The sequence below is a fragment of the Mesocricetus auratus genome, unplaced genomic scaffold (genome assembly GCF_017639785.1).
Source record: "Mesocricetus auratus isolate SY011 unplaced genomic scaffold, BCM_Maur_2.0 Super-Scaffold_100013, whole genome shotgun sequence".
NCBI lineage: Eukaryota > Metazoa > Chordata > Mammalia > Rodentia > Cricetidae > Mesocricetus > Mesocricetus auratus.
The window spans coordinates 29216170-29351784 of NW_024429196.1; the positions used below are offsets into that span (position 1 = coordinate 29216170).

Here is a 135615-nt window from a genome sequence, read left to right on the forward strand (position 1 = left end):
TTCTCTGTGTAACAGCCATAGCTGTCCTGGAACTCACTCTGCAGACCAGGCTAGCCTCAAATTCACAGAGATTCATCTGCCTCTGCCTGGAATTTGGCTAGGTTCTAGGTTTTGAATTAACCTGATGTTTCCCAATCCACCCTAAAACGATGTCTACACTCATATACTCCACAAACCCTACAGTCTGGCTTAGCTTAAACAGCAAATAACTCAACCCAGCAGGTAGATCAAATGAGCTCTGGATTCCATAATCTTAATTCAGGCTAAGGATTTTTCCTGATTAGAGTCACTGAACTTCTGTATTAGAGAAAGCAAGCATTTTCACCTCCAACAGACTGCCAAGATGTGACTTTATTATACAATGTATAAAGCTACAGCTCGGTAACTTGAAGGCTTTATTAAGGAAGAAAGGAGGAAAAGGACGACATAATACAAACTCCATTCTAAGCCTTTCTAGATCTTTTAGTGCCAGACATGCTGCATGGTATGAAATACCAGCAAAAGCAACCGACACAGAGGCAGTAGCATGAAATCAACCAGAGGCACTTTTTTTTTTAAAGGATTTTATACTATATTAAAAAAAACACAAAATAAAAAAGGGATCCATCAACATGTATCTCAGAAGTCCATCCAAGAGTCTCAGTGTCCAACAGCCATGGAGGCTGACGCCTGTGTCATTGCTCAGTGTGCAGCTTGTGTAAGGATCATGGAGGTGACTTTAGGTTACAATCAAACTTGTTCCGCCAGATCCAAGACCCTGAATTTATCCAAATTGTAGAAACATGCTTTAACCACCCGTCCACCAAAATACCTCCCATTGAGATCAACAACAGCTAAAAAACAAACAAAAAGACAATCAGTTAATAAAGGTATCCTAGAAGACATCGAAATTCATAGTAACTTTAATATTTGTTAAATTCCTTAATAAACAGCATACCTTTAATTGCTGATTCAACTCTCTCAAATTCTAAAAATATCCGTACTGCTTCATCATCAGGGGCACCAGGAATCTAGAATAGAAAGGATCACAGGAGTAAAATTATCTGTCCATGCACATACTCTAATTATAATCATTTGTGTGTGTGTACGCACATATATGACAAAAGTCGTCAACCATCAAGGAAATAAATATAAATTGTTCATATAAAAAATGTACTAATGCTTTTTGAGGGTACTGTGTTAGGGGTTAACAACACATATCCAATGCTAATCAATGCAGCCTTTGACTTCCTGGAGGAAGCAGCCCATGGCAGCTAGCACACAATCAAGTGATCATACCATCAGCAAGCAACAGGATGACGCAGCAGCTACACAGCTACACAGCACTACTCCAGTTGCCTTCACATAGGTCTGCATTTTGACCGCTTTAGCTTTTCAAGCCTTCCATAAAATGGCTCTATTCCATGTATGTAAACCAGAACTCCCAACTAAATCCCCAGGAGTCCTCACTCTCCTGTTGTCTTAGTCTAAACATCCTACTCCCCACATCGCCTATGAAAGCTTAGCTCACCCCTGATATTGTTCATAAGTCTTCTCTAACTGTTTTTGCTGACCCCTTTCTCAAGATAGGTACTTAGAGCCAACACTACTATGTCTACTATGTTATATTTCCTGGTTATTTGTTATGTGTTATGTTTCTCCAACTGAATATATTTCTGAAACTATAACATGTTTCTGGTATCTTAAATGTTCTCAATTCAGAATGGGCTCTATGAGAGGCCCTAAATATTTACTAAATGATGTAATAAAATATTTGGATTAGTTGGGCAGTGGTGAAGGACATCTTTAATCTCAGCACTCGGGAGGCAGAGATAGGTGGATCTCTGTGAGTTCGAGGCCAGTCTGGTCTAGAGAGTGACTTCCAGGACAAGCTGTAAAGCTTCACAGAAACTCTGTCTCCAAAACCAAAACTTTTGTATTATACTATAAAATAAAGTCTACTTTTGGTTTTACAATTAAAACTAACACATAGCTGGAAGTGGTGGTGCACGCCTTTAATCCTGACATTTGGGACACAGAGGCAGGCAGATCTCTATGCTTAAGGCCAGCCTGGTATACAGAGGGAGATTTTTTTGTTGTTGTTGTTTTTTTAACAGGGTTTCTCTGCGTAGCTTTGGAACCTGGAACTTGCTTTGCAGATCAGACTGCCTCAAACTCACAGAAATCTGCCTGCGTCTGCCTCTAGAGATCCTATCTTAAAAATAAACAACCATAAAATAACTGAAATAACAACAACTTAGCACATATGAGAAGTGTAACTAATATGCATTGGCTTCTGTAATAAGACAGTTACTGGATCAATGCCAATGCTACTTGTGGAAGGGAATTTTTAATCTGCAAATTACAAGTTACATCAAAGGAAAATCTTCCTACCTCAAATATCACACATTTCCCAACTTTGCCATATTTTTCACATTCTTCCTTGGTTTCAACTTCCAAGTCTTCATCAACCTCTCCTGCACCAACCATGTTCTATACAGAAACAGACAAACAAGTTAGTACCAAACAAAATTTACATATATGTAAGGGCTTCAAAAATAACAAGGCAAATGTCCTTGTCCTTCAATCACCCAGTGCTAGAACCTTGCACATGTAAGGAAGTATTCTAACACTAAGTCACAACCCAGAGGTGGGGTGTGCCCTAATCCCCAAAACACAAGGGAAACTCTACCCCTAAAACAAAGCTGACATTTCTGTAAATATACACCAAGCTTTGAAAAGTGTCAGAAGACTATGTGCACAAACAACACCTAAGAGGAATTGCCAATGCTTTCAACTAATTATCTTAAAATGTCACTTTACTAACCTAAACCATCTAAAAGATTCTACCCACTATCTGCAAAAGTACCATTTTCAGTATTCTTTCCAAAGTTTATTGACTTTTATATGGATGGGCATGTCCCTTGAATGTATGTCTGCGTACCATGTGAGTGCCTGGTACCCTCAAAGGCCAGAGGGGGTAGACCCCCTGGAACTGGACAGTTCCATATAGACAGTTGTGAACCATCATGTGGGTGCTGGGAAACAAACCTGGGTCCTTTGGAAGAGCATCTCATGCTCTTCCACAGAGCCACTGCTCCAGCCCATATTTTTGGCATTCTTAACTTTTAGGTTATCAGCAGGACTTTGTGAAAGACCACAGAAACACGGGTAGATCAGTGATGTGGAAGTCCTGTGCATATGTCAATAAAGCACTGTTGGCCAATAGGGAAGCAAGATAGGTGGGGCTAGGAGTCCAGGAGGATTCTGGGTAGGAGAAACACAGGGAGTCAAGATGTAACCACCATAGGGATAAGAAGCCCGGAAACTTCTCCGGTAAAAGAAAATACTTAAGATTAGCAATTATGGGATAAATACTTAAGTCAGAGTTAGCCAGTAAGAAACAAGCAAGGCCAACAGCTTCATAATTAATACAGCATCTTGTGTGTTATTTGGGGACTACAACGCGGCAGAGCCCAGGCGACTGGTGGAGGTGGGGAGGATGGGGGGACGGGACCAAGCTGCTGGCAAGGAAAAGGCATCTCTCAACAGATCAGGGTAACACATTATCAAGGGCGATAGTTTTCTTTTACTCCTTACCCTCAGCAGGACCACTTTAGTAGGGCACTTAAGTATTTCAGTTAATGGATTTGAATCCGACTTCTTGGATGCATCTGTATCAAAACATATCATCAGACATTATAATGGTTAGTTTTAATTGTCAGCAACACAGTCTAGAACCACATAGAAGGGCCTCTGAGAATGTCAGTGGGATATTGTCTTAATTACATTGATTAATATGGGAGGGCCTCAGGGGTTTGGGGCCTAGACTATACCAGGCTGGGGAAAGTAAACATAAACTAGCTAGCATGCATTAATTCATTGCTCTCCTCTCCCAACTACATGTTATGTGATTAGCTGCTTCAAGTTCCTGCTGGTAGCCCTCAGTAATAGATGCAACCTGGAACTGAGCAAAATAAACCCTCTCATGAGTTTCTTTTGTCACTGTATTTTACCACAGCAACAGGAAATGAAACTAAGACAGAAGTGTTATGGAACTGAGTCCCATCATATGACTATTTCAAAGACAAAAACAATATCATTATTTGTACCCTCAAATCATCTATAAGAGCATCATTGCAACTAGTCCCTGAAAGAATATTAAGTACGTTTTTCTTTGATATATGCTTTTATGGTATTTTCTGAAAGTTTCTACCTTCTACTATTACCCACCATCTTTTGCTCATTTCATTTTCTGAAGGGCTGGCAGAGCACACAGATTCTAACATTTACTGAAGACCTCGTTTTGGAATAGCAGGCTGAGGTTGCTGGCCCAGACACTGAGTTACCTAACCATTAGCTAACTGATTTTAGACACTACTCAACTGGGGTAACTGCTGTTTTTGCAACCAGCACTCAGCATTCACGCAACTGGCTGTTGCAGAGGCCATGCATTAACAGGGCTGCCAATCGAGTTGTTACCATGTTTTAGGGAAAGGAATTCAGATAAGCTGACATAATTAAACCGTTTTTACTTAAAAATGCTAAGATATGCCTCATTTCATATTTTCTATACATACAGGACAAATTATGAAAACCAAATGAAAATAAAATAACAACTAGGTACTACAAAGCAATACTAGATCTCAACAAATGAACAATCAGCAAGTGAACTACATCTATACCGGAAGGGCAAAAAACCCTGAGACATCCACTGAAAATGTAGATAAAGCAGAGACTAAATAGTTATTATCAAGCTATGGAAATTCTTTACCTAATCAAAGTAGCTGGGAAATTTTGCTCCCACAAGCCTATTTCATCTGTGTTGGTTCTGAAGAAAATAACAATGAGTCTCGAGGCTTACTGGTTTCGCAAGAAAGAAATCACTGTGCACTAAAAGGGAAGGTACACCTTCCCTCTGGGCTGAGCCCACAATGCTCTGTGAACTTACCCTGAGACTCGCCCTTCTCGGTTGCGTCACCCACAATGATCTTGCCGCCCCGCTTGCTGGTCTTCTCCACCGACAATGCTGTACTCAGCCCTTGCTCGTGTTTCCCTAACCCCTGGCCTTCCCGGAAGCCATACTTCTGCATGATCTTATGAGCTACCGTGCCACTAGGAGGAAAGGAAAAGAATCTTTATAGTTGATGCCACTGATACCAGAACACATTGAATCTATGGCAGCAATGCCCTGGCCAGAAACAGTGTACATACCACAAGGGATTCAAGGAATTAAGCAGTGGCTTTTAGATGGAAGCTATGGGGATGCTCAGGATGGAAGAAAAATAAAAAGCTCTCAGGGATAGCAGAAGCTACAATGAAAGAACCTTAGAAAACATCTACTAAACAGGCAGGAAGAAAACAAGGCCAAGAGCAGACGGCCAGTTTAAAGTCAAATGCAAAGAAAGTATTTGAAACTTTTTTCCAGGTGTTAAGAGAACAAATGGAATTGAATTCTCCGTCTGCTGCATTCTGTAAGAGGGCACAATTTTCTCCTGGAGTCCAAGGGTCTCAGGGGTGCCACCAGTGACACCATCTGCTTGGCTTTGGATCACAATGCCCAGCTTCCATCAGAGCTGTGCCTGCCTGTCTTCTGTAATCCCCTTCAGATTTCCTTCTGAACAAAGTATTCCAGGGCAAAGAAAACTACTATAAAGGCTAAACTAAACCATGTTGGATCCTTTTTAGGTTAAAAATCCAATTATTATTTAAATGACAAGAAACAAAAATGCCTTTTTGTTTTTGTTTTTTGAGAAAAGGTTTCTCTGTGTAATCCTGGCTGTCCTAGAACTTACTTTGTAGACCAGGCTGACATTCACCTGCCTCTGCCTCCTGAGCATTGGGATTAAAGGTGTGCAAAATGCCAATTTCTATGGTGAGCAGGAAAGACAAGAACCAGAAGCACTTCCGCTACTGTCTTCCCCTCCAGTGGAACTGCACTAACATCTGCACTGCTAACTGTAGTGTGTGGTTACTAGCAGTTGAGACTAGTGTGACTGAAGACAGAATTTCCACTATTTGAAAAGCCCTCCCTCTGCATGAGGCCAGCCATTTACTCCAGTTCTTTCATTAGCACCTCCACAGCATTAGATTAAGATGAAATATAGTGGCAGCCACCTGCAATCCTAACATCAAGAGACCGAGGCAGATGGCAGAATAGTGAGTTTGAGACTATGTATGGAGATACCACAAATAAAATCCACCAGTCTTACTCAAACGTCAGTCTTAAAATTCATTTTTGTACTATGACAAACACATGTCTATATAGTTAGAATGACAAGAGGTATTTTTTGTTTTGATGGGGAGTAGTTAGGGTCAAGGCTCAGGGCTAACGCACAACAGACAAGCCTTCTACCACTGAACTCGACCCCCAGCCTAAACAGTTTCTTAAAATCAAAGGTCTAAAACAACAATCTAAGGTAAATGACCCAATTCTTAAGGAAAACCCAGTGCCCCCCATCCCCTCCCCACTCTTTGGAAATAACTGGAACCATCTCTAATTCCTATGAACCATTCTATTTGCACATTATAAAAAACAGTGTAATTAACTGTCAGAAACTTCTACATATAGAAATAATGTGTCTAAATCAGCCATGATTACACTAGAAGGCTGCTTTGTACAAACCCTCAGCAGGTTGGAAAACACTCAACATGATTTAAACACTAAACCTTTATAGAACAACATGAGACCAAACACAAGTATTTCTCTAGAAACCCCAGTGTCTTCATTTTCAAAGGAGTTTCACCTATGGAAAGAGTGACAAACACTCCATTCTGCTTCTCATTCTCACTGTGTAGCTCAGGCTAGCCCGAAACTCACAATCCTCTAGTCTCCACTTTCAAAGGATCATGCCACACCCATGTCCCCTGAGTCTCAAGGCACTCTTGAGAATTTTCTTACTTAGCCAGGACACTTAAAACATTAATTAATTACCCCATGTTAGCAAGGAAGGAGTTGCTGGGGCCGGTTGGAGATCTTGGTCTATCTGGTTCCTCATATACTGGGGGAGGAATAGCAGCTTTAGAAGACTGTGATCGAGGTCTTGAGTCCTCTTCATAAGGAAAATCGCGGGGTACTGTTGGAGAAAAGTAAAGTAGGCTCACCATAGCACCACAAAAACACACAAACAAAAACCCAACTCCCAAAGCTTCACAAGCTTCAACTGTCCTCCTCAAAGTGAATGAACCTACAGTATTTTTGTTATGTTCTTTCTTTCCTAATAAAACACAATCTCTATTCCAGCAGTCTTCACAGCCAGCATGGATTGCTCTGAGATTACTTTTCAGACTCACTTATTTCTCTTATGTGTATGTCTGAGTGTGTGTACGCACAGGTGGTTAATGCTGGAAACCTAACCCATAGCCTCTGAAAACTGTAAGCACTCTTAACTGGTGAGCTGTCCATCTCTCCATTCCTGGTACTTTTTTTTTTTTTAAACAATTAATAAAAGCTACATTATTAGCATTCAGAACAGAAGGCTACATCATTCATAAATATGTGCTTTGCTATTTTCTGTCCCTTTAATGTCTTTGATTTACAACGTCTATATAGCTTTTTAAAAATCAGGTAGAAGAGGACTCTTAGTTCTACTGCGCATCTCCTCCCAAATGTCCTTTCTGTCATCTCACTGAAATGCTGCCCACCTACTAAAGCACTCACTCAAATGACAACTCTTGCTTAACTGCAGTATCACTGTATGCTCCAAGGAAATGCAATGTAACTCTCATTTGAGTCCCACAGCATCAGAGTGCCTGCTCTAGAGGCTACCTTAGCTAGCTGCACAGACCATAAAAAGACTATCTTTGAGGTCCCAGTTGCATATTAGCATCAACAGGAAGCTTTAAAGACATCAGGTGCATAGGCCCTCCTCTCAGAAACTAGTTTTAATTTCAGTTTCTTGTTGTCAGGTGTTTTGTTTGTCTGAACAATATATAAAAATAGCAATACTACATATTAGAGAATATTAGGGCTGGAATGATGGATGGATCAGTGGTTAAGAGTACTGGCTACTTTCCATAGGTCACAGGTCCAGTTCCCAGCTCCGACATGGTGGCTCACAACCTTCAAAACTCCAGTTCCAGGGGATACAATGCTCTCTCTTCTCATCTCCACAGGTATCAGATATAATGTAGGGAAAATACTCATATACATAATATTAGAATAATAAACATTTTTTAAAGATTTCATTCATTGCACGTGCGTGCGTGTGTGTGTGTGTGTGCACTGCCTGCATTTATCCCTATGTACCATGAAAGACAGAAGAAGGTGTCAGATTCCCTGGAACTGGAGTTTCATTATGTGAGTGCTAAGAATCAAACCCGGGTCCTCTACTCTAGTGTTTTTAACTGCTGAGCCATCTCTGTAGGCCTGGCCATTTATTTTTAATGACAGGTTAGGTATGGGACAAAGCCCAGTCACAACCTCCAGATTTTAGAGCTCCAGAGGAGAATCAGCAGTGGGTGGGCATGTTGTAGACAAATACTGCTCAGTAGCAAAAATTAATGGGAAAAGGTACTGCCTTATTGTGAAAGGTCACAAAATACAATGGGCTCTAGTTACAATATATGTTACCTATTTGTGGTTTTTGAGACAGGTCTTACTCCATAGCACAAGCTAGTCTGGAAACACACTATATAGCACAGGCTGGCCTTGAATTTGTGTACTTCCTGCCTTTGTCCTGCATGCTGGGTAATGGGCATGAGCAACTATTGCTTTCTTTAACTTCAAATGAACCTCACACAAACATGAAATCTTGATGAAAACGATAAAAAACAATTTATATTCCTGTATGAAAACCTGCACTCAGATCCTGGTATTAAAAAATTCCAAATGTACAGCAAGGCATGGTGGTACATGCCTTTAGTCCTGGCATTCAGAAGGCAGAGGCAGGTCAACACAGTTCCAGGCCAGCCAGTACCACACAATTGAGACCCCGTTACAAAACAAAACAAAGCAAAGCAAAGCATCCCAGTGTAACAGGCAGCAAGGACCACTGTGAATTCAGAGGTGAGAACAAAGTTGTCTTGCTTTAAACTCAGGAAACTAGAGATTCAAATGTATCTGTATGAGAATAAGATAATAAAAGAAGAAAGAAGATACATACACTCCTTGTCTTTCTCTACAAGAGAAGTAGGTGGGGCAATGGCAGCTCCTCCCATACCTGTGAAAACACAAGGACTGGGATTAAAGGACAACACACTCAAAGAATACTAGTCACCACTTGCCCATCTGTTGTATCACCACTCTGCTCTCCAAGAAAGAGAATTGTCTCATTCCTCATGGCAACAGACAAGCAATTACAGGTCTAAAGCTGGTATCAAAATGTAAACAAGAAGGGGCTCAGGAGCTCTAAGCTATTAACAACTGACAATTTCTGGGGAGTGTTTTAAGAGTATGACTCCTGGTAGGTTGCCCACAAGCCACTAGATGACCTCACACACAAAAGTGTATGGGCAACATATTATATTGGACTTGATGAGTTTTTTTTTTAAAAGGACATACCAAAGTTGGAGGAAAGCAGGGAAGCAGGGGTTAACCTGGAAGGAGTAAGGGGTGAATATAACTAAAATACATTGTATTCGTGTATGAAATTTTCAAAGAATAAACATATATTAGAAAATATAGACAATACTCAAAGCTTTTTATTGGAAGTTGCATAGTTCCTGTTACTATTTAAGGGGGAAAGTCTCTAATACGCAGAAAGTATCCGTCACATAAAGATAAACCAGGAAGATAGATGGACTGGGAAGATGAGACTTCAAGACAGAAAACATGTTAATGAAAACCAAACAATGGTTGATATTGCATATCAAGGGTGCAACACTACCAGACATGATACATTCAATAAACAATAAACATTATTCTAAGTAAGAAAACTAATGGAACCATGGTGGTGCATGCCTGTAATCTAAACAGTCAGGGAGCTGAGGCCAGGGGATGGCAGTGAGCTTAAGGTATGACTGGGCTACAGTTTCAGGGCTATGTACATATTAAGACTGTCTCAAACGCCACCATTACCAACTCTACCACCAAACTACAAAACCAACAGTGACAATGACAAAAAACTCATACAAAACCATTTAATTAACACATGTATCTAAGTACTAAGATATTTAAATTATAAACTTATTCTTTTCCACTCAGCAGATATTTTTAAAATTTAAATTTTTACCTTATAACAGGCTTCATCATATAGCTGGGAAGACCATTCCTGCCATCAGACAGAACTACATATACCGAACTACCAACTACCATGACATATAATCCTTATGTTGTATGTTCAAGACAACAAATTACAATGAGGGCTTTGGCAAATAAAACCAAGGACAAGACCAAAAGCAGGCCTATAATGTCCAAATGCACTTAGCCCTGTGGCTCACACTGGAGGCTAACAGAACCAGCTGCCAGTGGCAAAGGCCTGAGATGCTTAAAGCAAAGGAATCGGCCAACCAAGTCAGCCAACCAAAGTCCTAGCAAACACACCATGACACTAAAAGATTATTCTATTCTTTCAAGTGCCATCAGCTACTGCTTGTAATTGTTAGGAATTTATTTTATACACAATTCAACCTTGCTCACAAAACTGTAGATAGGAGGGATGGCTCAAAGTCCCCAGTGTAGGTTTTGATCTCCTTGTCCTCAGAAAGCAGGTGAACATGCAAAGAAGCAAGATGGACTCCCAAATCCATTTGAATTAGTGAAAATGTACTCTGAATATGTTGCCCTCCCTCTCTACCCAGGGCTGACTGGAAATGCACTGGGCTTGAGAAGCAAGAGATGATCATGCCTCAATTAAAGTGGAGAAATACAACTAATGCTACTTTCAAAATATATAGCAAATAAAGCTCAGAGTGAGGTGTATATGAAAATACTATAAACCAAAGCTGCTGTGCAGTGTGGACTGGTGGGAATCTAGAGCACCTCCCCCTGACCTCCCCACCCCCACACAATTGCCCAAACTAATGTAAAATAAACCATGTCTCAAATGAAAAGAAAAGCAATGCCTGGGATAGTGCTGAGCCTATCTCTGTTTCTGCCTTACTTCTTTTCCTCCGCTCTCGCTCATAATCTTCATCTTCATCAGAATCTGGGTCCGGTCGCCTGGAAAACCCGCTGGCTTCATGCCTGTCTTTACGCCTCCTGTAACAACAAAGTAATGAATGTTCATCCAGACAAATTAGTATAGAACATGAAGCTTAAACATCACTATGACTTCCTCTTGGCAAAAGGAAAACGTTCTTTGAGAATTAACTGTCAATTTATGTATATATGCCGGGGATGGATACAACAGAAAAAATTCAAAACAAAAAATGAATAAGTTTAACAGACACATGAGTATAATCCATAGGAAAAAAATTGATATCTAACTTTTTATTTTAAGGCATATGCATATACGGTTTAATGATTTCAATTTTCTAGGCTACACAACCACTCATAAAAGTCACTTACCTAATAAATGAGAAATACCACATTAGCATAGATTCATATTAATTAACAAAACTAAAAATTTTAAGAAACTAGTTATGGTGGCACATCTCTAATGCCAGCACTCAGGAGGCACAGGCAGGCAGATCTCATTGCATTCAAAGCCAGCCTGGTATACAAAGTGAGTTGCAGGATAGCCAAGGCTACACAGACAAACCCCATCTAGAAAAACCATTATCCAACCCCCAAAATGACAAGGAATATCACTGAAATACTGTAAGTAGTTGTGATTCTGCAGTCACAACCCTGCTAACAATTTCAATGTGGGTTTCTGCTGTGTTTTGGTTTTCAGATAGTTTCATGTAGCCCTGGCTAGCCTTGAATTATGTAGGTGGATTACTGTCATGTACCAACACACCTGGCTACCAGTGGGTTTTCTAAGTTACCTTTTTAATTTATACAAAGTCTACACTTTAGGTTTTTCAGAACCCATAAATAAACTTTCTCAAGTACACTGTCACAACAGGACAGGACAATTGCAAATTCTTAAAAACAAGTAAACTGCTGATTAAAAGCATAAACCCAGCCCTAGGGACAACACAGAAACTAACTCATATTCTGATGTACATTAACAAGACATTTAATGCACAAGTCAAGATGACACTTACTTTTCTCTTTCTTCTATCTCCTTCTGTCTTTCCAGCTCCCGCTGCCTCTGTCGCTCCTCTCTCTGTCGCTTCACTACTTTCTCATAATCGTTAGGAAACATAGGATCATATTCATCAGCTAAGGGGATCAGAACTTCCCCTGCAGAAAACCCACTGGGAACAGGGTCCTGAGGAAGACAAACATGCAAGTGAGTACCATCTTCATATTCTGCAGGGTTATCGTAGAATCAAAGTCAAAGATGACGAAAGAGAGGCCTTCCCGATCATCCAAGGATCTTATATTTCCTAGATGAGTAAACAATTCATAGCAAACTACATCTCACCAGGTGGCAGCATATCATGGCAATCAAGCAAAAGATTAATTATTCCTAGAAAAGCACCACAGACTTAAAAACTGAAACAATTCATGAACTTAATCATTGCTTAAATGAGTTTTAAACTACCACAGTCATCACTCAAATGACATCTGTAGGAAAATACATGTGAAAGTAGATTATCATTTTCCAGACCTCCTTTGCTCCCTCCAGATAGTGTCGCACAGGGCCACAAACTAGACACACAGCCAAAGGTGACTCTGAACAACTCCCAAACCCCTGCTTCCCTGGAGCCCTGTCTTATTAAAGACATGCAGCACCATGCTCAAGTTTTTGTTTTGTTTATTGAGACAGGCTTTCTTTGCGTAGCCTTGGCTATCCTGGAACTCGCTCTGCAAACCAGGCTTGACTGCCATGCCTGCACTGACTGCTCTTCCAGAGAACCCAAGTTTGATTCCCATCACCCACATGGTGGCTCACAACTGCCTGCAATTTCGGTCCTAGGGGATGCACCCCCACAGGCAACAGGTACACATGTAGGGCAGGCAAAAAACTCACACATATAAAGTATTTCTAAATAACCACATAGTTCTGTATTTTTGACAAAGATGGATGGACACTCACTGAGATACTAAGAAAACAAAACAAGAGAAGAAAAGGCAGAACTTGTACAAGAAAGATATTCTAAAATTATGTAACTTAAAGTCTGGAGAGTAAGATTAAAAAAGATACTGCTTTTCTTTTTTGCCCATCTTTCATACCATTTTAAGGAATAAAGGTTTTGATGGTGATAAAGTAAAACCTGAGCTGGAAATGACACTAGCTTTAAATGACCTATTGAGGAGACCCTTGTGTGGGGCTGGAGATGGCTCAGTGGTTAGGAGTGCTTATGCTCTATCAGAGGACCAGAATTTGGTTCTCAGCACCCACACCAGGATGTTACAAATACCTAACTCCAGCCCCAAGACATCTTTCCCTTCTGGCCTCCAAGGGTACGCACACAGATACACACACACACACACACACACACACACACAAAATCAATCTTAAAATAGAGGAAAATGTGTAATAAGAAAACAGGACTCCATCAGAGCCACGGGTATGTGCATGTGCAGGCTTACCTTCAGCCCAGCTGCTACATGAGGTGGTGTGTCTACAATCTGCCGGTCATCTGAGGAGCCTCCTCTCTTTAGGTCAATGACTGGGGCAAGGACTGTACTTTGTTTTGTCCGTTGACTCTGACATCAGAAACAAGAAAAACATACCAAAGTTCCAAATTAAAATTCATGCTACTTGCAACACAGTCACTTTTTCTGGTCTCTATAACAAACCTCTGCCTGTGATAAAATCACAGTTTTAAACAGCCTTGAGTATAGTATCCTTAAGTGTTTTCTGAAGTAGGGTCCTATGTAACCCAGGCTGGCCTCCAGTGCCCTACATGATGATGAACTTGGACTCCTGATTCACCCCCTCCAATTGCTGAGTGCTGGTATATTTCACCAGACCTAGTTTACACAGTGCTGGGGATTTAACACAGGACTTCCAGAAAATGAGGCAAACACTCTACCAAGTGAGTTCTATCTCCATCCTTTTTGGTCTTTTGGAAAAGCAGATTCCCTCTACTTTTTTATAAAGTTTACAGTAAATGTGACCACTTTCTGATTAGCCTTAAACTCACAGGGATCCACCTCTCTGCCTCCCAAGGCAAGGTCCTACCTTATACTTCTTTTAGTATGACCTTACTCTAACTAATTAAAATTACTTATATACTTACTTGGGTGTGCTTGCATGTGTGTTTACATGCAAATACCAATGTCTATATGGAGGTCAGAGGGTTCTAGTCAAACTCAGGTCATCAGGCTTGACTCACTGAGCCATCTCACCATCCTCAAAGTGCATGTTAAACAGCTGGTCTTTGTTTTGTTTTTTTAAACAAGGTTTAAAATGTATTTTTTATGTCAGCCAGTGTCTCGATCTTTAATAGTCCCTCTTCCCTGGCACCATTATCATCTTGTTTTTCCCCTGGGATATTGTTCTTATGAATGCTTATTCTAGATCATCTAGCTAACTTAAATCTCTGTGCTCTGGGATTTCTAGAATCTGGTTAGACTCAGGATAAAGTTTGTAGGAAAGAATGTTTCACAGTGAGCTGGTGAACTACATCAAGTTCTCAGGTTGCTAAGATGCCATGGTTGGTCAAATGGAATGATGGTGACCACGAAAAGTTGTAGTACAAACTTTCATTCGCATTAGGGAGTCTGAGCTCACAGGACTTTAACAGTGCTTTAAGCAAACAACATGTCATACAAGTATTAAATGCAAAACCACAACATAAACCCTAATTTCCACAATAGGGGTTACGATAATCATTTATTTGCTTATTTTTATATTGAACAGATATTTTCAAAAATGAAATATATGAAACCATAGCTTCATCTCTCAGATACAAGTAAAATTTTTACACGTTTGATTAGTATTCTGAGAAACTCACTGAGGAGCCCAAAAGAAACAACATATTAAAGTAATATTCCATTTTGGTCTATTAAAATCTATTTGTAATCTCAAGACATTTGCTAATAGCTGACAATAAAATATCTGAGTAGCTGGGCCTGGTGGCTCACACCTTTAATCTCAGTGCTTGGAAAGCAGCAGATCCCTGAGTTCTAGTACATCCAGGGTTACACAGAGAAACTGCCTTGAAAAACACATCATACACACATACGTGTGTATGTGTGTGTGTGTCTGTTAACCCCACCAAAAAAACCATAAATTAAAGACTGAGGCAGAAAATCACAAACAGCCTAGATTCATACAAAAATATTAATTTCTTGCTCCTAAGCAACAACTTTTAATAAACTTCATATTTACACACACAATTAAAAAACAAAACAACGTAAGCTGGGAGGTGGTGGTACACACCTTTAATCCCAGCACTTGGGAAGCAGAGGTAGATGGAGCTCTGTGAGTTTGAGGTCAGCCTGATTTACACAGTGAGTTCCAGGAGAGGGGCTACAAAGTGAAACCCTGTCTCAACCCTGTCCTCAAAAAAAAAAAAAAAAAAAAAGAAAGAAAGAAAAAACACTTGGGAAGCAGAGACCAGGCAGGTCTACATACTGAGTGCCAGGACAGCCAGGGCTAACAAAGAAAGACAAAACAACAAAAAGTCTACCAGGTTTTATGACTTTTCACACTGGTACATAATGCATTCTATCATATCCATCCCTGAACCCCATTACCTTCTCTACCTTCTCCCATTCTTGCTGATCCCCCTCCTCTTCTAAGCTAATGTCTAAGATGATTTTGAACCTATAGATTTGAACCTGAACTAACATGAACATATTTATGAAATGGCTAGATACAGAAAACAACAATTTAGACACGGCTTTAAAAATCAGTTATACATAATCTACAAAAATTGGCTGTTTTTCTTTTTGAAGGCAGGGTCTCATTGCGTAGTCCAGGCTGATTTCAAACTTCTGGGCATTCCTCCTGCCTCAGCCTCACAAATTCTAGGATCAAAGGTATGTACAGGTATTTTTATCTGCTAAAGACTGTTTGGGAGCGCGAAGTGCTGGGGATTGGACTTGATGACTCTCATAAACTAGACAAGCACTCTACCACTAAGTGATCTCACACTCACACAAAATTTTAGTTTTTGACTGTTTTGCTTGTGTTATGTCCATCACACATATGTGGTGTGTGTCAGATTCCCTGGAGCTGGAATTAGAAGTGTTTGTGAGATGCTTAATGTGGGTGCTGAGGTCTGAACTCACATCCTCTACAATTACAATAAATGCTCTTAACTGATGAGCCATCTCTCCAACAACCAATGGAATCATTTTATTTGCAACCCTTCAGCGTCTATTTCCAAAGTAGTTTTTCTAAAGCCTTTCACATCCTTTTTTGAGAAACGGTCTCATGCTCTATACCAGACTGATACTCCTACCTCAACCTCCCAAGTGCTGGGATTGCTAGGGTTGTGCTATCATGTTCAATTTCAACCTTTATTACTTCCCTCTTTAAGGAATCACGGTAAAGATACATTATATGTTGTCTGTATGTCTATATTTCACACAAGAGCAAAATCTTTGCCTATGTAACATGAAACAATGAGCAAAGTATTCTCATTCCTAAAATATACTGGACATTTTAGTTAAGAAACATCCAGTTCACAACTATACCTTCCATATTTTAAATCTTGTGTTGGCCCACACCTTTAATCCTAGCCCTGGAGTGGCAGAGGTGGATTTCTGCCAATTTGAAACTAGCCTGGTTTATACAGCCAACTTCCAGCCACACATTGAAATCCTGTCTAAACAACAAAAACAGAAACAAAGAAATAGTTTAATTATTTCAAAGATAATGCCTATGTCTAATGCATATACAACACAGACAAGAGCAATTCCCATTTATAACTCTACATGCCGGAAGTGTTCACAAACAATGGAGCCCCCCAGGACGTACTCTGTGGATCTGATTATTCTACTAAGCTGCTTCCAAGCTTCCTACAATTAAAAGCTAACTAGCAGGATGCTACCTAACAATGTACATTCCTGGGACCCAGCCTAGAACCAGAACTACCACAATATTAGGACTATGAAAGCAGTCTCAGGAACAAGTTCTGTCTCTGACATACTCAAGCCTAAAGTCAGCCTCATGGCTCAAAATTTTGAGAGCATGGCCTTTCTGCATTCCTATTCCATGATTAGTTCTGATATTCCCAAGAGCTAAGAGAAGTAAAGTAACCTCAGTTTTCCATCCTCCTCCCCACCTTCCCACCCCCGTATTTGCCCAACAAAGAGGCAAAAGAACAAGCTTAAAGCAAAGTACTGTCACGGAACTCTCTTAGTGGGCTCTCCCACTCCTGCTCTGGGCCTGTGTTTACCTTGGCTTGAGTGAGAGCTGCCTTCTTCACCTGAAGCTGGGACTGTAGAAGCTTGAAGTTTTTGGACCAGCCTTCTGTTTTTGAGTCACTGGTCTCCACTCCCAGGTCATCATATAGGGACATCTTTTTGGTTTAATGCTGAAAGGCAAGGGCACAGACTAAATAATATGAAACAAAAGCAAGTTCTGAACACTACTTTGTTAAAATATAAAATAGCAGCACCATGGACCCCCTGCTGTCACAAAGGCAGGGTTCTTCCTAGATAACCCTAGCTTGTATCAAGTTGAGGGAAAAAACAAAAACAAAAAACAAGCCCAAACCAAAACAACAACGAAAAACTTCCACAGATTTGTATGCTTACAGATAGGTAAAATAATAGCATATTTGAATTACATTTGTTTTACCACAGGGCAATCTCACCAGGAAGCTAAGGAACATGATTTCCAAATCAGCCTGTGCACACAGCAATTTCAAAATGAAAACATAAGAGGAAGCACTTGGGATGAAGATGGAGTGAACTAACACTAGCAAACTCTGGCATATCACCCTACTCAAAAGTGTCAACTCTGACAGATACATTTTCATTAATTTTAGGGTTAAAAATGAAATCAAACACTGAAGAAACTGAGTATCCAACAGAGCCCTTCCATCTGAAAATTCTGTTTTTATTTTCTTTTGTTTTTTTGAGACAAGGTTTCTCTGTATTGCTTTGGAGCCTGTCCTGGAACTCGTTCTGTAGACCAGGCTGGCTTCAAACTCACACCCAAGTGCGATTAAAGGTGTGCGCCACCACCGCCCGGCTTGAAAATTCTATTTAATACACACCACTTTTCTCTCTTCCTCTCTGAGACAGGGTCTATGTAGCTCTAGCTAGCCTGGCACTCACTACACAGAACAGGCTGGCCTCATACTCACAGATCCTCTGCCTCCCAAATACTGGGACAAAAGGCATGCACCACTACCACTCAAGGCTAATGCAATCTTCAGTGCTGAACTAATGAGGTTTTGTGAGCTACTGGGATTGCATTTCACGTCTTTAAACTGAAGATGATTTGTTGTCAATTCCATGTGATCTGACTAGCTCTCCTTTGCCTTAAAAAATACTATGTATTAGAAACCATTGTTATCTTTCCAACATTTGATAGTTTTCTGTAACAGTTCATGAAATTACACCTTTACATCTCAGTAGATAGGAAAGAATATTCTTTTGGCTTTCTAGTTTCCAATGACCTTTATGTTTACAGAACTGGACTACCATAATAAAAGCACGCTTCTTAGCCTTGTTAGTCAAGCCATCTCTGTGATTTTCCCTGAATGCTGTTCTATCACTCCTTGAGGTTTTTACCTTAAATAATTTGTTTGCAAAGAACCTATTACCTTTTTTTTTTTTTTTTTTTTTTTTTTTTTTGGTTTTTCAAGACAGGGTTTCTCTGTATTGTTTTGGAGGCTGTCCTGGAACTCTCTGTAGGTCAGGCTGACCTTGAACTCACAGAGATCTGCCTGCCTCTGTCTCCCCTGTGCTGGGATTAAAGGCGTGCGCCACCAACACCTGGTTGAACCTATCTTTTTAAGGCATGTATATTTACATTTTAGCTATTTTAAACATTTATGAATATACCATAGTTTAGTCATTAGTCTCCCTACAAACACAGGAGAAACAGTGAAGTTAACAAATACATTAAGGAGACACTGTCAAGATCCAAACTTAAAATGGTTTGGTATCATTTATACAATACATTCAGCTCAAAAAGTCTGATACCAGCTAATAAAAAGCAGCATTTTCCAATATTTAGATGTACTAGAAGAATCAAGACTCAAATGTAAATACAAACAGAAACTGGCCTTTATGATGTAAAATGTGTGTTAGCTGAATTCATGTGTGTCAAATGCACACAGAACTATGAGCTTCTGAGATTACAGCCCCTCACCACCGTGCTCAGTCACTGTCTCTGTGTGTGATGCATGTATACATATGCATTCGGGGAACAGAGACAGACACCGAGTGTCTTCCACTGCCAATTTCTATCTTCCTTATTTTTTCAAGACAGGGTCTCTTATCAAACCCAAAACTCACTGATGTAGCAAGACCACCTAGTCAGTATGCCCCAGGGGTCCTACTGTCTTGGCTACCTCAGAGCTGGGATTATAGGCACGAATTCCTGTGGAGAAATTTTTACATGAGTGTTGGGGATCTCAACTTAGGGCCTCATGCATACCCGACAGCAATTTGCTAAGCCATCTCCCCAGCCCTTAGTTCATTTTTTATGGCAATGTTACCCTTTGGTCAGTCTACCTTATCGTATTTGTTGGGGTTCTCTAGACTCTAGAGGAACAGAACTTACAGAATGAATATATACGCATACATGAATCTATATATAGAATTACATAGAATGCTAGAATAGTTTATAGGCTGTGATCCAGCTAACCCAACAGTGGCTGCCTACAAACTAAAGGTTCAAGAATTCAGTAGTTCAGGAGTTGTCCACAAAGCTGAATGTCTTTAGCTGGTCTTCAGTACACACTGGCATTGCAGGCTCTAGTGTCAGTGAAGGAATAGACTTGCTAAGGAAAGCAAGGATCAATAGGCACAGGCAGGGCAACTTCCTTCTTCCACACAGAGGCTGCCAGGAGAAGGTGTGGCCCAGATTAAAGGGGATCTTCCCACCTCAAAGATCCAGATTAGAAGTGGGTCTTTCCATGTCAAATTATTTTACTAAGGGAAAAGAAAATCCCTTGAGCTGGGTGGTGAAGCATGCCTTTAGTCCCAGTTCTTGGGAGGCAGATCTCTGAGAATTTGAGGCCAGCCTGGTCTACAGAGTGAGTTTCAGGATGGCAGTGCTACACAGAAACCCTGTCCAAAAAAAAAAAAAAAAAAAAAAAAAAAAAAAAAGCCTTACAGGTGTGCCCAGCCATTTGGGTTTCAGTTAACTCCAGAGGAAGTCAAACTGACAACCAAGAGCAAGTATCCCAAGCCTGCCGCTTGTCAACAGGAGACACAATCTTTTTTTTTTCTTCTTCAAGACAGGGTTTCTCTGTGGCTTTGGAGGCTGTCCTGGAAACTAGCTCTTGTAGGACACAATCTTATCTTATACACAGGACTTAAGGATGACTTTTTACAAAATTATTTATTCCCCTCTGTCTTCAGCTATGCCATCTTTGACAGTTTAAATTTCCCAAATACCATAGGCCGGAGCCTATCAAAAACAAACTGGACACAGGACAGCAGGTTTCCCTACTGTTCTCAAAGAATCGTACAATTACTACTGAAGTAAACCGTTCCCTGCTGGAGGGATGTGTGCAAAGTAGTACCAAATAAGGGGTCAATAAAGACCCACACGGTAGCAGGAGAAAAGGACATGTGGCTTGTCGTTGTACCCCCTATCTTCCTGCCCGCACCTCGGGCTAGGTTATTCATATTTAGCTATAATTCGTTATCCCGGAATGCTTACAGCTCATCCCAGTGTAAATAAGTGCACCGTATGGCATGATTTAAAAGAGCCACCTGTCGCAGGGAGACAGTCCTCGTCTGTTCTGAGCACGCGCAGAATCTTAGGAAATCATACTTTCCAGACTCATGTACCCTTACCAGGAAGAATGTAATGTCTACGGTCCTCCCTCCCTGATTTAACAGGATGCTCAGGATCTGATCCGCCCTCTGAATCACTCTTAATTGCCTTAAACCGCAGAATACGGTGTTTTCGCTTTTCCACGTCTTCATCCGTGCAGCGTTTCCACTCCTGCACTTCCAGTAAACCGCCCCTAAAAGTCAACAAACATCAGCTCCTCTTCCAGGTCTTTTCAGACTGTATTCCGGTTCTTAAAATCAACCCAGGCCTGGGTTTTCAAGCCTGCTTCTTAAGAGCTGTAATTCTTGGAGACGTACCTCACTGAACTTGCAGCACGCACTCATAGCAAACCTACCCCAAGCAAACTAAGCTCCAAAACTAGGGGATGGACACGAACGCTAAAACTCCCCTTAATTCGGAGCTGAGGATGCCGGATTTACAACTGCCTTTACCAGTCCTGGTGAGACAACGTCCTCAACCCTATTTCTGGAGCCCTGGAAGTTAACAAGTTGGGGGGAGGGTTGCCCGTCCACTCCTGAGGCCGGACTCACTCCGAGTCACTAGTCTAGGGACCCAACAACTCAGTCTGGACATGGGTCACGAAGAGAAAGAAGGAAGGTACGTTCTTTAGTGTCAAGGCGATCAAGATAGGTGGAGGAGATCTGGGTAGCCTGGCCGAGCATGGCAGGCAGAAGGGGGCCGCAGTGGAGGGCTGAGAACCCCTGGGCAGCTCCGGGTGTCGCGCCCGCATCCCCGTGCCCCTCTCGGCGCGGCCTAGAGCCGCGGCCTCGCGTCCAGCTCCTCCGTGGAGGCGCGCTCACCCAAGTCTCCGTTCCGGATCAGACCCCCTGGCCGGGACCGCCACGGCGCTACTCACCCGGCCTTCCGAGACGATTCTGCCCATGGGTCACGGCGGCGGCAGCGCGGAGCACGGCCGCCCTGAGCGGAAGCCCGCCGACCGCCGGAGCCCGCCGCGGCGCCCACCCTCGGCCGATTCCGCAGGGTGATCCACCGCGCGGGGTGAGAGAGCGGAGGCTGCCGGGAGCGCACGTCCGCGCCTGCGCCTGACTCGCGGAAGCAAGGCGGCACTGCCCGGCTCGCACTGCACCCTGCTGACGGGAGGACTACACTGCACCTCCCCTCTGCCTGCCTTTTATTTCACCAAGAGATGTCGCTATTGGGGTAAGGTTTTGAAATTCCCTGTGGTTCATGACTTTAGAGTAAGAGCTTGAGAATCCCCTATTAGGTTCTGGTTATTCATTTCCAACCATTCCTTTATATACTAAAATCTGGGAATGAATCTCTGTAGGCGATATGTTGCAGAATAGCATTGAATAATGTAAATGCTATAAACCTTGTCTGCTTTAAAAAAAGAAATGAAGCGAAAGACAAAAGGAAGGTCCGAGAAACTGGGCTTTGTGTAAACGTGTCTCCCACATCATTAGCTGGGTGTAAAAATTATTTGATACTGATAAAACTGTCGGATTAGATGGACCTCAACACAAATGGACTCAGAAATATTACAGTCAATTAAAATCTGATATACAAGAAACTGCTCAAATAGTTCCTAAAGTTTGGTAACTGGAAAAGATGTACCACTTTATGGCAGATAAATATGCATGTTTGTTTCTGGAAAAAAGTTTTAAATGAAAATTTTAAAACACAATTCTTTTTTTTTTCGTTTTTACGAGGCAGGGTTTCTCTGTATTGTTTTGGAGGCTATCAGTCCAGCCCAGCCTCGAACTCACAGAGATCCGCCTGCCTCTACTTCCCGAGTGCTGGGATTAAAGGCGTGAGCCACCACCGCCCGGCATAACACAATTCTTAATGAAGAATAAAAGGGAAAAATCTATGCACCAAAAAAGCATAACCTCATTATTTATAGAGAACACTATAGGAAATAATAAATAGGAAAGAGGAATTTTTCCCCTCCCTCCCTACCCCCCCTACAGGATGGGTGAGATTTTGTTTTTGTGGGACTGGAGAGAGAGAGCAGTTAAGAGCACTGGCTGTACTTCCAGGAGACCTTGGTTCACTAGCCAGTACCCCCATGGCATCTCACAACCATCTGTAACTCCAGTTCCACAGAATACAGGGATTGGAATAATAGGCACCAAACACCCATACTCATAAAATAAAATAAATATGTTTTAATTAAGATTTTAAAATCAAACTAATATATAAACTACCATCTGTTTTGTTTGTTTTTGACTTTGTTTGTTTGCTTGCTTTGTTTTGTTTGGCTTTGGTTTTCTATTTCTCTGTGTAACCCTGGCTGTCCTGGAATTTATTTTGTAGACCAGGCTGGCCTTGAACTCACAGAGATCCGCCTGCCTCTGCCTCCCGAATGCTGGGGATTAAAGACGTGCACCACCACAGCCCGGTGAACACAACGATTTTTAAATGAGAATTTTCTTCTCGTTTAAAAATACGGGACAGTCTGAGCCGGGCGGGGGTGGCGCTCGCCTTTAATCCCAGCACTCGGGAGGCAGAGGCAGGCGGATCTCTGTGAGTTCGAGGCCGGGCTGGACCGATAGCCTCCAAAACAATACAGAGAAACCCTGTCTCATAAAAAAAAAAAAAAAAAAAATACGGGACAGTCTGAGAGAGGTGAGCTGCAGAGCAAGTGTACAAGAGAACCCAACACAAACAAGTCCCATGAATTTTTCCAGCAGTGTTCAGCAGCCCCGAGTGGGGACAGCAGGAAGTAAATGGGACATTAATTAATCTGAAACAAAATGTTAGCGGGTCAGATGCTGTAGAAGAAAGCGAGACCAACGGGAACTTGGAGCCAGAAGGGAAATGGGTAGATCAAAGGATCTGGACAGAAACTGGAGGCTAGTGTGAAGGGGGCGGCCAAAGGGCTGGGTGCTCAAAGGAAAACAACTTAGCCAAGGGGACAATTTCCTTAGACTTACAGTTTGATTATGGCTCTGTGTAGTGTGTATAATGATACTTTGGTTGTTGTTTTGAGACAAGGTTCTCTTTGTAGTGCAGGCTGTCCTGGAACTCACTGTGTAGACCAGGCTGGCCTTGAACTCGCAGAAATCCTCTTGCCTCTGCCTCCCAAAGGCTGGGATTAAAGGCGCTAGCTAGTGATACCATTGATGTCATGAGGATAATTTTAGTTTCCTGGAGTATATCTTTCTGCATGTGGCATATTTTTATTTGTCACTTTTTATTTTTTACAGGACAACTAAAAGATTTTACTGCATTTTTTAGGATGAGGAAAACAAAATATAAAACAAGTCATGAAAAAATATTCTCCTAAGCCAGGTAGTGGTGGCACATGCCTTTGATCCCAGCACTCGGGAAGCAGAGAACAGCCTGGTCTACAGAGCTAATTCCAGGACACCTAGGGTTGTGACTCAGAGAAGCCCTGTCTCAAAAAACCAAAAAAAAAACAAAAAAAAAGCTCATTTTGAATATTGTACAAAATACTCACAAAGCAACTATGAAAGGCTTCAACACATATTTCATAAATTCTGCTGCAGTAAATGCAATATTAACAAATACACAGTTTTTTCTGTGCCAATTTTTAAAAAATGACTGAGTTACATACTATTATATTGCGCATACATAAGTTTATTCATTTTTAATGAGATCGTTGCCAATACATACATAGTTTTCCTTAAGTTTATTTTTGTGTTAAGTCAGTGTCTGTTATGCAGTCATCAAAAACCTTATAGTAAATTACACAGGTTTGTAGTACAGTTTGGACTCCAGATTTTTAGAATCAGCCACTTTTCTGACGGCTTTCGTGAAGTCTTCCTGCACTACAAAATCATGGTCGATATGAATTGCAGATATACATGCTTTGGTACAAACACTTCTCAGGTCTGCTCCATTAAAGTTATCTGAAAATTTTGCAATTGCTTCATAATCCATTTCACCATGCTTTATACTAGGGCCTCCATAGATTTTCAGTATATCTAATTGTGCTTGTTTCTTTGATAAATCAATAATGTGTTTTTCTATCTAATCTTTCGGGTCACAGCGAAGTAGGATCCAGTGTTTCTGGTCAGTTTGTAGCCATGACCTTTTAAATTCTATGCAGAGTATTAAATCCATAAAAGTTCTATGAATTTCTCTGTCAGCTGATGTAGCCTCAGAAAACCGATGGCCACTGATAGCATCTATTTCATCCATAAAAAAAAAAAATGCCTGGCTGCTGGTCCCTGGCATAATTAAACATCATTTCTCTAATCAAATGAGTACTTTTGATTATAGAAAAGTACCAATGTACTTTTGTACAATAGAACTACATAAACCTTTACAAAGTTGCCGGCCAGCTGGCTCGCAACAACTCTTGCCAAGAGTGTTTTCCCAGTGCCTGGTGATCCATATAGCAAACAGCATTTTGGAGTATTTTTTTTCTACATGCTGGAATAATTCTGGGCTTGAAAGATGTAACTCTATTACCTCCCCTATTTCCCAAATCTGTTCTGACAGCCCTCCAATCTCAGAATAAGAAACATTCCCAGGATCCCCCTGAGACCTGTTGTGAACCAATGGATTCACCTCTCTTGACAAATACCTCATGATGGTTACCATAGTCACATTCAAAGCAACTCTCATTCCTGGCTTCAGCTTACTATTATCAAGCTGTCGACGACAACCTATGACATATCTTGGTCCATTTGTTCCTTTAACGATAGATTTTTCTTCTGTTAACTGTTTAAGCACTTCACCCCAATCTTCCCAGCACTTTGTAGTGACTTCAGATTGTTTTCAGACGTTCCATAGGGCTTGGTAAACTCTCATTGTTCCCTTAGCGCCTTAAGGAGTCAGTCAGTCTCCTTGTGTCCTAGCCACTTCTTGCAGTAGTCCTCCATGATGAGAAGCCATCACTCATCCTGCTTCTTGCTTTTGAAACAGGGTCTCCCAGTGAACCCGGAGCTCATGGTTTTGGCTAAGCTGGGTGGCCATTTCTTATACTAGGGTTAGAGATGTGTGGCCACGCCCAGATTTTTACATGAGCTATGTAGATGCAAACCTAGGTCCTCATGCTTTTCCATCAACTGGTTTACCCACAGATTCATCTCCCCAGCCCCTTCTCTCACACATCTTTAAACACTTTTGTCCAGTTCCCAGAATTTTTCAAGTGCCTTAACTACATTATTTTCTCTCTGTGTGTGTATGTGTGTGGTTTTGTTTTTGGTTAATTTTTTAGACTTTATGTATATGGGTGTTTTGCCTGCATGTGTGTATGTGCACCATATGCAGGCCTGGTGGCCAGGGAAGCCAAAAGAAGAGGGCGACAGATTTCTGGGACTGGAGTTAGAGTCAGTTGTGAGCTCCCGTGCAGATGCTGGGAATCAAACCCAGGTCTCTTGAAGGGCAGCCAGTGCTTTTAACTACTGAGCCGCCTCTCCAGCCCCCTTCAAAGTCATTTTATGTATTCATTACCAATCTGTGATGTTTATAGTAGCAACACTGTAGAATCAAACTGAATAGTCCCCAATGAAGACTCACAAAATTCAATTATGTTGGATAAAAATAATTTAATCGAAGGATCCTGGTTTTGTTTTAAAACTACAGAGAACATATCTAAAAGATATTTGCTGATATTATTTCTTTTCTAGCTAGATGGATTTATAAAGATTTTAAAAACTTTTTACTGGCCTATGTCTTCTAATTTCCTATTTTATGCATGCATGACTTTCATAACAAAACTACTGAAGCAGATGATAAATTTTTAGAGATGTAGAGTCCTCTGGAATTAAATTAAACTTTTCATTTATCAGTTAATGCTTTTCTTGCTGGTCTAGCAATATTTTCATCCATCCTTAATTATAATTATTGGTTGAAATTTAGTCTTCTCAAGTGAGATTTTGTTTTCTGACAGCTTCATTTTCTTCTCTTCTGAGTAAGAAGCTGAGAGTCAGAGGATCCTAGGAGATTGCCCTACACCCTGCCCCTGCCTAGGATGCGTGTACAGCTGAGGGTGTCGCTCAGTGACAGCACATCTGCCAAGTAGGCATCAGTCTCTGGACCTCATTTGCAAAACCATGAAGCAAAAAGTAATGTCTGTGCATGCTGATGACTTTTGTGTGGTTAGATTTTTCTTTTCTTTTTCCCCCGTTTTTTAATTTTTAAAATTTACTCTTCTCTCATATATTACATCCCTACATTAGTTTCCCCTCCCTCCTCTCCTCCCAGTCCCTCCCCGAAACCTCCCCTTCCTCCCAGATCCACTCCTCTGTTTCCCTTCAGAAAAGAGCAGGCCTTAGAGGGATATCAACCAAACACACCACACCAAGTTACAGTAAGGCTAGGCACCTCCCTTATCATTTATCAATGCTAAATGAGGCAACCCAGGAGGAGGAAAGGTTTCCAAAAGCAAGCAAAAGAGTCAGCGATACCCCCACTTCTACAGTTAGGAGTCCCACAAGAATACCAAGCTACACACACACACCAGTGTGTACCTGTGCGCGCGTGCGCGGGCCTAGCTCAGACCCATACAGACTCCCTGTCATTTTAGTCTCAGTGAGTTCCTATGAGCCCTGCTTAGTTGATTCTGTGGGCTATGCTTTACTTCTCTGACTTCTACAATCCTTCCTCCCCTTCTGCAGGATTCCGCTAGCTCCACCTAATGTTTGGCTGTGGGTCTGCATCTGCTCTTACCAGTTGCTGGAGGAAGCCTCTCTGATAATGATTGTATTAGGCTCCAGTCTGCTCAGCAGAGTATCATTAGGATCTTTTCATTGACATTTTGGGGGGTGCTGGAGGAGGGAGGTCAGTCATGTTTGGCTCTATTCTAGGTCTCTGGACTACCCAGATTCTGGTTCCTGGCCTTTCAGGCAGTATCAGGCTTGGGATCCCTCTTGTGACAAGGGCCTCAAATTGGACCAATAATTGGTTGATGGTTCCCACAAGTTCTGTGCCTCTTGTAGCTATTTTTAATTCCATGTTGTGTATACATACACCTAAAGTAATTCGATAAATGTCTTTATCCTTTCAATCATGAGGTTCCTACTCCTCAAGCAGTGAAGGCAAGCGGTTGGTCTTGGTGATGACTGCTTGGAGGACTGTTGTCCTTACCCATTGTGTCCTTTAGTTCATACCCAGTGTACGTGAGCAGAAACAAGTCTTTGATGGGGAGTACAGCTCTGGTGGTGACCTTCATGTGGTCCCCAGGGTGTGTGATCAGGTCATCAAAACCAGGCAAGCCAAGGAGGGACATGATCGGGAAATGAGTTTATCTGTGATCTGAGGGTTTTGAGGGATTAGTAACCCTTTCGAGTCACACTCTCTTCTCACTCTCTGGGACAGAAATGATGAAAGGTGACACAGTTCAGTCTTAGCATCAGACACTGCATTTATTCCCAATCATACAGGAATTATGGCCACTTTTCATAACGAAAAGTGAGGCTCACAGAAGTTAGAGAATTTCCTGAGTTTATACAACTGCTGACTTACTGAGTTGTAGTGAAAACTGAGATCTGCCTGGCAGAAGCTAGTGTGGTTTTTTTTTTTTAATACATTCAGCTTCCATATGGGAAGACAGTTCAATGAGGAGATTGGCGGTGATGCTCTGTGCCAGGAATACTTCTGACTTTAAACGGTTTAGTTTCCCATTTAGAGTCTCATCGAAACTCTCTCCTTGTCCCCATTCTAACAAATGATGGCATGTACCAAGCTCTCTGTATTCGCCAAACACTGGACAGAGTCAGTTACTTATTTTCTCTAATTTATTCTTTCTAAGGTCTATATGCTGGCTATTACATACCCATTTGCAAATGAAGAAATGACAACTATGGGAAGTTTTTGTCAAAGTTCATAAATGTCCAAATCCACAGGTCCTGGATTTGGCTCCTTTCTCCACCAAGGAAAACTGGCAATGTTCATCAGCTTTTTGTTTCTGTAAGCAAACACCTGAGATGATAAGCTTATACAGACAAGGAGTTTGCTTTGGGTCGCAGTGTTGCAGGTCTTAGTTCACAGTTGGCCGGCTCTGGTGCTGTAGAGCTGTGTTAATACAGTTAATGGTGGGTACTTGGCAGAGGAGGTCTGTTCACTTCCTGGCAGAGATGGGGTGGGTAGATTAATGTTGGATGTCTTCCTTTGTTACTCTGCATCTTTTTTTTTCTTTTTTCTTTTTGAGCTGTGTACATGGTTTAATCTCATAGCATGTCAATTCATAGTCACAGGGACATCACATTGTGGTTAAGGTTGTGTGTGTGTGTGTGTGTGTGTGTGTGTGTGTGTGTGTGACAAAATCAGGGTCTTTATTTCCTTTGTATGCAGCCTTCTCTATCTTGATTCCACACATTCAGATGGAGATGATCTCTGTCTCAAAAACAGGGTTGTCGGGAGTCTTTCAAGTGCATGGTATTGAAGAGGTGTACAACTCTAGCGAGACTATGAAACACACATTTTCAGGAACATATGCCATCTGCCCACACAGACAAGGACAGAAGCACATGCAGAAACAGAAACAGAAGGAAGGTTGGGGAGAGCTTCAAATCCTCCACCTCCCAGATCTGTGGCTTGCTTTTTTAGAACATATTGCAGGATGGAAATTTCTAAGCAAGTGCTTTCTTTGGTGAACTATTTAATATTACAGCAATTTCTTCCTGAAAACAGAGAAGCAAAGGTCACTATAAGGGATCCACATAATTTGTCTCTGATATATAACAGAGGTCCTGATAAATTTGTACACAGTGAAAAGCAATGCTTCCTGTTCTAATTTTTCTTTTATGTATGTTTTTTATTTAAATTGGAAACATGCATGCTTCAAATGTCAATCCCGGCTCCCCCCTTCTTCCTCCACCAGCCTCACCCCCACCCCCCACCCCCCACCCCCAGCCCAAGTCCTGCCCTGGATGAAATGACAGACTCTGGAGATCCCCCTAAGGAGAGCCTTACCTTCCCTGGGGAATGAATTTTTTTCTTTTTTGAGACAGGATCTCTCACTGACCTGGAACTACCACTTCAGCTAGACTGACTAGCCAAAAAGCTCCTCCTGGCATGGGTATAGCAGGTGAACACCACTCTAGGCTTTTTATTTGGGGTTAGGAATTTGAATTAGGTCCTTATGTGTTGCAGTAAGCATTTCAGCCACTGAACCATCTCCATAACTCTATTTGTCTCTATTACTAATAATGTTCTAGTATGACTCTAAAATATTGATATGGGGCGGGGGAGGTAGACAATGACTCAGAAGATTTAGCACTTGCCACAAAAGCTTGATGACCAGAGCTCAAATCCCCAGCATCTGTGTAAAAGTTCACTGGGTGTGGTGGCCTGCCTATAATCCTAGCACCCAGGAGGAGACAGGTAATCCTCTGGGACAAGCCAGCTAGCTTGACCAGATTAATCAAGAGCTCCAGGTTCAGTGAAAGACTCTGCCTTAAATAAAGTGGAGTACAATCAAATAATACACTCACCATCTACCTCTGTCATTCACATTAGTACACACACCCCACATACAATCACACATACTCTCATGCAATACACCACACACATATACGAAAAAATGATCTCTTAGATTTTTATTGAATTTCATTTTAGAATTATGAATTCCAATTTCTTAGAAACTCAATATAGAGTAGAATTGTAATTCAGAAATAAAGAACTTGGTTTAGATTTGACCATCATATCCAAAGCTTTGAAACTATCTAGGTTTTTGTTGTTGTTTATTTTTGGGTTTTGGGGGTTGGTTTTTATTGTATATTGTTTGTTTTGAGACAGGGTCTCTTTATGTAGTCCTGTCTGTTGTGGAAGTCACTATGTAGACCAGACTGTCCTGGAACTCACAGAGATCCACCTGCCTCTGCCTTGAAAGTGCTGGGATTACAGGTGTACACTACCATGCTCAGATAATCATCTAAACTATTTGAAATCATAAGCCAAAGTAACCCCCTTCTCTCTGTCAGGTATTTTGTCACAGTGACTGGGAATGAACTGAAGCTGTCTTCATTCCACACTCACCTGAGGACTAGTGAGGGATCATTTACACCCACTTCAGAGGAGGAACGGACTTAGCTTCCTCCAGAGAAGCAAGCTTACGTGAGTGCATGCTGGGAATAGAAGAAGTCCTTCCAGCTGTACTCAAGGTGGTCTTGAAGGACAGTGGTGAAAGTCCTTCTCGTGGGCTAACTGATGAAAACTGTGCTTTGTGTGGAGAGGAGACATGGCCCAAGGACGGACTTCTACTCATCAAGGTAGAAGATTTGCCCCACTGGTTAGGGATATGGAAAGAAAAGTATTGGAAGACTGGGGTGAAGCAATGTCGTGGACATGAAGCATGTCCTTTAAGGCTCCTGTCTTTTGATCCCAGAACACTTCCACCACGGAAGAGGAGCTAAGTGATTCAGCAGACAATGCCATGGTGAGATGACATCAGTGAGCCACAGCTGTGGATCGCCAAAGTGCTGGCATGTAGTCACTGAATGAAATGACCAGCAGAGCAGATGTGGAGGCTATCCAGGAGCCCAGGGGCACAAATTCCCACCTACCTAGGCTGATCTCATCCTGCACCACTTAGCAGCTGCTGGCTAAAAGGGAGCTAGAATGGTTTGCCAAAGTGTCATTAAAATTCCAATTCAGAAGTGATTTTCTGTAGTCTTCTGTGTGTTGCAGGTGTCAGGTCACAGGGGCATGGCTACCAAAATCTGATGTTTTCTAGAGGATAGGCATAGAGCTCTGGGGTTGGGGTTTGCCTGTGGATTTCAGTCTTGCTTTAGCCAGCCATTCCTTATCTACCTCATTTCTCCCTTTTAGAATGAAGTGGTTTGTTTTTCTGTGTCATTGCATATTGGAAGCATGATACTTTAAATATTATATTTATTTATTTAGTTATTATGTGGTATCTGTGTGAGAGTGTGTGGTATGTGTGTGTGTGTGTGAGAGAGAGAGAGAGAGAGAGTGTGTGTGTGTGTGTGTGTGTGTATGAGAGAGAGAGAGAGAGAGAGAGAGAGAGAGAGAGAAGGCCAGAGATCTGAATCAGATATCCTCCTCAATTACTTTTTACCTTTTCATTTGACACAAAGTCTTTCACTGAATCTAAAGCTCTCTGAGTCAGCTAGCCTGGCTGTCCCGTGACCTCTGGGGATTCTCCTTCTGTTTCAGTCTCCTCAACACCAGGGTTACTGAGGTATGCTACTATTCCCAGTATTTCCCATTTCCCATGAATTCTGGGCATCCAAACTCAGGTCTCCATGCTTGTACAAACACTTTATCAAGTGAGGTATAACACCAGCCCCATTGACCAAGACTTCTGCTTTGTTTTATGACAAAGGTAGAGGTGTTGGAAAAATTAGAGCTGAAAAGAAGAGAGGTGAGGGTTCTCATCTTTGCACTATCCTGGTAGTCAGGTACGGGTCTTTAAATTGCTGTTTTTACTACAAAAATGGTCTATGCAAATGGGCATGAGGCACACAAAGGGCTCTGTGGGCTGCAGGAACCCAAATAGGTCAGATGGGTGATTGAAGTGGGTATGTATAGCACACTGAGAGACACCAAAGCTGACATCACATTTATCTTCAGGGATGGTCAACAGCTGCGTTTTTACTTCCTTTTTCCTCAGAAGAATCACTATATGAAGATAATTTAGAATGGACATATGAACACAGATTGAGCATAACTTTATCTTAATTTATGAGACTGGCAAATGCTGGGACCTTTGTGACTAATAATGTACCACATTCATCAATACTGGCAAAGACCCAGCAGCTATTCTGGGTGGACCCTTTTATCATGGGCCAGATGCCATAAGATTCTGTCCACCTTTGGCCTCCTGATTTACAAGGGAACAAAAAACAAGAGGAAGTGTTAGAAGAGGATTGTTTGGCATGTAGGAGGATAAGGCAAGGCATCTTGCATTGACCACTAGACCTTAGTTTGTATCAAGCCTCATTCAGCAACAAAATGATGAAGAGCCTGTGTTGGATGAGTGGACCATCCTCATCCTTGGACAGCTGGCTTGATCTTGAGGTACCTTTCAGAAACTCTCCAGAGGTAATCATCCTCTTTTTAGCTTTGCTTTCTTTCCACAAATTACAGACACATCATGGGATTTAACTTTTAGTATCAGACTTCCTGAAGTCATCTCTTATTATTTGTCAGATGCAAAATTATAAATTAATTGGTGGGCCTCTGATTTGTTGAGAGGTTTTTGTGATCTCATTGGAATGCATGATTCGATCTTAGTTGTTATATCTAGTCTAAGAATTCCAAATAACCATTTCTTGAAGGCCACTTTCATATTTAAAAACACATTTTTTTCCCTTTTTGGGAAAAAGTTTCTGGTTTAATTTTTAGAACTTTTAAAACATTTTTTAAGTTTCTTGGACAATAGTAATTGTGTACATAACAGACTTCACTATGATATATTCATACGTATGTATCATATATTTCCTATTCCTCTCAGGCTAACACCCTTCCTCTTTCCACCAAGCCCCATTTCTGTTCATGCCTTTTTGTGTGTGTTACTCGATGAGTTTCACTGTGGTTACTTTCAGGGGCATGGGTGACTAGCTATTTTACAGGAGCATGGACACCTGCCACCACTGGAGAACATGGTTCTCATTCCACCAGCGACTATGAACTGCCTATAACTGCAATGAGTATGGGCATCCAACAGCCACTTACTCTCAGCACTTGGACAGACTGAGTCTCTGAAGTTTGCACTGCCGGCTGCAGAGGAGCAAAGACTCTTCTCTGAGCAATGTTGACTGCAGCACCAGTCTCTGGGCATAAAGATAACATTTAGAAGTCAGCTTGATGGCCACACTGCAGAGGAGGAGCAGTAGCTTCCGCACTAGGGTTTGTGACTTCCTCAGCTGTGGACTTTAAAACTTTGCTAAACCAGACTGCTCCATAGTGGGATCCTGGAAACTAAGGTAAAGAGTGTGGAGTTCAGATAAATGGGTGACTTGGGAATTGATGACCTCAGAACCAAGGGAAAAGGTTTTGCTTTAGTTTCTCTCATCCCCACTTGCCAGTGAAGTTCAAGGTAGGGCAGTGATGCTGTGACTCACAGCACCACCTACCCATCATGCACCAGAGAGGATGTCCTTATCAAAACATCTGTCAGTGTGACCTTCAGAGAAACCGTGAGCATGGGTGAATTTCTTGACTTTTCCCCTTAACAGATATTTTCTTTCCCCTTCTTTCCTTCCTTTCTTTCATTTCCTTTCTATTTAGATGTTTTCCTTGAACAAAAATAGATGTCATTTCTATTACAAAAAGTGGAAAATCAAAATTTAATGTTTGTCTCTCTGGGAGTGCTGGTTTTCTGTGCTCCAGAGAATACATTTTGTTTATGTAGACATGAACACTGTCCCAGAAAAGAGAGCAAATCTGAAATGTCTTCTACACACTCTGATGGAGGCTGTCAAAAACCGTGAGGCAGCTTGAAGCTGTGCTGTGGGGAAAAAATGAAGGGGATGGGATGGAGGGGCCTCCATAGAGTCACACCGTGTTAGGGTGGAAGGCATCTGTGGACCCCACCATCTTATTCAGTGTGAGATCATTTCCATTAAACCCATGACACTGGAACGTCACTGCGCCGTGGTTTCATGTGGTTTGTCCTCTCCAAAACTCAAGTCGAAATTTGGTTGCCATTGTGGTGGTGGTGCTGGGAGATGGGAACCTTCAAAAGGTGGTTAGACCGTTGACTGTGACTAATGCCTGGTGGCAGGTTGTCGTTAAGCTAGCTGTCCTTATCGTTTGGTGGGCTCCAAATGTATCCGCTTGCCCTTCCATTTCCCCTCTTGAGTTGAAGCAACAGGAAGCATTCATGAGATTATCAGAACAGTCTGGCACCATGGTTTTGGATTTTCCAGTCTCCCAAATCATGAGTCTATAAAGATAATTTCTGCTGTTTTTAATTTGGGATGGTGGAGCAGGGGATCTTGAGACAGGGTCTCATCTAGTATAGGCTGGTCTCCTGCCTATGCCTCCTAAGTTAGAGTAACAGGTGTGCCCCATGATACCTGGCTTAATCTCTATTATAGTTTCAGGTTTTGGGTTATTGCAACGGAAAATGGAAGAAGACAGGAAACTAATTTCATTTCCCTCCTTTCTGACTACTGAACCTGTTAAGAGATAAAAGGAACATAAAGATTAAAGTGTCATCCTTACTGGTGGTAAATCTAGATTGGAATGCATGGTGTATTTGAGGTTTATGCCAAACTGTAGGCTTGTGACTTACATGTGGGGAGTTGGTGTATAGAAGGGACTCTTGTCCAGCTATTCTATGGAGGAAGAGGCTTTCCTTGACCCCTTTCAGAGCACAGAGCTAGACAACCCTTTGTACATTCTGCTGAGAGCAGAAAAGTAGACCAATGCCCACCAACAACTTCTTGGAAGAAAACTAGGGAGTGGGTGATGAAGATGAAAATTTCTATTCAGTACTTCCAGCAGCTAGAATTCAATATGCAGATGCTATCTATACCTGAATTTCTATTTCTTGCCCCAAATAATTGGCTTCTAGGAATGTGGTTTTAAAGAATGGTGCTTAAAGAAGTTGAGATTGTAAGATTGCTACAAACAATTCATCATATATAGAACTAGGAGTTGTTGAGGGCTGTGGACATGACTCAGTGGTAGAACACTTGCCAAGCATTTACAAGGCCTTGAGTTCTTTGGGAATGTGCCATTGCTTTTAACTCTACAATTAGAGAGACTAAGGCAGGAGGATCTTCAAGACCAGCTTGGGCTTTCTGTCATGATCCTGCCTCAAAAAAAAAAACTGGGGTAGAGCAGCCACATATTTTAATTGTTTTTTCTTGTCTTTGATATTACGAGGTGTTGATCAATAGTTTCCCTAAGGAGCCATGGTTAGCCTGGAACTTAGTATGTTAGACAAGGCTAGCTTCAAAGTTGCTATGGCCTGGAAGAATATGGACATACAGAAACACACATAGTTTTATTCTTATATTTTTGGTTGTGAGCCTAGCCTTTAACGGCTGAGCCATCTCTCTAGTCCATATAGTTTTATTCTGTAAATGCACAGTCTGATTTTTATGTTAATAATTTTTAAAGTTATTTTGTCATTTTTAGTGTATATATATATATATATGTTTTGCCTGTATATAAATCAGTGTACCATGTATGTGCAGTGCCCATGGAGGTAAGAAGAGGGATTAAATCCTCTCGTATTAGAATTGTGAGCTGCCAGGTGGGTGTTTGGAATTGAACCTGGGTCCTTTGGAAGAGAGGTCAGTGCTCTTAACCACTGAGCCAATTCTCTAGCCCAGCAGTTCTCAACTTGTGAGTCACAACCTCTTTGGAGTCCAATAAGCCTTTCACAGGGGTTACCTAAGACCATCAGAAAACACAGATATTTATAATTCTTGACAGTAACAACATTACAGTGATGAAGTAGCAACAAAAAATAATTTTATGGTTGGGGTCACCACAACATGAGCAACTATCTTAAAGTGCCACAGCATTAGAAAAGTTGAGAACCACTTTTCCAGTTCCTAACTTCATATTTTTTAGTTACCCTTATTTTCCATTGTGTACTTACTCAGCCTAGAATCACTGTCCTTAAGAATCACTGAGAGTGACATGTGTAAAAAGTTAAATAAAAAGATATGAATCAATAAAGAAAAAAGAATCACCTATCGCTACACTTGTATGCACACAAGCACGTATGCGCACAGGCACACTTTCCCCTTAACCATAATTAGTCTGTGTGACAAGACCCTTGGTCCTGCCGACTGCAGTACATGAGACAGCACATTCAGGATGGCATGCCGGTAGTTTTGACTGCTCAAAAGCATCAGAAATGGGGCCTGGCTTGGGGAAATTCAGATTCATTGGTTGTCTATGGCCAATCGCATGTTCATTGAGAATGTGAATGAACAAGACTGGGTGTCATGGGCAGAGCCACTGAATGTTTATTCATTAGAAGTCTCTACTTCTTTTCCTTCATCTTCTCCAAGACACCTTAGCCCAAGATATCCTTGGGTCTCGGGAGAAGCCCCTCTATCCTACAAATTCCCTCCTCATTTAAGTGGATTTGTGTAACATAGAACTACATGATTTAAAATACCCTGTCTTTGAGGTTTAACTAGTAGCCCCAACTTGTTATTCCAAAAATCAAACCATATATCCCTGCTACTCTCACATTCTGATGTGTGTGTCTGTGTGTGTTTCTGTGTGTGTGATTTTCCAGAATGTGTCATCCACATTGTTTTTTTTTAAGACTTCATTCTTTTTTAAATTTTATTTTAGATTTTTTGAGATAGGGCTTCTCTGTGTAGCCCTGGATATTCTGGAACTTAGCCTGGCCTCAAACTCAGAGATTCACCTGCCTCTGCCTTCCAAGTGCTGAGATTAAAAACGTGCATCAACACTGTACAGCTCTATCATCAACACTGTACAGCTCTATACTCTAGTTTTCAAACCCTGGCTAGTCCCTCAACTCCTTCCACTTCCTGTTTGTATATTCTCCGCTCTGCTTTAGAGCAGAATGCCTCCACTGAGGTGGTTATTCAGTCCACACAGCATCTCAGTTTAGGTGCCAGTTGCTGTGGCCCCAAACAGAAGTCCCAGTTCTGCATCTCCCTTATAACCACACACCAGCTTCTACTCAGCTCATGCCAGGAAGCAGCAGCATCTTAAAAATGTTCATCCCAGGCTGGGGAAATGACAGACATTAAGAGCACTAGCTGCTCTTCCAGAGGACACGGGTTCAATTCCCAGCACCCACTGGGCAACTCCCAACAACCTGTAACTCTAGTTCCAGGGGATCCAACACCTTCTTCTGGCTTCTGAAGGCACATGGTATATAGACATGCATGCAGGAAAAACATCCATACACATGAAATATTTAAAAAGTATTTTATTATGTATACAAGTGTGTATGCATGTGGAGTGTGCACCTAAGTATCAGTGTCCATTGAGACCAGGGTGTCAGATCCCCGTAGAGCCCAGAGTTACAGGCAGCTATTAGTTGCCCTACATGAGTGCTGGGAACCGAACTGGGGTCCTCTGGAAGAGCAGAAAGCCCTCTTAACCACTTGAGCCATCTCTCCAGCAGCAACATCTTTCATTGGGTAGTCAAGCCAAATATTTGAGTCAGAATTGCTTTTTGTATTTTCCTTACACACACATCTCATTTGATCAATGAGGCACATACTACAGGATTGTGTGTCTGTGTCTGTGTGTGTCTCTGTGTGTGTGTGTGTGTGTGTGTGTGTGTCCATGTGTGTTGCTGGGTTTAGAACTTGCACCTTGTGGATGTTACGAAAGCACTTTAACACCGAGCTACACCCACAGCCCTTGCTGGTTACCCCTGAGTTGAGCAACTGCAGTAGTCCAAGTGCCTTTTCCCTCAGCTTTCATCCATCTGTAGCTTCCTAACAAGAATAAAATCCCAGACTCCTGACCTGCCCACAAACTGTTAAATAATCCAACCCTGCACAAATTCCCCACCTGCACTGATCCATGTGTGCTAGACTTCTCTCCCCCACTAGCCTGTTTATTGTCCTTGGCTTAGAGGAGTTCTTCCCTCCAAGAGGTTTGCTTTGTTTCGTGTCAGAGAACAACTTCTCCAATGAGGTGTTTATCCAACATGCATATAGTATCCCCATTTTGTTTTTAAATGGTGTCTAATGTATCCCAGGCTGTGCTTGAACTCATCACGCAGAGGAGGATGCCTGGCATTACATTGCCTTCATAACCCTAGACGTAGGCTGGCTTTTACTCAACTCTTTCCTAGAAGGAGTTTCTGACCCTCCTGCTTCTATCTTCAAAGCCCTGGAGTTATGGGACTGTGCTACCATGCCTAGTTTTATGAAGTACTAGGGATAGAATCTGGGGCTTCATACATATGAAATAAGCACTCTGTCCACAGAGTTACATCCCTAAACCAGAATTGCCTGTGTTGACATCAAAAACAGAACTCTTGGTTGTATGTCTTTCTCATAAACCAAGAGTCTCCTCCACTCCAGTTTAGCAAGTGGTAGCATCATTCATTTCTATACAAATGGCACCTTCTCTGAATGACTTTTCCTTACAAGGGCCCACTCTCCACCCTATCTCTGGCATGACTTGCATGACTTTCATTACTTTATAATATACATCACCATGGAACATTATGCTACACATTCGTCTCATTGCTTCTTGCCTGTCAGCATCACCCCAACTGAAGGGCCATAGTGACAATACAGAGGATTTTATGTGTATTTGTTTTCCTAAAGCTTAACAGCCATCTAGCACATAGTAGCTACTACATAAATAGTTGGGGACCACAGGGTTCAAAACTGAGCAGAAAGTATCTTGTATAAAATGGGTAGGCCTGTCAACAATGTGGTGAAATGTGGATCATGGAAACAGAGACTGTTTTTGGCAAATGACAAATAGGTGAGACAATTAGAAACATGTCCTTTCTGGACTGGGTGGTGGTGGCACATGCCTTTAATTCCAGCGCGTGGGAGGCAGAGGCAGGTGGATCTCTGAGTTCCAGGCCAGCCTCAAAAACCTGTCTCAAAAAACAAAACAAAACAACAAAACCAAAAACAAACAAACATAAAGAATTCAAGGTTATTTGCAGCTAGTACAAGGCTAGCCTAGTTACATGAAAACTTATCATGAACAAAAAAAAGAAAAGAAAAGAAAAAGAAGGCAAGGAAGGAAGGGTGAAGAGAAAGAAGGAAGGAATGAAGGAAATCAATCCTTTTTCTACCATGGATGAATTCATCCAGGCTCAATCTTTTCCTATATCAGATAAAAAAAATCTTTCATAATGAGTTGGGAAAGTTAGGTTATCGAACAAAAAGTTTCTAGCTTCTCAGAAAAAAATGAATATCATTTCAAGGTATTCTTAATGTGCCATCCTGCTGTAACTGATGAAACAGATATTTGATTCTGTGAATTGAACCATTTGCTGCACTTCTTCTGGGTTCAGCAGAGTTTCTGAGAGATGGTTCCTCTTTCCCTTTTTATCTTCTGGGTGTTTTATGAAAAACATTCTCCTCTTAGGAGGTACTCTGCTGGCATCATTGCTGAGAAAAATTCCATGTTTTGTTTTGGGTTTGGCTTTGTTTGTTTTCTCAAGATTTGACACTAGAAGTAGGAAAAATGTGGGGAAACCTGAGACCCAGCGGAGAGGAACAAAGTTGCTCAGAACCTGGGATGGACAAGACTTGACACCACTGTCCTCTCTCTTTCCAGGAAGCCGTTTAAATGGTTCTCCATAGAATGATTCATTCAACAGATAGTGCATATGTAGCATGTGCTAGGTGATGTCAGAAGACAGATCCTTTGTCTAAAGGCACCCAGAGTACAACTGGAATTCCTGGGCATGCATTCAGTTGTGAGAGCACAGTTTTATGCTGGTAAATGTCTCGACAGTGATGGTGTGGTAGCATGTTTGAGGGCTAAGTTTGTAGACATCACTCCTCAGAAGTTGTGTGAGAGTGGGCATTTCATAACGTACTGATGCAATGTCTTCATCAGTAAATGGAAATCATGATAATGCACCAGTCATACACAGCTGCTATGTAAGATAAGTATGATAAGATATTCAAAATGCTTGGCACAGAGCCTGCCATGTAGTAACCATTTATTCAATGTTAGTGATTATTTCAGTGCTGGAGAGGTAACATCTCAGAGACAAGAACACTTCCAGAAGGGGAGATCTGATGAGACATTTTTTTAAAAGTAGTATGTGTATTTGACCTTAAAGAGCAGTGGGGGAGTTGGTACTCAAACCACATAAAGAGAATTACAGGTCAATTCCCTCATGAAATAATAGTAAAAATTCTCAGTAGTATACTTGAAAACCAAATCCAAGAACACATTAAAAATATCATCCACCATGATAAAGTAGACTTTATCACAGAGATGCAGAAATTGTTAAATATATATATAAACTGATAAGTATAATTCACCATATAAACACACACACACACACACACATGATCATCTCATTAGATACAGAAAAAGCTTTCAACAAAATCCAACACTGCTTCATAATAAAAATCCTGGAGAGATTAAGGATACAAGGGACAAGCCTCAACAATAAAGGCAGTTTACAGCAATTTCATAGCCAGCATCAACTTAAACAGAGAGAAACTCAAAGCACTTCCCAAAATCAGAAACAAAGTAACATTGTCCACCTTTATATACCTACTCAAAAAAATCATCCTGAGTGAGGTAACCCAGACCCAGAAAGACAAACACAGTATGTACTCACTCATAAATGGATAACTAGACCACAATCCACAGCTCCAGAGAAGCTAGGTAACAAGGAAGACCCTAAGAGGGACATGTGGATTGCCCTGGGAAGGGGAAATAAATGAGATCTCCTGGGTAAACTGGGGACAGGGTCAGTAAAGGGGAGGGGATGGGGGATAAGAACATGAGGGAATGGGAAGGTTGAGTTGGGAGACGACTGGGGAGGATTGGGGTGGGAAAACAAGGAAAGAGATATCTCAATAGAGGGAGCAATTACTGGGCTAGGGAGAAATGTGATGCTAGGGAAATTCCCAGGAATCTACAAGAATAACTCTACCTAAGACCCCTAGCAATAGTGGAGAGGGTTCCTGAACTGGCCTTCCTCTGTAATCAGATTGGTGACTACCCTAACTGTCATCATAGAACCTTCATCCAGTAACTGATGGAAGCAGATGCAGAGATTCACAGCCAAGCACTGGACTGAGCTCCAAGAATTCAGTCGAAGAGAGGGAGGAGAGATCATATAGGTGGTGGTGGTATCAAGATTATGACAGGGAAACCCACAGAGACAGTTGACCCTGACTTTCGGAAGTTCACTGACTCTCCACCAACAGCTGGGGAGCCTACTTGGGACTGAACTAGGCCCTCTGCATGTGGACAACAGCTTTGTAACCTGGTCTGTTTGTAGGACCCCTGGAAATGAGACTAGGATCTATTCTTAGTGCATGAACTGGCTTTTTGAAGCCCATTTCCTATAGTGGGATGCCTTGCTTAGCCTTGATGCAGGGTGGGGGTAGGGTGGCTTGGTCCTGCCTGAACTGAATGTGCCAGGCTTTGTTGACTCCCCATGGGAGACCTTACCCTTTCTGATGTGTATTTGGGGGTAGGTTGGGGAGAAGTGAGAGGAGGGGAGGAGGAGAGGGGGAACTGTGGTTGGTATTTAAAATGAAGAAAAAATATAAAAAAAGAACTTGAAATTCTAACTAGTGAGATTCCATCTTACGCCTATCAGAATGGCTAAGAGTAATAACACAAGTGACATCGGATACTGGCGAGGATACGGAGCATGAGGACCACACTTCCCCTGCTGGTGGGAGTGAAAACTTATATTGCCACTATAGAACTCAGTGTGGTAGTTCCTCATGAAGACGGGAGTCACCCAAATATTCCATGCTTAGGCATATATGCTTCATCCTACCACAAGGACACTTTCTCAACCATGTTCATTGCTTCTCTGTTCATAATAGCCAGACACTGGAAGCAACCTACACGTCCTTCAACAGAAGAACGGATAAAGAAAATGTACATTTATACAATAGAGTACTACTTGGCAGGGAAGAAGAAGAAGGAGGAGAAGAAGAAGAAGAGGAAGAGGAAGAGGTCAAGAAATTCAGAGGTAAACAGATGGAACTAAAAAAACATCATCCTGATTTAGTTATCCCAGATCCAAAAAGACAAATATGATATGCATTTGTTTATATATTAGCTGTTAAGTCAATGACAACCAAGCTACAATCCGTAGAACCACAGAAGTTAGGTGTAGAGCAAGGAACTAGGGAATACAGAGAGATCTCATTAGGAAAGGGAATACAATAGATAGGCTTGGGTGGGGGCTAGAACAGGAGAATCAAGTGGAGAAGTGAAGGGGAGAGAGGGACAAGGGTCGAGAATATAGAGAAAGGTATTTAAAAGTAAGGGTCATTTGAGGTGTAGTATAGACACTTAATGCAGTAGCAGGTTCCTTACATACATACGTATGTGAAGGCAATCTAGTGGAAATCACCAAATAATTGGGGTGATAGAACCCCAACTAGCTATCTCTTGTCACTAAATGAAGCTTCCAGTACCAGAACTGTGTTACATTTAATTGAATTTTTGGCCAAAGGAGTCCAATGGGAATCTCCAAACAACCCAGGCTGTTGCCAAGACAATAGGTTGTTTTCCACAAATTGACAGCAAGGCCCCATTGCTGAAGACAACACCTACACATCTCATTGAACATGGAGAAGTAAAGCTGGTGCCTGCATAGAGCCTTTACCTGTATGTTCTGGAATCTTTGGTATAGGAAGATACTCTGCACATACCAAAAGGTAAACACCAACTCAGCCACAAACCGTTGGATAGACAATGCTATCCTGCCTGTAAGATATGCTAGGGCAATATTGGCACAAAGCTTGTGGAGGTAATCAATCAACGTCTGATTTGACTTGAGGCCCACTCCACAAGACAGAACCCATATACGACACTGCTTGAATGACCAAGAATCTAAGACTAGATACCCCAGGGACCTAGGGCAAAACCAAATATTACTGTTCTAAAACAAAACAACAATAAAAATGTAGCAATAAATGACCCCTAATGACACTTGATACACTCATAAATCAGTACCTTGTTCAGCCATCCTCAGAGAAGCTTCTTCCTTCAGCAGATGAGAACAAACACAGAGACTCACAGCCAGACATGTAGAGCATGTGACACCTTGTAACACTAAGCCCTAAATGGGTTATCTCCATCAAATCCTTTCCTTCAGGACTCAGGGAACCATGTGGAAAAGGAGATGGAAAGAGTATAAGAGCCAGAGGGGATGGATGACACCAAGAAAAGAAGGCCCTCTAAATCAACACGATCGAAGCACATAGGAACTCGCAGATACAGAATTCTGCAGCATGTACAGAGCCTGCATAAGTCTGCCCCAGGTCCTTTGCGTATATAGTATGGCTTCCAGTGGAGTGTTTTTATAGGATTACCGAGCATGTGAATGACTGGGTCTCTGATTCTTGTGCCTTCTCTTGGGCTCTTTCCCTTCTGTTTGTTTTGTTCAAATTCAATGTGTTAGTGTTTGTTTTATTTTTATATTTTGTTATTATCCCTCAGAAGCTTATTTTTTTTCTAATGAAAGACAGAAAAGGAGTGGATTTGAATGAGCAGGGAGGTAGGGAGGAACTGGAATGAGTAGAGGGATGGGAAACTGTAATCAGGATATATTACATGAGGGAAAATATCTATTTTCAAAAAAGGGAAAAAATTAAAGTAATTGAGGAATAGATATAGTCAAGTGTATTATTGTATGTCTGGAAAATATCTTAATGAAACATATTGCTTTGTATAATTACTATACCCTAACTTTTTAAAAAGGAGTGGGCAAAATTTGGAATTACAGATTCTTCAAAGACAACTAGCAAAGAGGAGGCCATTGGGGGGATAGTGAAAGAACAGAACATGTGACGAAAAGGTGGAGAATTCATATTGAAGAGGTAGGCTGCGGCTGAATAGGAAAACTTGTAAATATCAGGCTAAAGAATTCGGGATTAATTTCAATGGTATTTTGGTCATTTCTAAGTCTAACTTGAAGAAAGGAGGGAGAAATGTGTTCTTCAGGAAGGTGAGACTAAAGGAAGTACTGGGGCTATAGCTGGGTGGTGAGGCACTTGCTTAGCCTGGGCCAGGCCCTGCGTTAGATCACCAGCCCTGGAAAAAAAAAAACAACACAGAAGAGGGCAGAATCTTTGAGTCAATGAAGTCAGTTGGAAAGCTAAAGTTTACATAGACGTCTAGACAAAAAGTGAGACAGACATGACTTTATCTTCCTCCAAAAACCCACAGCCCAGTGATACAGAACCTCACAATCTTTGCCTCCAGAAGCCACTGGAGTTCATCACTGGCTTGAGATACTAAATCACTCTATTGTCCACCCTGGAGCTAGAACAAGGGCAGAAGGATAAGGGGACTTTCCTGATGCCCATGTGGCAAGCACTCAATAGAAAGGGGGATCGTGGGCTGGGAGGGTGGGGCAGTCAATGAAGTTACTGGCCACATAAGCATGAAGACCGAGGTTTGCTGCTCAATCCCACCATCAGTGGTGCCCTGGAATCCTAGTACAAGAAAACAGAGACAGGACTTGATAACCAGCCAGTTGAGGAAAATTTAGCCAGTTGCAGGTTCAGTAAGAGATCCTGTCTCCAACTATAATGAAGAGTGATTACTGAAGGCACTCAACGTCAACCTCCTCTGGTCCTACACATGGCAAACACCTGCACACACGAAGGCTTACACACACACACACACACACACACACACACACACACACACACACACTACACATGCAAACACCTGCATGTACCCCTGCACTCATGCATGCACACACACACACACACACACACACACACACACACACGAGAGGAGGGAGGGGAGGGAGGGAGGGAAATGGGAATCTGACTGGTTAGCATAACCTGCAGATGATAGCTAAGTTGATGTTCAATTTTCAACGTAGGGACTGGATGTGTGAGTCTGACAAGCCAGCAGTCTCCCAGTGATTTATTAGAGGAGTAATTCAGAAGTCAGGGAGCTCCTAGGGGACCCAGCATTTGCACAGAGGATGGTTCCTTGGTGCATAGTGGATTCTGTTTTCCACAGGACCCTGTCTAAAAAACCTAGTGGAAATTACGAGCTGAGAAATTCAGCCCCGTGCCACAATAACAGGATGCACCTGTAGATTTCACAGAATTAGCCGACGTCTTCTGTTAACACCAGTTTGAGAGAAAGAAGCCTGTTTGTCTGCTGCCAAATCGGGCAGAATCTGAAGTGTTCCCATATATCTGCCAGCGATGGAAGTTGTCGACCACAGTGACTCTGTCTTTCCACCAGCTATCTGACAAGGACTGAGACCTGCTTGCCTCCCTTCCCTACCATGCTCCCTCCTTTTGGCATCTGTGGGGGTGATCCATTTGGAATGCTTTACTATTAATAGGGGCTTATCTGACCCTTCCCTCCCATCTCCATGGTTAGATAACCAGCTCTTTGAGAGCAGAAATCCCTTTCAATTCATGTTTGATTACACTTCCTAGATCCTTAACTAATATTTATTGATTTGAATACTACAAAATGATGCACCCATGAGCACGTGAACTGTGTAAAAGTAAAATCTTTTCCTTAGGTGGACATCCAAGCCGTGGTCTAAGAAATAAAGGCTTGATGCCTCATAGACTGAAAACCACCTAAAACATACAACAAATACATAAATGGTGAGTTCCCTGAGCTGCTCCAAGCCATCCTCCAAGAAAATGAAGGGTCCTTTACTCCCACATATTCCCGTTTCCTTCCTCTCGACTTTCCTCTCTCCTCCATTTTCTTCTCCTCTCTTTGTACCCCCATTTCCCATCCTCTCTCCTACCCCACCCCCTCTCTTTCTTCCCTCCCTTCTCTCTCCTCTCCTGTCTTCTCCCCTCCTCTCCTACTCCCCTTCCCTCCTCTTCTTTTCCCTCTCCTCTGCTGTCCTCTCCTCCCTTCCCTTTCCCATTCCCGCTCCTCTCCTCCCCCTTTTCTCCCCCCTCCACACCACCCCCCTTCCCTCCTCTCCCCTCTCCCTCTCTAATTCTGAGACCACAAATGAGCACATGGCTCTTGGGAGAGGGGTGTGGAATGACAGAGTGAGGGTGTTTTCATGTGGTGTCACTAGCGTAGAACAGACAAGTCTGGCAGTGTCAAGGATCAGTGAGCAATTGCTTCCCTTTTCAAGGGCTGGTTTCTTTTTCTGCCTGAGTAGACTCTGGGCAGTGATGACATCTTAACTTCTTGACTTCAGAGCCCAGTGTAACAGGTTGTTTCAATGCAGGTATGCAGCCAACATGTGTTCATGGACTGCTTGACAGAAATGAAGTGCTTTGATCTGAGTTTCAGCTTTTCCTCTCCATGGCCTTGCTCTGTAGGTGTAAAGGACAGGAGTAATGGGAAAGACAGGAGAGAGGAGTCATGAGACTCGTAGGCCTGCTGACAGAGAAAGCTGTGCCTGATTTTGCACTTGTGTTTGAGTTCTAGATGTGTATCTCTTTGAGTAATGTTGCCTCTTATCCTAGCTTAGGGATCACAGTCTCTGAATATTGCTGGGCAGAGTAGCACACAGGCAAGCGCAGAGGCAGTGCCTCCCTGGAGAATTCTTAATTCTCATCTAACAGATCCATTCCTCTCTGGCTGCTGATCATACATCCCAACCACAGCCTGGTAGGGCTTTGGGATGGGGGAGGGGCTATCGCTTTCTTTTATATCTGGCCAGGTAGTAAGCTGGGGTACTGGTGGAGGTCATATTTCTTCTCCTAAGTATGACACCTCTGTGCTGTGGAATATATGTAAACAATCAGTCTCAGTATGTTTTCATATTCTTTCACTATTAACATGAGAGTCAGAAGCTAAGTCTCAAAGAAAAGGTATTTACAAGGTGCTTTGAGATTCTCTGTAACTAGAGTCGTGTACCCTAATAGCAGGGATCCACCTGAGAAACCTGTCCTTACACGGATCCATTGCTCTGCTAACAATGTATAATTCAGAGATGTATTCAACAAAATGCTTTAAAGGGTGCTAGGTGCTAGAGTCTACCCCTTCCATATGTTTTTGTTGTGTTTTGTTTTTTGTTGTTTTTTTGTTTTTTCCGAGACAGGGCTTCTCTGTATTGTTCTGGAGGCTGTCCTGGAGACCTCAAACTCACAGAGATCCACCTGCCTCTGCCTCCCGAGTGCTGGGATTAAAGGCGTGTGCCACCACCGCCCGGCTTCAGTCTGCATTTTCTAGCACACAGGCCCATCAAGTCCAAGGATGACACCACCCATAATAGGCTGGGCCCTTCCCCATCAATAATTAACTAAAAAAAATGCCCTACAGCCACATCTTTATGGAAACATTGTCTCAACTGAGGTTCCTCCTTTTCAAATATCTGATGTGACATTGACATAAAACTAGCTAGGACACTGGAATCATGCTCCACCCTGTTTGGACATGTCCATTGGCTCAGATCCAATCATTTTATTCTGCCTTTCAAAATCCTCTTCAGGGTTAATCTAGCCAACTGACGTTTCTACCCTCACCTTCTAGCCACCAGCTCAACTGTACTTCTGGTTAACTATTGACCATGGCTTGTGCCTGCAGGATCCACACACGAAGACTACATTCACCTCTCAGGGACAACCCTTATGTCTTTCCTGAACATATCCACCCGTTACTTTTCCCTTGCTAAGTCCCTCCTGCTCTTCTGCATCATGAGCAGAACCGCCACCTTTACTGTTAGGAAGAGCAAAGCCTCACCTCTTAAGATGAGGCAATCTGGGTCAGATATTTGGTTGCTCGTATGATGAGCAGTTTCTTCTGAGAAATACCAAACGTTTCTGATAATAGAGTTGAGCGACTTCCTGATATACTGCTACTCAGCTTTATACAGTTGACCAACCACCTGTCCTAAAGGAACATAGTGACCTTTAGCCAAACGTTGCTTAAATTAATCTATTGGGGTCATCTAGACTACCTTTTCTTCCTTGAAAGTCTCTACCAGGGAAGGAATATTTGAAATGGACTTAGTGGAAACTGCTATTTCCAGCAGGTTTGGAAAAATAACTATGACACGTTATGTCTGAAATGTATGCTTGTTATATATTCATGATCATGTGTGTCTTAATGAATCATGGTTGAACATCCATATGTGTTATGTACTATTCGATGGTGATATCAAAAATACATTGGATATAACCTGTCTCCAGAAGCCCTCAGTGTGATACCTTTAACCTAAGATCCCCAGACTCTTAGACTTCAAAGTGCCTGTGACACTCCTATAAATGGTCTATAGATTTCCTGATGATAGGTCTGTGTGCATTTTTCCCTCAAGGGAGGAAACCAAGATTTCATCAGATCTTATGCACAAAACAAGATGAACAGCAACTAAGCTAGAGGTTAAAAGGCGTATAAACAGCGGATGACAAGACAGCATGGTGATGCTATGGGGGAATACAAAGGGTTCTGAAAGGCCTGGGAGAAGTCATACTCAAGTCTTCCATTGCAACTGCAAACTCATCTAGGCACCAGTCTGTCTTCTGTATTTGTGTATCCCACATCCATGGCACAATGAACTATGTGTCAGAATTATTTAAAAAACCTCATGTGTGGACTGCACACGTTTGTTTGTCATCATCCTCTAAGCACATAGCACAGCCTGGAACCCAGTTAAATGTCTAAGAGGGCTCCAGGGTCATGCCAGTTTAGATGAAATGTCCATGTTTGGCCAAAGCTGCCCTTCCATGTCCTTCCATGACCTTGATTCTCTATCCTCCACAACCTCTGTTGAGTCCTCTGGTGGGGACTCCCCCAAGAAGACTCAGTTTACAAAACCCTAAATGAGACCACTGCCAAGAAGTGCTTGCTCACCCCTCCGGCAACGGCAGGGGAATCTCCCTTTCCTTTTATGGGTGAAGCACAAGAAAGGATTCATAAGTGGAGCCCAATCCTTCTCACCAAACACAGCCCACACCTCCCAGTAATTGAACTTGACAAGAAAAAAAACTGGTTTGAGAAATTACCGCAAACTATATTGTCATCAAAAAACACTTCCTATCTGAGATCACAGAACAGAGTAGGCACAACTTCCTGCTGAGCAGATCAGCCTAATGCTTAAATAGAACAACTCCTGACTGTCATTGACATTATATAAAAAGCCAAGATGACAGCCTGAGAGGACTAAGCCCTTGCTCTGGCATCCTCCCAGTAGGATGCCGGAAAGAGGCTAACCCAACATACTGCACAGAATTTCATCCAGTTCCCTGCTCCATCCTGATTCCACGGGCCAGGAAGATGGAGACACACTTGGTGATACTGGGATTGCTCTCATTCATCATGATACCCAGTTCTCTAACAGGTAAGAGGCAAGAAGCTGCCCTGGGAATCTTGGGAAGCCTACCATTTCTCAGCTACAGAACCAGGTAGGAAACTATGAGAAGGGGGTTGAACCTTGTTGTTCATGGTCCACCAGGACCTTATTTTGTGCCTCAGTAACCCCTAATCTAGAAACTTTCCTTAGAAGGGCATGAAGGATTTTATTACTCATAGTCCTATTTACTTTTGGGGTTTTTTTTGAGACAGATTCTCATGTATCAAATAACTCTTCTTATTTGAGGGTGAATTTTCTAATGCTGTTTTTCTTGCTAACCCAGAAAGAGAAATAAAGTTTGGGAGAATGTTCATTATGTACTCTTGGATTGCCTGGAACTTGCCATGTAGACTACATTGGCCTCACATTCATAAAGATCTACCTGCTTCTGTGAATACCAACTCACCAGCTGAAAATACATATTTTTGAAAGCCTATTATTTCATATTCTTAATTTCTAGAAATTTATTCTTAAATGACTCCAGAAAAATGCATTGAGAAGAGAAAAATTACAACATATACGTGGAGCTTGGTTGGTGATTTTGGGGCAAGTGACTACATAGTGTTGGGCCATATGGTGACCAGGTGTAGAAACATTGTGACTTTGGAGTTAAGATTGTCAAGATTTTAGGAAGATCAATTCAATTTCTCCCTCAACAGCATCTTTTCCTCAACAGCATACTTGCCAGGTTAGTCCAAGTCAGAACAACCAAGTCTTTCCAATCAAACATATGATGTCTCGATGTCTCCGAGGAAAGCATTTCAAGCAGACTTGTGATGTTATGAGTCGCAGTTGTGGATTGCCATTCAGAGCCCTTAATTTACTTGGTTTTACAAAATATCTGCCCATATATATATATATATATATGGAGAGAGAGAGAGAGAGAGAGAGAGAGAGAGATGACAGTAATACAGGCTAAAAAGTATTTAAAGCTACAGAAGTGTGGGGTTGTCATAGAAGCCTTCATGATAGTGGCATGTTGGCATGTCTGCTGAGCTCTGGGGACTGGCAAATTTCCATAAGGGAAGATTTAGGATGAGAAGACATAGAGGTGCAAGGAGAATCAGTAAGCAGTGCCATGAATTCTCTATCCTGGGTAGGAATATGGGGATATTGGGTAAATAACAGAAAGATAGGGCTTAGGCCAAAAGAATTAAAGCCCTGGACACAAAGTTCAAACTTTTTCTTTTCCTGTATTGTTGGGGATAGAGATCCAAGGCCTTGAACATGCTGGACAAGTACTCTACTACTGAGCTGCATTCCTAGTCCAGAGTTCAAAATGTGTTAGTAGCATTTGGGAGGCAATGAAAAACTACTTGAAAATGTTAGGGGATGCCATTTATAGAGTACAATTTGATGTACAGTTGTATAAATTTTATTACAATTTGGAACCACTTTGCAGTGTGAGTATCATGAATCCACAAAATAACCTCAAACTCAGATTATCATGGTTGCAAGGCTCAAACCCAGCTTGTTCTTTCTGTTGAAAACAAGACCAGAGTGACCCTGGCTGAGAGAACAAGGAGAGCAGGTACAAGGAGGTATGTCAAGAGGCAAATTGATTTCCAGGAGAAAGATCAAGAAATGGATAGGAATGTCGAGGTCAGAAAGTGGCTCAGACACTACCAAGGCGCAAGAGATACTCATTTAAGATTTCTTTTTCCTCCAGGAAGAATCCAGTTTAAACAGTTAGCGGGGTTGGAGAGATGGCTCCTTGGTTTAGAGCACTCATTACTCTTACAGTGGACCCAGGACCCCACGCGGTGGCTACAGCCATCTGTAACTCCCAGTTCCAGGGAATCTGACACCCTCTTTTGGCCTCCACAGGCACTGTGTACACATGGTGCACAGGCATATACATAGGCCAAACACCTAAACATATAAAAATAAATAAATCTTGAATTTTAAAAAGTTTAGAAAAAGAAAAAACAACTCTTTCTATTCCTTGGGGGCAAGAGGACTTTAATGAAACAAAATAGGCTGTCAACAAATATGCAATTTCTAGCTGATTCATAAGGCAGACTTTCATTCTGAAAATTTCCAAAGCCACCATTTAAAAGTGTGATGTGGTACAAGGGATGTATTAGTCAACCTGGGTGTTTTTAGTCTCTATATTACTGGGTCTTGGGATGTGGTTAAAAGAGAATTCTCCCTGATATTGCCAACACAGTGAGCTACTGAAGGCACCTTTCTCAGAATTGTGGAAATTCTGAGATGCCCTTTGATCATCTTTCATTCTAGGAATTCTGTAATCAAATCTTTATCCCTATAGAGTCAAAAGACAAACGGTGTGGAAACCCATTAAGGTGATATGCTTGTGTAATTATCCCTTCTGGTAAGGGCTGCTACCCACACTAGAATTTCCCATCTTCAGCTTTGTTATTATGACACATGCTTCACACGTGATCCTTCAGTTTCTCCACAGTATTACAGCTATTGTTGCTGTCTTCATCATCAAAATAGACCTTGGAGAGATGGGGCTTTGCTAAGCACTGGGAACACTTAATAAAGGAGTCAAGTAACCCATGCTTATTCTCCATTTAGCTTTGAGAACTGAAAACAACAATAACAACAACAACAACAAAAACATTGACTCCATCCACTTATGTGTCAGTTGGCCATGCTCTGAAAAATCAGTTTGTGTGCTCTACAGCTCCACCACTCTGTTTCTCTCAAGACAAGAATTCATGGGATCTCTTTTGTGTTCATGCATAGATGTGCGTGTTCATCTGGATAGGTGTGCATATGAACACGCTCCCACATAAGCGTGCGCGTGTGTGTGCGCGTGCGTGCGTGCGTGCGTGCGTGCGTGCGTGTGTGTGTGTGTGTGTGTGTGTGTGTAGGCCAAAAGTCAACTGGGTTTTAATCCTCAGGTGCCATTTGGAAGTTTAATTGTTGTTTGGAAATGAGGTTTCTTGTTGGCTAGGAGCTACATTGTTAGGCTAGGCTGGCTTGGCAGAGAGCTCAGGAACCTGCCCATTTCTGCTTTCCAAGAGCTGGCATTAAAGGTATGACTATCCCATCCCACTTTTCTTCTTTTTAATTTTTGTAGTATTTTATTTTAGGTTATGAGTGTTTTGTCTGCATGTTTATATGTGTACTACATGACTACCCAGTACCCTCAGAGGTCAGAAGAGAGCATTGGATCCTCTGGGACTGGAAATACAGACAGTTATAAGTTCCCAGGTGGTTTTGGGAAGCGAACCTGGGTCCTCTGCAAGATCAACAAGTACTTTTAATTGCTGAGTCATCTTTCCAGCTCCCATGCTCAGCTTTGATATGGGCACTAGGGATCAGAACTGAGGTCGCCATACTCATGAAGCAATCACTTTACAAACTAAGCCATCTCCCCAGCCCTGGAGACAGACAGACAGACAGACAGACAGACACACACACACACACACACACACTCACACACTCAAAAACTTTGAGAATTCTAGATACTTCTGTGTAATTTCTTGTGGAAATCACTCCTGTGGTAGTAATGGACACCATGAAGGCAGGTCACAGGGGAACCAAAGAGAAGACCTAGGAAGTCACAGCTTCCAGCAAATTTCTCTCTGCAAAAGAGGGTTGATATAGAGATCTTGAAATCCCCTTCCAGCTCCATCATTCTATGGACAGAATTCTGGAAATAAAAAAGTTTTGCACAAAAAAATTTATTCTGGGGTACTTTTGGAAACAAGAAAAGTTCCCAACCAAAGACATGCCCAGTACCAGATGGATTGAAAGGTCACCCAGTATCAACAGACCGAAATCTGATAGCTCAGTTGCAGGTTATTTCCCACTCTCAAAAGGTACTGCCCTGCTTTGCAGCATGGTTACTATTTTCGTATTGCTTAAGTTGTGGGTGTAGGGTAAAAACATCACTGTGTTTTGGTGAAGTCTTCCTATGTTCGCTTTCTGTGGGAATTTCTTCCCTCAAACGATGTCCCTGTCTCTCAAAATGAGTGTGAATCTCTGCTTCTGCTTCCATCAGCTACTGGATGAAGGCTCTAGGATGGTATTTCAGGTAGTCATCAATCGAATTATAGGGGAAGGGCATTTTAGGTACCCTCTCCACTATTGCTTAGATTCTTAGTTGGGGGTCATCCTTGTAGATTTCTGGACATTTCCCTAGTGCCAGATTTCTCTTTAAACCTATAATGGCTCCCTCTATTGTAGTATCTCTTTTCTTGCTCTCCTACATTCTTCCCCTTATTCAATCTTCCTGATCCCTCATGTCCTCCTCCCCCCCTCCTCTTGTCCTCTTCTCTTTCTCCTAACTCCCTCTGCCCCCCTCTCCATGCTCCCAATTTGCTCAGATCTTGTCCCTTTCCTCTTCTCTGGGGGACCCTGTGTGTCTCTCTTAGGATCCTTCTTGTTTCCTAGCTTCTCTGGAGGAATTCAGTTGTAGAAAGGGAGGAGTGATGAGCAAAGGGGTCGATACCAGGCTGGGGAAACTCACAGAAACAGCTGACCTGAACAAGGGGAGCTCATGGAGCTCAGACTGACAGCTGGGAAACCAGCATAGGACCACACTAGGCCCCCTGAACATGGGTGTCAGTTAGGAGGCCTGGACAGTCTATGGGGCCTCTGGTAATGGATCAGTATTTATCCCTAGCATAGGTACGAATGGACTTGGGAAGCACATTACCCACAGAGGGATACCCTCTCAGCTTAGACACACGGGGAGGGCCTAGGCTCCAAATGATGTGACAGACTTTGATGATTCCCCCATGGAAGGTCTCACCCTCCCTGGGGAGCAGAAGGGGGATGGGATAGGGGGAGGGGATGGGCCGATGGGGGCCAGGGGAGGATGGGAGGGAGAGGGAACTGGGATTGATATGTAAAATAGGATTGCTTCTAATTAAAAAAAAAAAAAGGATGGTCAGGAGAGCAGACAAAGGAAAAAAAAAGGAGTGTGAAGTTATCTCTCTCTTCTCTTTATCTTGAGCCATGAAAAAAGAGCACCTTCATTCAATACATTACTTCAAAAAGGTTATAAACCCCAAGACTGAGTGGTAGGAGCACACGCCACTTCTGATGAGCCTGGTTCTTCATACCCATGCTGGGAGTCTCACAACTGCCTGTATGGATCCAGTGACATCTGGTCTGCATGTATATATAGACACACACATAAATAAGAATAACTCTCTAAAAAATGTTAAAAACCTTTCACCCATGAATGGGTTTCAAATAAAGTCTGGACTAGAACCCGGGCGTCTTGAATACTGAACCAATATTTCTTTTTTTTTCTCCTTAAATTAGAAACAAACTTGCTTCACATGTCAATCCCAGCTCCCTCTCCCTCCCCACCAACACCCCCAGCCCCCGCCCCATCCCCCCTCTGCTCCCCAGGGAGGGTTAGGCCCTCCATGGGGGATCTCCAAAGTCTCTGACCCAATATTTCTTGTGCATCTTTATTCTGAGTCTCAGAAGTAATATCCATTTCTCCCTCCAGCCATCCATCCACGAATTAGGATTATAGAGACGAGAAAAGAAACAGCCCTTTTTCTTCAACAGGGAAGATTAAATATCTGCTGAGTGGTTTCTATCTTGAAGACTGCCAAGGGAAAGCCAACATCTGCCAATGAGTCAACACTCCATTCTACTACCAATCCCTACCACGTTTTCAGGGAAGTCACCCGTTTGCAGGGAAAACAATAATTAAGACATCCCTGGAAATTTTAGATATTTTCTACTCTAATGTTACTCAGATAGCTTTTGGCTATTTAATTTTATGGTCATCTTGGGATTTGCCTTCATCAGTAGGAAAACACGGGTCTCACTGGGGACTGTCTGAGGAACAGTATTTCCCAATACCAGCTGTACATTAGAATGTGCACCTGGGATCTTGTAAAAGTGGTAACTAGGACTTCTTAAGGCCAGGGAAGTCAGACTCTCCGGGGAGATAAACCAGACACACTGATGATATTGTTTTTTATGTCTCTCCAAACAATGGAGATACAGTGAGGACTGAAATCCAACTAACACTTTAGAGAAATAAAATAATGGCCCAGTCAGGCATGGTGTATACACCTATAATCCACCTTTGGGAGACTGGCGCAGGATTGTGAGTTTGAAGCCAGCCCAAAGCTCCGCAGTGAGACAGTTTTAAAAAGAACAAACCATGAGAAGAGGAGGAGGATGGGGAGTAGGGAGAGGGAGAGGGAAGAGGAGAAAGAGAAATAGAAACGATTCCTGTGTGGTCAAATTTCGTTACTTCATTATTGCTCGTAACAGAAAATAGAGTAGAACTTCCCACACTTTACAAGACACCCAGAGATTTTGTTATAAAGTACTGTGGGTAGGGATTTGGTTGATTGAAATTCTAGTTCAAACAGGCTCCAACATGAGGCCAGTGTTGTCAGTGCACAGGCCGAGTTCTTAACAGCAGACTATCACATAACAGGAGAAATGCACACTAACTACCCACACAGAACTAAAAGGGGAAGCAACTCCAGAGAAGATCAAACGTTGATCAAATGTTTCAAGGTCTGTATAACACAATGTATGAAGGCTGTAAGTGGTTAGAATATAGAGAGCATAATGCTGTCTGGGTAATTAAGGAAGACCCTCTGAGAAGGGCTTTTGGAGAACCTACCTCATAAGGATGCTTAGGAATAATAGATGCTAGAAGATATTATTGCATATGGTTTTGCTGAAGCTGTACCCATGGACAGTTATCCATGCATGGTCAACTAAAGACAGAGAAGCTGAACAGAGCATCCAAACTGATGAACTATACCTGTCATATTCATGTGTATATTCAAAGAAGTATACACATGCATACAGATGTGTATCTGAACAAAATGAGGTTCAAGTACACAGTGGTTCTCTGATAAAAATTAATACTTTCCCCACATAAAAAGCTGAACATGGTGGCACATGTTTGTAATCCCAGTGCTGGGAAAGCAGAGCAGAACCATGGGGCCCACTGGTCTACCAGCCAAATCAGTGAGCTCTAGGCTGATGGGAAACCGGATCTTAAGAGAAAGGTGGATGGCTCCCAAGGAATGGCGCCTGAGGTTGACTTCAAGCCTCCACATGCAAATGCATGACAGATGCGCATTCATGGGTGTGTGCAACAGTAACAACATCAGCAGCAGCAGCAGCAGCAGTACTTTTACTCAGACAAAGACTTTGCATGCTCCCTATCCTACTTTAATCCCATACCTACAGGTGTTAGTTGTCTCTAGTAGATTGCTTTGACATGATGGATTACGGACCAGCATGCCAGTATCACGTGACAGCCCTGGATGTGGTCAAAGAAGTTTTGAGTCTCCTAGTCCTACATCTGTGTTTTTAACTCTAACCCAGCCCTGTGAACCTCATACCAGAAGGCCAGGATGTCAGGGCTTCTAACTTGACAGCCTGCTCCATCCTGCAGGTTCACTAGGCTTCAGCCCCCTGCTCACAAGGCAGCAGCAGGCATCCTGCATGCAGGAGGCTTATGCTCGAATGACTGGACTGCTAGCAGTAAAAGGTTTCACCCAAAAGAAGCAGCATTTTATTTCTTTCTTTAAAAATTTAAAGGATTGCCGGGCAGTGGTGGCGCACACCTTTAATCCCAGCACTCGGGAGGTAGAGGCAGGCGGATCTCTGTGAGTTCGAGGCAGGGCTGGACCGACAGCCTCCAAAACAATACAGAGAAACCCTGTCTCGTAAAACCAAAAAAAATTTTAAAAGATTTTATTTTCTGTGTATGGGTGTTTGGCCTGCATGTGTATATGTGCACTATGGACATACTTAGTGCCCATGGAGGCCAGAATAAGGTATTAGATCCCCTGAAACTGGAATCATGAAAGGTTGTCCTCCTCAGTCCCAGAAGAAGCATTTTAAACAGTAATAACAACAAGAACTTACGTTCACTGCCCATGTGTAGTTTTCCAGGTATTGTGTTAAATCAGTATCTCTTGGGTCAATTTTCAAAATAAGGTAGTTCTGTGCCTTGGGAAACCAACACAGCAGATCTCTACATAGAGCAGTGGTTCTCAAGCTTCCTAATACTGTGACCCTTTAATATGGTTCCTCATGTTGCGGTGACTCATAACCTTAAAATTATTTTCATTGCTATTTCATACTGGTAACTTTATTACCATTATGATGATGTAATGTAAATATTTCTGTTTTCCAATGGTCTTAGGTGACCTACAACACACCGGTTGAGAATCACTGCTATAGGGAGTTCTAAGCCAGTCAGGGCTGTATGGTGAGCACCTCACTCTCAAAAAAACAGTAGTTCTTATTATCTCCACTTTATACTTGACAAACTGAGTCTTTCATCAGTTAAAACAGTAGCAGATGTAACACAATGAGAACGGTTCTAGAATTCGAGTTTTTAGTACCTCTGCCCACTACCTACCTTTACACAACAGCTCCACAGTCTACCAGAATGGCCTACCTGTTGAATCTCATGTATTTCTTGTGTGTGTATATGTGTGTGTTTGTGTGTACACATGCATGTATATATGCACGTGTGTGGAGATCAGAGTTAAGCATTCCATCTTCTTTTGTCTTTCCACCTTTTATTTATTTATTTTTATGTATGTATGTATGTATTTATTTCTTGAGACAGGGTCTCTCACTGAACCTGGAGCTCACCTATTGAGCTAGGCCATCTGGTGAGAAAGTTCCAGTGATCCTCCTGCGTCCCCCAGCTGAGCTTCCAGCTCAGATGTTTACATGGGTAATAGAGATCCAAACCTGAGTTCTCATGCTTTCAGAGCATATTACTACCCAGCATAACCTTGGCCTCTTTTTTTCTCCCTGAAACACAGTCTTGTGTACCCCAGGCTGGCTTAGAAATTCACGATGTCACTAAAGCTGGCCTCAGATCCAGACCCCTCTGCCTCGGCTTCTAGGTGCTGGGATTACAAATGCATGCCACTGTACCTCAGTCTGGTAGGAACTCTTCAGGACCCATCTGGTCTTAGAACCCATGCTGTCTGGATTCTTCTCTTTCCTTTGCAGCGTTTCTACCTGTTTTCCTTTTGCCACCTTCACAGAGCAGCCTGGGGTGTTTTCCTTGCATCTGGCTACACTTCACAGAAAGCACTGTAGCCGAGTCTGCCTCGGAAGCCCACAAAACAGAGGAAATTCTGAGCACCTCTGGGCATGAGTCACCACACCTTGTTCAGGAATTGCCATATCTGCCCACAGAATCACCCACCGTTTTCTGTTTGGGCCAAAATTAGATATCTCCTTCAGAAGCTAGTTTTGTGTTTGTGTGTGTGTGCTCTAAGTAATAAAAAACAAAAGACAAAGATGGGTACGTGCCTCCAAGGTCAGACAGAGAAGTTGCTCTACAGGTAGATGTGATAGGTGGAAGGAACAGAGTGACAAGGAACATCCTGTCCTTGTGACTGAACTTCTGGTCTATTGCGTTGTTCAGTTATTTATTCACTAATTCATTCACCATCTATTGAGCAACTACTGTCTGTTAGTCACAAGGTTAGAGAGGCAGATATGAGTAAGACCCAACTCTTGGCCTCCAGGAGCTTACTGCTTATGAGGAGAGAAATACTGCCAGGACTCTCGGCACCCAAGCCAAGGGCTGAGATTCAAGTACAAACACAGAGATGATGTACACACCGGTCAGTGTCCATTACTGCTGCAAGACCAACTCACTGTTAGCCAGTAACTGTCTTTCATTACACTGACTTTTAGAACAGAAAGAAGGGCTGAGAGTCTTGTTTTGTCAGCATAAACTGCTGAAATTATTAGCATCCAACACTTTGCGTTTTGAATTTAGAACAGTTTGGGCAGAGGTTATGCACTTTGTTTGACTCACGAGATTCCTTGCAGGAACATTTGAGGTAGGACATATTTGGAATCCTTTAGGAACAAGACTGTTTGCACAGCCTCATAAATCTTAGATGCAACTGCCACATGTATGAGTATATTTGGAGTTCTCTCTGGTCCTCAACACCTAAGACCTTTTCAAGGAAGGAAGGACAAAGGGGAAGAAGAGAGGGAAAGGAGAGGGATAGAAAGAGGGAGGAAGGGAAGGAGGAAGGGGAGAAAAGATGGAGGGAGGGAGGGAGGGAGGGAAGGAGAGAACTTTAATAACCCAAATCATATTGTCAGTGAATTTCCCTTCCCTTCCTACCTCCCGGCACCATCCCCTTCTCCCTTCCCTTCCCTTCTCTTTCTCCTTTTGTGGTGTTAAGGATCTAACCCAGGACCTTACACATGCTAAGCTAGATAACCACTTTACCACTGAGCACATCTTGAGCTCTTGGTTTTTGAGACAGGGATTCTAGCTCAGGCTGATCTTGAACTTTGTACACAGTCTAGGCTGGTCTTAAACTCATTGTCTTCCTTCCTCAGCAAGTCCCAAGTGCTGGGATTACAAAGGAGATCATCACACTGGGCTTTTGTTTTTGTTGTTTTGTGTGATGTCAAGGATTGAACCCAGGGCTTCATTGATGCTAGGCAAACACGTTATCATTGAGCTGTGTCCCCAGGCTTATGTTACTTTGTAAGGTAAAAAAGCACTGTTTTTTTAAAAGATGTATTATAAACTATAAGAATAACATGTAACACATGAATATATGCAAACATATGATGCTATAGGTAAACAAAATTAGTCTCAAAATCAAACTGTCCCATGTCCCCAAGGAAAGACCAGTTTATCATGTTGCTGGGTAATGGCAAATGAAACATTTCTAAAAGTTTTATTTAAAGTCCCCTAACATCTATGTTGACGTCAACCTCTTCCTGCCCAGCACCTTGAGAGTTTCCAGGGAGTTTTGGGGCCAGTGACTTGACACCAGGTTGCATGTTTGACACTGCTGACTGTGGGCAGGCTGTGGTGGCTTTCCCCATCAAGCCTGTCACTCAGCTGAACATCAGCGTGGTGTCTGCTTCCTGTCCTTGTGGTAGTGACACCTCTGTCTATTCAGAGTCTGATTTAGAGCAAAAAGAACCTTTGTAAAGAGAAAACTCTTTATTTAAAGGAAAGTAAAAGCAACTTCTTAAGTCTTTTTAGAATAAAACGGCAATATCCTCAGACTTCCTGCTAGTACTCCTGAGGGGAGGCGCACCCTGCGGGCCCCTGCTACTCAGTTTTTCACTTTGGTTTCCCTGTCTGGTACCAGCCAGTCCATCACTTTCCATTTCTCACTGTTTCTTCAGGCTCTGCTTCTTTTGAGGCAATTTTTAGCTACTGATACTGAGGAACTGTTGTGCAGAGTATGCCAGGCTCCAGGGGCATCTGGCCGCCATCCTCCTCTTAGCAAATACAGTTGCATCCATTGATAGCTAGACTGTCTACCCAGAGCGCTCAGGAGGTGTTTCACCTCCCCCTGTCCTCCAGTGTGGGAATTTGGATGTGGTCAGCCATTCTATGGGATGCTGGAGAAACGAACGTATGCAGCAAATCCATGGAACCATCTCTCGGCTTTGGCTTCATATATTTCAGTACAAATTAATATTATAATATACAGTGTAATGCAAGTTCTTATACTATGGCATTGCAATGGTTAGAATAGTTGCTCCTGCCAGGCGGTGGCAGCGCTCGCCTTTAATCCCAGCACTCAGGAGGCAGGCATATCTGTGAGTTTGAGACCAGCCTGGTCTACAGAGTGAGTTCCAGGACAGCCAAAGCTGTTACACAGAGAAACCCTGTCTTGAGAAACCAAGATAAATACATCAATTAATTAAAAAGAATAGTTGCTCCTGGGTGCCTCTTGTTTTCCATGTTTTATTTTCTGTTTCTCGATATCCCACAACGAGTTTACTTCTCTGGCCTTTTCTTGTGTTTTATTTATTTATTTATTTATTTATTTATTTATTTATTTATTTATTTATTTTTGGTTTTATGAGACAGGGTTTCTCTGTATTGTTTTGGAGGCTGTCGGTCTAGCCCGGCCTCGAACTCACAGAGATCCGCCTGCCTCTGCCTCCCTCGTGCTGGGATTAAAGGCGTGCGCCACCACCGCCAGACCTTATTTATGTGTTTGTGGGACAGGGTGTTGCTGTGTATCCCGGGCTGACACGAAACTCACTGTATAGATAGGCTAGCCTCAAACATATGCTGATCACATCCTTCCACCTCACAAGTACTGGGACTACAGGTCAGGGGAAATCCCACAGATAATCCATTTAAAATCTCCTCATCAATACAATTGAACTTCTCAGAAGGTTCTGTCCCTTTCCAGAACACTGTGGGTGGGATTTACCAATTTAGCACGTCTCTGCTAAAAATATAACTCCTTCCCAAGAAATAGGCTTCCAAGATTTGAGGGGAAAACTGTCTTTAGTTTTCAAAGAAAGAACAGGAGTATTTCTTCCCCTCCTGTGTTTTTTTCTTCTTCTTCTTTACATCTGATAACACTTTAATTTAAATCAAGTTGACATTCTGTGGTAAATCTGTGGTTAACTCTTTCAAGTACTGAAGCTTGTTTTCAGTGAGGAGACTGGAGAATTAGAAAAAACCAGGCCAACCACTGTAAGACTGAAGCATTATAGACTCCCAGACATGACAATTGAGAGATAACTATGTGTGATAGGGGACACTTTCAGTGCCTTGCTTCTGCCTCTCTTTCTAAGAGCAAATTTTCGTACTTCTAGACCTATTGTTTTTTGTTTGTGCAATTAATGCCAATGAAAACACAAGGTTTGCTCCAAAAGGGTCTTACTGGTGAGTTACTCATTCCTCCCTCCCTCCCTCCCTCTCTCTCTCTCTCTCTCTCTCTCTCTCTCTCTCTCTCTCTCTCTCTCTCTCTCTCTCTGCCTCATGGTTGTGGACCAAATGAGGGCTCTCAGCTGTTCCTTTGCTCTGCCGTCATGGATTCTAACTCTCTGAGACCATAAGCCAAATTAAATGCTTCCTTTGTAAGTTGTCATGGTGATCATGATGTCATATCACAGCAATAGAAGGACTAAGACATTAGACACCTGGTACTTGCTCCATGTATTTGTTCATAACTTTTGAAAATGATTTATTTATTAGCTATAGTTCTACTCTTCAATTTCTCGGTCTCTGTCTCTGTCTCTCTCTCTCTCTGACAAGGTCTTGCCATGTACCTCAAACTGGACTTGAATTTACAATCTTGCTTATTTTTGAAGTTTTGGTGGATCAATAGTTAACCTCCCTTTTCTTCACGTTGTTGTTCTTCTGTCCTTGCTCCTTCTAGTTCTGGTTATTTTCAGAATCTACTTAGATGAATAGCTTTTGGCTTGGCTGACATTCTCTGTTGGTTTTTTTCTTCTTCTCTTTGATCAGCTCTTCCTGTAGTCTTCATGTCTTTGATCTCCTTTCTTTAACGTTATTCCACTGTTTTTAATAATTGGACAGTGCTTGTTCTTTAGTTAAGCATGTGTTGTCCTTGGAGGTTGTAAACCTTCCTGTAGATACTGTGCTGGTTGAGTACTGGAGGGTTTTACACTTTTCATTTTGACTGCCATTCAGTGCAGAGTATTTTACAGAGTGAGCTCTGAGTTCGCCTTTGATCCACAGATTTATTTGGGACTTTAAGCTTTCTTTTTAAAATGTGTTAAGTTTTATTGTTGTTTGTGGTTTTTGCTTTCTGATCTTAACTTCTAATTTCATTACAGCGTGGTTAGAAAATGAATCTGTGTGATGCTTACTCTTTGATACTTGTAGAAACCACCTCTGATGCCTAGTAAGAGTTCAGCTTTTGTGAAGGTCCCAGGTGTGGTAAAGAGAAGGCACATTTCTATTGGTATTGGGCACACAGCTACATAAATCAAGCTTCCTAACAATTAAGACCTTCTTACAGCCTTCTCTTGATAGTGTTCCTTGGAATGTCGGTTTGTTGCATAATGAGTATTGAGTTTAATTCTAGTTATTTCTTGTGGTTTCCTGGGCTGCATTAGGTAGTTTCTGATTGGTTGAGTGCTTTTACTATAGTATTCATGCAATTGGGATCTCTTTGGTAGTTCAGGAGTTGGGTTATAGACAGTGCAGTATACGAGATGCGTTATCTCTGGTTATTGCTGTAGACTAAGCACTGTGTAACTTGGAAGAGTATAAAAGTGATTGATAGCAGTGCTTCTCTTGTATGGAGTGAGTACAATATGCTACTCCTCTCTGTTGTTACATCCAGTATTGAGTCCTCAGCCCTGATCCCAATCCACTCCTCTGCATCTTGGGACTTTTGTCTCCTTCATTACTCATGTTGAGATATTACCTACATTTGAACACAACTAAGTAATGGAGGGAATATGAGATAGGAGTATATTTCACCTCCTACCCTCTGTGTTCCAGTGCTCAGCTTGATCTCCAACACCTACAGTAGCATCAATGGCTCAGAAAAAAATCATGTTCTAAAGATACAATAAAAATCTAGTCAAATTACATCTATGACACAAGAATATGCAGAGCTAATATCAAGCACTTAGAAAGATATAGATTAATGAAAGTAGAATTAATATAAAAAGGAATAAAAATGAGAAATAGATGGACAAATCCAAGTTAGATAATAAATACAATTCAGGAAGTGAGAAAAATATTGAGGGGGTGAAAAAGGGCAAACTCAAAATAAGCAAAATTAAGCAAGTTGAAGATTCCTTCATGCCTAGGTAATGGAAATGCTTCTTATCCCAGTTTCTGATCTCAGAGTTCACCAAGTGTGTGTGTGTGTGTGTGTGTGTGTGTGTGTGTGTGTGTGTGTGTGTCTTCTAGTCAAACAAGTCAAACCAGATAGGACAGCATAAATACTGAGTTCAGGCCTCCTTGACAATGAGCATTGCAAGGCTATATTCATACCACTGAGCTACATTCACAAACCCCAGCACTCTGTGGCTGCAGGAACCACCTGTATGCTATTCTCACTGGCCCAAATTGTCCATGTGTCTGCAGGAGTGGAAAATGTCCAAATCATTGACTAGTCCTCTAAATGTCTCAGAACCTCTGAGCATGGAGAACATGACCAACCAAAGCAATAAGTGCTGAGGTGAAGGTGGGCATCAACAACAGATTGACTTACCCTCCATCTCCTACAAACCTCCTACCACTGTCCCTGCTTACAAAGGAAGTACCTTCCAGTTGCCCCTGCAATGTATACCATACTGTCTACCACACAGACCCTGATCTGTAAAGTATGTCCAAGTCACAATCAGTTTCCTAGGTCTATACTAAATCTTGCTGTGGCCACACACTGAGCCAATCAAGAAGGAAGGCCTATTGGAACTTAGAGATGTTGAAGTACAACAGCTTGCGCTGGCAAGATGGCTCAGAGGTAAATATACTTGACACTAAGCCTAATGACCTGATCCCTGGGACCCACACAAGAGAAAGAGAGAACTGGCATCTGTAAAGTTTCCTCTGACCTCTGCAAATGGATTGTAGCATGTGAATGCTCTCTCTCTCTCTCTCTCTCTCTCTCTCTCTCTCTCTCTCTCTCTCTCTCTCTCTCACACACACACACACACACACACATACACGATAGATAGATAGATAGATAGATAGATAGATAGATAGATAAATGAATAGGAGACCAATACATGGCCAGGCACAGTGATATATGCCTTTAATCCCAGTGCTTGGGAGTTTGAAGTCACCCTGACCTACATAGAGAGTTCTAGGACAGAGCTACATAGAGAAACCCTCTCTCAAAACAACCTCCCAAAAAAGAAAAAAAGCAAAACTCTTCCACACATCAGACATTCAATGGACTAGTAGCTTATGATTTCTCAGGAAGTAGGGTCACATATAACCACAATTGGAAAGTGGAGTGCTTGCAGTATACATGTTAGTGTTTAGCTTGCCTTCCTCAGTTTATACAGTCCAAGATCTGCCCAGGGAGCAGTCAGCCTGCAATTAAGATGGGTCTTCTAACATCAAATAATGCAATCAAGACAATCCCTCACAGAGGTTCTTAGAGGCTACTCTTAATACCTAGACAATTTCTCACTGGTGTGCCCAGATGCTTGCCTCCTAGGTGAGAATACTGGCCATCACACTATTGTATGCAAGGGGGAGTATAGCAAAGAAACTACTGACATGACTACTTTACAGTATAGTTAAGGTTTTACTATAGATGTGTGTGTGTGTGTGTGTGTGAAAGAGAGAGGGGTAGAGGGAGAGAGAGAGGGAGAGAGAGAGAGAGAGAGAGAGAGAGAGAGAGAGAGATTGACTATAAAGATGAGTACCCACATCCAATTTCCAGCACCCACACAGTGTCTCACAGCCATCTGTAACTCTATTTCTAGGGGATCTGGCTCCATATATGTAGGCAAAGAACACAAAATGAAAGTAAAATAATAAACCTTTTGCTGGGCAGTGGTGGTGCATACCTTTAATCCCAGCATTCAGGAGGCAAAGGCAGGCAGACCTCTATTAGTTCTAGGCTAGCCTGGTCTACAGAATGAGTTCCAGGATAGTTAGGACAACACAAAGAAACCCTGTCTCAAAAAACAAGAACAAATAAACAACCCCCCTCAAAACAACAACAACAAAACTTTGAGAAGTAACATGAACAACCATTAAGACTTGTGGGGATTTTATAGATAAAATAATAATGAAATAATAAAGTATTTCAAGGGACTCCTTTCTGAGTCATTTTCCAGCATGAGAGTCTCCCTGTACTCTGCTGAACACAGCAATGCATTTGTCATGACTAACCTCATTGTCAACTTGATGGGATTTACAATCACCGTGAAAACATGGCATGTAGTGTGTGTGTGTGTGTGTGTGTGTGTGTGTGTGTGTGTGTGTGTGTGTGTGTCTCCGTCTCCAGATTAGATGCATAAGTAAGAGGACCAACCCTAAAAGTGGGTGGTATCACTTCCAAGGGCAGATAATCCTGGTCTGCATTAAAAAGAGAGAGCTAGTTGATCACCGGCATTCATCTGCTTCCTGATTATGGATGCAATGTAGTCAGCTGCTTCAAACTCCACTGCCATGACTCTCCACCATGATGGGCTTTACCCTCAAATTATGCGTCAAAGTAAATCCTTCCTTCCTTAAGATGCTTTTGTTGGACATCCTGCTACAGCAAAGAGGAAAAATACACTCTGTTTCATAACCCTTCTGTTTCGTAACCCTTCTGCTAGGATGGCTTTTGTCTAACTGAACTCCAGTCAAGGGTAACCTCATTGGTTTGCCTGGCTTTGAGGCAGGGGCCAGGATTCTCTCCAATGGGTCCCGTGTCAAGGCAGAGAAGAACAAATCCATGTGGAAAAGGCAATGTCTCAAGGTGTTTGAGAAGCCACTTTGGTCTCATGGCTGATAGGTGGCTCAGGGGAAGCTGCCCTCAGCTACTTGATTGGCAACTGGATGCTCACAGTAAAGCAAGGACGAAGTCAATATTTCTTGCCAGGAGCTTGGCCTATGTTAGGCAAAAAACCTTCCTGGGCCAAAAGAAAGCAAAGAGAGACTTTGCAGTGGTGCTGTATCCAGAGATAAACCACAAAGCTGAATCACATGCTGGACTTCCCTTCTAGATTTTTCTTTGCTTTTGTGGTATTTTGGAGGTGTTTTGGAAGAGTAGAGAGAAGTGGGGCAGAGAGAAATGGTAGGATGCTGTTGCATCCTGCATGCAACAGAGGTGTTGAAAGCCAATGGAGAGGGCCTGTGAGTGCAAGAGTGTTGTGACTCTCGGAAGCTGCGTGGGTGTGAGGCCAGGGATGTGTGCAATTAGCTCAGGCAGTAACAGTCACTAAGTGAAATGGACTAGAAGGGAAATGGGTGGCTTGTGTGTTTATTTTTAATGTTTTGTTTCAAGATCATTATAGATTCATACTTCTGTCCTACCACATCTGAGTTTTCTACTTGAAATAATTTCCTAAAGGTAAAAGGGAGATTTTTGTTTTTCTGAAACACAAAAATAAAGGTACCCATTAGGCTTTTGGCATTCAGTTCCCACCACTATGAGAATGTGGTTTGGGTAAGTTGACCTCTTGGTACCTCGGTCTCTAGCTGTGTGAAAAGCAGGATGACAATATCTCCCTTTCGAGGCTGCACAGAGCATTGGAGGTAATATATGCAAAGCAGAGATCAGAAATTAGAGATGTTATGATAAAAACAATAAATGGGGCGGGGGCTGAGCACTCTCACTTTGTAGATAACGATCTGAACTGAACCACAGCATCAATAAACACTGCCTAGTATGCAGATAGCTGAGGCAGCTGAAATATCTCCCTGCTAGTGGCAGTCTTCAACAAGTCTCTGACATGGAAGGAAGACCTCTGATTTTGGAATCAAAGAACTTCGGTCTTCCCTCAGACTTTCCCACAATTTGCAGAAAGGACTAAGACGTCAGTTTCTTCCTTGTGACTTCACCAGCTCTCAGAGCATTTTGATCATGTTAAAAGATAGTCATTACATCCTACAGTATTTTATTACACACACACACACCCTACTGACCGGCCCAGCCACGATTTGGATTGGAGACAACCTGACATTACCCTTGGCTTTCTTATTGGATCCAATGCTAAAGAGAATGACTTTCAGACAAAAGCCGGGCTGTTTCTTCATTGGGTGATTCATGTTGTTGATGTACTTATGAATCCCTTTCAATGCTTCATAACTCATCTACCAGATTCCATGCCTGGTGAGTGGTTCTAATCTCGCTCCTTACTCCCTACAGACAAAACAACTTTTCCTTGAATCACCTACACAGCAATCACTCTTGTTGCAAACTCTGTCCACATCCTTGGGAGCCCCTTCCTTTTCTGAACCTTTCATGTCACTTACATGGGCTGCAGGGGTCAGATGAGTTCTCATCTTCAACACCAGAGATAAAACAACACTAATGTCTCTCAGTCCACAAATGTTTCTCATTCACCCACTTTTCCTCCCGCCACAGACTGAATCAATCAAAGGACAAACCACTCTAAAGTCACATCCAAAGCACTAAGGCCTTGCTCATTGTGCACTGGAGAACAACAGTCCTCGGGACAGAGAGGACACCAGTCAGGAGCTTACCCTAACCCCTACCTGTTCCTCAATACAGTCCACAGGAAGGAGGCTTTGTGATAGTCACTAGGGTCTTCCAGAGCTTGAAGAAGTCAAAGATTCCTATATTTCATTTGTTTGGGAGATATCTGCAGACATTATATCCACAAATAATCACAAGGGTAGCTACATCATGGTAGTATTTCAGGGAGAGTGATGGAGGAGGAGTTTGGGGAGAATGGGACCACCCAACATGGTGAATCTGACGTAAGATGGACTTGTTCAACACTGGAAGACTTTGGCGTTACTCTCCCAGTGCAGGTCTCTGGTCCAAACCCTTGAGATTATCAGGTTGATAAACAATCACTGGTTGCTTCTTGGCCCAGCGCCTACATGAGAGGTATGAAAACTGAAAGGCAAACCACATCCGTGAGCCTTGGGTCTATGCTAGAAGTCTCCTGAGAGCTCCAAAGTCCAAGATTTAAGGCAGAGAAAAACCTGGAAGCTGAACTTGGAAGACATGCTTTTAGGGTTTTCTGAGGTAAAGCTGCCACGTGATGTCATTTTAGACTGGTAATATGAAGTGTTTAGGATTCCTTCCCTGAGATGTATACCTGGAGTTCTCCTTCATGACCTCTCTAAGAACCTTCTAGACAAATTATTTTTATTATTTTTTTGGCTGTTTCTTTTATGACTATAGAGTGAGAAGAACTAAGAATAACCCAGATTTACTCCTATGGGATCAAAAAGAACAAACCCCCAGGACAGCATTTCCCATGGATCCTTCTGCCTCATGCATGGTTTTTAGATAATTTTTGGAACACATTTGGCAAGGCCTTTCATGGGAAACAATTATAAGCAATTCCAGGAAAGGTTTTTTAGGAAAGGAAAATCTGTGAGAGTACAAAATTCTAGAACTTTCTCCATGTCCCCACATGACCTCCCTGGACACTGGACTAGTCTACCGAACTGTGGAAATTTCCATGGCCTTGTCTAGAAAAACACCATCTTGTATTGAAGAATGCTAGGGATGCAAAGTTGTTCCAAAGATGACGTAACTGATCCTTTTCAAACTAGGTGTTTGAAAGGTTCCTTGGCTTGTAGCTTGTTACCAGATTCCAAATATACATAGATTAATCCTTGACTGTTTGTGCTGATGAACTCAAGAGTGGCTAAGTTCAGTGATTGTGTTGCAGTGAAATTAGTTATAGAGAATTTATTTTTATAGGATTTTACGTATTACTTATTTGTTTATTTAGTGTGTGTATCTGGGACTGTGCGTGTGTGTGTGCACACTTGTGTGTATAGAAGCATATGTCTGAGTACTATTAAACCCATAAGATGCCATTAAGTGCTCGCTTCTGTAACTCTCTGTCTATTCATTTGAGGTAGAGCTCTCCCTGGACCTGGGCCTCATGCTTTCTCAGCTAGTCTGGGAGCTAGTAAATCCAAGCTGTCCTCCTGCCTTGGCGCTGGTGTTGTGGGTATCCATAGGAACAGCAGGCTTGCTGCCTGGGTGCTGGGATCCACACTAATCCTAATGATTACAGAACACAATAAAAAGTAGCTGCTGATCTATCCCTCCAGACCACAGGCCTGCAGGCTTTGTTTTGTTTTACTTTTTACGATTATCACTGTTATTAGTGTGTGTGATATGTAAGAAAGATTGCTTACAGAGAAGCTGAATGTACAGATTTGAAGTGACGTAATGAGTTCCGACAACTGCACAAGCATAGAAGCAACACTGAGGTCTTTTTGCTATCTCCTCCAAGTTAATCACAGTCTACCACAAGAAACCACTAGCCTAATTTCTCTGTGTTTAAACTCTCTATCTGCACTCTCTCTCTCTCTCTCTCTCTCTCTCTCTCTCTCTCTCTCTCTCTGTGTGTGTGTGTGTGTGTGTGTGTGAGTGTGTGTTTCTCTGTCTCTCTTTTTAATTTCATGTACATGGCATCATACATTGTTTAGCTTCTTTGATTCAACATTTTTTTGAGATGCATCTATGTTGCAAGTGGCAGTAATTCACTCCTTTGAATGTTTTTTTTAATTTTTACTCTATTCTCATAATGATAGTTATAGAAGTCACTGAGTTGGTTTTGTTGTTTTAGAGATAAGGTCTCTCTAAGTAGCCCAGTAATCAAACTCATAATCCTCCTGTCTTAGCTTCCTGAGTTCTGGGAATATAGGTATTTGCCACTGTGCCCCATCTTGGGTTGGTTATTAATCAGTCTACTATAAGTCATTGTTAAAAAAAAAAACCTCCCTATGTACACATTATTTCATTGCTCCTAGACAAATTCCTTGGGGAGGAACTGCCAGGCCATGCTTTTTTAAAACTTTTTAAAATTTATTTCATGTTTATGAGTATTTTTTTCTACATGAATGTATGTGCACCATATCCATGTCTGGTATTCACAGAGGTCAGAAGGCAGCGTCATATCCCCCTAGGAATATTACAGAGAGCTGTGAACCACAGTGTGTGTCCTGGAAACCAAATATGGACTCTGCAAAAATCCAGCTCTTAACTACTAAGCCATCTCTCCAGCCTCTGTTTTAAATACCTTAAACCAGTGGTTCTCAACCTTCCTACCGCTGCTACCTTTTAATACAGTCCCTCATGCTGTGACCCCCAACCATAAAATTATTTTTGTTGCTACTTTATAACTGTAATTTTGCTGCTGTTATGACTCATAATGTGAATATTTTAGGAGACAAGGTTTGCCCATAGGGTCACAACCCACAGGTTGAGAACCACTGCCTTAAGCAGTTTTTCCCAAATAATTTTATTTTGTGTTTTCACTGCTAGGTAAGAGAATACCAGCAGCTCTGATGCCCCTCAGATTTATTGTTTTTTTTAAAATCTAACTCATTTTACCCATTCTAATGGGCAAATTTATGATGGTTTTCAAGTTGTTTTATTTCTTTACAAATGTGTTATTGTTTATGTGTGTATCAGGTGCATAAGAACACATGTGTGGGGGTCAGGGAATGACTCAGGGGTGGGTTCTTTCCTTCCTCCGTGGGTTCCATTAGATTGAACTCAGGTCATCAGGTTTGGGCATCAAACACACTTAATCTGCCAAGCTCTCTCAAGGCCCTACATTTTCTTGATAACTTATTGAGTGCCACATCACTTTGAAACTTGATTGTTGAAGTGTTTGTTCATTTATTGGGTTATTCGTATTTTATTGTTGATATGTAGGTCTTTATGTATTTTGGAAATACATATCATCATATATACATTATAAATATTTTTTCTCACAGTTTGTCATTTCTTTTCCTTTTTCTTGTGATCTTTGAATTGGCCAAAGGCTTGTATTTTATTTCTTTTTAAATGTTTAATCTGTGTGTTAGAGTGGGAAGGTGGAGTCAGATTCTCTGGAGCTGGAGTTCCAGGTGGTTGTGAGCTGCTTGGTTCCAGTGCTGGGGACAGAACACAGGTCCTCTGCAAGAGGAGCAAACATTCTTAACTGCTGAGCCATCCCTCCAGTCCTATTTTTCTTTTATACTTACCACATGTTGTGTCCTAAGAAATCTTTACCTATCCTCAACTTCTGAGGCCATTTACCTTTATTTCCTTTTAGAAGTATTACAGATTTAATTTTATGATTGCATGTTTGATGTGTAAAGCTAGTATATGGTGTTTATATGTTAAAAAAAGCACTAAGCTTTATCTATAGAAGGAAGCTTTTTTCCCTCTACACATTCATCCACATGACTCAAGAGTATTTCCTTTTTTTTTTTTATGGATTTGCTTGGACAAATTTGGAAGGTGGGCGATTAAATCTGTATGGTTTCCAGATCTCCTGTTCTGTTCCGTACTCATTCTTATCCCAAAAGCTTGCTGTCTTGATGACTAGTTTTATTGAAGGTCTGGGTAACAGATGGTCTGAACCTCCAAACATATGCATCGTCTTAGTTAGACACTTCCAAGGAAGCTCTAAAAACAACTTGTCAATTTTACTAAAAAGTACATTGGATGTTTTGACTGAAGTTACATTGAATTGAAGGTAGACTGACATGGGCCTTTAAAAGTCAATCTTCTAAGCCAGGCAGTGGTGGTGCACACCTTTAATCCCAACACTTGGGAGGCAGAGACAGATGGGTCTCTGTGAGTTCAAGGCCAGCCTAGTCTACAAATCAAGTTCCTAGACAGAGCTATACAGGGAGTCCCTGTCTCAAAAAACTGAAGGGGAGGGGGGGGGAATCAATCTTCCAATTGATAAACATTGTTTCCCTTTCTTTTTACTTCTCTTGAAATTTATCTGAGCAAGCCTAGTCTTCTTGGAGGTTTGGGTGAATTTTTTTCATGACCATTTTATGGTTCTGATGTGTAAATTCAATTGATTATAGATTTTGTCTAACTGATTCAGTATACACAGATGACAAGTGGTTTGAGGTTGGCAGGCCTGTTGACTTGCAAATGCCATTGTGTAGCATTCACAGTACTGTCATGGACAGAGGCATTATAGCTGTGAATAATGTCCTTTCTCACGAAAGCACTGAGTCACATCAGCTGCTTACTGGCTTGCTCAGCCTGCTTACTTAAAGCACTCAGGACCACCAGCCCAGGGGTGGCCCCATCCACAATGGGCTGGGCCCTCCCTTATCAATCATTAATTTAAAATATGCCCTATTGGCCTATCTACAGCCTGATCTTATGGAGGTGTTTTCTCAGTAGGGGTTTCCTCCTCTCAGATGACCTCTATCCTGTGTCAAGTTGGCATAAAAACCAGTCAGGATGAGAACCACAGTGTGAACCTTAGTTCCTTTCCTTTAGATAGAAGGAAGAAATGTGGGAGCAAGCACGATCAACCTTGTGTCTCACTGGGGCCCCTACACTAACATTCTTCTTGTCTTTGCAGAGATGTGTATGCATGACCCGCCAAAGGTTGCCTATGCCACATTCAAAGCCCCTGCCTACAAGAATGGCACCATTCTAAACTGTGAATGCAAGAGAGGGTTTCGAAGAATAAAGGAGTTGGTCTATATGGTTTGTTTAGAAAACTCCTGGAGCAAAAGCTGTCAGTGCTCAAGCAACTGTAAGTATCTCTTTTGTAACCTCAATGGGAAAGGAGCTAGGGATAACAGGAGACAGAGTCAGGCTTCCATTAACTCAGACCAACAGATAAAATAATGGTAGACAAATCTGTGGGGTAATCCATTTTAGAGGCTTCTAGGATATCCACTCATTTAACATTACCTAACGATGAGTCTACTCATTCTAAGAACTAGGTTTACTAAGCCTGAGTCAATCTGATAGATTGCATGATTTTGTTGGTCTCTATTCTTTCTTCCTTGAGTTCAGTATTCTCCTTCACATAGCCAGTCTCTGTACTCAGTTTCTTCTCCATTCTGGGGGTGGGGGGTGAGACTGTGGAAAAGTGATATATATATATATATCATATACAAAACATTCTTATTGCATATATTCATTAAACATAGTAGTATATTACATAAGATTGTTTTCATACAGGTACACACTGTAGAATGAACATATCCTGCTCACACCTGATACCCCCTAGTCTCTCCTCTATTTCCCTTCCATTAAACATTTTTGGTTTCTTTGGACAATATTCTTATACTTTCAGGTCATCTAGATGTACTTAATTTTAGGTACCTATGGAAAATCTAGGAACTACAAATGAAAGAGAACATAATATTTCCCTTTCTGAGGCTAACTTAATCTGCTTAATATTATTATCTCTAGTTGCATCCATTTCCTTCTTTATGGCTGAAAATTTCCCATCATGCCACTGAGCTGAGAGTGGTGGTATATGTCTTTAATCCCAGCACTCAGCAGTCAGAAGCAGGTGGATCTCTGTGAGTTTAAAGCCAGCCTGGTCTATATAGTGCACTCCAGGCCAGCTGGGACTACACAGTGAGACCCTGGCTCAAATGCATATATGTGTATGTATGTATGTATGCATATATTAAAGAAAAATTCCACATATACCACATTTGCTTTAATTATTCATCTGTTGTTGGACACCTAGGTGGATCCCATAACTTATACATGTTGCATGAATAATAAACACTCAGAGACAGATATTGGGGTTCAAGTTGAAGATCGGAAAGGCAAAACAGCCAAGCCACCAGAGAGCCCTTACCTCTAACAAGGCTGGGGCGATCCTGTCCTCAAGGTGGCTGGAGACTAATTGCCAAGTCTGAGACCATGATCATGTCTTATATTCCTCTCTAGTGCTGGGACTGAAGGCTTTCACAACCACCACCCAGCTTCTATTGGTAACTAGTATGGAAGCTGGGATTAAAGACATATACCACTATTGCCTGGCCTCCATGGTTGTGGCTAGCTTTGCATTCTGATCTCCAGACAAGCTTTATTAGATTAGAAATAATATATCACCACAGATCTGTTGTGTCATTCAACTTTATTTCTTAACCCTGGGTATGGAGTGAGTCAGTGAGCCAAACCATGTGGAGAGCAGAGTTTAAAGGTGTCTGCTCTATCGAAATGCCTGGTTAACTCATTTTCCAACAGATCTCCCCTTATCCTTAGCTGGAGTTCTGATGCCTCCCCGTCTGCAACTTCTCTTCATAGCTGGTGTTTTCTTACCATTGCCTTTAGAGCACATTTCTCCAATTTGAATAGCTTTGAACCACTACAGGAGAGTGAAGAAGTTAAGTGAGGGCTGTGGAGTTAGACTCCTCCCACCTGCTGTGTACAACCCTGGCTGCACAGACGCAGGAGAAGACGCACTTTGATTGTGCTTGATTCACATGTACACAGGATTTTTCCAGTAGGAGAATCTCGCATTTCTTCTAGGAATGTGCTGACTCCATTGTCAACATGCATATGAATGAGAATGTGCTAGACGAGGTGTGCGAGCCCCATCCAAGGGAGTGCTTGTTTGTGTACCTTTGCAAACCCTGCACTGAGCTATTCATTCCTCAGCACTAGAGAAATGTCCTGGGGTGAATGAATGCACGAACAGCTTTTTTTTTTTCATGCTTTTTTTTTTTCTATTCTGAGCATTTGCGAACTTATTTGCCTCATACCTCCCATATTCTCTAGCCAATAACAATCCAAGAAAGCAAGCTACACCTAACCCTGAAGACCAGAAAGACTGGCAAACCACAGAAATGCAGAAATCAACACAGTCTGTGCACCAAGGGAACCTTCCAGGTAAGATCTGAGTCTCAACAACCATCCTCTAGCTGGCTCCTGGGAGCTGAGTTTTGGCTATATGGGAAAGGAAGAGCCAAATGAGGGGGATTAGTCCTGTCTTCCACAGGCAGGTGCAACTCCTCCTTTGCTCAGACACCATGCAAATGACAACATCGCCCAGTGTTAGCAGACCCATTTTTTAGCATTTCAAGCCACTCTTTCTGAAGGTAACATAGACTATGGCTGGGGAGCATAAGAATTCAACTGCAGATTTAATTCCGTTTAAAAGCATGTGTTGGGAATAACTGCAGTCTAGGCACTGCTCACAGGAGTAACAAGTTAAATAAACAATAGTGCCTGCCCTCAGAAATTCCTCCTGTTTTCTCTTAAGTGCAAGACAATGAACTTTGAGCAAAACCATTGATAACAATTTGCTTCTTAGAGAACAGGGTTATAAAACGTTAGCCACAGACAATTATTTACTAGTTAGTGAGGTGTGGATGAGTGGGCACTGTGTCTGCCCACACTTTTCCCAAATGAAATAACACTTAAATTAAGTCACGATGTCAGGAAGAGAGTCTGCTAGGGTTACCTGAGATTTGCACGGACCGGTTGGTCATATGAAGACCTGTAGTCTTATGATAAAGTTATAACCTTACAAAGAACTTTATTATAGCATGTATAATCTCATTTATAACCCCACAACCGAGTGAATCAACTGAGACACAGGGAAGTTAAACAATTTAGCTAAAGTCACATCATAGCATGAAAGTAAGACCTCTAGTTGCTTAAATTAGATGAGAGCTCTTTCTACTGAGGGGTTATTTTTAACTACTTAAAAACTACTAACATCATCCATTATCTGGGTGGGGAAAGAAAGGTCCATCAAAAAGCATTATTGCAATGTGATGTTTTTGAAAAGCTTCTGCACCCCAATAAGCCTCTCTGCTGATACAACCTCCAAATCAGACCAAATCAAACTGAATTAGTAAGAGCCCACATTTAATGGATACAATGCTCCCAGGTGGCCGTCCAGCCCCCAAAAGAGGAGACAGGAAAGGGAGACTGGAAAATCATGAGTCTGTTTTCTGGGAGACAGTTTACATACCCTGTGGGAGTGATCTTGAACATCTCTGAGGGAGGGGTCATTATTTGTTGGGCTTTCTGAGATACAGCAGGGTTTGGAGAGAGATGAGGCGGGGCTTGAATGGAACTTCCGCCGTAACAGTTTTTAGTCCCCTTCTGCAGATGTGGTTTAATTAGGTTCCTCTTCCATCTCCATCCTGAAGTGGTGTTTCCAAATACATTTGATGTTTGCTCTGCTTTCCTGCTAACTGGTGCCAACATCGAAAGGTCAATGTTCTTACTCAAGAGACAGTCAGCTGAACTGGGCATGGTGTACATGCCTGTTATTCTGGCATTTGGGAAGCAGAAGCAGGAGGATCAGAAGTTCAAAACCAACCTGAACTGTATGATGCCCTCCTCACACTCAAACAACAGAGAGAGAGAGAGAGAGAGAGAGAGAGAGAGAGAGAGAGAGAGAGAAAGAAAGAAAGAGGGAGGGAGGGAGGGAGGGAGGGAGGGAGGGAGAGGGAGAGAGAGAACCAGTTGTTTCTAGCTGATGGATGTTTCATAAATTGTCACAGTTTTGTGTTTCCATCTTAAAGAAGCAGATCAAGGCAGGGCAGTGCTGGTGCACGCCTTTAATCCTAGCACTCGGGAGGCAGAGACAGGAGCATCTCTGTGAGTTCAAGGCCAGCCTGTTCTGCAGAGGAAGTTCCAGGACAGACTCCAAAACTACAGAGAAACCATGTCTTGGAAAACCAAAAAATACCAAATTCAAACAGGTTCTGTTCGATTATGATTTTTTGACCTTAAAATAATATTTTGTTTTGAGACTTAAACACAGTTCCAGTTCTGCTATGCAAAGTGCAATGTAGCCAGGAACACTCATCTTCTTACTAGGGCAGAGGGCTTACGTGCGGTTGGTCCTGTTAGAGATTGTTTTTGAGAATCTTGCAAGTTCCCAAACCTGTGAGTGATTTCATGATCCTGAGTTAGACAGGCTGTATCGTTCCATCTGCTCACATGGAGGGCAGTGGATAGGGAATTCCGTTAAATCAGAACAGGCCATGATCTTGGGGGCCAAAGTTTAGCCAAGCCTGGGTCAGTCCAGTGAGTATAAAGTTGCTGGCACAGGTCTGGTGGGGCCAATGTAGGCAAACTGCAGATGTGGTTTAATTAGGTACCGTGATCCTTTTCTCTGAGATCCTCTCAGTGTCTCCCCTCCTCTGGACATAAGGCTTATCCTCAATCAGCTCAGCAAAGTCCTAGAATGATTACCAACTGCCACTCAAATTTATGGACCCTCACTTATTCCGTGGAAACCCAGAGTGGTCTTCCCTGTTGCTGTCTCCCAGCTGAGTACCCTCTTACACCTGTCTACTTTTCAAAACCCCTCTGTCTTTGCAGCATCAGTCAGATGCAGATCTCATCCCCTGTAGCCCTAGCAAGCATCCACTCTTCACTTGCAATGCCCACTTTCTGTCTACCTACCTATGTCTTTCTTGACTAATCAACTGTCCAACCCTTCCACGAGTGACAGGGCACTATGTGACTTTTCCTGGGGAGCCATGAACAAACACCTGTTCATCAGACAGGGCATGACAACGAGCCAAAGAAACGATTCTATCCATGTATCATGCGATGAACCAATGAATTTATTGAGTTTGGGAGCATGGATAACTCAAATGCAGCTGAGTCACCAAAAACCCACCCCAGCATGGATGACAACCCATTAAAGTTGCATCCCTGGAGATCCCTGCAGGACTGGCAGGGAGCGCCAACAATTTGAGGGACCCCTCAGTCACTGCTACAGCTTATGTAACTTTGCACAGGGGGTTGGTGAGTTTCAGGAACTTCCAGAGACCTGTGCATTTTGTTTATTTTTTAATCCAAAGGAGCCTCCCTCCAAGAGGGAATATTTCAACTAGGAGGAAATAGCTGTACAACACTTGGTTTCATGCCTTCCTAAAATGCCTACCTTCCTGCCCCCTGGATGCTCTCATTAGCCATAGGTTCAGTAAGAGAGTGAAACAAAAGAATAAAAGCCAAGCCCAGTTTCTAGCAACCAGTTACTCTGGGTGCAAGAAGCAACCTACAGAGGCACTCACTACACCTTCCCAAACTTGCCTTCAGAATTATTTTCCTCTTCCAGGTCACTGCGGGGAGCCCCCTACATGGGAACATGAAGATACCAAGAGAATCTACCATTTCGTGGTAGGACAGAGACTTCACTATGAGTGCATTCAAGGATACAAGGCCCTACAGAAAGGTCCTGCCATGAGCATCTGCAAAATGATCTGTGGGAAGACAGAGTGGACTCAGCCCCAGCTCACATGTGTAGATGAAAGAGAACATCATCAGTTTCCAGGTAGGTTGTTCCTTTCTTATGTCCATCCATTCTTTTCTCCATCTGATCAAGGTACGACTCCTCTCTGCCATGGGACTTTGGAAAATCAACTTGACTCTTTAGGTCTCATCTTTTAAAACAGAACAGAACAACACTGAGATCCCTTCATCTCTGCTCTACACATAGATAGTTAGAGGCAGAGAAATAGTGATCTGTTTAGGGTTCCAATGCACACAGGATGCCATCGCATTGTAATAATGCTATCCTGTGTCTGGCTGATCCTGAATTTCCACCATTTCTGCCCAACTACCAAGACTTCCCGTAGTTCACAAGGGCAAGTGCAGCTTTGCACCTGCATGCTTCTTCCTTTCACTTGTATTTAACAGAGCTACGCCATTTGTGCAGTGTTCTGTTGTTATTACACTCCCCTGTAAAGGTCCTCCATGATCTTTGATTTAAAAAAAAATACACGTACTTGGGAAGTGGTTAGCTTTAGCATGTGTGTTCACATGCCCACTCCTGCTCACATAAAATCTGCCTGTGTTGAGGTCTTCTGCCATATTTGTTTGAAATCTTACTACTTCTGTAATCAAAAGTTACTCACATTCACTCATGAATTTTCCTAGTTCCTTCACCTACTACCATTTGTCACATTCTGTGACTTCTTCCATGGTTTTCTCAGGTTGCTATGTCTTTCCCATAACTTGCTTCCAGTGAGCCAGCCTCATGGTCAGGACATGCCAATAGTTTTCTTTGTAAGAGATGGAATGACAAGTTCCTAGATATCTGTGATAAAATACTGTAACCAAAGGCAACTTGGGGAGAAAAGAGTTTATTTGACTTACACTCCCACACCACTGTTTGTTGCTGAAGGAAGTCAGGAGAGGAATTCAAACAGGGCAGGAACCTGGAGGCAGGAGCTGATGCAGAGAACATGGAGGAATATTGCTTACTGGCTTATTCAGCCTGTTTTCTTATAGAAGGACCACAAGCCTGGAGGTGGCATCATCAATGATGGGCTGGGCCCTCCACCACCAATCATTATTTAAGAAAATACTCTACAGGCTTGCCTACAGTCCAATCTTATGGCGGTATTTTCTCAACTGAAGCTCCCTCCTCTCCAATGAGTCTAGCCTATGTCAACAGCACACTGGACCACTGATCACAAAGGGACTGTAAAAGCTCCATTTAGCTCCATGTGGTGGTGGGTGTGGGTATGTGATTTTTGACCCATTTCCAAGTCAAGGGTGGAATCCAGGCTGAGTAGGAAGCCTGGTGAGAAAGACTTGCTCACAGTTCCATAGATAGTCCCTGTCAGGGTTAGAATTCCCCCTTATATGCTCTACTATAGACATTTAACTGCCTCTGGTGCTCCCAATGTGGAATTGTGTCCCTGAGACATGCCCAAACAAGATGTCATGCCTTAGCAGGTGTAGCTAGTCCCATATCTCTATCTTGGATTCCAAATATATTACTTTTTCTCTTCTACAGCCAGTGAAGAATCTCAAGGAAGCAGAGATTCTTTTCCTGAGAGTGAGACTTCCTGTCCCATCACCACCACAGGTATGAAGAGGGCTTCTGAGAACAGACATTGGCCACCAGGCAAGGGCAGACGATGGCCACGCAAGCTTCTCCAGCAATGGATAAGATGAGGAGGGAAAGCTGCCTTCCTCTCCTTCAAATCAATAACATGGTTATAGCAACACAACCAACCCAAGGCAGGCTGGGAGGACAGCTCAGTTGCTAAGCTGATTGTCGCACAAAGTGTAGAACCTGATTTTGATCTCTCCAGAAACCAAGCTCAATTTTGTAAAAATCTATATATGGCAGTAGTTGGTTATAACCTCAGCACTGGGGAGGCAGAAACATGAAGATATCTGGGGCTTGCTGGTTATCATCTACTTTAGCTGAACCAATGAGATTCAGGTTCAGTAAGAGAACCTGTCCCCAAAAATAAGGTGATCAATTAAGAAAGACATCTGATGTTGACCTCTGGCCTCCATAGGTACATGTGTATGGGCACTTGCACACATACAGGCACACACACATGAACACACATACACACATGAATGCGTACACCTCCCTCTAAACACACAAAAAATCTAAAGGAAGTGTCAGAAAGAGAAATCACATGATTGAGGTTGCAGTTTCCAGACGGACCCTGCTAACCTGGCCGCTCCCATCCCTTCCCCCAAGTGAGTGATGAATCCACTAAGATGCCTCTCCTTTTCCAGTCTTGTGCAGTCCTATGCTTGCTATAAACTGAGTGTCTCCTTGTCTCTCTTTCCCACAGACTTCCAGCTCCCCACAAAAGCAGCTACAACTATGGAGACATTTATACTTACAATGGAGTATCAGATAGCAGGTGGGTCAGGTCATTTCATTTATGGACAAATTGTACAGCAGGCCTTTCACTACTGTTTATAAGGGGGAAAGATGGCTTTCGATGGTAACATTGCTCAGAAATGTTCAGAGTTGTAGTAGCTACTTTTTGACCAAATGTCTGACGAAACAAACCAAAGGAACTCACAGTTCCAGGATCCAGTCCATCACTATGGGGATGCATGGCAGAGCAGACTGAGCAGCCGGTCACATTGCATCTGCAGATAAGAAACACAGAAAGGCTGGCTGTAGTGGTGCATGCCTTTAATCCCAGCATTCAGAAAGCAGAGGCAAGCAGATCTCTGCGAGTCTGAGATCAGTCTGGTCTACATGGTGAGTTTCAGAACAGCTAGGACTACACAATAGGACCCTGTCTTGAAAAATAAAAATAAAGAGAGAGATGCATGCTTTGCTCAGTTTGCTTCTCTTTTCATGGAGCCTAGTATCCCAGCCCATGGAATGGCGCTGCCCACTTTTAGAATGGGCCTCCTACCTCAGCCTAATCTAGATAGTCTTTTTTTTTATAATGATCTATTTTATAGAGATCTAACCCATTTAGTCAATTTCAATAAGCATCCAAAAATATTATTCTTTATGTTTACAAACTTTTGGTATGACTGAAAAATTTGATAATCAGTAAGACAAAAAACAACTATAAAATATTTTGAATTTAGTACAAGAAGAATTTTGTTGCATTCATTTTAAGTAAACATGATTATGAATTACTGGTAAGAAACAGGTAGTGTCATCAAGAGAGGGATGTTGGAAGTGCACAGAGAGCCCAGACATAGATACAAATCATATTTTTGAATTAAGATTATTAAAATATCATAATAATGAACCAAAACAATGAAAATTCCAATGATTAATGCAGGCACTGACAATTTTAATTTTTCTGCATCTGACTCCATAAATGAAAACAAATTCTAGATGGGATAAATCATAAGAATAAATATCACAATTTTCAAATTCATAGAAGACATCTCTTTCATTGCTCTCCCAATCCCTTCAGCCCTTCCCCAACTTGGTCTCCCAAGGAAGGCCTTACCCACCCAGAGAAGTGAATTGGGAGTGGCAATAATCTAGATAGTCTTGCACAGACATGCCCAGAGTTTTGTCTCTAAAGTGACTCTAGGTTCTGTCAATCAAGAGCATCACAAGAGTTAAGTCTTACGGCACCCTAAACCACTTCCTCCCACATATATCTTCAAGAACAGTGCCTCCCCAATTTTTGTGAGGGACAAAGCCACGACCCAGGGAGAGAGAAAAATTGTCCATGAGCACGTTAGTTGTTCCTGGTAGGAAGTATAAAGACAGGCTTCAAAGCTACACCTGTCTGGACCATTGGGGGAAAAATAGTGGATTTGGAACCTTCATAAGGCAGCATTTGGGAAATGTAATTGCCTACAGGAGATTATCAGTGTGCTTAGGATTTCCCATCTTCTACATTTCCTTCATGGTGAGGCCTGTCCTCTGAGCCTTCCTCAAGTTTCAACTGCAGTCCACTTCAGAGGACAAGTGCCAGCCCCTTTCCTACAGAAAGAAGAAGCTGTAGACTGCAGCTGTGCAGGAGGTCCTTGCTACCTAAGGAATTTTCTCCCCTGACCCATGGATCCAGAACCTTCGCTCCACACCCCACTGCACCCCCCAAAGCATGGCCTCAGTGCTCAACCTGAACTCACTCTCTCTCTCTCTCTCTCTCTCTCTCTCTCTCTCTCTCTCTCTCTCTCTCTCCCCCCCAGTGGCCAGCTGTGTCTTCCTGCTCATCAGCATCCTTCTTCTGAGCGGACTCACCTGGCAACGAAGATGGTGAGTGAGTCTGACACTGTAAGTGCTAAGTGCCCACCACGTCTGGTCCCTGGCCTGGCAGCATGAACACTGCCCAGACTGACAAGCTGGAAAGACACCTCCCTCTATAACTGCTTACCATGCAGGCATGAGCACTTGCGTTCCATCCCCTAAAGCTTTGTAAAACAAAAAAACAAACAAACAAACAAAAACAAAACCAACCAAACAGAAGCTGAACCTGACAGTGCTCACCCGTGTTTCCAGTCCTGAGGAGGCAGGCAGGAGTGGATCCCTTAGACTCCCGCCAGCCTAGCAAAACTGGAGGACTCCAGGTTCCTTAAGAAACATTGTTTCAAAAGTATGTGAATGGGCTAAGGAACAATACCCAAGGTTGACCTCAAGCCTCCACATATACATTTACTCCCACACACTTGTACCCATACATAACACTTGCACAGAGAGAAAGATAAAAGGAGGGAGGCAGGCAGGGAGGGAGTAATGACTGGGCATACTGGTACATTCCTTTAATCCCTGCATTCAGGATCTGGAGGCAGGAAGATCAGGAGTTTGAGCTTGAGGGCAGTCTGGGCTGCATAGACAATAGCATGTCAGCCTCAGCTTCGTAGTAAGACCGATCTCAAAATAGATGAATAAATAAAGTGCCTAGGGATGTTGTTCAGTTGGTAGACCAGGTGCTTAAGCATGCTCACAAAGCCCAGGCTTGACCTCAGCACCACAAGAAACCAAGTATAGTGGCATACACCAATAATCCCAGCACTCTGGAGGGAGAAGCAGGGAAACTAGAAGTTCAAGGTCATCCTGGGCTACATGAGACCTTATATCAAACCATCTTGAGAAAAGCCAATCTGTCCTCATTAGAGTCGTCTGTGTGAGATATTCTGTCCCTGTCTTAGTTTCATTTCCTGTGGGTATGATAAAAAGCAAAAACCAAAGCAAACAAACAACAACAAAAAACAGACAAAGCAACTTAAGGAGGAAAGGGTTTATTTGACTCACAGTTCCAGGTTGCACTCCATCATTGTGTGGGAGCTAAGGTGGCTGGAACTTGAAGCAGTTACTCGTGTCACACCCATATTCAAAAGCAGAGTGCAATGGATTAATGGATGCACACATATGTCCAGCTCACTTTCTCTTTTTTATACAGCCTGGGACCTAACCCCATGGGCTAGGTCATCCCACATCAGTTTACATAATGAAGATAATCCCCTGCAGACATGACCACGGGGAATAATCTAGGTAACCCATCAAGGAGCATTTCCCTTCCAGTACTTTTAGGTTGGGTTAAATTGACAATTAAACTAACCATGGCAGTTCCAAATGTGAAAGGCACCCTTGTTCTGCCAAAGCAAGTTCTGGCCCACTTGTATCTCGTAAATCCTTTAATAACACAGGTGGGTGAGGTAGGAATCCGGTTCCTTCCCTTCTTATCTTGTTCATCTGGCCTGCTCCTAATTTTCCCAGGTGAATCAAGAAGTAGAAATCACTGCAGCCCAGTTGAGGAGCCCCTGATGGTTGTTGTACCAGGAACCACTCATAGCCCTGGCATGAAGCAAGATGCCATATGCCTGGCAGTCTAGGGGACTCTGCACTTGTTAGACCTTCTCCCTAGTCAGCAGCTTTGGTAGCTTGGAGACCCAAACACTCAGAAACAGAGGATAGGCTGTTCTTGAGCAGTAATAGCATAGTTTATAATGGGAAGTAAGGAAGAGCCTAAAACCACGTGAGTTCCCAAGACACACACCCCCAGTACCATCAGGGAGACGGAAATATAATCTCAATATGACATCTCTGGTCAAAAAATTTGATAAAATGAACAAACAAAACCCCAAAAGAAAAACTATACCTCTGGGAGTATTTGGCACAAACCTAAAATCCTAGCACCGAGGAGTCCAGCCTGGGGCTACATAACAAGACCTTGTCTCTGACACATGGGTTCCTGCACCCACATTTATACCTCCTCCCAAAATGGACACATAGTTAAAAATAAGATAATTTTTCTTAAACGAAAACAAAAAGTCTATTTTCTAGAGGCTACTTTCACCTAATGGTGCCCTCTTGTGACCAACTGGAAACCTACCTCTAAATTACAGAAAAATCTGGTCTTTGCCAGAGGTGTTTTTGATTGTTTTGGAACAATTACTAGGAACTAGGAGTGTGCAATAGCTAGCTCGCATTGGTTAAATTTTCAGGAATTTTGTATTTTTGTTCTGGGAGTTGAATCCAAGGCCTTGTGCATGCTACACATGTGTTCTATTCAGTTACAACCCAGCCCTTTGTAACTGGTTAATATTTTTCTCTTTTCTTATTTTTTAACCTTAATTATTTTTTTGTGTGTGTGTGTGAGTGAGATCGGGGCCCTTGACACTGCATGTGTGTGGAAGTCAGAGGGATGGGGAAGCCTTGAGGCTAAGTTTCCTTAGGTAGGAAGGTAGCAAGATTCTGAGGTGGAATTCAAAATTAGAATCTCAACATTAAAGTGGACTGTTCAGCTCACGTGTATTTGGGTGGGGACCGTGTTGTACTATGACATGTGTGACTGTGACTGAGTTAATCATCTTCCAGGAAGAAGAGTAGAAGAACCATCTAGAAAACTCAGAGCAGTTGGAGGCCAAGAGAAGCTGATGGGAACCATGAAGCTCAAGGAAATCAAAGAAGCCAAACACTCACTCAACAGGTGTCTCCTGTTGATCCCTTGGGTTCTAGAAAGTTCTGAAGTCACTGGCCATAGCAGCACACACGTCAGGAAACCTTGACTCCATCACTAAACTGGACTTCGCTATTGAAGAATGGGATCTGACCATTTCTAATGTCTTCAATGGGAGAGAGGGCCCAACAGCACTCTGTATGCTTTGTTTTCATGTACATACGTCGATGAAAGCTAGAGTGGCATGGACACTTTCATGCCATATACAAAACAGAATTTTAGGTGACTTCATGGGAACTTCCCAGTTTGGAAAGACTACATAAAGCCTAGCACTAATATAAATATTCCTTCTCCTCTTCCCCCTCTTCCTCCTCCCCTGCACCCGCACCCTTCCTGCTCTCACAAACTCATCCTAGCCAAGTGACGCCTTTATCAACCTCTGGTCCCCTAACTGGTTCTTCTGATTTCATCATTTACTAACCAGCCTTTAGAACTCTGGGCTGGTAACTAGGACTCCATATGTTCTTATCTCAATCCTAGAAGGGAACCCCCTTTCCGTTGAAGCTTAAGTTTTGAATTTCTAAAGAACATAAACTATAGCTGGGTGGTGGTGGTGGTGGTGCACACCTTTAATCCCAGCACTTAGGAAGCAGAGGCAGGTGGTTCTCTGTGAGTTCGAGACCAGCTTGATCTACAAGAGCTAGTTCCAGGACAGCCTCCAAAGCGACAGAGAAATTCTGTCTTGAACCCCCACACCCTCCAAAAAGAACATAAACTATGGCAGGACAATTTTTTAATAGCCTCAAAACAAAGTGGCCAAGTTGTGGGTAACTGTGGAGTTTCGGTATTCAGAGGCCTGTGTCTAAGGTATTGTTGGGGGCAGAAGGCTAGGTGGAGGGACAAGAATTAGACTTACCAGATGCTTTACTAGTAGGCCACTCTAGGAGCTGGTTTCTTTGGGACTGCTATGACTTGTACTCTAAATTTGGCCTTACAAGTGGACATACAAGGTGCAGACATGTACCTGGTACATATCACAAAAAACACTGAAAAAAAAGGAATATTTATGGAAGGGATGGAAGGAATGAGGAAGAGGGGAGAATATACTAAAGATTAACTACAGACTAGATATCCTGGCCATCTTCAAATAATTTCCCCCCAAAATCTCCCAATCCTGAGTCACCAGGAAGCCTTAGGAAAACAGACTATGACACCAGCCCAGTCTCTAAGTCGGTAAATGTGGAGCTGGGATTTTTCACAAGTTCTGGGGTGGTGCCTTGATGCTGATCTCTAGACCACACTTTGTGAACCACTGAACTATCCCTGTGTGGTCTCACCTTCCACTGCTACCAAAAGCAACTAAGTTCTGGTGCCCAGGCCTCCGAGAGCATTCTTGTTCAATCTCTTACTTAAGATTTCCTCTCAAATAAGTTGAGTCAGATATTCAAATTTAACCTTGTTTGGGAGGATTCACAAGAAGCTTCAAGTATCAGTTTTCATTTCTGAAAAGACTGAAAATGTTATAGAAAATCAAAGATCAGACAGAGCCATTTTTGATCTCTTATGTGACCAAGTGTAAACCAGACTTTTCCTATCTATGACCTTTCAAAAGTATACCTTTCTTGGGGAAAAGAAAGATTAAGTAGAATCTCAAACCACTAATTTTAGAAAAGAAAAAATAATGTTAAAAATCTTTCTAGAGAGCTGTGGTTGGTGGTACATACTTTGAAGTCCAGGACTCAGGAGGATGAGGCAGGAGGATCACAGCAAATGTGAGGTCAGCTTGACCTAAATAGCAAAACCCTGCCCTCTCCATAAGAACGATCTTACTTGTATAAAATTAAATTTTCAATGCATATCTGTTTGCCACATGTGTGCCTGGTGCCCAGGGAGGTCAGTCGAAGATGTTGAATCCCCTGAAACAGCTGGTTGTAAGCTGCCATGTAGGTGCTGGGAACTGAATCTTTGTCCTCTGGGAGATGGGGATACGATAAAATTTTTTCTTAATAATACTAAGATATTGTTTAACTGTTTTACTCTCCTTCGTAAATGTAAGGTGAAATTTCCTAGAAGCTACATGTGTAAAGTTGTCGTTACTCTGATGTTAACATATAATGGATTTATCTTGTTGTTTATAAAATAATTAATTAATGATATTTTAAATTTTTCTTGGTTTTAGTTTTTTTGTTTGTTTGTTTTTTGTTTTTGTTTTTTCAAGACAGGATTTCTCTGTAGACCAGGCTGGCCTTAAACTCACAGAGATCCGACTGCCTCTGCCTCCCAAGTGCTGGGATTAAAGGCATGTGCCACCAATGCCCGGCTTGGTTTTAGTTTTTAAAGATGATTAATATTGGTAGATACTAGTTTACATTAAGGAAGCCCTTTGGGATCCTTAGTTATTTTTAATGCTTTTAATAATTTTTAATAACATAAAAAAGGTCTGAAAAAATTCTGCTAAAAAGCTGTTGTGGCTTGAATTGGAGATGTCCTCAACAGGCTCATGGGTTCAAACACTGGCTAGCAGAACTGCTTTGGGTTATGGGACCTTTAAGAAGCTCTGCTCATGGAGACAGGTAATTGGAGGTGAACCTTTGAGGGTGACAGCCCAGACTTGCTTCTAGTCTCTTTCTCTGCTATCCTATGAAGCCACCATGTGAGGAGTTCCACAACATACTTCTGTTGCCACAGAGTCATCCTCTGTGCTTTACCTGCCACTGTGGAGTGTACCCTCTAAAACTGTAAGCCAAAGCCAACCTCTCCTCCCCTAAGTTATCTCTGTCAGCTCTTTCGTCATAGTGATGAAAAGGGTGGCCAAGACAAAGGCAAGACATGGTTTGGAGGCTCATGTGAGCATCACATCCAGACTTGGGTACAGCTGAGATGTTGAAATTATCTCAAATCGGGCATACAGCAATGACAAATTACTCCCAATGGCATCCTAAATCCGTTCTTCTTTTCTTTCCTTGTTAGTAAAATCCCCAGGCCTTAGAAGAACATATCTTATTGTTGCTCTAGTTAGTTGATATTGTCAACTTGGCACAACCTAGAGACACCTAGGATGAGGGAACCTTAATTAAGAATCTCCTTGATCAGATTGTCTTTACTGATGATTGATACGGGAAGGTCCTGCCCATTGTGAGTAGCATCATCCATAGGCAGGTAGACTTGGGTTATATAAGCAAACTGGCTGAGCATGAGCCAGTGAATGAGTTAATAATTAAGAGAGAGCTAGCCAGTAAGAAGCTTAAGTCATTGGCCAAACAGTTTATGAATAATATGTTTCTGTGTGTTTATTTGGGACAAAGCAGCTGTGGGGCCAGGTGGGACAGAAAATCGGTTTACAGACACTCATGGTTAACAATTGTAAATTCAAAGAAATCCTAGAAGACATATTATAGGATGCACGGGCTACAAGGAGAATGCATCATACTATCTCAAAGCAGGAATAATGTTCATAAATATTTGGTGGCCCACATGGGGAAAATACTCATCATCACCCTCTTAAGCTCAGGCAAGGCCATACAATTTGTTTTAGCCAAGAAGTATGATAGATGCAAGCATACTCATTCCCCAAGCTAAAGTTTAAAGGGATAGCACCTACCTCAACAACCACTCAGAATTTGAAGATAATTTTTCTATCAGTGTATCAGGTTGTGAAGACCACCTCAGCCAATACAATATAGCTCAAAACACACTTAGTGAGGGATCTTTGTTGCGGAAGCTCTGACTGACTGATTGTGATTAATATACATACTTACAGACCCACATGGAAATTAGAGCTGCTTTTTCCTCCATGCTAGCTAGTTGTCATAGTGTTAGAAGATGCTATGTAGGCCATTGAGGAGAATTCCCCTCAATAGTCTTATTCAGCTATGGATCCTGTATTCTATACTCCAGACCTGCCAGGCAAGATGTGCCCATTGGTGCAATGTGGCATGATTATTATGGGGTAACCAAAGACTTTATGCTTAAATTTGAGACTTATTCCATTCAACTCATGCCTGGTGTGGTAGTTTCAATGTAATTGGTCCCCATAAGTTCATAAGGAGTAGCATTATTAGGAGGTGTGGCTTTGTTACAGTAGTGTGGCCTTGGAGAAAGTGTGTTACTATGGGGGTGGGCTTTGAGGTTTCCTTTGGCTCAAACTTCACTTGGTGTGACACTCAGACCCCTTCCTTTTGCCTGTGGGTCAAGATGTAGGTCTCTAAACTCCTTGTCTAGCACATATCTGCCTGCACACCATCATGTTTTACCATGACAACAATGGACTATGAATCTCTGAAAATGTAAGCCACCCCAATTAAATGTTTTTCCTTTATAAGAGTTGCTGTGGTCATGATGTATAATCACAGCAATAGAAACACTAACTAATACTTAAACCTGGTCAAAATCCAGGGTCCGGGAAGGTTATAGGCTCTACTAGAGAAGCAGCTGCTGTTGTTTTGCTAAATGGACAAGATGTCCTGTCAAATTGTTTCCTAATACTTACTTTGTTTCCTAATATTGACTTTTTTGCCTAAAGAATAGTTTTTGTCAACTTTGATCATAGAAGCTTCTTTTTGCAGTGACTAGTAGTTATTGTAGAGGCTTATAACTGGTCAAAGCTCTGACAATAAGAGACTGTTGAGTCAGGTGATAATGGTTTTACTCCTTTAACCCCAGCACTAAGGAGAGACAGGCAGATCTCTGTGTGTTTAAGGCCAGCCTAGGCTACATAGTGAATTCCAGGACAACCAAGCCTACACAATCAAACCCTGTCTTGAGAAACAAACAAGTAAACACAATAACAAAAAGAGCGTTGAATGCTCAGCCATTAATAGGTCATTTATACCACCCTTTCTATGGCTCATGGAACAGCAAGATGAGAATGTAAAAGTCAGAGGTTGGAGATGGGTGGAGTATAGTGAAACACTTTCCTCTGGATATGATGTGCTGTGACCACCACACTCTTGAAGTCTCAGAAACTGTGATTACCTGCTCAGGACTTGCATAGGGCCAATTAACACTCCATGATAGAGGGTAAGGGGTTCCCTGAGTATTTGTGGAGTTATTGATTGCTGAAAGAGAGACATTTTCTTCAGTGTTGCAACTACTGGTAAGTTGCCCATATTCCTGTAAATAATCTTCTTTAAGTAGCCTTCATTAAACTCACTGCACACACACACACACACACACACACACACACACACACACACACGACATTAGAAGAGGAACTATCTGTGAAGAGGAAAGAGACCAGCAGGAGGGGATAAGAGTGTAATGAGGGTGCTATATATGGATGTATTTAAATGTCATAATGAAACTCATTATTATGTACAATTAAAATATGTATCAATTTAAAACTTTCCAAAACAAGAAATTGTAGCTTCCTCATTGAATCTATAGTACATCCAGCCTCATCCACTAGTTGGCAGGAAGGCAAAATGTCTTATCCAGTTTAAACAATTCTAATAGGTGTCTCCACATCTTTAATTAACAAAAATTCTTCTTCCAGACCAGCAAAATGGCTCAGCCAGGAAGAGCACTTGTCACTAAACTTGACAACTAGAATTTGATCTCTGTGACCCAGTGGCAACAGGAGAGAACCACTTCCCACGTGTTGTTTTCTGATGTGCTTTTTCCAAGCATTGTGGATACAGGTGGAGAGAAGATTGATTCCTTCCAACTTCACAGTACTATAAAGAGTCAGATTCACAGAGGCAATGATCCACAAAGGCAATGCTACCCCCCACCTTTCTCCAGTTACAGACCCTGTCTTACCAGCTGAGATTCTCAGCTGAATATTGCCTAAATTGTAAATGGTGGCCTGGCCACTCTAGGGTTGAACATAGGCCCAAATAGCACTACCCTGCAGTGGTGGTTTGGAAGAAAATGGCCCCGAAGGAGGTGGCTTTATTAGGAGATGTGTCCTTGTTGAAGGAAGAATGTCACTGTGTAGATGAGCTTTGAGGTATCACATATGCTCAAGCCACACCCAGTGAGAAAATTCACTTCCTGCTGCTTGCTGATCAAGATCTGGAACTCTCAGTTCCTTCTCCAGCACCATGTCTGCCTGAACACCATCATGTCCCACCATAATGATAATGGACTAAACCTCTGAAACTGTCACCCCATTAAACATTTTCCTTTATCAGAGTTGCCATGGCCATGGTGTCTCTTCACAGCAATAGAAGCCCTAACTCAGACGGAAGTTGGTACCAGAGACACATTGCTGTGATAGGCCTGACTGTGCTTTTGTCCGAAGGAACATGGACCTTAGGGCTGTGGATTAGAAAAGCAGCTGAGTGCTTTGAGTGCTGCTTGCTGAACCATTCTAGTAGGAACACGGAAGACAGTGGTGCTGAGTGTGATCTGATGAACTGTGGAGGCCTGGTTCAAGAGGTTTCAGAGGAGAATAGTAATACGTGACTTAGAGACCTGTCTTACGATAGTTTAGAAAAGAATGTGGCTGCTTTTTGCCCTTGCCCAAGGAGTCTCCCAGAGGCTACAGTGGTTTGGATTCATTCTGTTGACAGAGGAAATCTCAGAACAGCCTAGTATTGACTCTGTTGCGTGGTTATCACAGGCCACTCTTATACCAACAAGTGCACACCAGTCAACTCTACACATGGTGCTCGAGTTGCTGCTGTCATTCCTTTACAATGCATTCAATAAAACTTAACATAGACGCTTGTTTATTTGTTTGTTTGTTTGAGACAGGGTTTCTCCGTGTAGCCTTGGCTGTCCTGGAGCTCACTTTGAGTTGAGAGTCACTCATGCTACTCTGGAATATTTCTGCCTGATTTCTGCACGGTGTTCTGTGTCTCCTCTGAATTCATGCCAAAGAATCACAAGATTCTGAAAACAATAGTAAAACACTCTACTTCATAGACTAGAAAGAAGTACTTTTGCAGGGTGAGGGTGGAATGATATAGAATCTCATGTAGCCTAGATTGGTCTTAAACTCACTACATAGCCGAGGTTGCTTTGAACTCTGGATTCTCCTGCCCCCATCCCTGAGAGCTAGAATTACAGGCATGTACCACTCCACCAAATGTATGTATGTATGTATGTATGTATGTATGTATACTTTTTTTGAGACAGGGTTTCTCTGTGACTTTGGAGCCTGTCCTAGCACTTGCTTCATAGACCAGGCTGGCCTCGAACTCACAGAGATCCGCCTGCCTCTGCCTCCCGAGTGCTGGGATTAAAGGCGTGCACCACCAACACCCAGCTATATTTTTCTTATGCATTCAATAAAACCTGAATATGCTTGATGTATGAGAGCCCCACACCCATGTTCTAGGATGTGCTTTTTACCTTTCTGAGCTCTGCCTTTTTTGAATCCTCTTTTGAAGTTTGGATTAAATATATCTTTGTTATACCGCTTCCCTGCACCATATTGCCCAGTTGAGGCACATTTTCTACATTGAAGGCACAAATTCCAGTTTGGCTCTAAATGATTAAGGGTACTTATTAGGTTGCTGAGGGTGACACTGTCCCCCACACATCACTCACAGATTCTCATGTGACCACCCACGTTGGCAATGAAGTTGCTGGCTTCTGATCCTTCTGCCTCCCCCTCTCACGTGCTGGACTCCAGTGTGTGTACCACCACACCTGACTACTTCTTGTTTTTGGTATTTGAAAATGTCCATCATAAAAGTAGTGTTTACACATTTGAAGCACACAAAATGTTGGCTTTTTTTTACATTTTATTTGATGTGTTTTGACAATATGTATGTATGTGCACCATGTGCATGCAATGCCGGAGGAGGCCAAAAGAGGGAGCTGGGTCCACTGAAACTGTAATCACAGATAGTGACGAGCCCTGCATGGGTGTTAGGAACTGAACCCAAGTCCTTTCAAAAAGCATCCGGTGCTCTAAGCGACCTCTCCAGCTCTTTCATTGACTGTAAGGGATTGGAAGGTGTGGTTTCTGACCATCTCTATAAACTTTTATTGGGCATATTTCATATTTATTGTGCCAATCTTAAACCTTTTTAGGGGAGGGGCAAGTATAGAGCATTCATCCCATCTTGTCCAAAGGATGGGTTACTTCAATCACACATCACTACTTTTTTTTTTCAAACAAAATCTGCACGCATTCTTTCAATAGCTTAAAATGGTGTCAGATTTTATCTAGGGAGCTACAAACTGAAACTCCGGTGCATCTCTCTTGCTAACGCAGCTTCATCTAGACAGGGGCATTTCTGACTGAGCCGCTACCCCAGGTGTTTTCCCAGGGTCAGAGTCAGATCCTGCACAGCATGGGGCTTGACTTAAAATTCCAAGAAAGTTTTACACACACACACACACACACACACAGATTGAGAGAGAGAGAGAGAGAGAGAGAGAGAGAGAGAGAGAGAGAGAGAGAGAGGCATGGTTTTCTTAGACTCTGAAAAGTTGCCTATTGTCTAAACTTATCTTCCTTCCTCCTCCTCTCTCCTCCTCCTCTCCTCCCTCTTCTTCTCCTCGTCTATACATTGCTTCCTCCTCCTCCTTCTTCCTCCCCCTTTCCCCCTCTTCCTCCTTTTCCTACTCCATCTCCCCTCCCTTTCCCTCTATGCCCCTCTCTCAGCTCAAACACTTGGCATTTTCTTGAGTTGGAACGGCGGCGCAACCGGAATAAGACGAAGTGTCCTGGGCCTGGGCAGGTGTTAATCATTGCCAGCGCCACTGCAGGCTGATATTGCTCCTTTCTTGGAGCACAGTGCACAGAGCACCAGGAAAGTGACCTGGGTGTAGACTCCACCATCTGCCCAGAACGGCCGCACTGGGGCGACACCTCCGCAGTCACCCAGCGACGCAAAGTGTGGACTGTGAATCTCAAGGCTACCTGGAGAGAAACTCTGAAAGTTGCCATCCGAATTACCGAATTAACGAGGATCAAAGGCCAAGGCAGGTGACAAATGAACAAGACTGAAGATAGGTGTGCACACCAAGCCGCAGGGTGTGAACTCAAAGAAGTTTGCCTCTGCAGTGAAGACGACGTCAAGGAGCGAAAGGGAGATCGCCGGTTTGTACAGGTGAGGGCCCCGCGCTTCGGGGGACAGGAGCAGCCTCTCTGAGGAGGGGGTGTCACTGCGGGCCGCCGGGGCTTCTTCCAAAGCAGGGGTGGGGATGCTGAGTCACAGATCTGTCACCACTTCGCACCTCTCTGCAACCCCGGGGGCTAAAGCAAAAGCGAAAGCGAATGCTCCTGGCTGCCGGCTGGTCCTGGAGCTGAGCTCGCCACCTCCCTGAGACCCCAGCCTTGCGTCCCGGTGGGACACTGCTGAGGGACGGATCGGCCATGACTTCGCGGCAGCTCCGGGGCTGTGGAGTCCACGCCCTCCAGGTGTTGCTGCTACTGCTGCTGCTGTTGCTCCCGCTGAGGGTGATGCCGGGTAGGGAGCGTCGTAAACCCGAACAGGGGAGTAGAGGGGGACACCCAGCTGAATTTGACCCATAGGGGTCAAGACTTCACCGGGCTGAGCCAGAGCAGCCGGAGACGATCACAGCGGGGCGAGGGGTTTTGGTGGCGGGGTGTGGGGTGGGGTGGTGGGGGGAGTCAGGACACGTGGAGGCAGCCGCGGAGAGCGCAGGTAGATAAGAGCCCCTTGCCCTGCTCCAGGCTGGCTCCCGAGTCACCGTGTGCAAGGGAGTCGAGGGACCCCACTGACGTTTTGGTGACTTAGAGAGAAGAGCAGGTCTGACAAGCTTGGCAAGAGTTAGGGAACTTGGAGACATGTGTGTCTGTGCGTCTGCCAGCCCACACGCTCAGCTGTGGGGTGCCGCGCCTTGTGGGGTTCCGGGGAGGGGGGGTGCTCTAGGAAAAACCACCCCTCACGACTTTCAGGTCAAAGTTAGGGAAAGGGAAAGGAAAAGGCACTGGGCAAAGAACTGTGCTGCGAGTAGAAGAAAATGTGCGGGTCAGGTTGCACATCTGTTCGCTGGGAAACAGCTCCCAGTTTTCGAGGGCTGGGATGGTTAGAGAGGGCAGACTGGTTCCAGAACGTGTCGCCTAGATCTAATCTCATCGGGAAGAATGAGTGGGACCTTAGTATTGTTCCTATAAGTCTAGAGGGAAAGAGAAAGAACAGATGGGTCTAGCAATGTCCCAGCTCAGGATGCTTCATCTTTTCATAATCATGACATTCTTCAGATTCTGATAAAAATCTATGTCTGCTCTGTACAGAAATGTATGTGAAAACACATGCTTGCAAAATGTGCGTATGATTTGGGGGCTGAGAACTCACTGAAGATTATCCATAGACATCCCTGTGAGTTAGTAACTCCTTATTTCCGAGTGTGTTTTAAAGCAAAACTTCCCAGTGTGGGCATCCAATTCAGTCTCCTCGGGACTGGGTCATAGCCATGCCACTCACAACTGCTTCTGGGGTTGGCTCTGTATGGGTGTTATGGCATTCATTTTCCCAGGGCCCTCCATCTGTAAAGTTGGCTTTAGTTGGTAAATTTTTTTTAAACTGGATAGACAGCAGAAAAATGATCCTGAGCTGCCAGAAATGGCCTGCAGCTATTTCAAATAATCTGAAAGTGAATGCAGTTTTAGCCCTGCTCAGCCTAGAGGAAGCTCCTCCCAGATAGCTACCCGAGGAAGAGGCCTTTCTGCAGCTCAGGTGCTATGCACAGTCTCACTCTTTGACATTATGACGCTTTTGCCATCAGCTGGCACCTGAATCTCAGTTTTAAGAACAGCCATATCGGGTCATAACTGACTTCAGTATACTGCATGTATTTAAGTTGTACAGTTTGTTAAGTTTCAAGATAAAAGTGTACACTCTTGAAACTATCACCAAATCAAGACAGGGACATGCCCATTACTGCCAAGATCCCTGTGTCCTCCATAATCCTCATCTTCTGACCCACTCTGCAATGGCTTGGTTTTTTTTTTCCTTTAGATCTGTTGCACTTTCTAGCATTTTATATAACTATAGTTATACAGCATGTGCTCTTTCTTATATGGCTTCTTTAGCTCAGTAATTTTTCTGAGACTCCATTCATGTTGTCACTTGAATCAACAGTAAATTCCCATCAAATCTGGTGTCGCATTCTTACTCACAATCCCAGCACTTCAAAGGCTGGAGGCAGGAAGACCTCTGGTTCTAGGAAAGTCTGGGTTATATGGTAAGATCTAAAAGCAAAAATAGATAAATAGAAGGGTGGCTACTGAGGAGATGGCTTAGTGGGTAAACAACGCTTGCTCCTCAGATTTGAGGACCCCAACTCAGGTGAGCAGGATTCGCAGCATAATAGGGCCAGGGATAAGAGAGTCAGAGGTGGATGGGGGGGCAGAGACAGAGACACAGAGAGAGATAGACTGAGAGAGACAGGGACTCAAACAAAGTGAAAAGAGGTATGGAATGACTCACTACTCTCCTGCCTCAGCACCCCAGGTGCTGGGATTACAGGAATGTGTACGCCACCATACCCAGCTAAACAATGAATTACTTATTGTTAGAGATGTGGTTGAGCTTTATTTATCTCCTGATTGTTGGGTATGTAGGTTGTCTCAGCATGTTTAGTGCTCTCTAACAGCGCCCCAGAATAGTAATATTTAAGAGGTAATATGTTGGGAAGTGATATACTCTCTTCTTCTCTCCTTGACATGGGACACTACTGTGTAGAACTGGCTGATCCAGAACTCTCCAAGTAGACCAGACTGGCCTTGCCAGAGATCTGCCTGGCAAGTGCTGGGATTAAAGGTGTGTGCCACAATCCCTGGCCCTGCTGATTCTCTGTCTTATACAGTCCCTTCACATGCGTCCTAGGAGTCACATTGGTGTCATCATCACATACAATAGTAGATGTTAGTGGAAGGCCTTCCCCCTTGAAAGACTTGATACTCTTTCGGCAATGCAGTAGGGGACTCTGCAGGAAGTCCACTGCTAGGGCTGCACAGTGGACAGGTGCTCTAAAAGGGTGGGAGTAAACTGTAGTCAGGAGAGCCTGGATGCTGCAAGAGAGACTGGAGCTTCTGTAATAGTTCAGTGAGTGGTGAAGAAATCCCGAAGCACAGGGGTGTCCATGGGAGACTTAAGTAAGTGAAGTCTTCCTAAATCCAAACAGTAAGGGATGGGTTCCCTTCGTTTCCTGTCATTTGAACTACAACTTCTCACCACCTAGTCTTCTGACCTTCAAACTGGATTAGGAAACCTAGGTAATGAAACCGAGGAATGAAGAAGAGTGGATGAATTTGGGGCAATGAGCTGAGTACAGCCTGTGCTTATTGCACCATGAGGAAGTATGCTGGGCTGGCTGGCACTCCAGCCAGGAAGAAAAAAATAGGTTACTGGAAGCCTAGCTGTCCTGATTGCTTGGGCATGTCTGATTCAGAGTGAGCTTCCAGAGGGCAAGAGCCACATTTTCTCTTCTTGGTGCCTAAGCACCTACCTATCATAGTGTTCAAATGGGGGACTAAGGGAAAGAAAATGCTGGGATGGATTCTGACTCCACTTAAAGAATGGGAAGGTGGACACCCCCATGGAGGGCCTCACCCTCCCTGGGGAAATGAGGGGATATGGGGAGGGTTGAGGGGAGGACACGGGAGGAGGGGAAGGAAACAGAGAGGGACCTGGAACTGACTTATGAAACAACCTTGTTTCTAATTTAAATTTAAATTAAAAAATAAATAAAAAAGAATGGAAGAGGCATGCTAACCTGACGAATCTTGAAATCCAGATACAAGAGTAGGTCAGGGCTCCTTGCCCATCTTAGACTCAGTAAACCAGCTTGATAAAGAAGCCTGATCCACAGGTTCTGGGAAACAGAAAGAGGTGTAGCCTTTTGCTTTATGCAAATGATTGCTAGGACTGTAACTTAGCTCTCTGTTCCATAACGTCATTCACTATATGTATTCATAAGTTCCTAACTTATAAATACCTACTGTATATGGAGCTCAGAGTTGGGAAAGGAGTACCAGAGAACTGTGAAATACATGTATCATCTTCATAGAGCTTGTGATCTAGCAGACAAGATGAGACTTGCTGGCACTGGGTATTTCCCATCCAAGTACCAACCAGGCTTGACCCTGCTTAGCTTCCAAGACCAGACAAGACCCATCATGTTCAGTATGGTATGACTGTAGACTTACACTGGATATCGAGAGATAGAGAGAGATAGATAGAGGTAGATAGAGAGAGAGAGATTTTTTAGTATCATTGTAGTATTAAGAGATGTAATTAAGGCTAAAGGAAATGAAAACTTATCATTACAATAAAGTATATTGTTTCTAATATAACTGTGAGATCATCTAGCTTTTTAAGTTAAATAACTCACCACCACTTGGCTGTTTGGAGGGGCTGCAGTATTTTGATATTCTTGTGTATTCAAATATCAGCTATTCCTAGGTTTTATCTCTGAGAACCATTCACCATGGAAAGACTCAAGATAGACTTTCCTTAAAAAAAAAAGACAAAGTAGATAGTGCAAAGCCCTCTTAATGCAAACACCTAGAAATGATTAATGTAATATAAATCCCTCTTTAAATTGATGGTTGGAGCCGGGCAGTGGTGGCTGGAAAAGGATATATGGAGAATAGTCTTTAAGGTTTTATGGGAGGTTGGGGGGAGAAGGTGTAATATGTATGTGTTTGGTAAGGGGAACATTTGATGTCCTGTTCTATAACTTTGCCTTATTCCTTTGTGATAGGGTCTCTCACTTAACCTAGAGCTAAGAGAGCAGAGACCCCCCCTTGCCTCCCCATCCCCAGTTTTTTAGTTACACATGCATGTAACCACATATAATTTTCTTGAGTGCCAGGGATTTGAACTTGGATCTTCACACTTGGACATCAAGAGCTCCTACAAGCTGAGACATCTCTCCAGCCTTGTTTAAGGTTCTTATGCTGTATGTGTGAGGCAATATAATTATCACTTAAAGATAAACAGTGGTACCCTAAAGCCACCTCTAAAATAATGCAACAATGAAACTTGGTATAGTCGTTCATGATTATAATATCAGCAATTGCAAGACTGAGGTGGATAATTGCTGTGAGTTTAAGAGAAGGTCTGTGCTACATAGAGAGTTCTAGGCCAGTCTGGGCTACATAGTGAGATCATATCCAAAATTAAGCCTCAATCGATAAAAAATTAATTAGAAATACAATGCAATAATGATTTTATTAATAAGACAATAAAGGAGATAAAAAGAATCATGAAATATGTTCAAGTAAGTCATGGCCTGATTGTGTCAACAGGAAGCCCCACAGGACCTATAGAACGCTATTTATTTATTTATTTATTTATTTATTTATTTGCTTTTCAAGACAGGGTTTCTCTGTGGCTTTGGAGGCTGTCCTGGAACTAGCTCTTGTAGACCAGGCTGGTCTGAAACTTATAGAGATCAGCCCACCTCTGCCTCCCAAGTGCTGGGATTAAAGGTGTTTGCCACCACCAATGTTATTAAGGTAACAAGTTCAGAGAGACTACACAATTACAAGTAAATATAGTTTTGTAAATCAACATGCAAAAGGCTAACAAAAAACACTAGGAAATAAAAATATAAATATATTATTTTCTTTAGCATCAAAATGCTAAATCCAGAACTCATGAGGCCCACCCCAACCTGAATAGTTGGTAATTAATGGCTCCCAGTTGATGGCGACTCATTTCTATTCACTGGCACAGCCACTGGTAAGTTACCCACTCTTCAGTAAATAACTCCACACCCACGTTCATGCAGGCAACTGTACTAAACGCTGTGTGCCATGGCTCAGCTGATAAAAGCACAGGCTGCTCTTCCAGAACACTCAAGTTTACGACTGTAACTCCAGTTCAGGGTATCCGGTACTTTCTTCTGGCCCTGAAGGCACTGGTCATGCATATGGTGAACAGACATTCCTGCAGGCCAAACACCACAACCAAAAGCAAGCTGGGGAGGATTTGGCTTATGCTTCCATGTCACAGTTCATTATCAAAGGAAACCAAGACAGGATCTCAAGCAGGACAGGAACGTGGAGGCAGCTGCTGATGCTTACTGCTTTCTTCTCATGGCTTGCTCAGCCTGCTTTCTTTAGAACCCAGGACCCACAATGGGCTGGGCCCTCCACATCAATCACTAATTAAGAAAATGCCCCACTGTTTGCCTGCAGCCTGGTCTTGGAGGCATTTTCTCAATGGAGGCTCCCTCCTCTCAGATGACTCTAGCTTGTGCCTAGCTGGCATGACACTATCCAACACAATAATAAAGAGACATTAATGTACAAGGAAGACTTGTTGGAAAGAAAGGGGATGGAGGGAGTGTGAAGGGGGTGAGGGGGAAATTGGGGAGTCATTATAAACATGCATGAAACTAGTAAAGAATACATTTAAAATATATTTTTTAAGAAATTCCCTTGGTCCATCTGGCAAAAGATATACAAGGCTAGTATGCTGAAAGCTCAAGGTGAGATGGCCCATCTGGTAAAGGTGCTTGATGCTAAGCCTGGTGACCTTTGTCAGAATCCCGAAAGATCCCCCCAACCCCGTGGAAGGGAAGAATTCCTGCTGTTGTCCTCTCTCTCTGTCTCTGTCTCTCTGTCTCTGAGTGTGTGTGTCTCTCTCTGTCTCTCTGTCTCTCTGTCTCTCTGTCTCTCTGTCTCTCTGTCTCTCTGTCTCTCTCTCTCTCTCTCTCTCTCTCTCTCACACACACACCACAATAGAAATCTTAAAGTACTATAAAGCACTTTTTATAGAAATCATGAAAGACTTAAGTCAAGGCAGATACTAATATTTGGGTTTGAGAAGACTTGACATTATTTAGACATTGGTTGTCTCCTGAGCTGGCCTACAATTATAACACCCTTCCAGTGGGGACTTCAGCAGGAAATTCGTGTGCTGATTCTATAATTCAGTAAAAGGGCACAGAATCAACTTTGAAAGTAATTAACAATGATTTACATAACCAGACACAGTTCGAGACTTGTTATGAGGAGGGAATGACAAGTTGATAGACAGATTGAAGCAATAGAGTGACAGGTGGGGGGAGGACACACACAAGCACCCACTTGGTCCTGGCTCAGGATCCTATGAAAATACCACTGGATATCTACCTTTGGGGGGTGGGCTCTAAAGACACATGTGAGAGCTTTGCTGTCGAGAAAGGGAAGGTTGAAATGACAAAGCTTACCTGGACTTTAATCCCTAGGGCCCACATGATAGAAGGACAGATTTCTGCGGGTTGTCCTCTGACCACACAAACGTCACAGCATGAATGTGCTTATTATATATAAAATGTAAATGTAAAAAGACAAATGTAAAAAAAAAACCTTTTGGCAAAAAAGGAAGGGTTGGAAATTTCGATTTAGACTCAGGGAGGAATATACTGAGAAATAAATATCACCTGCTCAGGAAACTTCAGTAGTGAGATCTTGGGGGGAAAAAATTAAGACAGACTCTTGTAGCTCAGGCTAGCCTCCAAATAGCTGTGTAGCTGAGGGTGCAGCTGAATTTCTGGTTCTCCTGTTTCTACCTCCTGAGTGCTGGGATCAGAGGCATGCATCACAATGTCTGAACTTCAATGCAGGCCATGCTGAGGACAGAGGGAAGGATGCTGGAGGATCATCAGACTTCAGTAGACCAGCTCCACCTTCACTCCTGCTTCTATTAGCTGCTGTGTTTTAGTCATTCACTCATGTCTTTACCTTTTTAAGATTTATTTTTAATGTGTGTATATATATGTCTGTGGGGGCCCAAAGATATGGCAGGTCCTCTAGAGCTAGAGTTACAGGCAGCCATGAGCCACCTGACATGGGGGCTGGGGAATAAACTCAGACACTCTAGAAGAGCAGTATTTGCTCTTATTCACTGAGCCATCTTTCAGCTCCAACCTTGTTTTTTTGTTTTAACTTCCAACACATCAGGTAGTTCTTCACAAGGCTCTGACAATGGGACATCCTCCACTTGTGTTCTGCAGGGCCACAATGACCAAGTCTTCTCACAGGAACATTTTGGAAATGCACTGATCCTTGTTGACCAGATTGGAGCACTTGCCCTGTTTTTTCCTTACTCGCCTGGCTAATTCTTGCTCACCCTTGAAACTTTTTCACGATGGCACTTTTTCAGCAACTGCAACTAGACAACAATGTCTGTCAATCCCAGCTGTGTCCATCTGGTTCATCTAGTACACCCTGTACGCTGTGTTCCAGAAGCATAAGCACTCCAGATGTGTGGAGGGACCAAGCAGAACTTGGTCTTAGCCTTCGGGAAAAGGGTGTTCCATACTGAATTCGTTACCTCTGCAAATTGCAAAGGCAGGAAATGTCCTGTGCAAGGCAAGGGTCCTTAGGCTCCTTTGCTTTCAAGGTTTCAGAATGACCCATGATTCCATGGGGGAGGTGAACAAGCTATGTGATCTCACAGGATCCCTGCCAACCCAAGACAAGATAATAACATTAAGAAGCAGACTTGAGGCAAACAAGAAGAGGGTAGTTCAGCTAGACGTCTTTTCTGTGCCTTTTCCCCTGGGGACCTCACAAGTCCCTGGAGATATCGATCTATGGCTGGAGACTGTCCATCCACAAATGATGTAATAGCATTCCCAGAGGTTCAAAAGTCCAAGCATAGTACAGGCTTTCTCAGAAGGAGGGAACATTTTATCAAAGATCAGGCGTAGTATTTTTCACTGGACTCTCCATTCTGGTCTGCTGCCAAATGTTATTAAGGTTATTTGAATTGATTTTTAAGATTATTCCTCCCTACCCCACACCATTACTCCACCCTAAGTACTTTCCAAGCAATGTAACATATAGCAAAGTGCCACAAATGCAGATTTAAAAGTTAGGAAATATTGAGCTAAACACATAGAACTGACAAGCTACACACACACACACACACACACACACACACACACACACACACACACAAATATATATGTTTTAAAATTAAAGCCTTAAATAGAAATTTAGAAGATCATATAAAGACAAATGTGTAAAAGTAATCCTCATTGATGGAATCAATGTCCTGGTCTGAAAATGGTGTGAGCGCTGTTCACACCGTTGTGTTGTAAGTCAAGCACCATTTGCTCTGCTACACTTGTAGACAGAGCAGCAGTTCCCAAGGTATGGTTCCTGAACCTACAGGGCCTGTACCATCTGACACTTGGAAATACAGATTCCTGGGCTCTGCCTCAAAGTGATTGGTTCAGCAGCTCTGGGTTGGAGCCAGCTAGTTTTAACAAGCTCTCCAGATGGGTCTAATCCATACAACTCCTAAACATCACTGAAAAAGAGGACCTCAGGTGACAAGAGGCAGGAAACAGCAGAGCAACAATTCCACGTGGAAATGGTGAGCTTGCTCCAGGAAACAAAGCTATAGCTAAAATACAAAATAAGTGGAATTTACAACACTGGACCCTAGACTTGGAAGAAGGACCACTAAAAGAAAAAGGTGTGGCCAGCCAGCACTATGAAAACCTCAACTTGGGGGAATAACTAGAGGAAAATGTCCTCACCAGCTGATAATCTTGGCCTGAACTGTCACTGGCTCTTAGAGTTTCCCTCAAGAAGAACCTGGTAGAGCCCTTGCCTAGCATGTGCAAGCCCTTGAGTTTGATCCATACAACTAAGGAAGAGGAAGGGGAGAAAGGGGGCGGAACTCTGAGAGGTCCTAGTCACAGTTAAATTTCTGTTGCTATAATAGGATACCTGAGACTCACTGGTTTATAGAGAGTCAAAATTTATCTAGCTTGTGATTCTATAATCTGGGAAACTCTGGCAAGGGATATCACCACCTATTCTAAACTATATAATGCATTTGCAGTTACATGTGGGATAGTTGTATAATGTTAAGTAGAATTATGATCTGGTTATTGTTTTCATTTGAAAATTAAGTATGATGTAAGGAGAGGTGATTATGTGTCAAACTGTCAAGATGTGGATTTATGGTGGATAATCTTGGTTATCAACCTGATTATACCTGTAATCACCTAGAATCCAAACAACTAAGCATACCTGGGAGGAGTTTTCTTGGCTGCATCATCTGAACTATACCTTCTGGTGGCAGCCCACACAAAAGGACTTGGAAGAAGAAAGCTTTTGCTTGTTTGTCTGTTTACCCTCACTCTGACTGGCAAGTTCGTCTCTTCTGCTCCTGAGGCTTTCCTTTGCTGGTAGTAGAACCCAGTTCTTCATGATTCCAATGTAGACTAAAGGCCTACAGCTTTCCAGGGCTTCCCTGGGACTCCAGCACCAGAATGGGATGCTGAGACATCAAGTCTTCATGGACTGAACAACTACCTTTCCGTCAGGAGATAGCCATTGATGACTACATTATAATTATTGCTAACATGTTCTCCATTTTAAAGCCTCTTGAGTGATAAGTCCTAAATGTTTCGTTTCTGTGTGAGAAGAGTTGAAAGAATCCCAGTGGAGAATACTGCAAGCCTTAGAAGATGTGAAATGGCTTGCTGCTAACAATACCCCAGTCTGAAAACAACAGAGAAAGCAGTGGCCCTGAAAAAAAAAAAACAATAGGCAGATTCACAGTCAAGCCATCTCAAATTAAAATCAATTGAACTTAGGTAAAAAATGTTCTAAAAGAAAGTTGGGCAAGCACTGTGCAACCAGAGACCAGGGAACAAAGAGGAAAGAAAGTACAAGATAGGGCTAGAGCAATGGCTCAGCACGTATCAGCACTTGATGCTCTTGGAGAGGACCCTGGTTCAATTCCCAGCATCCATGCAGTGACTCACAACCATCTCTAACTCTAGATTCCATGTTTCAAGTGATTCAACACCCTCTTCTGACCTTGTCGGGCACAATGCACACATGTACACATACAAATATTCAGGTAAAACACTTAAACACAGAAAATGCAAATGAATAAATCTAAAAAGAAAAACAGTACAAGAAATCAACCATATGGGGGTGGAGAAATGGCTCGGTGAATAAGAACACTGGTTGCTTGTCCATAGGACCTAGGTTTGATCCCCAGCACCCACATAGTGGCTAAGAACAATCTGCAGCTGCAGTTCTAGGGGATCTGACACCCTCTCTGGACTCCCTGGGCACTAAGGATACACATGGTTCACATAAATTCAGGCAAAATACTTATATACATAAAATACTTTCTTGGAGACAGGGTCTCTATATATAGTCCTGGCTGTCCTGGAGCTTTGTTGTGTAGACCAGGCTGACCTTGAACTCAGAGTTCCTCCTTCTGTTGCCTCCCAAGTGCTGGGATAAAAAAGAAGTCTAATACAAGTATGAAATTCCCAACTAGAAATAGTCAACTTTTTAGACCCTCCATTTGTTTCTAGGACCTCAGATGTCACCTTCTAAAACACATCATCCCTGTGCTCCCACCACAACCGGTTTCAGCAGGAACTTTGCAGTGTGGGTCCAATTCTAGCTATCCTGAGAGTAGACCCATCTGAAGCAGTCTGTCCTTGGAACAATTCATCTTGTTCCTAGTTCCTTCTGGAAATGTGATGATAATCAGAGTAGCTGACTAGATAGAGAGAAACAACCTGAACTAAATTGCAGGAGGTCTGACTCCAGCTTGTTATTGAAGAAAAGTGTTTATCCATCATTCTTTCATTTGTTTTAGACAAGGTTTTGCTATGTAGCACTAGCTGGCCTTGAACCTACTATGTAGACTAGATTGGCCTCAAATTCACAGAGCTCTGCCTGCCTTTGCCTCTGGGGTGCTGGGATTAAAAGTGTGCACCTCCATACCAAATCTACGCATTATTCTTTTAACATGTATCTGAGCATCAAGTATTTCCAGGTACTGTACTGGGATCAGGAATAAAATGTTGAACAAAGTAGTCATGGCTTCTACCCTCACATAGCTCAGACTGCAGATGGTAGGACATACACTAATTATAGAACATCACCATCCTAAATGCAAACTGTCAAGGAAGGGATAGATTACAGAACCCCAGGTCTCAGGCTACTAGCTAAGCAAATACAGACTTTTCTGGCAGGTAACATGGCAGTCAGCAAGGGAGGATGGTGGCAGGTACGTCACTGAGAGTGTGGTGGTTCACTGTGAAGAAGGAGGGGCCGTGGTGAGTAGCCGTGGGGAATCATCAAAGGGGAAGACATTTAGAATGGCACATTCTGACAAAACCTTATAGGCTTCTTAGGCATTGGGGTTTTACTGTCAGAGTAGCAGGCTGCCATGGCTAACAATCATGCTGGTAAAGTTGTTAAGGATGTGTGGCTAACAATCATGCTGGTAAAGATGTTAAGCATGTGTGGCTAACAATCATGCTGGTAAAGATGTTAAGGATGTGTGGCTAACAATCATGCTGGTAAAGTTGTTAAGGATGTGTGGCTAACAATCATGCTGGTAAAGATGTTAAGGATGTGTGGCTAACAATCATGCTGGTAAAGTTGTTAAGCATGTGTGGCTAACAATCATGCTGGTTGCTGGCACTGGGACACAGGGACTCCAATCTGGAGACTCTTGCTATTGATCAAAATCAACCATGTGACATCCTTCAAACAATCTTGACCCAGAATGAAGAAAGATGAATAGCTTTGAGAGGTATCATAAGCTTAGAGAGAGACAGGTGATGGAGGGTAAACTACAGGGTTTGTTGAATACTTTTGGGTATCTAGTCGCGCTGAATGGCTGGCATTTAAAGGAAACTCCTAGAAGATTTTAGATGATGGGCGGCCTTTCTCATAACACCCATGTGCTTGGGCCTGGAATCTATCCTATGGGCCCCAGAAGGAGCTCAACCCTAGCTGCAAAGCTGTTTCTTGTGCTGCTATGAAGACACCCATGAAGAAACCCAGCCTTCTCATCTCTCTCCCCTCTCATGCACCTTCTAGGTACCACATGCCCAACCCCCATATCTGTTGAACATGCAAACATCCAGGTCAAGAATTACAGCGTGAACTCCAGGGAGAGGTATGTCTGTAATTCTGGTTTCAAACGGAAAGCTGGCACATCCTCACTGACCGAGTGTGTGATTAACAAGAACACAAATACTGCCCACTGGACAACTCCTAACCTCAAATGCATCAGTAAGTACTAGTCCCCACACTGGCTCCCTGCCTCCTGCCGAGGCTGAACAGAGAGGAGAGCTGAAGAGTGGGAGTTGTGGGAGCCAAAGAAATCTGTGTGGAGATCTGTACGTGAAGCAAACCCCCCAGTGTAGGAATACATGGGCAGTGGGGTCTGTCACCCAATCTAAGCTCACACCCTAGCTCTGCCACTTATCCATGTTGTGTCCTTGGGCAAATCTCTTAGCTTCTTGGAACTCTGCTTGGAGACCCAGAAAATGAACCTGATGTCAACAATGGTTTGTAGTGTTAAGTGGAACCTGATAAAGGTTAACTATTATGACTGTCAGTATTTGTTTTAGCATGATAGTCACCAGAGGATTGGCTATGGTCTAGGGTGTGTGCTCAAGTTGCCCAGAGAGCTTTTCGGATCTCTCACAAGGCAGAGGGCTTCAGGAAAACCCACACTGTTCTTGTTTGCCAGAACCCAGGAGGTTGGCTTAACCTAACCAACAGAATATTCCTGGCTTACCCAGCAGTGTCCAGGTGTGCTCAAGAACAAACACAAAGATTGTATGAATCAACTTTTAAAAAACTCACCCACAGTTGGATGAAGGCCAACATTCTAGGGGTAGAAGCCACTTACTTGGTGGTGCTTCCAGGAATGCTAATCCCCATTCTGCTCCTTAGAAAAATAAAAAGTGGCCCATCATCTTCCAGGAGAGTACTGCTCCAACAGTCACCCACTGTATATCCAGTACATGGCTAGCAGCACTGAGAGCAGGATCATTCAGGACTTAAGTAGAAATGCCCAGCTCCATCTTCTGTGAACTCCTGGAAGAGTCAGATAGCCTTCATCCCACCCCCACCACACACACACACACACACACACACACACACACACACACACATCACATATAAACACGGCTTCAGCTTGAGAGTTTAGCAGATGGAAGGGAAGGAGGGAGTTTTCATACCTGATCCCTGTTTACCTGCATAGCCTTTGAAGGACCATACAAGCTGGGGGTCTAGCCTTCAAAACATGATCCTGGGGGTTACATTTCAGATCCAAACCATAATGCTCAGGTTTCCTCAAACCCCTACATCTTTTGGTGAAGGAATCCTGGATGAACAGTCACTCTGAATAGGGGAAAGAGGATAAGGAGGAAATAAAGAAGTTGCAATTAGAATATCTTAAAATTAAATTTATTTATTTAATTTATTTGGGGAGAGAGCATCCCAGTGTGTGTGTGGGTCAAATCTTCAGCAGTTGTTTCTCTCCTGCCATATTGGGCCCAGGGATTTGATCTTCAGGCTTGATGGCAGTATGTTAACCCACCACGTACTCAACTGCTTTTACTTTTCTCTATTTCCAGCCTTCCTTCAGACTGATTTTTTTGTCTCTATTTCAGCTTTCAACCCTTGCACTGTTTGAATCGTTTCTTGCAATTTTTGCTTTGTCTTTTCCTGTCTTTCTTGCATTTGTTGGATTTTTTGGTTTGTCTTTTCTTCCATTTCTTGCAATTTTTGGTTTGTTTTTTCTTCTATTTCTTGCATTTTTTGTTTGTTTTTTCTTCCATTTCTTGCATTTTTTGTTTGTTTTTTCTTCCATTTCCTTAAGGAATTTTCTAATATCCTCTATGAGGGCCTCTATCATTTTCATGAAGTTGTTTTTAAGGTCTTTCTTAACTGCTTCATCTGCAATGGGCTGTTCAGGTCATGTGGGTGTACAGTCTCTAGACTCTGGCAGTGTCATATTGGTTTTCTTGTTGCTGGGTGTGTTTTTATATTATCTCCTTCCCATCGTTTTCTTCCTGTGGGTGCAGAAGGAGTCTCTTCCTCTCCTGGTGGGTATGTGACCACGGCTCCTTTCCAGTGGGTGGGAGCAGGTCCAATAACCTGGTGGCTTTCCTCTTGTGTGAATGGAGGCCGTCCTAGTATCACGGCCTTGGCAATCTCTGGGTAGGCTGTCCTGTGGGTGGAGAATGGGACTTGGATGCTGGCAGTCTCTGGATGGGCTGGCTCCTGCTGGGATGGGAGCTGCAGTGTGCAGTACCCTGGCCTCAGCTAGATGTGCACAGATCACTGGAAGGCGGGCTGTAAACAGGCCCAGACCTATCCGGCCCGTGGGTGGAGAAAGGGACTATGGTGCTGGCAGTCTCTGGGCGGGCTGAATCCCGCTGGGCTGGGATCCGGATCCGCTAGGCAGGCTGGAGACAGTCCCACGCTTACCTCGCCTGTCCCATGGTGGAGAATGGGACTTGGAAGCTGGCAGTCTCTGGATGGGTTGAATCCCAAAGGGCTGGGATCTGCCTTCCACAGTCCTCGGGTCTCCGGAAGTTAGGTTCACCGGCCTGTCCCGTGGGTGGAGAATGGGACTTGGACGCTGGCAGTCTCTGGGCGGACTGGCTCCTGCTGGGATGGGAGCTGCAGTGTGCAGTACCCTGTCCTCGGCTAGTTGTGCACAGATCACCGGAAGGTGGGCTGTAAACAGGCCCAGGCCTATCTAGCCCCATGAGTGGAAAAAGGGACTATGGTGCTGGCAGTCTCGGGAGGGCTAAATCCTGTCAGGCTGGGAACCGCTGTGCATGTGCAGTCCTCTGGTCTTGCGCAGTCCTCAGGTCTGCGGTGGTTCTGCTCAGGGCTCACCTTGCCTGTCCTGTGGGTGGAGAATGGGACTTGGAAGCTGGCGGTCTCTGGGCAGGCTGAATCCCATTGGGCTGGGATCCGCCATGTGCAGTCCTCAGGTCTCGGTCTGTTTTTTTCTTTTTTGAGATATGTGTGTGCACTTATGTTTATGTGTTATATTTGTATACACACACATGTGGGCATATGGTGTACATTCACATATGTGCCCATGCTTGTGAAGACTGGCAGTCTATCTTAGGATGTCCACCTCTGTCACTCTCTACCTTACTTTTGAGACGGTGTCTCTCACTGAACCCAACACTCGCTGATTGACTTGTTGCTGACTAGTGAGCTTTGCAAAGCTGCCTGTCCCCATTCCCTCCCAACAGCACTAGGGTTGCAGATCTGTGCCGTAATGGGGATCAGAACTCAGATCCTTATGCTTTTATGACAGGCACTATACTGACAGCCGTTTTTCTGGCCTAAATTTCAGAACCTAAAGGCTGGAGGAATCTTTAAGTCTCATCTGGTGCAAAGGTTTTGATCTTTCGTCATTTACTGCCAACAATCCCCTTTGTTTTCCAATGCCTGTGCACTGAGTGATAGTCTCCTATGTAAGTGGAGTCTGTTGAGTGATATTTAGTTTTTCCCAAGAAAAACTAGAATGATAAAATTGAGTTGATTTCACACACATCATTCCACACAAAAACTTTTGATGTCTGACTAGACATACTAGAAAGGCAGTTTACAGTCTGTGCATTTGAGTTGGGAAATTGATGTTCATTTCCTGTGCTTCTAGTCCTGTCCCTGGAAGGCAGAATTGGATGTGCACAGATGCATTGATCGTTTTTCTTTATAGCTAGTTCTGAAACTGCCCCAGACTCTGCCCTCAAAATCATAAATGCCATGTGACTGTCCTCTCTCTAGGAGACCCCTCCCTGGCTCACCAGAGTCCAGTGTTACCTTCCACAGTAGTGACGACAAAGGTGACCCCACAGCCAGAGAGCCCCTCCTCCCCTCCTGAAAAAGGTAGGAATGCTGGGAAAATGTGAAGAATTGCCATCTAGGATCCATTCCCCTATCATAGATACCATGGCCCACTGCTGAGGATCTCTGCAAACCTAGGCAGCAAAACTTTATGTTGATGGCAAGATTCAGAACTTATAGTGGTTTAGCTTTTTAAAGGTTATTTGATATCCAGAGTTAACATAATTTATAGTGGCTTAAAATCTACTATTAACGTATTGGACCATAATTAGCTGTAAACACTCACCCTTATCAAGAACTGAAAAGTCCCTGTCATTTGATCCCACTTGTTTTTGTTTGGTTGGTTTTGGGTTTGGTTTTTTTTTTGTTGTTTTGTTTTGTTTTGTGTTTTTTTTTTTGAGACAGGGTTCCTCTGTGTAAACTTGGCTGTCCAGGAACTCACTCTGTAGACAAGGCTGTCCTGGAACTCAGAGATCTGCCTGCCTCTGCCTCTCGAGCACTGGGATTAAAGGCGTGTGCCACCACCACCTGGCTCTCACTTGTTTCTTGTATCAGCATTATTAAAGAGCTTTCCCATATGGCACAGGGAAGCAGGAGCATAAATTCATCATCTCTCAGGCGTGCAGGGGCAGCAGGATAAGCCAGAATACATCCCTGTATGTGTAGCAAGCTGCACTGGGTCAGGGAAGCCTGGGCTCATAGAAGCTGAGTGTCTGATAATTGGCAATAAGCATGCCTGTTCTTTGTTCCAGAGATAGATACTGTCTCTGTCTTCCAAAGCACTTGCTACTATTCATGTCCTTGGCAAGATAGTCCAAAGAAAGGGCATGGATGGGGCTCTTTCCAAAATGTGAAACAGTGTGAGGGATTCATTGCAGACTTGTTTTTTGCGGTGGGGGAGGGGTGGGTGGAGGCAGGTCTCACTATGTAGCTCTGACTCTCCTGGAATTCATTTTATAGACCATGGTGGCTTCAAGATCATAGGGCCATGCCTACCTCTGCCTCTTGAGTGTAGTAGTAGTACTACTACTCTTGAATAGTAGAGTGCCACTGTGCCCAGCTTCCCAATCTTCACCACTAACAATTTAATTTGAATGTTTGTTCTAGTTTCTTTTGTGTTACTGAGTTAAAATATCCCAACAAAAAGCAACTTAGGGGAGAAAGGGTTTGTTTCACCTTATATTTTCAGGTTATAACCATCACTGGAAAAGTCACAGTGGTAGAAGCTTGAAGCAGCCAGTCACATGACATCCACAACCAAGAGCAGAGAGACAGGAATGCATGTGTGTTCACTTGCATGTGCTAAGTTCAACTTCTCCACTCTTAAGACAGTGCAGGATAGGGGCTGGAGAGATGGCTCAGAGGTTAAGAGCACTGACTGCTCTTCCAGAGGTCATGAGTTCAATTCCCAGCAACCACATGGTGGCTCACAACCATCTGTAATGAGACCTGGTGCCCTCTGCTGGTGTGTAGACGTACATGGGGGCAGGGTGTTGTGTTCATAATAAATAAATAAATCTTAAAAAAAAAAAAGACAGTGCAGGATGGGCTGGAGAGATGGCTCAGAGGTTAAGAGCACTGCATGTTCTTCCAGAGGTCCCAGCAACCACATGGTGATTCACAACCATCTATAATGAGGTCTGATGCCTTCTCCTGGGGTACATGCATGTACACATATAAAAAACTGTATGCATAATAAATAAATAATAAAAAAAGACAGCGCAGGAGACCCTGCCTACGGAATGGTACCACCCACAGTGGGATGAGTCTTGCCAAATCAATAATCAAGACAATCCCCTACAGACATGCTCACTGGCCAAACCCGTGTAGACAATTCTTCATTGAGATCCCCTTCCCTTGTGTCAAGTTAAAGCTAACCACCATAACATAATAATACAGAAATATTGCACAAAGTTCACCCCTCTCTCCATCCGTGCCTTCCTTCTTTTCTTCCTTCCTTTTTGCTAGGGTCTCTCTATGTATCCTTGGCTGGCCTCAAACTCACAGGCATCCTACCTCAGCCTCCAGAGTCCTCAGATTATAGGCATGTGCCACTGAACCCAGCACAATGTTTTGTACCTCATTTGGGTTTTATGTAATCTAGCTCAATGCCCGCAACATCTGTCTCATTGTTAAGAACATTTTAAAGCTATGCTCTCCACCCTACGATGTTCTCATTTTCTATTAAGTTTTAGTGTCACATCATCCAGCTTGTGGTTTCCCCTTGTTTCCTTCTTCCACTCCCAATTATGGGAACCTCTGCAATAATTCTCAATTGCTCAACTGGTCACAGCTTCCAGTGTGCTGGGTCTCTATCTTCAATACACAGGGAACTCGCTGGAGAACTCCAGTTGGTCTTGGGAAAGCTCTGAGAATCAACAGCTTTGGACACTTCCTCGATGGTCCTTGCACATCCCGGGATGAGAACTTCTCTTCTAAGGAGGATAGAGAGGTTTCTGAATTTCATGTCATTGCATAGCATAGAAGGCTCCAGCTCAAAAAAATTAATAAAATAGGGCTGGGGCTGTAGCTCATCAGTAGAATACTTGCCTAGCATGCAAAAGACTCTACGTTCAATTCCCAGTGCTATTAGGAAAACAAAATAATAAAAACAAAAAGGAGGGTCTCTTCTGGTGAGTAGGTTGCATGTAAACAGAAGAAAGTGGTAGGTACGTGACCCATTTAAGACAGAAGTGATTCCCAAGCTCCTTTGGTATGATGCATCATACACACAGTGTTTACTCAAGAGATAAGAGTGACCAACTAGTCTCTCTCAGCCTTGCCTCTGTGTCCCAAATGCTTGGTCAGATGTTCCTCATTGAGACAAGAATGTGCAGACACAGCCTTGGACACTAACTGGTATGATCATGAGTGCTTGGATGTGAGTCCTCTGCAGGGCTGGTGGTTTGTGGAGGGAGGGATATATCTGACTAGGACCAATGGACTGAAGGGTAAGCATACATCTTACATGATGCATGGTTAAGAGAGTGTGGGACCAGGACACTACACCATGCCTCTGCAGTACCAAGATGCCCAGCCTTTCAACATGCTTTCTTCAGACTGCATTTTCCAGACTTGATATTTGTCACAGTGGAAGAAAACCCATTTTCATTTGGAAGAGAATAGAGAATAAGGAGTGGGTAGGCCATTTTAGAGTTTAGGGGCATCCATCTAACAGTGATGAACAAGGAACACAGGTGTGGTGGTGCACACCTTTAAACCATTATTCGGAGGCAGAGGCAGGGAGATCTGTATGAGTTTGAGGCAAGTCTGGTCTATACATCAAGTTCCAGGACAGCCAGGGATACATAACAGACCCTGTCTCAAGAAACAACCTAGCTGAGCTGGGTGGTGGCGGTGGCGCACACCTTTAATCCCAGCACTCGGGAGGCAGAGGCATGTGGATCTCAGTGGGTTCAAGGTCAGCCTGGTCTACAAAGCGAGTTCCAGGACAGACAAGGCAACAAAACTGGAAGGAAAAACTAGCATTCCAGCTGATTTCACAAATACAGTTCTACTTGTGTTTTAGCATCAATTCTTTGAGACTATAACACTCTTTCTCCAGTAAACAGGCAGATCTGCTCAGTCTCTCAGGGTGTTTTGTTTTGTTTTGTTTAGAATGCACATAAGAAATAACTGTATTCCTTGGAGTTATCAAAAAGTGGACAGCTATGCCACTTACTTAGGGGACAGTTTTCTGGGAACAGGCTGGGCGGGACAGGCTCCCTGCAGTGGGTCCTTGGGTTCCAGACACTGATCTGAATTTTTATGTCTCTGTCTTGGAATTTCCTGTAGAGCCAGAAACTGTATCTCCCAAATCAGATACCACATTGGCCACAGAGACAGCTATTGTGCCAGGCAACCGGCTGACGCCACCCCAATCAACTTCTGCAGGAACCACAGGGACAGGCAGTCATGAGTTCTCCCGAGGCCCATCTCTTGCAGCAACAATGACCTTGGAGCCTACGGCCTCCACTTCCCTCAGGATACCAGGTTAGCCCAAGCTTTGCAAAAGGACAGGCCAGTTCCCCACATACTGCTTCTGAGACCCAGGTTGGGCTCTTGCAGAAGAGTATCTGCATTAGCTTTGAAGCACGCGGGCTCAAGTCATAACTGACTGTGGCCCAGTGGCCTGCTGCCCACCATCATGCTTGAATGGTCTCTGCAATCCCCACTGAAAGGATAGCCAGGAAGGAAATTGCATTTCTCAGATATGGCGTGGCTTACTAATGTGCACGCCAGAGAACGGCAGGAGTATTTGACAGCGTGGAGATGTGGTCTGTGGCTAGAGAAGTCACTGGCAACTGTTCCTCTCTAAGGCATGTCCAATGCTTTGGTGTGACCAAACACCATAGCATGTTATCCTCCTCATTTTCGCTAAGATCAGTTTGGTTGCATCAGCTCCGTGTCTCTTCTGCTTCTATGATGGTAGTTATCTTCCCAGTTTCGTAAGAACCTGGTGCTCTCAGAACTCCAACCCTGACTCAGCTTTCCTCTCTCCTCTGCAGAGATTTCTCCAAACAGCTCCAAAATGACCAGAGGTGAGTATTTTCTTTTGTCTGGTGGTTTATAACCAGGGACTGTAAGACAGAACCAGAATGCCCAGAATGTTCGTCAGCCTGTTCTGGGCCACTCTAACAAGGTCACCAGCAGTATAGCTTTGCCTCTCTGAAATGTCTCCATCAGAGAATAACTTGTATAATACCCTGTTGATGGAATTTGTCATTGGACATGATTACATATCTTAAGATCTGTACCTTCTAACCATCACACTAGTGATGTACAAAGGTACACCCCAAAGAGCTTGATGGTTCAGCTACTCACAGGTAAGCCCCACAGGCTCCACTTGCATCCAGGGCATATTAGGAAACCACAGGGGCCCGCTGCTGCCACTAAGACAAGACAATGCCATTCTGCTGGAAGCTGCCTAGACCTCACAGCCTGGAGCACGACGCTCTGTTCAGAAAGAGTCCAGATTGCTCTGTCTAAATGTTTCTGTGGATAAAAGACATGGAGCATTGCAGTTAGAAGAAAAAGAAAGAGGCTGTACAATCAACACAGGGGGGAAACACAAAAGTGTCTGTGAAAAGGAGATCTTGGAGAAGAAGAAAAGAGCAGGAGAGAAGGGAGGGCAGGGTGCGGCTCAGTGCCAGTATGCTTGCTGGTCAAGGCCAAGCTCCATCTTCAGAGTCATAAAAAAAAGGGCGTGCGGTGCAGAGAGTAGGAATCTAACACTTCCTTCTGACAAGCTTTAAGAAGAACAAACAGCACTAGAGAGATGGCTCAGTGGTAAAGGGCACTTACTGCTCTTGCAGAGGACCAGAGTTCAGTTCCCAGCACCCCAGACAGCTCACAACCACTTGTAACTCCAGCTCCAGGGGATGCAACAGCCTTTTCTGGCCTGTGGGCACCTGTGTACTTGTGTGTATATACACACAAATGTAAATGCTTGCACACACACACATAAATTTTAAGAGAATAAAATATTCTGTCTTCCTTCCTTCCTTCCTTTTCCCTCCTTCCTTCCCTCCCTTCCTTTCTCTTTTTGGAGACAGTGTTTCTCTATGTAACAGCCCTGGCTGTCCTGAAACTTGGTGTATAGATCAGGCTGTCATTGAACTCACAGAAATCTGCCAGCCTCTGCCTCCCAAGTGCTGGGGTGAAAGACATGCGCCAACACTGTCCTGTTCTATTTTCTGTTTGTAAGTTTTCCTGCTGGAAAATAGCTCACTGGCTTTTTGGTTCTATTTTGCCTGCACTAAGTGACATCTGGGAATCAGATGTAGCTTTAGATATACTAGCAGTTTATTTGTTACAGTGGTTTTGTAAATGACCAAATGAAGACAGGCCTGATGATGAAGGTCTACATTTTCAGCTACTCAGGAGGCTGAAGCAGGAGGACTTCAAACTCAAGGCCAGCCTGGACAAGTCAGTGAAGCCCATATCAAATTTAAACTATGAAGAGGATGGGGATATAACAGCTCAGCAGTAGAGAGCACTTGCTCCATCCTCAGACTGCAAAATGAAAGAAATAGATAGTAGATAGGCAGGCAGATGGATAGACGGGTAGATAGATAGACAGACAGATGAAAGCACAACATCTTAGAAAGTCTCTTTGAAGAATATTTTATTGGAAAAACTCACTTAATGTCAAGGACATAAGCAAAAACATATTCATGATTTAAGAGAATTAGAGATTTATCAGAATTAGAAAAACTAATTTTTTCTCTATGACACATAGCCTGTTAATCTTTCCACATAGTCTTGAACTTTTTGTTTTCAAAATTCTTAATAAATTGCACACGGTCTGAAAATCAAAAATTAAACAGCATGGAGGCATATGTAAACCCAGCACTCAGAAGGCTAAGGCAGGAGGATTGCTTTGAGTTTAGGATCTGCCTGGGTTACATAGTGAATATCAAGATCATTATGACTACATAGCAACACCATTCCTGGAGACAGAGAGCAGGCTTCTTTGTCTCCTTTGGTTGGCTGTGTACAAATAAGCACACACAGGAGAAGTCTAAGGATAGATATTTCAAGTCTCATTGCTTACTGGCTGTCTTGATTTCCTTTTTGTTGCTGTGACAAAACACTCTACCCAAAACAACTTGGGTAGGAAAGGGCTTATTTGGCTTATACTTCCAGGTCACAGTCCATCACTGAGGGAAATCTGAGCAGAAACTCAAGCAGGAGCTTGAGGCAGAAGCCAAGGAGGAGTGCTGCTTGCTCATTCACTCTCTGGCTCGTGCTTCGCTAGCTTTCTTTAAAATTTTTTAAAATGTTTTTCTAAAAGACTACTTTCTATTATTTAAAAAGTTGTGTGCACTCACACACATATATGAAGGCAAGTGCTCTAGAAGGTCAGAGGCATCAGAACCTCCTGAAACTAGAGTTGCAGGCAACTGTGAGTCACCTAATGTGGATGCTGGGAACCAAACTCAGATCCTCCAAAAGAGCAGTATGTGCTCATAACTTCTGAACCATCACTCCAGTCCCATCAGCTAGCTTTCTGAAACAGCCAGGACCACCTGGCCATGGAGGAAATGGTTCTTTACACAGTGGGCTGGACCCCTACATCATCAGTTACCAATCAAAGAAATCCCCCATAGACATCCCTGCAGACCAACTTGGACTGGGGAATTTCTCAATACTGGGCTGTATCAGGTTGATGACGATGACGACAAGCACTCCCCAGGACACTGACATATCTTAGCAATCCTCCCTATCCACACATAAAAACCACCTTTCTCTCTTTAGTGGCTACAGAATAGTCTACTCCATATAGACCTGAGCACAATTTATTTAGCCAATCTCATCTTTGGACATGTGATTATTTACTGTCTTGAGTTACATTGCCAACAGTAACTACCTGGAAACTCGGGTGCAATTATATTTAGTGGATGAAAATCTACATGTAACATTTTCTATATAAAGCAATTTAGGATCTAATATGTACTTTTCCAATTCATGATTTTCATGACAAAGATAATTCAGTGCAAAGGCTTATGGGAAACACAAAGGTTTTTACATTTTAAATATTTCTTGATGTATAAATAAGGTGTTCTTCCTTAAATATAGACATGAGGATGCCTAATTATGAGAGAAGTCAAATTGTTAGCGAAGAAATGAAAATGGGATATTAAAGGATTTTTGTCTGCAAATAAAGTGTAAACTGAAATCATAATCAGTCTAGTTATGTAAAAGTATTTATGACGGTGTCTTCAAAGTTTGCCATTTACACGCCATCTACCCCAGCCACCCAAGATCTGCTAGTACCCCACCATCAGTTGCATATCACAGATGCTCACTGGCTCTTTGGACACAGGGTGAGGCGCTTTTTCTTCAAGAATAGACAATCAACTGAGCGCATCTCTGTAAGGCAATATTAAATTGCCAGCCACAGTGATTACTTAGTCAGTTAACTGATAATCAACCTACTGATATTTTGTTTTATTGTTTTTGTAGTTTTATGATGAGGGAACAAAGGGCATGCTAGACAAGTGCTCTTCACTGAGTTATATCCATAGTCTATAAAGTAAGTTATACAAAAGGTCCTTGCTTTTATGTTCTTTAAAAATTTTTATGTCTATGTTACGCATGTGTACCAGCCAGAATGTATGGAAGTGCAACTTGTGCATACAGGAACCTACAGAGGTCAAAAACAGGGCGTCAGATGCCACCCCTCTGGAACTGATTTTAAAGGATATTGGGGTTGGGAGATGACTCAGTGGGTAAAGGCAACTGCCATGCTAGTATGAGGACCTGAACTGCTGTGTGGGTTCTATGAACTGGACCCAGGTCCTTGGCAAGAGCGCTGTGTACTCTTACCACCCAGCCTCCTCTCCAGCCCCAGTTATCACATTTTTAAAAGTTGTTCTTGTTTATCTGTTTATTTTTGAGACAGGGTTTCTCTGTCTAGTCCTGGCTGTCCTGGAACTTGCTCTGTAAACCAGGCTAGCCTAGAACTCACAGAGATGCACCTGCCTCTGCCTCCCAAGTACTGGGATTAAAGGCGTGCACCACCACTATCCGCTTGTAAGTTGCTTCTTTTAATTCAACAAAAAACAGCCAATAGCTGATGCTCAATGCATACTGAATGAGTTAGCAAATGAGTACCAGAACTTAAAAACTTTAACATTTTAATAAATAGTGAATAAATGTGGTTTCCATTTTTATTATCAACTGGTTCACTTGACAGCCTCTCCTGCCAAGAACATACTCAGTTATTCCAGTATCTTCTCTCTGATCTTCTCCTAGGCTGTTATTGAAGACTCCTGATCTTATTTTTTAAATCTTCATTTGTGTGTGTGTGTGTGTGACACTCGTCACTTGTGGCATTGGATTCTCTCCTTCCACCATATGGTTCCCAGGGATTGAACACAAACTGTCAGGCTTGGCAGCAGGTATCTTTACCCACTGAGCTAATTTACCAGCCCAAGACTCCTGATTACAAAACTTAAGCCTTGCATGCCAACTGCACTAGCTCTTAGCTGTTGTAACTAGTTCACTAGGAGTGAAAAGGTTATTTTCCAGAATGTACTGTGCCTTGAGTCTTTTCCATGTGTGATAGGAGTTTGTTGTAGTTGATGTGCTCTGCATTTGATGAACTACACCTGTCATTCTGTCATTCATCTACTTGTCCAATGAACATTGCAATATTTACTAGCCATGGCCCTAAGCTGCTATGAAATACTTACTTCTGACTTTAAAAGATATTGGGGTTGGGAAGATGTCTCAGTGGGTAGAAGCAGTTACCAGGCAAGTGTAGGACCTGAGTTCGACTTTCAGAACCCATGCAAAGATGGGCATGGCAGCTCATGTCTGGGATGCCAGTGTTCCTAACGGGAGACAAGAAGCAGAGATGGGAGACCCCCTACAAAATCATGGGCCAGCCATCCTGACTTTACAGTAGAGAACAAGAAAGGGACCCTGTCTCAAAAAATGGTGGACAGGAGATCTGAGGTTGTCCTCTGACCTCCTCACATGTGTCCTCTGGCCTCCCACTATGATCCAAGCATGCCGATGTTCATACAAAAGAATGCTCTCTCTCTCTCTCTCTCTCTCTCTCTCTCTCTCTCTCTCTCTCTCTCTCTCTCTCTCTCTGTCTCTCTCAGAGAGAGAGATAACCATTTATCTACTTTTCAGTCCTAAGGATAGGACCTAGGGTCTGCTGTGTGGTAGACAAGTACTCTTAACTGCAATCTCATGCCCTGGGCTCAACTCTTCTTGTGAACCTAGGATAATAAGAGACAAAAAAGAACCCTCAGCCCAGGAGCCATGAGTAGACACTCTTCCTTCAGGACCTGACGCAGACTCACAGCAATGTCTTCCTGCAGGACTGGCTCTGTTGGCCTGAGTCCCACTAAGGAATCTGTTCCCTCTGCATTCACCCACAGCAATTTCATCACCCTCCATGAAGACTGGCACTGGCTGTCTCTGCAGCCGTCTCCATCTTAGTCCCAATCTACACCATGGACCAAAGAGGAAGAGGGACCAGTGGTCCTCATGGTCTCTTTATCATAATCATTTGTTCTCCTCCATCATCTCCTTCCTCCCTTCTTCTCTTTTCTGATATCAAATCTCTATTTCTTCCTTTTCCCTCCAGAAAGGATGGAGAACTTGCCAGATGATCTGTTATTTCCTTGTCTCCAGGAAGTCTGGTTTCAATTTCTCGCCCAACATAGCATAGACACAGTTGAAAAAGAAACTGAGTTAAGTCACCAGTTTCCTGACACATGTGGCCTGGGAGAATCCTTTCCTGATGATTCTGCAGTAGTTTATGTTCATTCAAAAGGCAACAGGAAAAGCATTGTGAAAGGAGAACTACTACTCACTACCATTAATTCCTCTTTTCCAGTAAGTCACTCCTTGGCAGTAAATGGATGCTAAGCCTACCAGCCAGCGTGGAAACAGTTTACATGCAACACATCTGAAAAAAATTCCAATCTGAGACTTCAAGACATCTTTCATTAATTTATTGTGTTTCCTAATGTTTTTGTAACAACTTTGGCATGCCGATTTTATTTACTTTCTGTAAAAATGTCTTCTTTCTGTGATCTTACTGCTTCCTCTGACTACAGTGTCATTTCAAAACTCTGAGGGCAACGAAAAAGAATTAGTTTTAGTGAAAGTAAAGATTGTCTAGTCTCATTAGTCATAATACTGTATACCTAACAGCCATTAGACTCAAGAGTTTTCTGTGCACCTGGCTGTGCCTTGTTGGAAATTACTTTGAATGTATTTTTGGTCAGCTTCCCTTTTTAGTTTACACATTTTAGATTTATTTTTACTGTTCTCAATTATATGGAAGGAGTATGTACATGTGAGTGCAGGTGCCCACAGAAGCCAGAAGAGGGCATCAAATCCCCTAGCGCTGTGGTATAGGCAGTGGTGAGTTGCCCAGCATGTATAGTGGGAACCAAACTTCCTTCTTCTGTAAAACAGAATGTGCTCTTGATTGCTGAGCTTCTCTCCAGCCCCAAGACACATTACTAACAGCAAGCTGACTAGAAGAGTATCTGTCCTAGGCAAGAATGGAAGCTACCAACAATTTACCAATTCTTGGCAATGAATGCCTTCATGGGACTTTCAAGAGGTTCTAGTTTAATTCTGTCTTTTTCAGTGGCCATCTCCACATCGGTCCTGGCCCTCCTGGTTGGTGCAGGAGTTGTGTCTCTCCTTGCCTGGTACATCAGATCAAGGTAAGTGGTACAGGAGAGCTGCAGGACCAAGTTCTTCCTCTCTACCAGAAAAGCTTGATCATAAAGATTCCAAGAGACCCTCTCAAAAGAGGAGTTCCTTTCCTGACTATGAATTCTCACACTCAGCCTCTTCTGTAGAGCTAGAAGGAGTCGTGTAAGACTGGGCCGGCTCTGAAGAGGGCGCTTCACGTCTCACACAGTTCTCAGACCATGTGTTTAAAATGGGGTCAGCAGGAACTGAGCCTATGATGCAGAGGGCCATACCTATGGCAATTTGTGTCAGCTCCATCCGTGAATACCCATGAATATATTCTCCGTGTATTCATCTCACATGGTATACCTTCTTATAAACACGCTTATGTCAGCCTTAATTCTATTTCTAGAAACAGAAATTCTCCTTCTCCTTCTTCTTCTTTTGGTTTTTTGAGACAGGGTTTCTCTGTATTGTTTTGGAGGCTGTCCTGAAACTTGCTCTGTAGACCAGGCTGGCTTTGAACTCACAGAGATCTGCCTACCTCTGCCTCCCAAGTGCTGGGATTAAAGGCGTACACCATCAATGCCCAGCAATTGTATCTTCTTAATGTGAGAAAGGCCTACAGTATTGGCTGCTCATTCAGAGTTATCTTGACGGTGATAAAATATGCATCATTAAGAATGGACCAAGATTTGTTCCAGCAACCTTGGTAAACTTCTGGTGGATGGATGGTGAGGTTGAAAATACCCAAATAGGATTAAAGTTCTTACTATCTGCACATCTGGGTATTCTAGGTTTTCCTAGTCTCTGAGCAACACAGATCTCTGAGAGCCGGGCTGGTGTCTGCTAATGTAACTCACTCAGTACTATGCATGCATGTTCTATAAGAAGTATGATGATCTAAGAGAGGCCCTGACCTTTTTTCAAAATCTGTGAATAAACTATTTTACAGGCAAACTTCTCAGCCACGTGGTGTTGAGATGGAAACCATGGAAGCAGTGCCAATGACTGTGAGCCCCAGTAGCAATGAGGACGACACAGAAGCCTAACCACATAACCTCTAAAACTCAGGGAAACCTGCAAAACTGAGTCTAAAAAGAAGACGTGAAGCCAGCTCTAGGTTAGCTAAGGAGCACCAGGACACAGGGAGCTGGGTACCAGGAGAAAGCTCGCCATGATAATATAAGGTCTGGGTGCCTCCCGTGTGCACACCTGAATTCTCTGGCATCTGGAAGGATAGCATCCTTCCACCTGCTCAGTGCAGAGACGATTATCCCAAAGTGCAAGCAGCCTGAGCTCTCCTGGCAGACTGTCCTGGCAGACCCTCGTGGTTCTCCAAAGAAGCATCTAACTTCACTTCAACATCGATTCAAAATAGCTTATCAGATAGGCCAGTGGGTCTCAATATATGTGTCATGACCCCTTTGGGGGATGTCAAACGACCCTTTCACAGGGGTCAAATATCAGACATCCTTCATATCAGATATTTACATTACGATTCATAATTACAGCAGCAAAATTGCAATTATGAAGTAGTACCGAGAATAATTTTGTGGTTGGGGGTCACCACAGCATGAGGAATTACATTAAGGGGACACAGCATTCAGAAGCCTGAGAACCACTGTGTTAGACTCTCTTCTTTGTCCCCTACCCTGATTTACAGTTTACAGAACTTAGCAACAATACACCTGAGGCTCTCACTTCATTCCAAGGCTCCTCTGGCTCAGGAGATGCCTACAAAGAAGACAGCAGCACTTGAGCTCCTGAAGACTTGGCTGTCACTGCTTTGCAGCTATTGCAGAAGAGCAGAGAAAAGCAGAAGAGATACTGAGCCAATGAATCCTTTGGATAGGATTTATGACAAAAAACCCAAACTCAGTGACCTTTTACATTTATATTTATACTTTCTTTTGTATTATATCTACATATAGTATATGATTTATATTTGAAAGTACCTGGATAGACAAAATAAAATATCTATTTTCATTACAAAAATGCATTAAAATTACCAACAAAGAGGAATGTTCCACAAAGGGAAAAAGGAGAAAAGATATAAGATATCTAATGTGATTAAGCTCAGGTTTTCTTTAAAAAATAAATAGGAGTGGGAACAGCCTTTGCTTAGAGCTGGCACAGATCCTAGCTTTGGTGGGATAGTCACCCAAATTTCACGGTGAGTAGAAGCAATATAATCTGAATAGTGGCAAGGCTGAGCTTGACTAGCACAGGATGCAGGCAGATCCCTGCCCTGTCTCTCTCCTGTTTATGACAACTATTTCTAAAATCATAGGACAAATTCCACCTTTCATTCTATTAATTTATTATTATTATTTATCTATTGCAATGGATAAAAAGAGGGTGTCACTCTACCACTGAGTCATATCCCCAATCTTCTACCTCCTAAATTTACAGATAAAAAAATTATAGCCTGGAGAAGTTGACCTGCCCAAAGTCACATAGTTCAACTAATGCCACCACTTGGACAGAACTGGGGTAGAAGTGGTGTTGGGGGAGGAGCCCTGATTGTGAGTTCGCTATAAGCATCAGGAGGTAGGTTAAGCTCCTGGTTCACAAGCTGCCAGATCCCCACTGCCTTCTGCCAGCCATAAATTTCTGTGGTTTCTTTCATCAAAACTCATGGAAGCCTTTCCATATAGCTCATTTGGGCTTCCTCACAGCATGGTGGTGTCTGTCTTTGTCAGACTGTTTACATGGTAACCAAAACAAAGTAGAAAATGTCAGTCCCTTCAAGTAGGTAGCCCAGAAACAGACCTGTATAACTTTTGCTATGTATTAGCCAAAACAAGTCACACACTACCCAGAGTCGAGGCAAAGAAATGACAAAAAGCGAAAGAAAGCATCTATCTTTGACAACCAGCTGCCACACTTTAGGAGATAGCCAGGAAAGAATAATTTCCTTTAGCTCTCAGCTCTTACTCAATGCCAGTAAGTATGAGTTGAATGGATGAGAGCATAATGATCAGGTATTGAGCTAGATGTCCACTTTTGTTTGCTTGCTTTGTTGTTTTTCGAGACAGGGTATCTCTGTGTAGCCTTGGCTGTCCTGGAGCTCCCTCTGTAAACAGGGCTGGCCTTGAACTCTCAAATATCACTTTCCTCTGCCTTGTGAGTGCTGGGATTAAAAGCGTGTACCACCACTGCCCAGCTGAGACAGCCATTTTTAATATTTAGTTTGGAATGGAGAGATACACAGAACTCTGAAGGACTTGAAAATGGTATAGCTATTAACCCTTCATCCCAGGTGACTTTCACTGGCTACAAATCTAATGTACAGTTACCTCTTCCCCCATTACTTGCCCTCTACAGGATTAGCCATGAAAAAACACATTGATAGTTCATCATCACTTCTATTTTGTCTTGATGCAGGACTTAAACTCTTTTGCATCTTTTCTAGCTTCCTTTCAGATGCAGGAGGGTAGTGAGAACAGGAAACAAAAGACACACTTTTAAGCTGGGTGTTGGTGGCTCACACCTTTAATCCCAGCACTCGGGAGGCAAAGGCAGGTATATCTCTGTGAGTTCAAGGCCAGCCTGGTCTACAGAGCGAGTTCCAGGACAGCCTCCAAAACAATACAGAGAAACCCTGCCTCGAAAAACCAAAAAAAAAAAGACATACTCCTTTAGATTCATTGTATGTGAATGACTATTCTGTCTGTGTGTACATCTGTGCACCACACGTGTACCTAATGACAGAGGTCAGAGAAGGGCATCGGGTTCCTGAACTGGAAATACCGAACTGGAATTACTGACAGTTGTGAGTTGCCCTGTGTGTTCTGGGACTGAACTTACATCCTCTGAATGAACAGCCAGTACTTATACTGCTTAGCCACTTCATCAGCCCCACAGAAAACGCATAGAACGATCCTCAAGATTCTAATTACCCACTCTACTCTTCCATTGAGGGATCATTTAGTATTGCCTAAGATTGCCCTATTCTAACCTGTAAAAGTCAAACAAAGTAGCTTAGATTATTGAGTGTGCCTGTTTTCTGTTCCTTAGGTTTGTGCTCCGTTGAGGCAAGAAAGGCTCAGTCCAAACCAACCTCTCTCACACTCCCTGACCTGTGTTAGAATTCAATGTGAGGATATTGTTTTAAGTATTAACTCATACAGTGCTGTCTTATGGAAGAATTTTTATGGGTCTGGAGTCATTCAGAGATTTACTAGTCTGACTATGAGTATATTTTAATAAAGAAGAGGCTTATATTCAGATACTGGTGCCAGGGCTACACCCAGGACTTGAGATTCCCAAATGTAGCACAGAGCCCCCATTTAATCAGTGATTAAAAAAAAAAAACCCAGCCAGGCAGTGGTGATGAATGCCTTTAATCCCAGCACTTGAGAGGCAGACACAGGTAGATCTCTGAATTTGAGGTCAGTCTGGTCTATAGAGTCCCAGGACAACCAGGGTTACATTGAGAAACTCTGTCTCAAATAAATAAAAAGTTAAATAGCTAAAATATAAATAAGCAATAAAGGAAAAAACAAAAATACAAGGTTATGTTCTGTTTACATGCATCAAGGGCTCAGTTTAGCAAACATGTCTTGCAGGTGTCTTGTTTATCTCAAAAGAGTCCCAGGACAACCAGGGTTACATAGAGAAACTCTGTCTCAAATAAATAAAAAGTTAAATAGTTAAAATATAAATAAACAATAAAGGAAAAAACAAAAATACAAGGTTATGTTCTGTTTACATGCATCAAGGGCTCAGTTTAGCAAACATGTCTTGCAGGTGTCTTGTTTATCTCAAGCAAGCAAGCTTTGTTTACAGAAACAGAAGCAGCAGTACTACAACTTTCACAAACAAGGACAGGCAATTACAAGAAAAGTTCCCAGCATTCCAAGAAGTTATCTGTCCTTGGGCAAGTAGGACTTACAGGTTAGAGGCAATTTTGTTTTATAGGCCTTTTAATTAAACTTAAAACATAATGTTAGCTATCACAGAATCCACTTTACTATTTCCTTCCCTAAGTGCCTGACTTACATTCTACTTCTGTTTATAGTCAAGGTGTAAAATCCCCTCCTCACCAATTCTGGGTGAATTTGAGGGGCCCAGTAAAAAAAAAAAAAAAAGCAAAATGGCTGTTCCAAGGGTGAAAGAGGAAAAGTATATTCTAAGTTGTCTCTTGGAAAAACATAGAGAAGCATGAGGAGGACAAATCTTGAGGGTCATAAGGAAAATAGGTATCTGTGTGAAAGGGAGCTTGTGAGCAAGAGAGGCTTTGAAGCGAGTAGGGGCTGAGGGAGCCTGGAGGCTAGCATGGGTCAAATGGACATCAAGAGATGGATACCAAAGGCATATGTTAATGGGGGAGCCATATGTCCTTTGATCAGAGCTAAAGGAAATGACTTCATTTGGCATTGGGAAACAATTTCACAAGTTCCTGAGGAATGCTGGCTTTTCTCTAACAGCCGGAAATTCTCCTCCTATAGTGCAGGCTGAGCTAATTTCTTGACATTTGAACTGCCTTTTGGAGTTTGGGGAATTGGAATTTCCTTTCAACCTGATACTGGGGAACCTCCACATTGTTGGAGTTCCTCATTGCCTACTAATATAAAGACCAGCTGCTCCCTGGCCTAAGGCACCTTGACTAGGTCCTATCAGAGCATCTCATTGAATATGGAGTGAATGCAATACAGCAGAATGTGTCCAGCAATGGCCTTACTACCAATGAACTGGCTGAGGTTGTTTCAGTCTATCAGATTTGTGTGGCTTGAAGGACAATGATCCCCCCATAGGGTTATATATTTGAAGATAGTACCAAGAGTGGATAGTGCTGTAACACACCTAACAATGCTTTTTGTTGCTGTTGTTGTTGTTGTTGACTTTTTTTTTGTTTGGTTGTTTGGTTTGATTTGTTGAGGAATGTGGAAGACTTTGGGACTATGAACTAAGAAAGAACATTATAAGTGGGCTTAATGGGTCATTGTAGTAGATCTTGGGAGACAGTAGTGCTGAAAACAATGTCAAATGTGGAGGTCCAGCTCAAGAGATTTCAGGGGGGAACAATAATAGCAACTGGGCTAGAACCCATTTTTGTGATATTCTGGCAAAGAATATGATTGCTTTTTGCCCTTGTCCTATTAATCTGCCTGAGGCTGAATTGAAGAGTTTTGGACTAATTTCATTGTCAGAGGAGGTTTCAAGACAGCCTAATATTGATTTTATCACTTGACTATTAGTAATCTCTCCTATGCAGATCTACAATGAAGGGAAATTAAAAAGAAAACCACAAAATGTACAATAAGCAGAGTAACAGGAAATTCAATGTTGGAGCCATGACATGGACTGGAACACATAGGAAAAATGAGATAAAGGGCATGGTGTCCTCAGGATGAGAGCCCAGTCAGCTAATTCTGCAAGTTGTGAAAAGACCTAAGGGATTAGCTCTTCCTACAGGGGGAAAAAACCCAAACCAAAGTCCATGTAAATGTAATCAAGGGTGGGGACAGGCTCTTTCCCAAATAGGCAACAGAACCTTGCAGCCTTGGCTGTGTTCTATTTTTAGAGTCATGAAGGACACAGGAGGAAAGGAATTGTGGAATCTTCTTCCAAGGTTAAGGAAAGCTCCTGAGGCCAGGCATGAAAGCCCAGAAAGATCATTTCAGGAAGCTGCGAATGTGAAGCCTGAATTGTGTAGTAGACCCCCAAGATGTTGATGGTGGCAGAGCTGTGGGAGACCTACCTAGGAGGGGTGCAGGCAGGGTGTGGAACCAGCCCAGGAGAGAGAAGTGTATCACAGGAAGCAAAGCCAGAAACATGAGACACCTGTGCACTTGGAGCTGCAGGATTTAGAGTTTCCTCTGATAGGTTTTGGTCTTGCTTTTGTCCAGTATTTCTTTACTATGTCTCCATTCCTCCCTTTTGGAAGGAATATATATTCTGTGCCATTGTATGTTGGAAGTAAGTAATTTGCTTTTTGATTTTACAAGGGATTGCAATTAAGAGATTGCCTCAAGTCTCAGAACTGACTTTGAACTTTGAAATTGTGTTAAGAATGTAAAAGGTGGGGCTAGAAAGATGGCTTAGTGGTTAAGAGCACTGGCTGCTCTTCCAGAGGACCCAGGTTCAATTTCCAGCACCCACATGGCAGCTCACAACTGTCTGTAACTCCATTTTTTTAAAAGGATGTAAAAGGATATGGGAACTTTTAAAGTTGGATTTGGTGCATTTTGCCTTAGGACATGGCTACAAGCCTGTGGGGACTGTGAAGTGCAGTGTGGTGGCTTGAATGAGAATGAGTCTCACAGGCTCATGTATTTGAATACTTGGTCCCTAGTTGGTGGAACTGTTTGGGAAGGATTAGGAAGCATGACCTTGTTGGAGGAGGTGTGTTACTGGGGGTGGGCTTTGAGGTTTCAAATACTCAAGCCAGGCCCAGTGTACCTCTTTCTTCCTGCTGCCTGTTGATCTGTATATAGAACTCTCAGGTACCTTTCCAGCACCATGTCCACCTGTATGGCCACCATGCTTCCCACCATGATGACAATGGACTAAACCTCTGAACTGTAAGTCAGCCCCAATTAAATGTTTTTCTTTTTTAAGAATTGCCTTGGTCATGGTGTCTCTTCACAGCAACAGAACATTGACTAAGACACTGCCCCATTCCCAGTCAGTTCTCTCTCTGGCTTGTGTTTATGGATCAAATGTGAGCTCTCAGATACTGCTCCAATACCATGTCCACCTGCCTGCTGCTATATGCCTCGCCATTATGGTCATGGACTCATTCTCTGAAACTGTAACCCCCAATTGTTGCAGGATTCCCGCCTGGGTCCCGTTGGCGCTTTCAGCCCCCAAATAACACACAGAATGCTATATTAAGATGAAGCTGTTGGCCATTTGCTATGATTTTTAATCAGCTAGCTCTGAGTTAATCATTAACCCATAATCACCAATATATATTTTTATAAGGACTTACCTCTTCAAGAATGCCAGACTTGCATTCTCTCCTCCAGGGATCACATGTCGACTACTCTCTTCACATTTCCCAGAATCCTCCTAGACTCCTAGTCCCACCCATCTTGCTTCCCTATTGGCCAACAGTGCTTTATTTACATATACACAGAAGGACTTTCCCCATTACCCGATAAACACTTTCTTCTAGAAGTTGCCTCAGTCATGGTCTGTTGCCTCACAGAAATAGAAAAGTAACTAAGACAAGCCAGAGATCATGGGTAGATGAGGAAAAACTTTTTCAGCACTGGAGTCCTGGGCTCTTGAGTGACCAAAGGAAATGGTCCATGCATACAAGCTTACAGCTTGGAGCTCCTGAAGTTAGAAGCCAGAGTCTCATGGTTTTAATACTCAGAATGGAAGCTTATTGTTCTGGTTGTTAACCGCCAGTGGCCCCTGTACATGTCTTTCATCAACAATGGGTAGCACCTTCTTGAGTAGTAGTTCTCAACCTGTGGGTCACAACCATCCCTTTGGGGTCACATATCAGATATCTGCATATAAGATATTGACATTATTATTTATAAGTGTAGCAAAATTGGGTTGGAGAGATGGCTCAGCTATTAAAGGCTAGGCTCACAACCAAAAATATAACTGTAGCAAAATTACAGTTATAAAGTAGAAACTTCATAATTTTATGGTCAGGGGTCACCACCACATTAGGCACTGTATTAAAGGGCCAAAGCATTAGGAAATTGAGAACTGCTGGTATATGGTTAGAGTTCTTATGCAGACCCTAGATTCTGTGACCCTCAGCCCTTCAGCAACAAGTGTTAGAATTCTCAGGCCTACAGTGCCAACATTCCCAACCTTTAACATCATCTAGTATTGCAGTTCTCAGGATCAAAGTGTCAGAGTCCCTTGTCCCTTAAGGTCCCTAGAACTCTTCCAGCGATGAGGACACACAGCCTGTCAACAGGGAATAGTAGTGTTAGTAGTGGTGGTAGAAGTAAAGACAAACAGGAAATCAATCATCACACTCAAGAAAGAAAGGGCAAAGCACCCAGGATGTGGGCTGCTAAGCCTGATGTGCAGGCTGGGTGGATGCAGTTACCTAGGGCCTGATCAGCAGGTTGCGTCTTGGACTTCACGCACATGCAAGTGAATTATCACCAGTTAGTGCGAATTCCACCTGGGTTCTTGACTATATTTGAATACTTGTATTTAACATTGAAAACCTAGCATATATTCCCTTCCACAAAGTACATTCTGGGAGTTAAGGGCCCATTTGTGTGGCACACTAGCTCAGACATCATTTGCATCTTACCCCTTGTGTCATCCATCTCATGGATTATAATAAATGCATGAAGAAAAAATTTACATTGAAATTATGCAAACATTTGGTAAATTAAAACCAAGAATCTGGTGAGTATGGAGCAGATACACCATCACATATACCTGGAATGGTAATGAGGAAATGTATAATGTCACACCAAACAAGAGGCATTTGTAAACTCACGTCACTCACATATCATAGGTTTCAGGGTCTCTGTTGCATGGCTAGCACAGTTGTCACTGTTTTCTGAGATTCTCCAGGAGACCAGAACACTCCGTGTCAGAGTGGTAAGATTTTGCCTTAGAACTCTAAATGGGAAACTGCCAGGGTTTCTCAACACTGAGGCAAGGGCTTGGGCTTCGACTACTACTCAGTCTGGTGCCAAACCAGTGAAATTAAAATTCACACGATTTGGCTTTTATTCATGGGGGTGACCTGATAAAAGCAATCCTCCACTTTGCTATTGAGTTGTATTTAGAAATTTCCCATTTTAAACAGCTGCATTACTTGATTAAAACAATGTTAAATAAAATTACCCCCAAAAAGTGACAGGAGTGGGGCACACCTGTATTCCTAGCTCTGGGGATGGGGGCACTGAGGAAGGAGAATCAAGAGCTCAAGGCCAGTCTGAGCTACCAAGGAAGGCCTGTGTCACACACGTACAAGCAGGAAATGATAAAGCAGAAGTAGTCTGTGTGGCTTAAGCTTCTTTTAGCAGGCTATGAGCATTGCTCAATAACTGTTAAACAAAACTGAAACCAAAGTCTTAAAGGGCAAAGGTTTTACAAGAACTGTACACAATCAGTGGAACCTTGAGTCCAGCCCCAAGTCCCTGGCTCCATGTGACCAGCTGCTCCCTCTGGTAGATGGCCTTACAATAAAGCTGGGTGCTTCTGGGTAATTTAGTCACGTTTCTGGGCAAAGAGGTAAAAGGCACTAATTACAAAACCAGTATGCAGTCTTCCAAACCCCCTTTAAAATAGCCCCCATGGGTACTCAATTGCTCTAGGATAAAGTGGTTCCTGCATATGGCTACTGGTGTTTTTCACTGTTGTAAGAAGTCTCGAAGATTATACAGGCAGAAATTCTGAGGGTCCTCTACACTGATTTCCACAGTGGCTGCACTAGTTTACGTCATCCAGACTCTGATGGTTACTGTGAATTTGACAGGATCTACAATCACCTAGGAGACAAGTCACCAGGCACATTTGTAAGGGGTTACCTAGATCAGGTAAGGATTTGTCCAAGCCTGTGAGGAATTATCTAGATTGTCTTCTGGGCTTGCCTGTGAGGGGTTGTCTGGATCAGGCTAGCCTCTGGGCTTGCCTGTGAAGGATTATCTAGATCAGTTTGAGGTGGGAAAACCTACCGCTCCCTCGTGGACTTCGTAAAGAAGGCAAGGCCAGTGCAATCAAGTGTTCACTGACCTTTTGTCAACTAAGATGCTTAGAAAGACCTCCATAAGGGCTATGCATGTAGTGAGGTCTGGAGGAAGTGAGTTGTAGGAACCCCTTGCATGCTTCCTCTGTGGCCAGCTTTGCCTATCGCCATTCAGTAAAGTGCCAAAGCCATCAGCTTCTGGTCTCAGTACATACCACATACCTAAAACTGATAGGCGCATGGTCATTAGGGGAGAGCTGATGAATCAGGATTGAAGAAAAGTATTCAGTCACAGGTGTGACTCTGGAAGTGTCAAAGTCCCCTTTAACCCTGTTAGTTGTTCCCAGAGACAGAGCAGATGCCACCACAGGAGCAAAGCATGGGTGGAAACATGTGCAGTGACCATACTTCCTCGACAGGATGGTCCACATGGGATTTTATACTTTGCCTTTTATTCTTACTAAACTACTTTAGTCCCATCATGTGATCATGGCTCCCACACTGCAGTTTTAGGTGAAAAGCTACATATCTACAAGGACAAAGTAACTTCAAGGACATGGATGCTGCCTGAAAGTGTTATGAGCTTTCCATCAGTTTCTGCTCCTTTCAACAACTGCCCAAAACTTCAACAATCTCTGTAGATGATATTAGTATTATTTCATTAGAAAAATAAAAATGATTAGGAGGACGATGTGGAGTAACCCAGGATGACTATTCTGATCTTTATGGATAAGATAAGGTTAATGGAGAGTCAGGCTCCCAAGGATGGGGTAAAACTGGGGTTCCATGTCAAGGCCTTGGAAGGGAAATTGCAGGTACTTCAATATCCCAAGTAGACAGAATGTTCAGTTCTCCAGCAGCCTTACTTAAAGCTGGCAGAAGAGCTTCGGGAACTGTCAGCAGAGCTGCAGACAGGCCAGCAGAGATCAACAGACTCGAACTGAACAACCAACCTTCACAGTGAAAACCGACCCAGGAAAAACTTACAGCACAAAGCTTGGTCCCCTCTTCTGAGGATGCCTATCTAGAACTGGGAAAGCTGTCCCTCTGGTCCTCTCAATTTTGAGAATCCTGACCTGCCTCAACAGTACAGACGGCACACCCCCTCAAATAGGGAGCCCTTCCCCCAATCCTCAAGAGCTAGGTCCTGAAATCTGCTGCAGCTGGACCCTCCTCCATCTCTGAAGAAGTCCCCACCCCCATGGGCTTCTATCTGTTCTCAGTCTCCTCCCCGCACTCTCTTGACCCTCTATGTTGAATTGCAGCCTATTTGTTATGATACAGATATTTAAATTTCTTCCCCCTTCATGGTTTGTGTGTTCTATTAATTAAGCAATTTTTATATGTAGGACAAATATGACAAGGCAAACAAACATTTTCAACCCCTTTACAGTGTGCCTTGTTTCTTTTCTATCTTGTATCCTGGTCCCTTCCACTCTCCATCAAATAACCAGTCTCTCTCCCTGTACCAGACTGTCCATTTTCACACAAGAAAAACAACAACTTCTTCCCAAGGCCCCATCATTCCCTGCTTACCTTTTCTTCTCAGTCTTGCTTCTTGAGACATAGAGTCAATATTTGTCTCTTTGCTGCTCACTCAGATTTTAACATAAAGTTAGTCAGTCATGGCAAGACACCTCACAACAACACACCACCCTTTGTTACCTCTGCCCAAAACCATTTTTTAAAGTTTTGTTGTTTCATTTTCTGTGACAGGGTTTCATGTAGTCTAGTCCAGGCTAGCCTCAAACTTGCTATATAGCCGAGGATAGTCTTAAACTCCTGATCCCCCTGTTTCAATTTACCAAGTCTTGAGAATATAACTATGCATCACCATACCTGGTTTCTGAAAAGAGGGCATTTAACTATCTTTTTTTTTTTTTTTTTTTTTTTTTTGTTGGTTTTTCGAGACAGGGTTTCTCTGTATTGTTTTGGAGGCTGTCCTGGAACTCGCTTTGTAGACCAGGCTGGCCTCGAACTCACAGAGATCCACCTGCCTCTGCCTCCCAAGTGCTGGGATTAAAGGCATGCGCCACCAACGCCCGGCCGCATTTAACTATCTTGTTGCTGGTTTTTAGTATGTTTCTCCTGGCATCTATGTTAAGTTCACACTGGCTTCTACTCCCATTTCTTAGTTATAGATCCTGTGACTGCGACTGACCTACTATGGAAGCCGATGCAGTTAATTCTCTCCCAAGTTCATACATTCTCCACATCCAATACACATGAAGACACTATTAAGGTTCCAGAAACACTGTGGAGGGGGTGGGGTGGGGGGGTGGGAATGAGTACTTAGGAGAGTATACAGCAAGTGACAACTAGTGTTCAGCAGGCCTACCCACCAGATGAGTGACTCTCTGTTGGGGAGCCCCACTTGGCAAAGTCCATGGG

The 135615-nt window shown here is 42.8% G+C and overlaps 3 protein-coding genes, 1 long non-coding RNA gene and 1 pseudogene across 6 annotated transcripts; 2 read left to right on the plus strand and 3 right to left on the minus strand.

The window, feature by feature from the left end:
* Window positions 1-333: 333 nt before the first annotated feature.
* On the minus strand, window positions 334-21871 carry Rbm17 (RNA binding motif protein 17). 2 transcript variants are annotated; one of them, XM_005071732.4, is made up of 12 exons: window positions 21715-21871; window positions 17272-17409; window positions 13508-13624; window positions 12073-12239; window positions 11022-11119; window positions 9084-9140; window positions 6914-7055; window positions 4931-5094; window positions 3580-3653; window positions 2374-2472; window positions 938-1010; window positions 334-833 (listed from the first exon to the last, which is right to left on the minus strand). In XM_005071732.4, the coding sequence occupies exons 2-12, from the start codon at window positions 17392-17394 to the stop codon at window positions 730-732; spliced, it is 1218 nt and encodes a 405-aa protein (XP_005071789.1). In that variant the 5' UTR covers window positions 17395-17409; window positions 21715-21871; the 3' UTR covers window positions 334-729. The 2 variants fall into 2 exon arrangements, with proteins under 2 accessions (XP_005071789.1, XP_040611474.1); XM_040755540.1 differs by lacking the exon at window positions 21715-21871 and adding an exon at window positions 20858-21006.
* A 2659-nt stretch (window positions 21872-24530) lies between these two features.
* LOC101838659 lies at window positions 24531-25672 on the minus strand (annotated as a pseudogene).
* A 3343-nt stretch (window positions 25673-29015) lies between these two features.
* LOC121143754 lies at window positions 29016-41035 on the minus strand. The gene is made up of 2 exons (XR_005881080.1): window positions 40996-41035; window positions 29016-29416 (listed from the first exon to the last, which is right to left on the minus strand). It is a non-coding gene; the product is annotated as an uncharacterized LOC121143754 (long non-coding RNA).
* An 8015-nt stretch (window positions 41036-49050) lies between these two features.
* On the plus strand, window positions 49051-88045 carry Il2ra (interleukin 2 receptor subunit alpha). Its single transcript, XM_040755541.1, has 8 exons — window positions 49051-49644; window positions 73372-73548; window positions 75543-75653; window positions 78853-79068; window positions 80539-80610; window positions 81341-81412; window positions 83172-83238; window positions 85801-88045. The coding sequence occupies exons 1-8, from the start codon at window positions 49581-49583 to the stop codon at window positions 85823-85825; spliced, it is 804 nt and encodes a 267-aa protein (XP_040611475.1). The 5' UTR covers window positions 49051-49580; the 3' UTR covers window positions 85826-88045.
* Window positions 88046-95031: 6986 nt separating this feature from the next.
* Il15ra (interleukin 15 receptor subunit alpha) lies at window positions 95032-124122 on the plus strand. Of its 2 annotated transcripts, XM_021228161.2 has the most exons (7): window positions 95033-95253; window positions 107628-107822; window positions 111357-111458; window positions 115212-115409; window positions 115925-115957; window positions 122542-122620; window positions 123547-124122. In XM_021228161.2, exons 1-7 carry the CDS (start codon window positions 95160-95162, stop codon window positions 123641-123643), a joined length of 798 nt encoding a protein of 265 aa, XP_021083820.1. In that variant the 5' UTR covers window positions 95033-95159; the 3' UTR covers window positions 123644-124122. The 2 variants fall into 2 exon arrangements, with proteins under 2 accessions (XP_021083821.1, XP_021083820.1); XM_021228162.2 differs by lacking the exon at window positions 111357-111458 and having other exon boundaries at window positions 95032-95253.
* The last annotated feature ends 11493 nt before the right edge of the window (window positions 124123-135615 follow it).

Bases quoted from the DNA above. Each gene is read 5' to 3' on its own strand.
- Rbm17 (XM_005071732.4), bottom strand. From the start codon at position 17,394: ATGTCCCTATATGATGACCTGGGAGTGGAGACCAGTGACTCAAAAACA. The intron at 13,625-17,271 runs GTAAACACAGGC...TTCTGATGTCAG, and splicing joins CAGCTCTCACTCAAGCCAAG to AGTCAACGGACAAAACAAAG. The intron at 1,011-2,373 runs GTAGGAAGATTT...TTTCTATTCTAG, and splicing joins GGAAATGTGTGATATTTGAG to ATTCCTGGTGCCCCTGATGA.
- Il2ra (XM_040755541.1), top strand. From the start codon at position 49,581: ATGGAGACACACTTGGTGATACTGGGATTGCTCTCATTCATCATGATA. The intron at 49,645-73,371 runs GTAAGAGGCAAG...TTGTCTTTGCAG, and splicing joins GATACCCAGTTCTCTAACAG to AGATGTGTATGCATGACCCG. The intron at 79,069-80,538 runs GTAGGTTGTTCC...TCTCTTCTACAG, and splicing joins AGAACATCATCAGTTTCCAG to CCAGTGAAGAATCTCAAGGA.
- Il15ra (XM_021228161.2), top strand. From the start codon at position 95,160: ATGACTTCGCGGCAGCTCCGGGGCTGTGGAGTCCACGCCCTCCAGGTG. The intron at 95,254-107,627 runs GTAGGGAGCGTC...TGCACCTTCTAG, and splicing joins CCCGCTGAGGGTGATGCCGG to GTACCACATGCCCAACCCCC. The intron at 115,410-115,924 runs GTTAGCCCAAGC...TCTCCTCTGCAG, and splicing joins CACTTCCCTCAGGATACCAG to AGATTTCTCCAAACAGCTCC.